Source organism: Mixophyes fleayi, chromosome 1, assembly GCF_038048845.1.
Source record: "Mixophyes fleayi isolate aMixFle1 chromosome 1, aMixFle1.hap1, whole genome shotgun sequence".
In the NCBI taxonomy this organism is placed as follows: Eukaryota; Metazoa; Chordata; class Amphibia; order Anura; family Limnodynastidae; genus Mixophyes; species Mixophyes fleayi.
In genome coordinates this window covers 212,377,588-212,521,766 of record NC_134402.1, presented here as the reverse complement: position 1 = coordinate 212,521,766, position 144,179 = coordinate 212,377,588, and the positions used below count along the sequence as shown (strand labels likewise).

General features: G+C 42.5%; 1 protein-coding gene and 1 long non-coding RNA gene across 2 annotated transcripts; one reads left to right on the top strand and one right to left on the bottom strand.

Annotated features, from left to right (window-relative positions):
- Positions 1–51,373: 51,373 nt before the first annotated feature.
- Positions 51,374–112,290, bottom strand: LOC142149504 (potassium voltage-gated channel subfamily V member 2-like). The gene is made up of 4 exons (XM_075204867.1): positions 111,759–112,290; positions 108,701–110,244; positions 54,361–62,368; positions 51,374–51,948 (listed from the first exon to the last, which is right to left on the bottom strand). Exons 3-4 carry the CDS (start codon positions 55,594–55,596, stop codon positions 51,682–51,684), a joined length of 1,503 nt encoding a protein of 500 aa, XP_075060968.1. The 5' UTR covers positions 55,597–62,368; positions 108,701–110,244; positions 111,759–112,290; the 3' UTR covers positions 51,374–51,681.
- An 8,354-nt stretch (positions 112,291–120,644) lies between these two features.
- On the top strand, positions 120,645–121,060 carry LOC142107122 (uncharacterized). The gene is made up of 3 exons (XR_012679873.1): positions 120,645–120,750; positions 120,815–120,964; positions 121,029–121,060. It is a non-coding gene; the product is annotated as an uncharacterized LOC142107122 (long non-coding RNA).
- The last annotated feature ends 23,119 nt before the right edge of the window (positions 121,061–144,179 follow it).

The window sequence follows — 144,179 nt, the reverse complement described above, 5'->3', positions numbered from 1 at the left end:
GTGTGACAGGGGCGACCGCCCAGGGCGCAACGCTAAAGGGGGGCGCAATTTAGGAATATTTTAGGTTAATTTGGTTAAAATTGAGGGCTAGGGGGGTGGCATTTGTCTTTCTCGCTCAGGGCGCTAGAATTCTAAGTTATGGCTCTGATGGCAAGTGCCATAGCTCATTAACTAGTTCCCTAAAGCATGTGCCATTGTAGTGATAGTCCAAGGTTAACTTCAAGTGTCAGAGCAAAGCCAGTCACACATTGAAGAGAACAAATTGTACATAGATGGGTCCATGTTTGTGAATTGAACTCATAACTTCAGTGCTGTAAGGCAGAAGTGCAACCGATGCAAACCACCATGCTACTCAACTGTGGTGAGTGTTCTGTTTGGGTAAAGCTGAGTACATCACATAATCTGTAAACCGTAGATCCAGATTAAACTCGTTTTGCAGGCAATGTTGCATTTAGCTTCAAGGAGCCTGTCCCCTCTAAATCCACCCCTTCCCTAAATGTCAGCATGCGCATAATAATGTGCATGTGAACTCTGGTCCATGACGCTTTATGAAAGTTCAAACATTAACATTGTCAGCCATGATAAAAAGAACTTGCCATAAAGTTGCAGTAGAGTGGTAGATACATGTTAAATATAAGGGCATATTTGACATTGTGGTCGAGCGTGTAGGACAAAGTAAAAAAAAAAAAAAAATGTGGGCCAAGTTCCTGAGATGAATGATTAAAGTTCACCATCTGCACACAGATGTTATGGGTATGCTTGGTATTTGAACTCAAGCCGGCAGTTTTGTAAATCCAAAGTGATAATCACTGAGCTACCTGTGAGATTCCTATTTTGTATGTAATTTGTATGAATAATGAAGAGTACTATTAACTATCACTTTCCTGTGTAGCACACATGCTGCATTGTTGCTATTCTCCCTGTTTTTGCAAATAGCAGTTTGTGCTAGTGGTTAGCTACTCCACCTTCCAAAAAGGCAGTCATGAGTTCTAATCCAGACTCCCACACTTTATTTGTGTGAACGTTGTATGCACTCTACTATGTGTGTGTATCGCTTATGGAAGAGTATGCTATGCATTTTAATAAGGAGCCAGATGAAATTATAAACCTACATACATTTTTAGTGATTCTTTATGCATTTGATTTTAATCTAGCGATGTACATGCATTTTCCAAACTATATGGCCACTTGAACTCCAAAGCACACAAAGCCCTTCTGCAATCTGTCTTTTAGGGAAAGTGTTGTTTACGCTAATTAAAAGCAATCCAAAATCAAAGTGTACCACGTATGTTAAACTTGATAATGAATAATTCAGCTGTATTGTAAAAATAGCCACAGGATTGTGTTTTGATATATGTAAACAAACTTGTCGGACCTCCCACATTGACCGTGATGTATGCATTGCTTAGCTTAACTTAGAGGTAGTGAACGTAAAGGAGCTAGTGCAAATTGCTTGGGATTCGTGGCTTAGTGTTCGACGTTGCCTAAAGGACTGCAGATGGGTGTGTTTTTCGACTGCGTAGTTGTAAAGGACCACAGGTGGGTGTGTTTTTCGACTGCGTCAATTAGAGAACGCTACGCACCGTACGATGTGGACACATACGTATCTGTACCTTGATGAATCAGGCCCCTTATCTCATCTTTCCTCATCTTAAGTTGCGATGAGTACTTTAAGAAACGGGGAAGATAAGAAATTTGCAATTGAATAAGGAACGGAAGTTCAAAGACACTCCCATCTTATGTCTTTTAAGCAATGGAAAATAAGATGCAATGGATCTTAAGCAGTCAGTCCATCTTAAGATCCTCATCTTAAGATCCTCATTCTCAAGACGGTATTACGTAATGGCAAATGTGGGAGGTATGAAGACACAATCAATCATGTGTATAGTGTATTGTGGCTAAGAGGTTAGCACTTCTGCCTTGTAGCATTGGGATCATGAGTTCAATTCCTGACCATATACTTATCTGTGTGGAGTTTGTATGTTCTTCCTGTGTTTGCATGGGTTTCCTCCCACACTCCAAAAAACATACTGGTAGGTAAATTAACATCATCAACTATAAATAGCTGATGATGATAAAATTCTTTTTACCTTTATATTCGCGTTAGCATATATATAATTAGATTACCTTTGACAAATGATTTTAAAGTGTTACTCAGTTAAATCAACACACCTTTTTAATCACTGACATGAAAGATCGTAAAATGTGTTTGAGTTGAACTGAACGCATGTAGATGCAAATACATGTAATTCACTAGCATAAAAAAATCTGCATATTCATTTTAAAAAATAATTTATGCTTTAAAATGGTATCCCGACCGTTACAAAATGCAAAGCATACTCTTCCATAATCGATACATAGTAGAGTATATACAACCTCCACACAGAGAAATGGCACGAGTCAGAAATTGAACTCCGTTGTTGGAAGGTGGATTGGCTAATCACTAAGGAAACATTCATTTTGAAAAAAGAGTGAGAAGCTCAACAATACAGCATACGTTCTACAGATGTAAGTGCTAGGTAATAATACTTCAAGAAAAAAAAACACAACACAGCCACTCTTCCTTATTATCTATAAATAAACACCAGGTAACATCAGTAGAGGTACCTTAGTGGTTAGCACTTTGGTCTCACAACACTAGCGCCGTGATTTTCGCGCAGGGGGTACGCGGATTTTCGCACGGAGGTCGTAGGGGGTGCCGTGATTTTTGCATGGGGGCCATGGGGTGCCGTGATTTTCACACGGGGGTTGTGGGGGGGGTGGGAAGGGGGGTGCCCCGATTCTCACGCAGGGGGGGGCAGGGTTTTCACCAGTGTGGGAGAGCCAGCGGGGGAGGGAGTGCTGGAAGAGGGTGAGAGAGCCAGGGGGGAAGGGGGTGCTGGAAGAGGGGTGAGAGAGCCAGCGGTGGAGGGAGTGTTGGAAGAGGGTGAGAGAGCCAGGGGGGAAGGGGGTGCTGGAAGAGGGGTGAGAGAGCCAGGGGGGAATGGGGTGCTGGAAGAGGGGTGAGAGAGCCAAGGAGAAGGAGGTGCTGGAAGAGGGGTGAGAGCCAGGGGGGAAGGGGGCGCAGGGAGTAAAGTGAGAGGGACAAAGAAGAAGATGGTGCAGGGGCATAGGTAAAATAAAGTGTAAAGGGAGAGACATCTTAAGAATGGGAATGTCAGGCAAGCAGCCATCATAAAACACAAGTAGTAATGAAGAATGCACAGAGGGGACAAGTGTTAAAAGAAAATAAAAAATCAAGCCTTCATACTCCATTCACTTATATTTTCCGTACCCCCACTCCTAAATTTCCACTTTGACCACTGCTCTCGGTCCCTGATCTCGACTGGCTGTGTGAGCTGACAGCTTTACATCCCTCATTGCCCAGCGCGCCCAGTAGGAGACAGAACACAGGATGCCATAATCAGGTAAGTTCATATATTTTCTCGTGTGCAATGTGTTTTTAACCATCCTTTGTTGAACTGGGGGCACTAGTGTGTATCCAATGATGTTTAAAACACTATGCATTGCTCATTATTGTGCTGTAATTTTCTTGCATATTTATCTGTACAGAGACTTTTAATTAAGAGGAAAAAACGCTGCTTGTCATACATTTTATCTGTGATTGTGTCAATATATTTATTTTTGTTTGCATTGTAAATGGTTTATTAAGCTACTCCTGGGAGTCATACTCTAGTATCTGATATGCTGTACCAATTTTTATTTGTGAATGAGTTTTTTGTCTGGGCACTACTGTATGGCATAATGTTATTTGGGGGCACTACTGTATGGCATAATGTTATTTGGGGGCACTATTGTGGCATAATATGATTTGGGGGCAAAACTGTATGGTATATGATTTGTGGGCACTACAGCATGGCCAAATATGAATTTAGGGTAATATTATGTGGCATAATATGACCTGGGGGCACTACGGTGTGGCATAATATGAACTGGGGGCACTACGGTGTGGCATAATATGAACTTCTGCCAAAGGCAAGTCTCTCATTGTTGAATATGACAGGGGCCCAAAGAAGTTGCTGTACTGGGTCCCAAAATTCCTCTTGTCAGCCCTGCCTGTGAGTCAAGGGGGTAGATGTCTCCAGGTAAATAATCTAAATGTTTCCTATCTAATCAAACATCCAATTATCTCTCACTCACCACCTCTCCCCTTAATTAATATACTGTGTTATTTAAAATGAATAGAAAAGCTGCATAACCAGTTACTGTAGTATAAAAAATATTTTTCTATGACATTTTTCTCTAGATGGAAATACTTTTAATGCAGCCGTGTGGGTTCAAATGATCATTCAATAGTTATGTTTTTTCTGATATATTTGTTAGAGTTTTATTTCATGTGGAATGATTCATGAAAATTCTGCCATTACTATTTAATTGAGGGAAAAGGATACCTATTACCTATATGTGTGTAAGTATTCTGTTGTTGCTATTTTGTGGGAGATTTGAAAAAAGCAAAATGGTTTCCTACAGTGGCGCCTGTATATTTGGTGGTATTGCTGTAGTATGGGGTGGCGTGGTGGTGGCAATGTTGTAGTGTGTTTGGGGCTTAGTATTGCTAATAAGTATGATAGGGTATTGCTGTTATGTGAGGATGATGCCGGTTGCTGTAATGTGGGTGTGGGGGGTGATGCTGGTTGCTGGAATGTGTGCGTGTGTGTGTGTGGGGGGGGGGGGGGGGGTGATGCCGGTTGCTGTAATGTGGGGGTGATGCTGGATGCCGTAATGTGGGTGTGATGTGGGGGGTTATTTATTGCTGTAATTTGGGTACTAATAATGTATTGTCATGGTATTTATTGATGTAATATGGGTGCTAACAATGTAATGTTGAGGGTCATTAGGAGAAATAAATACTCCCCACACACACACACTCATACTACATCATGTTGTACTGCACCAGCAACGCACACTGTGCCAGCATCAGTGTGCAACAATATAGTGCATGGAGCCCACAAGAGGAGGGCCTGTGTGTTTTAAATGCCAGGGCTGATTTTTAGTCCCAGTCCGGCCCTGCTAGCGTCATGAGTTCAAATACCAAACATGTCCTTAGCATCTGTGTGCAGCTTTCGGTTGTGAATCATTAAGGAAACGAGCACAACAGGAGTTTTGGCCAAACCAGGCATTTTTTTTATACAAAATTGCAAGGTGTAAAATTGGGATACTATTTAGATAAAGTAATGGTTTGTTTTTATGTAACACACAAACACTTGTTAGCTTGATTTTTACTGTCGTTCAAATATGATCTACTACATGCTCTACCACAATGAGAAATCTGTCCTCCTATTTTAGATGTATCTCCCCCTCAAATGTCACTTTCTTAGGGCAAGGTGCATTTTGAATTTAATACAATGTTTTACTTTAAAAAAGGAAGATTGTGACCCACAGGTCACATTAGTTTGTGTATGTCTATTACTATGAATGGCCTAAGACTCAGAGGGGGTGGGTTGATTTTTAGGGGTCTCTCTTGGACTAAAATGCAACATTGTCTTGAATCCTTGTTTTTTCTCCATCTACGGCTTGTATGTGTTATGTTATGTACTCAGCTTTACACAAAAACAACGCCGACCACACCAAAGCAGCACAGTGGTTGATTTTCTCGCACTACTGACTTATAGCACTGGGGTCATAAGTTCAATTCCAAACCATACCATGCCCTTATCTCTGTGGAGTTTGTATGGTCTTTTCCATGTTTGCATGGGTTTACTCTGACATTATAAGTTGATGTGCACTATGCTATTTTGATAATTTTAATAGGACATCATATATTTCACATTAACCTCCCCCTTCAATGCAAGATGGTTTTGGGAAGGTGTCATTTTGGTTTGCCATTTAGCATATACCTTTCTTAACGATTCAGGGTCCCCGGGCACCTTATGTGTATGATATTAATATGAATGGCCTACCTTTTGGAGGTGTGGTGGGGTTGTGAAATGCAATTACCATTAGCATCTGCAACCTTGTTTTTTCATCTCAGGCTTGTATGTTATGTCCCCATCTAGTAAAGAAAAACACTGTAACCAACACTGGGTCTGCACAGTAGCTTAGTGCGTAGCACCTCTGCCTTCCAGTACTGGGGTCATGAGTTTGTTTCCTGCCTTATGTGGAGTTAGTGTTCTCCACATGTTAGTGTGCCTTTCCTTCCAAAATCCAAAGTCATACTAGTAGCTTCATTTGCTGCTAACAAATTGACCCCAGTCTGTTTGTGTTATGGCTTTGACATTGCAATCTCTGCTGGGATAGTAAGGCCTTCTCTGTACAGTGAGGCAGAATTAGTGGTGCTATATTAATAAATGATGATATAACAAAATAAATGTATTAACCATACAGGTCATCTAATATTTATAAATCTTTTGCAATTTTTTTTTATCTTTTGCAAATTTTTTGTTATTTCGCCTGATGCGGGCATATATTTAACTCAGTGAAGGTGGCTGCCGCGGCCTGATGGACGTGTAGTCGGGAACTAAAAATGAAAAAAAAAAAAAAATTGGATTACTTGATTACCGAATGGTGAAAACACAGGAGTTAGCAAAGACTTTGTATGGCCATCATGATGGAAACCTGTGACATTTCAATTAAAGTATGTCTACTTTAATTGATCATGTGTGAAATAATGGTTTTTTAAACAGTACAGTGGACGTCTAAATGTTAGAAAATTATGTCAATCCTTTTATGTCAATACTTACCATCTACCAAGGCATCCGCGTCTTGGGTGTCTGCCGCCACCTTGGCTTGCTCCACTGCCTCCAACACCTCATCCTCTTCCTTTGCCTCCACCACTTCCACCTCAACCCTGGCCGCTGGGGCACCACGGCTCTGACGGCCTGTTTGAATAAGTATAACACATTAGTTTCTTGAAAAATGTTCTCCTAAATGTAGTCATATAATAACGTGAACTGACATTGAGCTCCTCCAAGAGCTGTGGTTTCCACCACCGCTGCAGTTGTACTATAGACCTGCGGCGGTGTAATTGCAGCCATATGAAGCGGTCAACCATCCGGTAGGGCCGCAGCTTGATTTAATTAGTCACATATCTCCCCCTGGGCATGCTATCTATGACCTCTGCCAATACACGCAGTTCTCTACAGGCAAAAGTAGCAGACCTCATTTTCCTTCTTAGCTCTACCTCTTAATATTTTAAAGTATTAATCTGTGTCCTTGGTTTTGTAAGCACGTGTGGGCGTGCTTACGTCAGTCGCAGTTCTCTTTGCAAAATGTCGGCTTCTCATTCATTCCTCCTATCCAAGCAAACGGGGGGCGGCCCAATGGAAATAGTACTCCTCTATTTGCAAGTACAGGCACTAGATTTATAAGTGTACTAGTTTTTGACAAAGCTGAGTTGTAAATGCAAGTGTATAAATAAAGTGTAACATTGTGAGGTAACTACCGGAAAAAGCATACAGTAATTTACTTATATTTTAAAATAGGTTTCTGAAATTTAAAACATAACTTTGTGATATGGTTTTGATAAGGTTCAAAGTAACGCATTTTTGGGCCCTAATTTACCTCATGAATCTGTTCCTCCTCATCACAAACTTACAGAAAATTTAATTTTAGGCAATTTACAGGGTCCAGTGGTGCTATTTACATCTATCAGACAAATGCAGAAAGACAGTGCATTTCAACGGATAGTGCTGAAATAAGCAGGACTGAAAAAGCAATGTACATTTGGGAGTCCTTGGCGTAGAGATGGTATTTTAGGGCAAATTACAAAATTAGTACCCCAACACAAGATATGTACAATATTAAAGTACAACATTTTGCCTAAAATGGAGCCTTGTGACACCTCAATAGAGAGTGAAAGTGAGAATGTGCCAGAGGTGGGTACACTACAGGAGACGTTAGAGAGGTAGCAAGTGACCCAGTAGAGAACTGTGTCTAGATGGGCAATGTAGTGAAGGATATGTAGGAGAAGAGGGTGTTAATCAGTGTGCAAAGCAGCCGAGAGTTAGAGGAGAATAAGTATTACAACAAAAAAATAATAACATTTATTTATAGACAATTACAGTTATGAAATTAAACATGAGAACAAACTGAAAATACCAACTCCTTTGTAAACTAAAAAATATAAACACATGCATGTTGGTTTAATCCCATTGGTTAGAAGTGTTGCAAGGCAGGCCATAATGCCTGTCTTCTTTCTCTGTTTAAAATACAAGAGAAAAAGCAATCAACCTTAGTCCATTTGGAAATCAAAAATTAATTGACTGTGTACTTTGTACACATCTGTACTTTCAAGCAATAAAGTCTACAATTTGTTGTCTTAACTGTAACACAGGGCCCCTAATAACCAAAAAGAAATAACATAACTAGATACTTACAAGCTCCAAAAGGAAACTCTTCCATGTCTTGAGCCTTCTGCATGAAATTAAACTTGCCAATCCTCCTTAATTACTGAATATTTTTCAGGTGAGCCAGACATGTCCCAGCTTGTATGTCTTGTAGTAGATAACGGAAATCCTTTCATTTGTACTAGTTTAAACAAAACTCTACCAATCAAGCTTAATTATTATTTTTCTAAGTACTATGGCTATAAAAGTCACATCTGATAATCTCAGCAGGGGGAGAGGCAGCCCTTACAGCACAATTTCAATTTTGCAGAATTCAAAGGTACATTTTTGTTTAAGTCCAAACTATCTGGTGCCTGCATTTGTATATGTTTATAAAAATGAAACAGGCCTTTACTTTAATCACAATACATTTTTTTGGGGGGAATGACAGATATTTCAAAAAGTGTGATATAAACCATATTTGAAAACATTTTTACCTTGCAAATAAATGTTGAATCTGAAGTGTTCTGCCTCCACAGTTTCTGGAGGGCTGGGGATCTGTTGGATAAACATGCACCATGGAAAATTTCAAAAACCACATAAGATTTAAATTAACAGATATTAGAAGGAAAAGCTTCACAACACCCCCGCCCCCCCCAAAAAAAATAGGGGTTACGATTTATAAGACAAATAACATGTCAAAATCCTGGTTAAAATTTTGGCTATCTGGCTTAACTCAGTCATTACTCAGATTATATACCCGGACCAGACCGGATTCATGCCAGGCAAATCGACTACCACAAACCTGTGCCGCTTATATATGCACTTGCAAATGGCGCACGTTGCTAAGCCGGGGGCTGCGGTGGTATCCCTTGATGCTGCCAAGGCCTTTGACTCTGTGGAGTGGGTCTATCCCTGGGAGGTTTGGCTTCGGCCCTGTATTTATTTGCTAGGTTCAGCTGTTATACCTCACCCCTGTGGCGCAGGTGTGTGTGAATGGTTACAATTTGGCGCCGCTTGATCTGGAGAGGGGTACCCGATAGAGTTGCCCTTTGTCCTCGGCATTATTTGCAATAGCCATCGATCCACTTGCCTGTTTGATCCGTTCTCATGATGGTATACAGGGCCTCCCCCTTGCTGGGGCCACATATACTATAGCTTTATATGTGGACGACATGCTGTTGTTTCTTTCAGATGCAGATGAGTCCCTGAACAACCTTTTAGAGATGGTTAACAACTTTGGCCAATATTCTGGGCTAAAAATAAACAGGATAAGTCCAGCATTTTCCCAGTCCATGCACTCTCCCTACTCTTCCACACTCCGATCATTCCCTCAAATGGACTCTGAGTTTCAAGTACCTCGGTATCTGGATTACCCCCAAAGCAACAGGCTATGTTAAATTAAACATTTATCTTATCACTGAACACTTCAAACTTAGATCTCACACGTGGAAATGGCTTCCGTTAACAATAACAGGGAGAATCAATCTCTGTAAGATGATTATGCAACCCAAATATCTTTATGTACTACAACATTCACCTGCCTACATCCCCAACCGTATATTCCACCTCATCAACGCCCTTCTGTCCTCCTTTATCTGGGGTAATCCAGAATTAAAATAAGCACTCTTTTTAAATCTAAGTCCGCTAGCGGTCTGGCGCTACCTACTCTTAAACTTTACTATTTGGCAGCTCAATTATCTCAGCTACTTGAGTGGATGTAGGTCTCTAGCAACAGTGCCCTGTTGGGTTTACTTGATGAGTGGGCAGGGCCTGAGTTTACCCCACTGCAGGTGCTACTGATTGATAAGACTTCCAGGTCTGATTCCTTCATAGTCACACAGGCAATTAAGGTGGGGAAAATGGCTAACAAACTCCTTGAAGTTGAGGATTTTGACCCAGATACTCCGATTTGGCATAATGCCTTACAATTTGAGCTGAATACATTGAGTTATGCTCCTTCTGGCGCCAACTCGGAGTGTCTGCGTTGAATCATCTCTATGATGAGGGGGTGTTTAAGTCTTTTGCCCAGCTCCAAAGGGACTTTAATATACCTCATACTGCATTTTACCAGTATTTGCAGCTCAGACATGCTACACAATCGCAATTTGGTGATTCTCCTCCCAAACTTTTAGTCTCTCCAATCAGAGTGCTTATGAAATGTATGAGCGTACGCAGAGTCATCTCTATGGTATACTCAAAGCTCATCTATCACTCTGCAATTAACAGCTTGTTACCCCTTAAGGCCAAATGAGATCTGGGAATACTGTTGGAGGAGGAATGGAGCCACATTCTGAAAACCATACGGGACGCACCCTCAAGTATCCATTCCAACAGATACACCTTTACATACTGCACAGGATATATCATACCCAAGCTCTTTGCCTAATATTGGGGTAGGTTTAATACTGGATGCCCTAAATGTGGATTGTCGGGTTGCAACTTTTGGCACCTGCTGTCGGATTGCTGGGGGGTGCATACCTTCTGGACGAGTGTGTGGGATTGTATTGGAGATACAGTACCCGGGATCCCCCCTTTGACTCCCAAAGTATGTTTATTTGGTATCTCCTTGGATGACAGTTTAGATAGACCTCTCTACCAATATATTTTTATCATTACCACCCTGGCCAAAGTTATCATAGCCTGTACATGGCTTGCAGTGGAATATACATATTTTTAGAAATGGAAAGCCTTGGAAAATGACACTATGCAACATGAGAGTATACTGAAAGACGGGCAAAACGTAAATATCACAAAATATGGTCTCCATGGTATCATTCGAGGCATGGATTGCATGCATTAGAACATGGTCACAGCCTACCCCCTTCTCCCTGAATCTCCCGTTCTCACTCCCCCCCCACCCTGATACTTGTGGTACATTCTAGCTCTGGACCCAGGACACCGGCTCCAACTCTGCTCATCTCTAAGTAACGAGGACTGTTTTACTATCCCCAATCTGGCTATTGCATGTGATGCCAACCCTCTGCATATACATAATGACTCTGACTTTGCACACTTGTGTCATTGTGACTGTACCAGTGTAACTTAACTGATTTTATATTGTTAATCCTGTTATGCTGCCCCTGCTAAATCGGCAAAGTTTTTTCTTTTTGTTTGTTTATGTTTGTATTGCTACTTACTCGACTAGAGTAAAAATGTCATGTATGTCTTGAAAACTTAAATAAAAAACTACTTGATTAAAAAAAAAAAAAATTAACTCAGAGGTCTCTTCATTTGATGATGAAGGTTTTCAAAATGCTATACGTTGGTGGGATACCTATATTAGTCCTACACCTTTTATACATTTCAAACAAAATAGTGCAAACAGGCAAACAAATACATTATCATTCTAAAGTGCAGAATGTATTCTGAAAACCTATTCATAGAATCCTGCTTTTTACTGTTTTGGAAATGTGGATTTATGCCAAAGCAAGAACCCCAATTTCAGTAAAATAAAATAATAATTATCAACTTTTTGGCTATTTTTGGTAGATTTTATTTGCTGCGTCAGGAGAATAATTGTATTTTCTGAAAATTCCAAGTCTTCTTAACAAAAACAAGATACAATTTGTGTGGGTACTTGTAGTGGGTTAACAACAAGTCACCAGCCAAAGTCTTAAGTCGGGATCAAACAGGAGTTTTATTGTAAGGATCCACAGCATAACACTGCAAGACAGGTGAACAGCAAACCAAAGCAATGCTAAAGATCAGCATATATAGGCTCCTTTAGTGAAGAGATGTGAGATTCCACCATCCCAAGCCTGTGTGAGACTTCCACCCAGCCAAGCCTAGACTGAATTTGAACCCTTAAATAGGCCCAAACTACTCCCCTCAGAGGAATGAGTTGGACTTCCTCCTAACTCCTAGGTTAACCTTTCCTTAGATATGGCAGTTTCTCACATTGCCACATACCTCCCTTGTTACAGGTTTTTCTCCGGCTACCTGAGGCAGAAGCCCAGCACTCCAGCCCTGCTCATTAATAAAAGTCTGCATAAATATTGTGTCCTTGGCAGTGATGCATCAAAAAAAGAATGGCTAAAGCACAAGCTACCACCTCATGAAGTGAGCAATTTAGTCTCTGATAGAATGGAGCCACCTTCCACCTTAAGGGGGCATATCAGTGACCACAACAAAGTGTACCCCATTGAGGAAATAAAGGACTTCTATGGCCTACTTGACCACGAGGCACTCCTCTATCCCCAAATAACAGGATTCCCGGCTGAGATACAAAACCGGATACACTGACAGTTTAAAATCTTAAACCAGGACTTACCCTAGTCCTACATCGGAGGCATCCATCTGTAGTACAAATTGTTTAGTAAAGTACAAAGACCGTAACACAGAACCCTCACAATGGATCCAATTGATAGTAACAACATCAGCCTCACAATGGATCCAATTGATAATAACAACATCAGCCTGATACTCAGAAGAACATACTAACTTATCCTAGAGGGGAGGGGGGTTAGTAAGCACTGTTTTGTGCTTGGACTGCTCGGTTATCTTAATTTGCTAATAACCTTTTTGTAAGATCGAAGGTAGAAATATACTTGGCTGACTCCAGCTGATTGAGGAGTTCATCCACGCGTGGCATGGTGTAGGCACCAATTTTCAAAACCGCTTTCACCTTGCAGAATCCACACTGAGTCATATTGAGTGCAAGTTCTCCATCCTATGACTGCTACCATCCAAGCCAGGCTTTAGGGAAGGAGACTGGTGAACTGCTCCAAGACCACGGTCGCCATCAGCTGGCTGGAAGTATGAAGTTCCGGGCAAAGACGTTTGACTGCAACGTGAGCCAATTCCTGCAACAAGGTCCTTGACCTAACGGCCGGATCATAGCTGTCTGTCTGTTTTGCCATCTGCTCATTATATAATATATGGGAAATAGGGGGAGGTGAAGATATAGGGTAGAAAATTTGGATGGAGACATGTCCCTAGAGGATGTCAATGGTCCAAAGTTGAGAGGTTTGCGAAAAAATCATGAATTATCATCAAGTATCAGATGCGAGAAATGTATTAAACACTAATAAAAGTTAAATTAACTGTTGTTGATTTAGAGTAGAGTTTTGATGGAGCCTAGGTGAGAGTGGTAGGCATAAGTGTCTTTAAACGGCAGCCAGCTTAACCAAGTACCTGTAAGTTCTGTAAACTTATGCTGAGCTGAGGAGATCAAGTTCTCCATGTCCATATTAAAGTCTATGAACCACTCCAATATGGATGGGGGTCTGTCAGATTTCCAAGGTACCAGACTTATAGCTTTTTCTGCATTATTTAAGTGCTTTAACATTTTTATGAATGGGAATTGTAGTGTATAGAAGCTAGCCAAAAGCCCGGGCCTAGTGAAACTTTATATTTGTGTAGAAATCCGAAAGATCTTTTACCAAAAGGATGCTATTCTGGGGCACTCCCATCATATCTGTAAAGGGGTAATAATAGCAGAATTGCATTTCCAGCATGTAGGTGGAATACATGGATATTTTTTTTTTTAAAGGAGGCTAAAGAATTTGTACCACTTTTTTCATAATCTTGAATTGTAATTCAACAATGGAGAGGCTCGAGGAACATCTATTTGCCATTGTAAAGATTATTAGCCAATATTTATTTATCTATTTAGGTCTCTTTGCCGAGCCCGAGTAAAGTTAGTCAATGGTGCATAAGTTCTCTCTATTATAATTTGGTAGAGTTGTGATATTGTATGTCTTGGGTTCTGAGGTGTGGAGCACAGATCTTCAAAGGGAGCTTGCTTCCTATGAAGGACATGTACCCGACCCAGCTCCTGTAGAATGGAGCTCTTTGAAAGGGTACTAGAGAGATTCCTGAGCAGGGAAGAGTCAGACTCCACATGAGTCCACCAGCTGACTGACCTTGAGGGAACGCCCAGAACACCAGGCTTTAAGTGCCTAAGCGTGCACACCTGAGGGAAACCTCTTGTTATATAAAGTAGAAGTTAGTGGAGAAACAATAGAGGATATCAATGAGCATGTTCTGAGCTTTTTCAAAATCTTCATGGTTGGTTCTGAAATTGTTGGGTGGGGTGTAAGTGTGATGTCTTGCATCCAAGGGGCTATAGTTAGTGGTGTAGTAACATGGCAATTCCTATATCTACCCATTGTTTGGGATTAGTATTTCTGGTTCACTCAATGACTCTGTTTAAATCAGTTTTATAGCAGTAGCACAGAAACCAGGGGAGTAGGGCCCCGCCTTGTGTTCTACAACTGTATAAGGTGACATGTTTGAAATGTGTTCTTTTACCCACCCAAAAAAAAAGTCACTAGCATCTTTCTGAAGTTCTATAAAAAAAATTCAGTCTGGATTATGATGTGTATAGATTGGAGTAGGTAAAGCACTCTGGGAAGGATATTCATCTTTATAATATTGATCCTTCCAAGACAGGAATTTTTTTTTGGGTCAGTCAACTCTCAAGTTTCAGGTTGATCTTGGATATAAGAGTGGTAAAGTTGGATTTATACAGGTTTGACACCTTTGGTTAGGTTGTTCTCCAGGTATTTTGGGATGGATGTCATAACAATGGAAGGACTTGTTTCAACCCGTTTTTTGTGGGGTCAGGAAGTATGAAGTTAGGGATATCAGATTTAGATAAAATTGGTTCATTTTAAACTTAGATAATTCAACATTATATTTTTTTTTCCCATCAGCTTTGGGAGAGAAATAACTGAGTTTGAAACTAGTGCCAGGAGGTCATCAGTGAATAAAGCTAACTTATACTCCAGCAACTATGCCATTGATGTCTCCTTCATATATGGCTCTAGCCAGCACCTCCATGCATGTAATAAAACCAATGGAGAGAGGGAAAACCCCTGGTTGGGCCCAATCCCATGTGCTCCAGTATCCCTTGCCAATGCACACTTTTTGGCATCAGTAGAAATTAGCAAACCCTGAGTGTCTGTTAAGGTGATATGATATATCAAGTCTATAATTTTAGACATATTGTCTCGAGCCTCTCCACCAGATGACACAACCCACTTGGTCAGAGTAGATAATGGTTTTGATATGGTTTGCCCTCCTTCAGCGTAACTGTAATCGGAACCTTAAGGGACTAGGCAAAAGAAATAGAGGTGTCCAATATGTCATTGAAGGTATACATATATGGGAACGGTCGGTAGATTTGTTTACCAGTTGGGAATCACAGGCAAGGTTATATAATTATAGTTGTAAGGAATATTCATTGAAGTCACTAGCTATCTTCTCAGTTCTGCATTTTCATTTTTTTTGCTCATTGGGCCCGAGAACTCTGGCTAATAATCTCCCAAGTTTATTGCCCCATTGGTAGCATCTATTACTACATTTCTGATACAACGCTTTAATTAACGCTTTAATGGCTAGTGTTTTTGTTTAGGGCAGGTCTAGCCTATGTTAATACAATATGGGTTTGTTGAGAAATATTGTTTTTATGACAGGTTTCAAGTGTTTTTATCTTAACCAAGAGAACCTCTAAAAGGAGCCCAGCTGTATACACATCCCCCTCACAAAACATTTGTACGCCTCCCAAATAGTAGTTTTAGAAGTTGCATCATTGTTGTTACTGGTAATGTGCTCATCAATGGAATTAGTTATCTGGGATTTTAAATACGAGTCTTGTAGAAGGCTTTCATTAAGCCACCAGGACCAATGCTTGGGTATATGTAAATGGATGGTTAAATAAATTGGCACATGGTCAGACTAAGTCATTTGACCAATATGTGTACTTTTCAGTAAGGGGATGTGTCTGCGGCTATTCTTCCGTATGTGCCAGAATGTGTAGTCTTTATCATCTGCATGCTGTATTCTCCAAGTGACGACCAGCTGGTGATCATAAAGAGTATGCCTTGCCTTGCCGTATTACCTATATGAGAGTCTAGGAGCATTGTTGAAAGAGTCCAGGATAGGGTCTATTATCCAATTTAGGTCTCCTCCGAAGATTAATAAACCTTCCTGCATGGCTTCTATCTGATTCAGAATCTAATTTAGGTACAACGGGTGGCCATGGTTGGGCACATAGGAATTCACAAAGGTGAGCAACCATCCATAAATACAAAATTTGACTTATAGTCCCCTGACTTCACCTAATGGGTGTGTTGATGGATCTGTTAAAGGAATATGTTGTTAGATCCCCCATTGGATTTATTGACGGGATCATTATGAATGAAAAACATCTGGATATCGCCTGGAGGTTAACTTTGGAGCAGCATCATTTTTAAAATGGGTTCTTGTATATAGTCTACATCAATTTTATCAGCAGAAAGCATTCACATGAAGTTCGATTTCTTCTTTGTAATGTTTAACCTTCTTGCATTTATAGAAAAAAGTTTTAAGTGGTTAAAATGTGTGTTCATTTAATGTGTATGGGGGTATGTAAATAGGCTTCATTCTTAGATGGGCTTTTAAGTCGACTCTCAAGGATAAAGTATGACCAAGTGTTGGTATGTCTTTCTGAGAAGAGTTAGGCGAGGGGGTGACATTGTAACTGTCAGGTGCCAAGCAACGGGATGCCTGGGGAACAGAGAGGTGACCGTCCCAGGCACCTAGCGTGTGTGCGGGGACGGTCACCTCTCTGTTCCCTAGCCATCCTGTTGCTTGGCGTACGTGGTAAGTCAAGCGCTGGGACACCTGTAGTAGTAGTCTTAATTTGTCCTATTATAGGGTACAGTCTGTATTAAGGCCAAATCACATTTAAAATATAAAATTAAAATTTATTCACACACACCATGTGATACAACAAATATAAAAACCTTAAAGGAAATGTATATATATCATCATAAGGGAATAAGGAGCATCACTTGGTACATAAGACAATATGCACTTCCCATCTAACAAATGGGTCATAAGGAGGAGCAATTCCCTGTATCTTATATATATTTATAACAGGTAAAATGATTCCCTAAACATATATAAATATATGGCATATAGAAAGAACCAGTAACAGTGTGGAGAACCGAGGATGGTAGAAAATAATTCCAATATTTACAAAGCGAATACATGCATGATTCGAGAGAAAAAAATCGGGAATGAATTATAAAAAATGGTAATGAGATAAACAATAAACCTGGAAAAACAAAAAATAGAAAAAACCTGTAGATAGTCACTGGCCAGTGCTGGTATTCATAATATAATATTATATGTGAGGGATATAATGGTACATCCGAACATATATGAGTAGAATATATTTCACCTATTTATAGGCAGCGGTTGTCATCTGTAGCTCCTTCAAATCATGTGTCCACTTATTAGCTAGGAGTCCATGCGAAAGGTATTGGAGCGTAACCACGTGTGGTAATCTTGAAATAACTTGCACACTTCAAAAGGTATATAACAATAGGGCTTACCCGGCTTCTATCTGCAGTCTGGAATGCAGCCGGAGTCCTAGTACAAGATTTCGTCTACATCTGGACAGTTTCCAAAAGAGTATAGAGTGAGACAGAGTTTACCCGGGCTGGATCTGTGGTCCGGGGAATGCGCCGAACGCCAAGGTGTTCCTTCCGTCTACACGTGTGTAGGTGTACGCCCCTTGGTTACCCAGGAACCAATGCTAGATAGAAATAGAACCACTTGATTGTGGTGTATGCTGTAATAGGGGATAAACCGCTCTCCTATGCCTGAATAGATCTTTACACAGCGCTGTTTTTTCGGGAATGTGGAGAGAAATCCTGCTGACGCGTTTCGTCCTATGTCCTAGGACTTTTTCAAAGCTGGTGATCCCACATCTTTGGTTCCTATTTAAAGGATAAATGGGCGTAACTACCCTCAGGTGAATTAATGTTTTAAAGCGAACTAGTCCATTATTTCCAAAATGGAGCTAGATGACATCAGCTGATGATTGCTCCAAGATACAATAATGTATATTTCTGTATAAACATTATTCAGATGACTTTGGTTACTTTTGTATATCCATCTATATCCTCTTTTAATGTATGTGTTTAGTCCATCTACTAAAATAATTAGATGTAGCGCTACATGCAACCATATGCAATTACCTATAAGAGGTCCCAAAGCATAGGTAAATGTACATTATAATAAGCGAAAGACCATTACCAAATTAAATATGTCCTACAAGGGCTTAGCCCATAAGTCCGCTACTCCTATAGTTCAAATAATACATATAATGCCATACATTACTCTTATCATAATACTGTAATTGTATATTCAATGTATTTTTCACTGGTAAGTACTTGTCCATTTACACATCTCTAGCTGCTTCTATACTTCAGTTTGAGCCCTCTTATCTTACATGTATAGAGTTAATCATTCTCCTGTAATGGTTATCCATACTACTACCGCTAACTCCATACAATGACCCATAATGGATCCCCAAAATAAATTAAGTAAAATAATCTGATTTACACAGTAACGGACTCAGACAGTGTGCGGGGATGGTCACCTTTCTGTTCCCTAGGCATCCCGTTGCTTGGCAACAGGACGCTACTTCCAGTTCCCGGCCGGAAGTTCGGGCACATGCGCCCGAATGTCTTGTCTCCATTGCTAGGCAAGGCAACGGAGACACCAGCAGCGCTTTCTGATGGCGGTCAGTACAGCTGACCACCAACCCCATGTCCACCAATAACAGGCATCCATTATGTATTTAAACCAGACTCTGGCACCACTAGGGTTCCAGCATATCTAGGTCCCTAGACTCCAGCACTTTGCCTGTTACCAGTATATACCTGACTACTAGGATTCTGACCTGGTTCTGTCTGACTACTCTTTTGGATCTCCCTCTGGACCTATTCTAATTTCCTGGTATTGACCTTTTGGCTTTCTGACTTTGCTAGTGCCTACTCCTTTGGTACCTGAATTGCCCGCACGGTTTGACCTTTCAGCACATTTTTCTTCTTTTTCTTTCTGTTCTGAAATTATGAATTTATGTGTGAGTGCACCATCCACAAATAAAGAAAAATAATGGTTAAGTGATTGATGTTGGAATAGCGATCACCTGGTGCAGTGGTACCCTTTCTTTGAATCTAGACGGGTTGACCTTTCGACTGCACGACTTTGCTAGTTCACCTCACCTCGCTGGTAGCTAACTGGGAGGGCCGAGACCTGCACTTCTCTGCAACAAACTCCAAAACCCCTTCTGGGAGTCCCTGGCAAAGACCTGAGGTGTGTTTAGACTCCGCACCTCCTAACTTAGCAGCGCCAATACCGTCAGGTAAGACCTTCAGAGCAAGTCTGTTTGTGACAGTAACAGGGTGAGCATCAAACACAAAATATGTGAGAATAAAATATCAATGAAGGGAGTGCAATTAGAATTCTGCTCTAGTGAGCAAATTCCCTTGGTGGGTTGGGGGTGGGGGTTAATGATGGACTACCATTGTTATTTTGGTAAGGCAATTTAAGCGGACAGTGGTCTTTCAAAATCAATATCATAAAAGGTAAACATAGGCATTCCTCAGGGAAGACCCCATATCTTGAATAAGTCAAGGAAATAGTTATTAGTGTTAGGAACTCCCAAGTCAGCACAGTGAAACTCGGGAACTACTCTGAAGGCCAGGTGTTCGCTGGAGCCCCTAGTGGTGGGGACAGACTGGGCGGCGGGCCGACCGAGGGTCGAGTAACATATACTGACTTAAGGAGTTCCCAGAAGTGGAGTGATTGGTGGACAGTAGTATAAGAAGAATCCTAGGTCAAAAGGTCACAGGCACAGATGCAATATCCAAGGGCAAGCGAAGGGTCAAACGCACAGGCAGAGAAGCAAAATCCGAATTCCAGGCAAAAGGTCAAGGTCAGAAGAGAAGGGTCACAGGTCCAATAACAAGCAGGGGTCAAACACGGGTAGTCAAATCCAAGGTAGCAGGAACCAAAAATGGATAGCACAAGCAGGCAGCAGGACTGAGGACAGAACACTATAACCGGCAGTGAGGCTGCAGACCTCACTGCCTTAAATACCAATTAGAGCTTAGCTCTGATATCACATGAGCAGGTTCTGATAGCCACAACTAATTAGCCCACAGGCTTGTGAGTGTTCCTGCGCATGCGCCGGCTGTCCCCAGCTGCCGGGATGCAGCGCTACTACTGCTGGCGTCCGACCGTTGCCTTGCAACGGTTGGGTGGTTTCCGGAAGTGACGTCCCGGTCACCATAGCGACGGCCGGGACGCCTGCAAGAGGAAGGTGAGAGTTGCGGCGGTGCCCGCGGCCGCCGCGACTGCTGACAATTAGGGTCAGTATGAACCACGCAGGAAGTTAGTAAGAAATAACATCCTCCTTGGGATTTTATATTATGCTATGGCAAATATTTACAATATAAACATTTTTTGTTCCTATAGCAAAATATGCAACAATACGATGTTGGAAGAAAAACATTGCATGCAATGTTAATAATTACAGCAGTTTAGCTAACCACCACAGCGGCTTAGAAATCTATGCTTTTGAGCTGTACACAATCTAAGGAATGGGTGATCGTAGACCATGAACACAAGTACTGCCTCTGTAAAAAACAGCAGAATAAGCTACTGAAAACTGTAAGTGATGTCACTTATTCATTCTATATCTATGATGACCAATGCAACCAGAACAATAACATTTCTGAAAGACTTTTTACCAAAATGGATTGAATTTACGATACTACTATTGCTTCACTAGGACTTTATTCAGGTGTTTGTTTACAGGACTGATTATAAACTCTTCCCATTCCATCTAAGGATCTGGTATATGGTCATTGTCATTATCTTCTAGACAAAGGTCCAGAAATATGTCAATATAATATTATTTAGGAACATTTTTTTATTTTTCATTTGCAATAAGTCTCAGTGATGCCCTAGTATACATATACTCTATTGTGATTTATGCTATTTGTTTTGATATCGCATTTTGGTACTGTTTTTTGCTATTATATACAAAGCTAATTAAACCTTTATTTGATTTAATAAAAGGCCCTCACACAATCACGTATACTGCTTCTAAACACACCAAAGTGCGCTAGTGATATTATTTATTTATCTATTATTTATTATTCGAGTTTCTTACCTCACTACTTTATATCATGACAGCGCAGAAAGTGATATCTTCTTTAAACATTTGTATAAATGGCTGATTCAGAGTAAGTGTGTGTTTTTGGTTAGAGGTTTGTATTTTTTTTGTAAAAAGTCAATACAGTAGATTTCCAGAAGATGGCATCAAAGACTCTTCTAGGAAGGGAAACTGTGTAATACTGTAGATAATTTGTTTGCTATATTTTTAAGCTCACATTGGATCCCAACAGTGTAATAATAATACAGTGACTACAAAGTTAACATAAAGGAAGCTAGTAGAATACAGTCACAGTGCTTTATAGCTTTCAGCTGGTAATATAGTACATGTATGACACTTGGTGAGCGTCAGTAAGAAGTGAAAGTAGCTCTGCTCATGCTTCTGCTGTAAGGCAGGATTATATACTTCCTGGAATTCCACAATGTCTTGTAGAAATAAAAGTATGAATATATTAGTCACACTAACCCTTTTTACCTCCAGGGCATTTTCATATAAGAAAAAAGAACATTTAATAAGTGACATACAAAAAATAAACAGTTACAAACACAATTGGAATATAATTACAAAGAATAAACACATATCCTGTTTACACCTAGTAATTAAATAACTATTCCAGCTAGTGGCTTACTTGTTTTTACAATACCTTAATTAGACAGTCTACGGTAAGTATGATAGAACATGAATGATCAGAGGCAATGTGTTGTTGTGAGGGTAAAACATGTAATTCATATCTATTAATTTAATATATTATTTGAGCCTTCACCCTAACAGTGAACCTGGGGACTAAAAAGCAGGTAATTTTTTTCACTTAAGCAGATGATTGTGTTTGTGAGCTGTGATTGCTGCTTGAATTGAAGTAAACCATTGTCCTATGACAAGGCCTAGTATAATATTGGGAGAAAAGAGGTGGAAGAGGAGAAAAAAATGGAACACTGATATATACTGATAGAGGCAAATTAAAAGATTACTTGCCTACTTTCAGTAGGCAACGTCTGGGAGAGGGGCGTGACTAATGGGCGGGGTGCCTCAAATCGCGTCATTTTGACTCCGCCCCCACGAGTAAAATGATGTTTTGTCGCAGGTGAAGCATCGTGGTGTTAGTGTCATGGCGTAGGCATGTATGGCTGCCAATGGAACTGATTCCCTTGTATTTATTGATGATGTGACTGCTGACAAAAGCAGTAGGATGAATTCAGAAGAATGAATGCTCAGCATTTGATGTGGATATACTACAGAAGCAGAGGACCACCCTGGGTCCCACTCCCGTGCGCAAGTTTTCCATCCAAATCCTTGGCGGTATAGATCGATGGATAAGTTATTGTGAGGGTATAAAATAATTGATAGTTATTAAGATGTACAAATATATGTGTGAAATGCCTTAAAAAAAGCATACTACAGATGCAAGACAACGCCTTGAAGAAAAACAAGTGTTTCCTATGGAACAGACAATAGCAGGATGCCAGACTGAAGGAAACGGCCGGCAGGAAAAGCACGTAATGCTGAACAGAGGATGTTGCCTTATATGTATTATTGTTACAAAGAAATATATGCTGAGCTAAAGAGATTTCCTTATATGTCCTTGTCGTTAACCAGTTAATGCTGGACCTTAGGTATAAATAAAGGGTCAGCTTGCATAGACCCTCAGAGCTGATTTTGAAACTGCAACACCTCGTTTGTGTTTCATTTATTCACTGCTGTCAACAGCAAAATACCACATAGGAAATCAGGTTATCAGAGATTGATAGTAGGGGCACCAAGCCTCGGTCCCCCGACATTTTCTGGGGACTTCGTCTGGGATACTCAACATACCAGCCCAGGACTGACCAGAGACCTCCTCAATCTTCAGGAACAGCAGACAAATCCGTGCGGTGAGTAGTTGAAGTTTTGTGCATTTGCACCTCTCTACTCTATCTGCTCTTCCTGTAAGATATAAGGTGGGGTTCAGTAGGGGATGGTATAACGGGTATTTGAACTATTACTAAATAACCTGTTTCCTGATATATTTGTTTTTTGTGAAAAATAGATAAGTGAATGTATGTGTTTGTGTCGATACAGGATGTATATAAAAGGATGCAAATACATAACTTATTAATTGACCTCGATAATCAAAGGCATTCCTCTATACTTGTTGCTGAGACCTCGCCTTTTTTTGTGTAGATGATTGTCCTTGGGTTTGAGAGGTCATTATAAGAATCCTTCGCTCCTGTAAAGATTGAGTGATATTGTACTGATAAGAGATGTATAAGGGGACAACATAACCTTGAAAAGACTGATCTGATCAAAGACTGTACCTTGCACATGCAACTGAGGCTTGACCTTGTTTTGTGTAACATGCGACCACTGGGCCAGCTGTCAGTCTACAAGGGTCCTCAGCTCTCTTAGAGGTTGAAAGAAGTAACAACCGAGTAACACGGTAAAAGTGCAGAAAGGTTGCTCACTGATTCTGGTAAGGGTCCTTCGCATTTCCTTGTAGGTACCTCTGTTAAGAGGCGCCTGAGGTTGGAGGATAGGTCTGTCTACTGTTCACTGTCTATTGTCTATTGTCTATTGTCTACTGTCTACTGTCTACTGTCTATTGTATAATTTCTTAAGAAAGATTAGATGACACCTTCAGAAGAAATAGCTGAGTGTATTGGTGGAATTATTTTAATAGTAATAATTGTACTAGTATTAATATATTGTTTCATAAAAACATCAAAGGGAGCTGAGGGAATCAGAGACATGCTGTGGGGAGTATAAATGTCAGAAAATAATCTTAGTTGTTCAGAGTGTAAATATGTTGTTATAATTCAAAAGGCATTGACGATACGAACTAGTAAATTGATAGCGGTGATAGGAACTGACACTGATTGTTCAGTAACATATGGTAAACATAAGGAGGGAATTTTTAATCCAACGATATATACAGCAATAGTTGGAAGTCACGGTTGTCCAGACTATCTAAAAACCCAAATAGGATTGGGATGGTGGCAAATATGTTATTTTTTACCAGAAAACATTAGAAGGATAGGGCCACTTACATGTCCATTAATTAATAAAATATCAGTAAAGTATGTACCCAAGTTGATCAAGCAATCCATAACAGGATTTAAATGTAAAGGTGTATAAAATTAGATTAACAGTCACTTCTCAGGCACACTAGGGGCCGGTATTCACATAACTGCAGTAATGGGGGCCCAGGGCAGTAAAGGTATGATGGTACAGACATCATACACTCCTGCAGATATAGTTAAGGAAAGAGAAGGTATTGTGGCTGTTTAAGGAATCCATATAGTCTTCAGGAAGGCAGGAATGCCAGATATAGGATCATTAGATCCTAAAAGATGGGAAACTTTTCAGAAAGAACATAGTATATGGATTACTAGGAATAAGAAAGAACACCAAGTGTCAGCATGGGTAAGGGCATGTAGACAAATAGAACAAGAACAAATGGTAAAGGAGGAGATGTTAGAAGACATCCAGGGACATACAACTGTAAACCCGCCTGCTACTCAGCCACCCCCAAGTGCACCATCAGACCCACATAATCACACATTAGAAGGGATGTCAGGACAATTGCCCCACAATAATTCATTTGTAACCAGGAGTAAAATACCCCAGTCTTAGAGCATGGGGTGTGAAAGGGGATAAAAAGTGTCAAGCTTGTGGATTTTGTATGCCAGGGGCAGGGAGTACCTGCCCAAACTGTGATAATCAGGTATCAGCTGAAGGAGAACCATGTGACTCCCTTCTAGGAAACTTAAATAGAAAACCTCCCCTTTGGTCACCCTCATCACATTCGACTAGGAGTAAGGTTAATATCTGCAATTGTGGTCAGGTTGATTCCAAGGGTACCAAATGTAATTGTGGGAGGACTACAATGTATCCATTGGAAGTAGGGCCACCCCCATATCTTTATAGTACTGTCTCCAGTTACCCAATTACTATACAGACAGTGCACGAACCAAATCCAGATTTTGGTCAATTAAACCACCCCGATGCACCTAGATTAAGAGTAACTCGAAGACAGGAACAGTATAGACCTTGGGCACCGGCCGAATTAACTGATATAGTAAGGAAAGCCCCAGATTACAGGAAGAATCCCCTAGCCTTACATAGATATATAGAAAGACTGGTGACAATTTGGGCCGCCACTTGGGGAGACCTAAAGGAAGTTTGTAAAATGATAGTTGGAATGGGTAGTGTAAATGACATACTTGCAATACCTGTTGGGGATGGAATAGTGGCAGCCCCATTAGGAATAGAACAGAGAACAGAAGAGTCTGGTAATCTATTCCTAATCAGGTTGAGACGCTGGTGTGAGGCTCAACAGCAGAGAATGCCAGCTGTTCCAGAGGGTAGACAGAGGAGGGACCAGTCAGTGAAAGATTATTATGATCAAGTTCATCAGGCACATCTGGATAGGGGATTCCAGGAAGATAACCTTACCCATCAGTGGCTACTGCGTACAGCTTTCCTACAGGGACTCGAGGAATCCCTAAGGAGTGAGTTAATGGCCAAAAGGCCAGAGGCTAGTACAATGACAGTAGCTTCACTGTTAGAAGTATTAAGGGCTATAGAGGATCAGAGAGACTCCCAGACCAAAGGGCTTTAACCAGAAAAAGAGAGCCACTGGGGAAGAGGCAAAAAGAAAGGGATTATGTTTCTTTTGTAACCAACCAGGTCATATGAAAAGGGATTGTCAGAAATATAAAGTCTGGCAACAGAAAAATACTCACCAAAACCCAGAAGCCTCAGCATTTATTACCTCCACACCCAACCCACACCCATAGGAAATAGGCTACCCAGTGTCAGGCCCCCAGCAACCCACTATTAATACCCCAGGGCCCACAGGAAAAATTCAGTTGGAATTACCCCAAGGGGAAATTATTGATTGCATAGTGGACACTGGAGCAAGCCGCACTGTATTGAGGGCCTCAGAGATACCAAAAAAATACATGAGTAAAGTAAAAATGACTGGCACAGGTTTATCAGGGGATGGAGTTCAGCTTGAACAAAGCGAACCAGTATTTGTTAAATTACAGGATAAGACCTTAACGGTACCTGTGCAATTTCTAACTTCAACTACCTGCCCAGTCAATCTATTAGGGGCTGATATACTGTCAGCAATACAGGCCAAAATAACATACAAGGATGGGAGGGTTCAGATTACTTCCCTGTCAGAAAATCAGAGTTGTCAGCTGCACGCTGCCATATATTTGGTTCAAAGTATTCCCCCAGAAAAACCAAACTCAATACACCTGTGGCTCAGTGAAAAAGTGCCACAGGAAGTATGGTCAAGGGGAAAGACAGATGTGGGATTACTGGCAGTACAGCCTGTACATTTAAAAATGAAACCAAATACTGTCCCCATTAAGATGAAGCAATACCCCCTGTCTCAACAACAAGATACAGCTATAACCAAACAGGTAGTGACATACCAACAGGCTAAAGTTCTCAGGGAATGCAGGTCTCCCTGGAATACGCCCCTTTTCCCAGTAAAAAAGAAGTTAGAACCTGGAAAACCACAGGAATATAGAATGGTTCACGATATTAGAGAAATTAACAAAAGGATGGTGATTGATGCACCTATTGTACCCAACCCACATACCCTCCTCAATTAGATCCCTGCAGAAGCAGAGTATTTTACTGTTATAGATCTTGCAAATGCATTTTTCTCTGTCCCTCTTACAGAGGACAGTCAGCTTTGCTTAGCATTTACACATCAGGGAAAACAATACTGTTGGACTCGATTTCCACAGGGGGAGCCACCTCACCCTCAGCATTTTCAGAAGCAATGAACCTCATATTACAGGGATGGAGACCAAAATATTCATCCACACAACTGCTCCAATATGTAGATGACTTACTACTGTGTTGCCAAATGATTGAGGGGTGTCAGGAAGAGACTATATCATTAATTAACTTCTTAGGGCAGCAAAATTGTAAGGTATCACCCACAAAAATACAAGCAGCGCAGAGTAAGGTAATATTTTTAGGACATTACATCTCACAAGGTACCAGACACCTCAAACAGGACAGGATAACTGCAATCCAGCAGGTCAAGCCACCAGAGAACACCAAGGAATTAAGGGCATTCCTAGGTTTGGTAGGGTACTGCAGGGAATGGATTGCCGAAGCATCCCTCCTAATGCAACCCCTCTATGATGCTCTTAGTGAGGTAAAAGGGTCCAGGATATATTTAACTGAATCACAACTAACATCATTTGAAACATTAAAACAAGCCATTGTGCAGGCACCAGCGTTAGGATTACCACAATATGATAAGCCATTTACCTTGTTCTGCAATGAATCTAAGGGACATGCATAAGGGGTCCTTTCACAGGTACACTCACATAAACAGAGACCGCTGGCTTACTATTCATTACATCTAGACAGTATCATAAGAGGAGCCCCGTCCTGCATAAGGGCGGTGGCAGCCGCAGCCTTGCTAAAAGATAAAGTGGCAGATATAGTACTAGACCACCCCTTAACTATACAGGTCCCACATGCAGTTACAGAAATACAAAACCAAGCAAGAACAAAGCATCTGTCCACAGCAAGGCTCACTAAGTACGAGGTGTCATTATTAAGTCATGCACATGTAACAATTAAAAGGTGCACAGTTTTGAATCCTGCTACACTGTTTCCAGTTAAAGCAGATTCAACAGAGGGGAGAGAGGTGGGTGGGGACCTACCCACCTTTGATGAATCAGAAAGGGAGGAATGTATCAGTACCAGACAAAATACACACAAAATTTTTCCCTTTTCTGAGTCACATGACTGTGCTGAACTAATGAAGCTAGAAATGAAGGAATTAGAAAATGTGACAGATGTCCCTATACCTAATGCAAATTGGAACTTATTTGTTGACGGTTCCAGGTATTATTATGAAGGGTCACCACACACAGGGTATGCTGTGACCACCCTGGAAGAGACTTTGATACAACAACCACTCCCACCTTTCTGCTCAGCGCAGGAAGCGGAGTTGCATGCACTCACTGAGGCATGTATAATGGCAGAAAACCAAAAAGCTAACATATGCACAGACTCCAGGTACGCATATGGTGTGGCCCATGATTTTGGGCCAATATGGAAGAGTAGGGATTTTGTGGGGTCAGCAGGAAAACCTATCAAGCATGCAGAACAGATAACGACTCTGTTTAGAGCTCTGCAGCTACCCAGGAAGGTAGCTATATTGAAAGTCCAGGCACACACTAAAGAAAAGACTAGGGAGGCTATGGGAAATGCCAAGGCAGATGCTGCTGCTAAACAGGCAGCCCTTATGCCCAGGGTGCAGGTCTGCCATGTGACACAGGGTGAAAACCCTGTGGAGCCTGTAACTCTTGACATACTGCAACAAGTCTCCTCAATAGACAAAAAAGCCTGGGAAAAGGAAGGTGCTACATGTCAGGGAGGGCTCTGGAGAACAGATAATAAGTATTGTCTGCCCAGAAGCCTATACCCTATGATGATTCAATTGGCACATGGGCTGGTCCACAATTCTAAAGAAGCTATGACCAATATTGTCTTTGGACATTGGATAGCACCAGGATTCAATGCAGCTGCTACGGCATATGCAGCAGCCTGTGTGATATGCGGAAAACACAATCCAGGTCAGGTAGTGAAAACACCACAGAAGAACACACCAAAGCCATTGTACCCATTTCAGAGATTGCAGATTGACTATATACAGCTACCTAGGGTAGGAACATATGAGTATGTCCTTGTGTGTACAGATCTATTCTCAAATTGGCCAGAGGCCTGGGCAGTGGCTAAGGCAACAGCTAAAAACACTGCCAAGAAACTGATAAGTGAAGTAATTTCAGGTATGGAATACCTGAAACAATAGAATCAGACCGAGGATCGCATTTTACGGGGGAAGTAATGCAAAATATAATGAAGGATATGGGGATACAGCAAGCCTTTCATACCCCGTATAGGCCTCAGGCAAGTAGAAAAGTGGAAAGATTGAATGGCACATTAAAGTTAAAAATTCAGAAAATGATTGCAGAAACAGGAAAAACCTGGGTAGATTGTTTACCTTTAGCTCTATATTCAGTTAGAACAACACCAGGAAAGCAGCATAAGTTGTCCCCTTATGAAATATTGTTTGGGGGAGCCCCAAAGACAGGGTGTTATTTTCCTCAGCAATTGCAACATAATCATGCAGATCTAACTGATTATTTAATACAGCTTACAAAGATAATGACTAATGTGCACTCTCAAGTTTTCTCCTCCATTCCAGATCCAAATAACGATACAGGAACACATGCCTTGCAACCAGGAGATTGGGTCTACCTAAAAAGGCACATGAGGAAAACTTTGGAACCCAGATTTGATGGTCCATATCAAGTGGTCTTGACTACTCCCACTTCTGTTAAGTTAGGAGGACGAGACACCTGGGTCCACGCATCTCATTGCAAAAAGCTGATGGTGAAAATTGAAGCACCATGAATCCTTTCTGTGTGATAATGTGCATAGCACTAGTAACAGTACAGATAATGTATATACAGATGTACACGCCAGGAAATAAAGTTAAGAATGTAGACTTAACCAAATGTGCAGGTATGATATGGAATAAATCAAGTAATCAAGAAGAATGTGTGAAGGTAGATGTAGGGACAGGAAGAAGTAGAAGAATGATTCCATATCCCTGTTGTAAGTTAAACTTTACATTTACTGGTGGCCATGGGTTTGTAGAAACAGCAGGGAGGAATGAACCCCATCATTTTTGGGCACCAGGGGAAAATGATACTATGACCATGACTAATAGTACTCCCATCATATGCTGCACTGAACCATTTATCAAATTAAAAGGGTATAACCAAGCCTGGATAGAAGCCCTCAAGTGTGTAAATGGCTCCAATAATAATACAGTACCAATAGGAAGGGCGTGGAAGGGAATAGGGGATTTGATGATGATGTGTACCAACAGTACTGAGATACCAGGGGAGTATGTACTCATGAAAAAACTATACATATTAGACCCCAAGCCAAGAGTCATTAATGATACTCTAATCAAGGTGCCCTCTACTTGCAGAAATATAGGTACTAGGAAATATGCAACCCAGCACACTTTCAATATCACATTCCCTCTTGATCCCAAGTGCCAAAATAGGAAAAAAAGGAAGTGGTATGATACATTATTGGGGGCAACAGGTACTGGAATGGGGGTGCTTAACAGTATAGACATAGAAACATTGAGTAATAAGATGAGTGCAGCAGGAGAAGATATAAACAAGGTAATCACCATGCAGGCACAGTGGATGCCTACAGTTTTCACGCCTTTGCAGAAACTAATATTATGGGACAAAGAATATTTACAGATATTTAATGCAACATTTTTCAATTCCTTAGGAATAGATGTAAATATCTCCTTGATGTTTAACTGGACTGAATGCTCAATCAAGACCCTGTATCAGAAAATACAAAAGAGTAACGCTCAAACTCAACTAATGACTAACAATGAACTGGTATATAGAAATATGTTTAATGTAGCTACGCAGCTATGGATTCAAACCGATGGAATGGGTGTGAAGTGTACAGAAAACTGGTGCATAGGAAGTTTTCAGACATACAGTATAATGAGGACCGAGAAAATGTGTAAATTCCTCATATTGCCTATCCCACTCTATGCCCAGGTCGGTGGAACACAATTATGGACCCCGCAGATAAAAGGGGAGTATATAGATGATAAAAACAACACACATAATTTAGGATTGTGTTCAAATACAGACAATGGAATAGTGGGCTCTCAAAACACTCATGAACCTTGTAAGCTAGAACATCCAACTAGTGTCTGTAATTGGGAGCTCCATGACAGGAGAAATGATATGTTTATAGAAGTAACACCACAAATAGTGTGTTTAGTAACCCATGATAAACAAACTATAGAAATGTATAACTTGACTAATCCATTTTCAGGAAGTATCCAAAATGTTACTCCTCTAATTTGGAGAAATGGGACTTATATATTCTATAAGGATAGGAAAGACAATATATATCAGCAATTTATCCCAATTAAACTACCCTCCTATAACTTGACTATTAATCTTCAGGGAATAATCAATGCTATAAACAACACTCAGCGCCTGGCAGAACATTTGGCACAGGTAAACTATTCAGCTAATCATGCACAAATGCAGACAATAATAGAAGCACAGGAATTAAAATATGTAGCTCATCAATTAAAAGATAATCTGCAACACCATTGGTAGGATGTGTTCACAGGTAATTCCCCCACTGCAAAAGGTATTTTTAAGGTAATGCTCCATCTAATCCTGGTAATAATAGTGGTTTTGATCCTGTTGATTTTATGGAATTGTTATTTGTCCTGTAAGTTTAGGAAAATGGTTAATCAGGCCATGACTCCGGTACCAACATATTTTAATCAAACTCAAAAAGTATGTACCTCATGTAAACGGAATAACCCCTATCAAGCAAAAATGACATGTGTATACTGCAGTGAAATACTGCTAGGGAATGAATAAATGATGCGAGGATACTTTCTCTTGTGAATGATTAATTCTCTATCCACATGGAGACTTTAGGTCAAAATCTGGATAAATGTAGCTTGAGAACCAGGTAGCCCTGTATCATGACATGATAGGAAGGGTCAGGAAACACATGTATATTTGTTTAATGTAATAAAAAGAGGGGATTGTGAGGATATAAAATAATTGATAGTTATTAAGATGTACAAATATATGTGTGAAATGCCTTAAAAAAAAAAGTATACTACAGATGCAAGACAACGCCTTGAAGAAAAACAAGTGTTTCCTATGGAACAGACAATAGCAGGATGCCAGACTGAAGGAAACGGCCGGCAGGAAAAGCACGTAATGCTGAACAGAGGATGTTGCCTTATATGTATTATTGTTACAAAGAAATATATGCTGAGCTAAAGAGATTTCCTTATATGTCCTTGTCGTTAACCAGTTAATGCTGGACCTTAGGTATAAATAAAGGGTCAGCTTGCATAGACCCTCAGAGCTGATTTTGAAACTGCAACACCTCGTTTGTGTTTCATTTCTTCACTGCTGTCGACAGCAAAATACCACATAGGAAATCAGGTTATCAGAGATTGATAGTAGGGGCACCAAGCCTCGGTACAACGACATTATCAATACTGGTCCTACATTTAATAACATCCACTAAAACAATAACTTGACTCAAAACTACTCACCCCGTTCATATTGAGTAGCCTGCACGAAAGTGGAGTCCGGGTGCCTGGTGAGCTCATGTTGGTTTGCCATGAATGCTGTCGCTTCGGTGACTGACAGCTACATTGCACTGAAGTGAGGTACTGCTGCTTCAATACTCCCCTTGCTTTGAATTGTAATACCCCATGGCTCCCCTCTTCAAATCTTCTTTTGCCTCCCTCACCTGCCCCCCCTGTCTCTCTGGACCACAAATTCTTCCTAAAGCTAAAGCCTAGAAGCCTGGTTCTGATTGGGTGGACGGCCCCTGCTGAGTCCTGCAGCTTCCATTGCTACCTCTGACTTAGCAACAGGTGTCATCTTTTTGTTCCTGTGCGCAGAACAGGGCCGGACTGGCCATCTGGCAAATGCCAGAAGGGCCGGTGGCTAGATGGGCTGGTGTAGGGACCGTTGATTACTTTATTCTAGAACCCTTCCATGCTGGCAGTCTGTGCAGCCTAATAGGCTAGGGCCAGCCTGACACTGTCTGGCTTCTTGGTGGCTGGCTCCTCCCCAGGAACCAGCCACCCTATTACAGGTGCCGCGCGGGTCAGCCCAGGGCTGCTCTGTCTCCCCCCAATTTTCTTATTCTCACCGCCTCCTTCATTCTGTCCCCTGCTACCGAACGGGTGCGCAGATTTCTGAAGGCTGACTGACTGCCTGTCTGAGCTGACAGCTGCGGCTCCCTCTTAACACAAATTAGATGCCATAATCAGGTATGTTCATATATTTTTTCATGAGCAATGTCTTTTTGATGATTTTTTTAACCTTCCTTTCTTGAATTGGGGCACTATTGTGGCTTAATATGCTTTGGGGGCACCATTGTGGCTTAATATAATTTGGGGACACTATTGTGGCTTAACATGATTTGGGGGCAATACTGTGTGGCATAATATGATTTGGGAGCAATATTGTATGACATAATATGAATTGGAGGCACTATTTTGACTTAATATGATTTTGTCGGTGTGTAGGAGCGCTAACACTTCGTCTCCTATCGGGTTTCCATGGTAACCATTCTTTCTCCGGTGGTCTAGGAGGAGAACAGGAAGTGGAGCAGGACATTGGCATCCAGATTGTGCTACTGCGCATACGCCGGTAACCGATAACCAGAAGTTTGGCTTAGCACCGTCACTTCCATTAAGACACTGGAGGGGACAGTCGCAGCTATAGGAGCTTTGTCCACCAGATAAATAAGTCCCTAAAAATCCCTCAAAAGATTGACCGGAGGCTCCCTACTGTATCCCACTAAATATTAGAGGGCTCTGCCACAGCAATAAAACTGCACGACTGTGCGGTATATATATTAGCAAACCTACCTGCATCATATCTACAGTCAAGTCTATAAATATTGGGACATTGACACAATTCTCATATTTTGAGCTCTATACACCACCACAATGGATTTTACTTTTGGTCCCTTAAAAAGTGGGAGGCACATATAGAAACCGTTGTAATTCCTACACTGTTCACCTGATTTAGATGTAAATTCCCTCAAATTAAAGCTGAAAATCTGCAGTTAAAGCACATCTTGTTTGTTTCATTTCAAATCCATTGTGGTGGTGTATAGAGCCCAAAATATGAGAATTGTGTCGATGTCCCAATATTTATGGACTTGACTGTATATAAGAGTGCATCACCACCAGTATATCTATACTGTATATCTGTATTGCCTGATTGCTGGAACTGTTGTTACTGCTTGAATACTGCTGTACTACAAGCAACTGTGTGTAACTGCATTCATATGTTGTTATCATCTTTAAATAAACAGCAACCTGTTTAAGTTACAAAAGCATTGTGGCTTAACATCCACATTAACACCTTTACTAACATCAGAAGGTATAGCCAACAGATTTAGGGGCACTATTGTGGCCTAATATGATTTGGAGGCACTACTGTGTGGCATAACATTATTTGGGGTAACTATTGTGGCTTAATATGATTTGGGGGCACTTTTGTGACTTAATATAATTTGGGGGCACTATTGTATGGCATAATATGATTTGGGGCACTATTTTGGTGTTGACTATCATTTATTAAGGCTAAACAAACACATGTGTTGATATTATAGCTTATTGAATTTGTTTTGAGGAAAAGTGTTATTAACGTGAGTGGTACTCTGACATTACTCAGCGTCAGTTCAATATTACGGTATACTTACTTGCAATCAATATTTTCTACTGCCATCTGGGGGTCAATAGTTGATTTTCCAGCATTTGTAAATTCAATGTACAAAGAAATACTATACGATACTGCCACCTAGTGGTGAATTCTGAAATAGCATTATTAATTAAACATACTGTATTTGTTCTACCCGTATACTAACTTTGCATCACATAACCTTTTCTCACTGTTCTGATATTTAAAGTCGGTAATTGGACCAGTGCACTATTAACATATAACTTATTTTCTGTCTGTAAATACTACTCACAGAACTTTTTATTTTGGTAAAATACGGCGAAAGTGCATTATACTGACAACACCACAATTGCTAGATTCTGGTTTACTAGCAGGCTAATTATATGTTAGGTCCGGGGACAGAGGGTGTGAACCTGGGGGCTGCATCCTACTTAGTGGGAGAATTTTTGATGTAAGGTTTGGGGGAAGGTGGGAACAGACCTGGGGGTAAATGTATCAAGGTCCGATTTTGACAGCGTGTTAAAATCACGGCAAGTCGCAGGTGTTAACCCGCGATTTTAGTAAAAAAAACTGAAATGTATCAAGCTGCGATTTTGACACTGATCTTCAAAATCGCTGGTGATCTCTGGCGATTTGCTGCGATGTAAACACTCCAGAGTTTAGCTAACTCTCCTGTGTTTGGCAAACTCTCCTGTGTTGTAGCAGCAAGTTGTAAAAACATCACTGTTGCACTGCCCTGTCATACAGCTGCCGGAGCTCCAGCAGCTGTCAAAATGGTAGAGAATAGATGAAAGTTTAAAAAAATAAAAGCATGGGGTCCCCCCTCTATTCCTGCTTAACCCTAGTGCTCCCTGACTACTGCTGGTTCTGTGAAAATCGGGGAAGAATTTTGCGTGGGGTCCCCCCAATTTTCACTTAACCAGCACTAGGCAAACCAGCCAGGGTTGGCGACACTATAGCAGTGGGACACGCAGCAGGGGTCCCCCTGCCATAATGACTAACCAACCCTAGACTGTTCAGCTCTGGGCTGGATTCCCTAGGGAGTGGGGTCCGCCGAAAAAAATGAGCAGGCCCCCCCCCCTAGAGACCCCCAGCCCAGTGCTGATAGCACTAGGGCTCTTCCTACTACCCCTGGGCTGTGGGTAGTAAGGTAATAACGGCGATAAGTAGTGAAAAAATAAACAGACGCCATTTTGTTTTGTGGAACTACAAGTCCCAGCCAGCCAGGTTGCCCAAAATAGTGTGATCATGCTGCTGCTTGTATAACTACAAGCACCAGCATACCCACGGCAGCCAGGGCATGTTGGCACTTGGCACAAGTGCCAACATGCCCTGACATCCATGGCTGGCTGGGACCTGTAGTTCCACAAAAGAAAATGTTTAAAAAACCATCACACCCTCATTACAACCACTAACATTTAATAAAAATAAAAAACCCACAATAAACACAGTAGCCACCCTCATTTACACCATGTATATTTATTAAAAATAATAAAACCCCTAATACTCACCAATGAAGTCTTCTTTCTGTCATTAAAGTCCCAAAACAATTTGTAATTCCAAATGTCTGGTTTGCCCCAGTCCCAAAATATTTTTGGACTATTTTTACAAGCCTGGACTTTGGATGGTATAAATACTTTGGGACTGTCGCAAGCCGGACATTTGGAATTATAAATTGTTTTGGGACTTTAATGACAGAAAGAAGACTTCATTGGTGAGTATTAGGGGTTTTATTATTATTTTCTCCAGGCCCTTTCTCCCTCACGATCACTCAGTTGTCACTATGATCTTTAATCAACATGCAATTTGTCACACAAATTCTAATACCTAGTGAAATTATCTACCCACATATTCTGTTACTGACTCCCCCGCACCCTCTCTAGGATGTAATTTTACACAGTTACTGTGACGGCTCTTGCTTTTTTTTTTTTTTTGTTATTTCTCGTGTCTTGTGCACCACTTGGTCAGTGGATGTACAACACAAATTTAATTGGTTGGAATTTTATTTTATTTTTTACTCTGAGGCATTGCTTTTCATAATGCTATTATGTGCTTTATATTATTCAGTTATCTTTGGAATTTTGTCCTGCAACTTCTTTTGATTCTATTGATGGTTGCTGTGCAGGAATCCTCACAATTTGTGGCTCCTCCGCTTGCTGGGACAAAGGGGACACCCAATTTCAGAAATGTATCTGTCCTGAAAACAAGCCCACCGAAGAGTTAGGGTGAGCTCTAATTCCTATGCATAACCCCAGACAATTAAGCCACAACCTATTCTTTAAACTAACATCCTGGAACATTGGAAGTTTAAGTTCAGCACTTAAAGGGTTAGCTTATTCTTAAAAAAAGACATTCTCTGACATTGTGTTTCTACAGGAGACACACCGGAGTTCCGGGGACAACTCCACAAGATAATTGGATAGGCGAATCTATTTCTGCCCCTTGCATGAGTCGAGGGGAGTGGAAATCCTCTTAAGTCACGCCGGGAACTGGTACACGGATATCAGGCAGAGAAGCACACTAGGATGTTCCACAGACTTGTTCAGACATGCAACACTGGTACACAGGGAGATCCAAGGACAGCAGGAAGCCAGAGGCACAGCAAACCAGTTACACTGACCCCAGGCAAGAGTCAGTGCAGGTTTAAATAGGAGGAGGTTTGAAACTCCCGCCTCAGAGACCAGATCATATGATCGCATCGGAGAGCCAATCATGTGATTGCATCAGAGAGCCGATCACAACACTGCAAGACCAACGCTGGAATGAGTGACAGGTCAGTGTCCAATCAGCACGATCCAAACCCCGCTACCTGAAAGTACTGCGAGCGGTACAGAGAAGCCGGCGTGGGAACATGGAAGGTAAGTTTCATTACAAGTAATATATACAATATTGGATAAATGCTTGGACCCAGAGGGGTGTTTCACTGTGGGTGACCCAATTATAGATAAGGTCCCAACTGTATCACATCCACGCTCAACCCAATGGTAACACATCCAGAAGCTGAAATCTTCCCACCAACTTACAGACCCTTGATGTCTTTTCAACCCAACAGATAGGTCTTATAATCACCTTTCTGCAGTACACAGAAAATTATCCAGAATTTATTATATTCTAGTGGCGGACGCCCTGGTGATGCAGATACATTCTATACATCTAGGTGACATATTGATTTCAGATCCCACTCCAGTTCATATCTCAATTTACCATGCGTCCCCTCTTTTGCTCACCTTTAGCATTTCCCATCTTACCTGGCTGCTTCCGAAGACTTTTGGAATTTTTTTTAATGATAAATAGATTAACTATGTTGACGACAACATTAACCATTGGGACAACCCAGTCCTATTTTGGGATGCATCAAAGGCAGTAATGCGTGGGCACATCATAACTTATGCCGCTAAACTCAAATGTGACACACATACTAAATACTGCTCCCTTCAAGAAGCAATGTAATCTGCTTTTAGGTCCTATTTTATGCATTCAAGTGCTGATTACTTTAACACATACAATCTAGACAATTACTGGAAATATTTCCGCTCTCACAATCACAATGCGACCTAGATTACACTACTCACAAATATTATCGATGGGGAGGAAAACCAGGTTATGTCCTGGCTAACATGACCAGACAATGGAAAAGAAAAAATTATATTACAGTTATTAAAGACCCCTCCTCAGGCTATGTCCATACAATATTTATTGCCATCACCGACCAATTTTGTAAATAGTAAGAAGATATTTATCAATCACGCCCAATTGATCTAGCTGTACAGGACAAATTACTGATTGAGGCCAGCTTATCAATATTGACCCCCGCTCAAAGATAAATCCTTGATATGGACATGACCTTAACAGAACTTACCTCTACAATTAAGGCATTGCGTTGTTATAAAGCACCTGGTCAAAATTGGCCTGGTAAGTACTATAAACTGACACAACATAACATATCATCTGCTCTCTTAGAATTATACCAAACAATACACAAACACACTCTGCACTATCCCAATTTTAACGAGGCGCATACAATCTTTCGTCTAAAATCTAATAAAGACCCCCAGCTGGTGTCTTCTTATAGACATTTCACACTTTTTAATGTTGATTTCAAAATCCTGGTTAAGAATCATGGCTACCAAATTGCAATCTCTCCTGCCCGATCTGTTGACGTGTCACCAGCTGTGGTTCGTAAAGTGTCGCCACTCAGTAAAAGGTATTAGAGCTGCAATTGCAGCCAATTTTGTGTCTTATAATGACTCACATACACAGGCTATGCTGCTTAGCCTTGATGCTAACAAGACATTCGACATAATCCTGTGGTCTCATCTGTATAACATGCTGTCAAGCAGTTGCATTTGGAAATGCCTTTATTGGTCTCATTCGCTATTTCTACAAAACACCTACTACTACTACATTTCTTCTAAATGACTTGTGTGGGAGTAGGATGGAGATACATCGGGGCACACACCAAGGTTTTCCACTTTTGCCCCTCCTGTTTAACATATCCTTAGACCCTTTACTACGCATCTTACAACAAACTGAGGAATTTCAAGGAATCAGGGTTGGCCACTGTGAAGTTAAAATCACAGCATTTGCTGATGACAGCTTGTATTTTTCAACTCAAATTCTTCACTGCGATTAGTATTAAAGAAAATAAATGAGTTTGGTTCTACATCAGGGTTAACTATTAATGTACAAAAATCTTCTGTTCTCTACCTCAGGCCCACAATTATTTGCCCAACATGGGGCAGATATATCCCATTTATGTGGGCTAATAAAAAATGTACATATCTTGGGGTCCAAATCAGCAAAAATCCTTCATCTTTAAACCATTTAAACATCTCAAATGCTATATCATCCATTACCAAAGAAATAGGGGGTGGGTTGTCTCTGGCTCTCCTATCTAGGAAGGGCAAATCTGATAAAGATGGTATCATTTCCCTAACTAATGTATTTTATGCAATGTCTACCACTCCTCCTCACCCAAGATGACACAAAACTGGTAAACTCACTTTCCACTCCTTTATTTGGAATAACAAGAGATCAAGGAACAAATTGACTGAATTTCAAAAACCAAAATCTAATGGGGGGATTAATTTCCAAAATATTACACATTACAATCATTCAGCCTTACCTAAGAGACTGGTTACATAACACGGAAATATATACAGATAATTTTTTGGAAAGTAACTTTCTTCTGAATATCAACTTGGTCTCTTTTTTACATATGCAAGATAGGGACATCCCCCAAGATATAAGAGATAACCCTCTCTTATGGAATACGTCCAAACTCTGGCATATTTTGAGATATATCAAGTCTAAACTCTCTCAATTCTCTCTTTCAAACATTTACACTAAATCCTAACTTCCAAAATGGCTCATCTCCCTATCCTACTGTGGCATGAAGCGAACGTGGTATTACACTATATGGACAAAAGTATTTGGTTATGCCTGTTAACTATTGAATTAAGGTGTTTAAATCCGACCCTTTGCCAGAGGTGTATAAAATCAAGCACATAGCCATGCAATCTCCATTTGCAAACACTTGTGATACAAAATGGGTCGTTCTGAAGAGCTCAATTACTTCAAGCGTGGTAATGTGCTAGGATACCACCTTTGCAATAAGGCGTTACGTGAAATTTCATCTCTGCTGGATATTCCACGGTCAACTGTAAGCAATATTATTAGAAAGTGGAAGCTTTGAGGAACAACAGCAACTCAGCCATGAAGCGGAAGAACACCTAAAATCACAGAGCAGGGTCAATGACTGCTAAGGTGCATGGTGCAGAAAAGTCGCCAACGCTCTTATGATTCCATAGCTGAAGAGCTCCGAACTTCCAATGACATTAAATTAAGCACAAAAACTGCGGGAGCTTAATGGAATGGGTATCCATGTCTGAGTAGCTGCATGCAAGCCTCACATCACCAAGACCAATGTCAAGCGTCGGATGGAGTGCTGTAAAGCACACCAACACTGGACTGTGGAGCAGTGGAAACGTGTTATTCATCACCTGAGCAGGGTTCAAGGTGTATTCTAATATCTGATACCGTGACAGTCGGATCTGACCAAACTAGGAATGGACCCCGATCGAGAACTTCAGCTAAAGACATGTTGCAACATTTGGTTGGTCATAGTGAACGTCAGGATGCCACTCAATTACAACTCCTTCAGTGCCTACAAGCCCTAGCATCTCGTTTAGACTCTTTGCAAATGGCCTTACCGGTCACCCGGGCTCCTCCCATTACTGAATCCCGGACTCCTGTCCAGGCAGATTCCCCTTCTTCCTTACAATTACCAACTTGTCAAAAATTTGACGGGGATTTTTGAACCAATGTTCAATTCAATTTCAATTGCTTACACAAAATTTTCCTACTGACCTAGCTATAGGTATCATATCACTTCTCTCAGAACAAGCCTGGCATGGGCTTCTCCTCTCTGGGAGAGGGATGATTCTCTTCTGCAAGACTGTGCCGCGTTCTCCACAACTTTCCAAAATTTTTGATGAAACTGTACGGGTATCCTCTGCCGCCTCAAGTATTCGCAGACTCCGTAAAGGTACTCGCTCCCTAGCTCAGTATGTTATTCAGTTCCGTAACCTTTCTTCAGAAATTCAATGGAACAATGAAGCTCTTGTTGCTATCTTTTGGCAGGGGCTTGCGGAGCTAATTAAAAACGTTTTGGCTTCTCAGGCACTACCCATCACGTTCGACGCCTTAATTTCGGGTTGATATTCGTTGTCGACAGAGAGCTACGGAGAGGGAGTCTCCTCGGCACAGTCCTAATAAGATGGTTCCTTGTTTCCTGTCCTCTAACACTACAGATGAACCCATGCAACTTGGGCCTTCTGGACTCTCTCCTGATGAAAAACGATCATGGGTGAATAGTGAACTATGTATTTATTGTACTGAACCTGGGCATCATGCCCTAAACGTGAGGGAAATGCCAAACCCTAATCTTTGCTCGAGAGATCAGGTTAGGGAGGTTGAAATCCTCTTCAGAATTTAATAATCCTTCTGCCTGTATTATCCCAGTTACGCTTCATGTTCCCAAGAGATGTAAACATCATTCTGCCCTTTTGGATTATGGGGCAGCTGAAAATTTTTATTTCCTCCGTAATAGTAGAATCTTTGTCTCTACCTACCACCTCTCTTTCCACTCCTGTTATGCTCACAGCCATCAATGGGAGTCAGATCCCTAATGGAATAGTACAGAGTACAGAAACATACGGAATCTCTGTCCCTTCAAACCGGAGCTCTGCACTTTGAGAAAATATCCTTCTACGTGTTAACCCACACCTCCAGACCAGTCATTTTAGGCCTGCCTTGGCTTTGTCTGCATTCCTCTCATATAGATTGGGCTACTTTTCAAATCCTTTCTTGGGGGCCATCTTGTCTCTCCAAATGCCTGGTACGAGTTAAGCCGTTAGTTACCCATAGAAGAGTCCATCAAAACGATCGTCCCTCCTCAGTATTCTTTGTTTGCTGATGTTTTCGATAAGGGGAAGTCAGAGGTATTGCCTCCACACTGAAGTTGGGACTGTCCGATTGATTTCCTGCCCCGCAATATGCGACCTAAAGGCTGTGTTTATCCCCTGTCAGTTCTCGAAACGCAGGCCATGTTCGATTATATCAAGAAAATCTCTGGCTGGTGTGGGCTTCTTCTTTGTGAAAAAGAAAGACGGCACCTTACACCCCTGTATTGACTATAGGGGTCTCAAAGCCATTACCCTGAAAAATCGGTATCCAATTCCTCTAATAACCGAATTGTTTGACCGCATAAAAGGGTCACAACCTTTACCAAGCTGGACTTGAAGGGTTCGTATAATCTAATCAGAATAAGGAAGGGTGTTGAGTGGAAAACCACTTTCAATAGCATAGACGGTCACTACGAATACCTGGTTATGTCCTTTGGGCTCAGAAATGCTTCTGCCGTATTTCAAGGGTTCGTGAATGACATCTTCAGAGACCTTCTTTATTCATCAGTCGTGGTTTATCTGGATGATATCTTAATTTTTTCTCAGCTTCTCCCGACTCACAGGCGTCATTTCGTTGAAGTACTTTCCAGACTCAAGACTAACCATCTCTTTTGCAAGCTTGAAACATGCGTCTTCAAAGTCACCGAAACTAGCTTCTTAGGTTATATTGTTTCAGGATACAACTTACAAATGGACACTGTGAAAGTATGAGCCATCGTCGATTGGCCCATTCCTTCGTGCTTGAAGGCTATTCAACGTTTTCTAGAGTTCGACAACTATTATAGTTTATCCAAGATTACTCCTCCATCGTGGCACTCATTTCGGCACTCACCAGGAAAGGTGCTGATACTAAGAATTGGTCTCTGGCAGCTCGTTTGGCCATTAGCTCTCTCAAAAAGGCGTTTTCTATAACTCCAATTCTCAAACAACCTGATAGGTCTCAACCAGTTTTTGTAGAAGTAGATGTCTCAGCGTTAGAAGTTGGCGCAGTCCTGTCTCAAAACTCCACTTCAGAAAAACAGCTTCATCCCTGCGCACTTTTTTCACTCAAATTCCTACCGGGTGAGAAGAACTATACCATTGGTGATAGAGAGCTCCTGGCAATGAAAATATCATTATTGGAATGGAGATACCTTCTGGAGGGGGCATTAATCCCTGTGACCATTTTTACAGATCATAGAAACTTGTTGTAACTACAGTAGGCTCAATGTCTAAACCCTCAACAAGTCCGGTGGGTCCCTCTTCTTTTTTTGTTTTAATTTACATGTTACCTTTTGGCCAGGATCAAGGAATAAGAAAGCTGATGCTCTGTTGGAGGTGTTGTTATGGATTATTGGATAACACTACTAATCTTGATTAGCGCTGGCTTACCTTAGGTGCGGAGTCTAACAATCTCCCCGGTATTCACCAAGAACCGCCGCAAGGCGGGATGGGCTTTGCTGCCAGGAGTCGCAGGTTTGCCCCAAGATGTAGTACAGCGGAATAGGAGCAGGATGAGAATAGTCGGACAGGCCGGGTCGGTACACAGGAAGGCAATGCAGACAGAATCAGGAGGCAATCTCGGAGTCAATCAAACCGGGTTGGTACACAGATCACCAGAACAGAAGCGTAGTCAGCTCGTCGGGTCGGTACACAGGAATGGCAGATAAACGTGTAGAGAGAGAAGCGTTAGGCAATCCGAGTCAGGGGCACAGGCAATCAGGGTGGTCAGCAAGCCCGGTCGGTACACATAAGAAACGAAGTCCAGAAGGGTCAGCAAGCCAGGTCGGTACACAGGAGGTCCAATACACAGGGAGCAGGCACAAGGAGGAACAGGAATCAGGAGCCAGGAACTGGTAAGTTGCTCTGACACTCCTAGGGTGTCAGAGCGCTATTTATATAGGAAGTCCCTGTTTGAATTCCCCGCCCTTGGTTCTTGCGGTCATGTGACCGCCAAACCCGGAAGTGCGGCTTCCAGGTCTGACGGAGCGGCGGGGGAGCGGAGGAAGGGTAAGTATCGTTACAGGTGTTTCCTTGTGCCTCTGAACCTTCGGATTCTGTCAATCGTCCCATTTGGAACCCAGATTTCTACATGTTATATTGGTATCTCTAGATCCACTACCGCCACCAGGAAGAAGCTTTGTACCACTGAACCTCCGTAAAAACTTCTGCAATGGTTCCACTGTTCCCGATTTGCCAGTCAAGCTGGTTCTTCCAAAATTATTGAATTCATCTCCTGAATAACTGGTGGACTATCCTCAATTCCGATGACAATTTGTAGCTGCCTGTCATACTTGTGCACCACACAAGACTCCTCGTCAATCCCCTGCTGGACCTCTCTTGCCACTTCCTATACCATCCAAACCATGGACATACATATCCATGGATTTTGTGACTGGCCTTCCTCCCTGCAAAAAATTCAACACTATCTGGGTGGTTGTGGACCGTTTTTCAAAGATGGCACACTTTATTCCCCTCATTGGTCATCAGCTTCCTGTTTAGCAAATTTGTTTGTCAAAGAAATATTCCGCTTACACGGACGCCCGCTTGAGATTGTTTCTGACTGGGAAGTTTAATTTACGTCCAAATTTGAAGTTCTCTATGTAAACTCTTGGATATTCAATTGAATTTCTCGTCTTCCTATCAACTTGAATCCAAAAGTCAAACCGAAAGAGTAAACCAAGATCTGGAGACTTTTATTCGTTTGTATTCCTCTGTTTCTCAGGACAATTGTGGGGATTTCTTACCGAGGGCGGAATTTTGCCACAACAATATCAACCATAAATCTACATCTTCCACATGGTCTCCATCCTAATCTTCCGATGTTCACGGCCCTCTCTCCCACCCGAGTTCCGGCTTCCAATCAAACGCTTAAATGTCTCAGGAAGACTTCTTCTCCTTATAAATATTTTGCCGGTAAGAGACAACTAGCTGTTAGGAACTCCCAAGTCAGTACAGTGAAACTTGGGAACTACTCAGAAGGCCAGGTGTTCGCTGGAGCCCCTAGTGGTGGGGACAGACTGGGCTGCAGGCCGACCGAGGGTCGAGTAGCGTATACTGACTTAAAGGAGTTTCCCAGAAGTGGAGTGATTGGTGGACTGTAGTATAAGAGAAATCCAAGGTCCAAAGGTCACAGGCACAGATGCAATATCCGAGGGCAAGCGAAGGGTCAAACTCACAGGCAGAGAAGCAAAATCCGAATTCCAGGCAAAAGGTCAAGGTCAGAAGAGAAGGGTCACAGGTCCAATAACAAGCAGGGGTCAAACAGGGGTAGTCAAATCTAAGGTAGCAGGAACCTAAACGGATAGTACAAGCAGGCAGCAGGACTGAGGACAGAATACTATAACCGGCAGTGAGGCTCAGTCCTCACTGCCTTAAATAGTACAGATGGCCAATCAGGACACAGTCCAGAATGTGTCCTCAGCTGCAGTATGATAAATATGCATGACCTGCAGCCAATGGAATAGGCAGAGTGCCAGCAGTAAACTAATCTCTAATCAGCCTTGATTAGCTGATCCTACACAGCCTCGCAGGGCTGGCCCTACCTTATCCTGTGCGCACGCGCCCAACTGTTTGACAGCTGGCCGGGCGCGGCGTCAGGAAGACCAAAGCGTCCCGGTTGTTGCCCAGGCAACCGGGACACAGAAACTGGAAGTGACGCCCTGGTTGCCGTAGCAACGGCCGGGACGTCACTAGGAGCAGCAGGAGAGTTGCGGCGGTGCCCGGAGCCGCCGCGACCACTAACACTAGCTATTCCTCCCCTTAAGATTGGAGACAAAGTGTGGTTGTCCATGAGAAATATTCGTCTCGAGTTCCTTCCATGAAGTTTGTACCCAGATTCATTGGACCTTTCAAAATTCTTCGGTTCATTAATCCAGTGTCTATCAAACTCAAGCTTCCAAATTCGCTCCAAATCTCGAATTATTTTTATGTTTCGCTCCTCAAACCTTTAATCATTAATCGATTTTTCATCCAATAAGAAAATATCTCCTCCTCCTGCTGTCCAAGAAACTGAAGAATTTGAAGTCTCCCAGATCCTGGATTCCAACATTTCTTGAGGCAAGATCAAGTATTTAGTGGATTGGAAGGGATATGGACCGGAGGGGCAGTCTTGGGTGGATACTTCCGATGTTCAAACTCCATCCTTGGTTAAGAAATTTCATGCCAAGCATCTCAACAAAACAAAACTTTATGTGTTTGGTGCCCACCTTTAAGAGGGAGGGGTTACTATTAGACATCTCACCTGTTATTCTGCCCGGGATGACCAATATTGTGGTTTCCCTTACCGTGTTGGCCCACATGGCGTTCCTCTTCTCTCTGATGCCATTTGGCTGGCAGCTGCTGTGCATGTGCAAGCCTGGTACTTTTCAAACTTCTCCTGGATTCACATTGGCTTATGTTGTCAGATCTTCAGGTCTCTTCTCCTGTGAGGACGCAGTTCTCTCTGACTGCTGTCATCATTTATTAGTATTGTGTGTTCAAAGCTACCGGTTCCATGCTACTGGCCTCTTGCGCATCATCATTGATCCTGTTTCCAGGCTATACTGCCTATGAGGACCTCAGCGCTTCAGTTCCCTGCAGCTAGCTATCACCTCTTCTTTGTACTTGTGTTACCTGTTCCGCGATCAAGACCTGTGGCTATCTGCAGAACATTGCGCATCATCATCGATCCTGTTTTTAGGCTATACTGCCTATCAGGACCTCAGCGCTTCAGTTCCCTGCAGCTATAACCTCTCTGTTATGCTTGTGTTACCTGTTCCACGATCAAGACCTGTGGCTATCTGCAGAACATTGTGCATCATCATTGATCCTGCTTCCAGGCTATACTGACCATCAGGACCTCAGCGCTTTAGTTCCCTGCAGCTATAACCTCTCTGTTATGCTTGTGTTACCTGTTCCACGATCAAGACCTGTGGCTTCTCTGCAGAACATTGTGCATTATCATCGATCCTTCTTCCAAGCTATACTGCCCAACGGGATCTCAGCGCTCCTGTACTCTGCAGCTCATCACCTCATCATCTAGTCCGTGTCATCTACTTCTTCAACCCAGATTATGGCCTGTTGTGCAGAACACAGCGCATCTTCATCGATCATGAACCTATGCTCTATTACCTTTTAGGATCTCAGCGTTCCAATGCTCTGCTGCTCATCCTACCTCGTTCCTCAGATACATCTATCTATGTACTTACCTTCAGGTGCTCCAGCTCAGCTTTTCATCTCCTTTGTATCCTCGTTGCCGTACCCTGCTCTGTGCCTCTTAGAAGTGTTAGGAACCCCTCCAACCGGTACAACAAAACCCGGAGTCTGCTCCGAAAGCCTGGTGTTCACTGGAGCCCCTAGTGGTGGGGACAGACTTGGCCACAGACTAACAGAGGGTCGAGAGTTGTGTACTGGCTAAGGAGAACCCAGGAATATAGTGTTATGGCGGACAGCAGCGTGGGTCCAGGCAGAGTCGGTGCCGGCAGCAGACAGCGTATCCACAGAACAAACCAAGGTCAGAGGTCACAGGCACAGGTTCGGAATCCAGGGACAGGCGAAAGATCAGGGTCACTAGCAGAGAATCAGAATCCGGGTTCAGGCAGTAGATCAGGGTCAGAGGCACAGGTTCAGAATCCAGGAACAGGCAAGGGTCATACACGGAGAATCAATCTTAGGTTAAACACCAAACACAGGGACAAAGGAGCAGGCAGCAGTCTTGAAACAGGACGCTATAACTGGAAGTGAGGCTCTGATCTCACTGCCTTAAATAGCGCTAAGAGCCAATCAGGACAGAGGAGGATAGGGCTGACAATCAGCCTCAGGTGGCAGCTAATTAATTACTAGCTAGAACTAGCATAGGTAATAACATAACCAGGAAGGATGTATAAAAATATAAGTGAACCAGTTAAAATCATATGATAGCTCCCCCTGGTGTTGGAGGCTGTCCCTACACCCTCCTACATCTATGCCACAAGGATAATAACAGAGCACAGAAACTAAAACACACGCCCGGCTGCTAGTTCATGACAAGAAGATCGCGACCTGAGGTTAGAGAGCAGCCAAGCCCATATTCCCTTGCAGGGATCCCTGGTGAATACCTCTCTTTCCGTTAGACTCCGCACCTCTTGGAGGTTAGTCATCACCTGAGCAGGGTTTGAGATCTATTCTAACATCTGATACCATGACAAAAGCACAGCGACCCTGGACTATGGAGCAGTGGAAACGTGTTTTGTGGAGTGTCTCACGCTTCTCTATTTGGAAGATGGGCGAGTATGGGTTTGACGGATGCCAGGAGAACGTTACCTGCCTGACTGCATTATGCCAACTGTGAAGTTTGGTGGGAGAGGGATAATGGTATGGGACTGTTTTTCAGGGTTTGGGCTAGGCCCCTCATCTCCAGTAAAGGGCAATCTTAATGCTTCAGCATATTAAGTCATTTTGGACAATGCTGTGCTTCCAACTTTGTGGAAAGAGTTTGGGGAAGGCCCTTTTCTATTCCAACAAATACTGTGCCCCAGTGCGCAAAGCAAGGACTACAAAGACATGGTTTGATGAGTTTGGTGTGGAAGAACTTGACTGGCCCACACAGAGCCCTGACCTCAACCCCATTCAACACCTTTGGGATGGATTGGAACGGAGATTGCGAGCCAAGCCTTCTCGTCCAACATCAGTGCCTGACCTCATAAATGCTCTACAGAATGAATGGGCACAAATTTCCACAGAAACACTCCAACATCTTGTGAAAAGCCTTTCAAGAAGAGTGGAAGCTTTTATTACTGCTAAAGTGGGATCAACTCCATATTAAATTATATGTATTTGAATACAATGTCATTACAGTCCCTGTTGGTGTAACGGTCCGAATACTGTTTTCTATATAGTGTATATACCTTTAAACATTGTAGCAATGCTATGGCATTATCATAATTATTACAGACCACACCAAAGTTACTACTAAATAATAGGACACTGCACTTGGAGATCTGGGTAACATTAAAAGCCTCGGAAAGTACTGTGGCAAAGAGGCTTATTTGTCACACCTTTCCTATATGGAAAAAGGTAAAAACCCAGCTAGTCTGCAAGAGCAGGCTGCAGACAGGGTTAAATTCCCTCTAGAAATTCTTCTAGCATACACACACACACACACACACATGTATACCACATGGGTGTAGTAATTGGTTTGTTGTGTTGTGACTCGTTTATAGTGCTAGGGTGGAGGATAAAAACACTGTTTGAATTTGTGGATGGGGCCACCCATGCCAGTTAGTGGCCCCGCCCACAAAGTAGTGAGGAAACTGCTGTTTAGCCAGATGTAGGGTTCAGGGAACAAATCGTGTGAAATTGCTGTTTATGCTATCCTGACACATCCCAAATAAACAGTAAGATTGATTCAGCAGTGCAGTGTTTGCCATACTTAATCACAGTACATATTGTTATAGTCCACATATTGTGAGAAACGAGGTGCAGGTTGGTTAATGTGATGAGGTGGTTTCATACCAATATGAGTTACAACCTTTAGCTCCCAAGATATTAGGTAGCCCTGAGTGCCTATATAATGCCAATGTAGCTTTAGCTCATGCTACTGGCCTCTTGCTCGGAAAGCAGATATATGTATTCAACAGTTTTTCTACAGTACATAAAACTTGAGAAAGGCCCTGAAAAAATTGTCTGTGTACAACTTGTGTGCACATAGATTGGAATGACCATGTCCATATTTGGAAAACAACCCCTTTCCCCAAGTAGCATGGAATACAATTATGAGGAATGAACCCATTTTACCCTCCTTCAGAAGGGCTAAATAGAGAAGCTTTATTTGTGGTAGGAGTTTACAGCTGAAAGTATCCACTTGGTTCCTGCAGTTTGAAGCAGATCAATGCAGCAGATAAGAAGTGGCTGTCCAAATGTGGACAAGCCCGTTAAGCTTTAAAATTAGGATAACTAAGACCTAAATTTATGTATGCACTCTGTCTAAGCTTATTAGAATTATTTATCATCAGATATTTATACAGCCATAATTACATTATTTGGGATTTGTTGATAGATTCTGACAAAAGACAAAAGTAATTTTTAGAACTGTTTTTATTGAGTATAATTTACCATCCTTAATGGGACAAATGGTGGCAGCCATTGGGCCCTGATAATCTTGGGAGTGGAGGCAGACATGCTGATTACAATTCTGCACAGAGGCTTCTCCCCACACCACCTCTCACATCTCAGGAGCAGCTGCTGCCTAGAAATGGAGCTTGCTCTCTCCTTTAATTCACTGTGGAGGCCTTCTCCCCTCATACATTTGTTTGGGCCCAGGAATGTGGGGCCCCATACTGCTGTACTCCCTGTATCCCCACCCCTCCCCGATGGCAGCCCTGTATATATGCAAAAGTTGTATCAGCAGGACGTCGATTGGAAGCAGATTTAAATTTGTAGCTGTTATACAAGGAAGACTTTCAATAAAGCTAGAATTTTTTTCATGGAGACTTCTAGTCAGTCCAATTTAAAAACAAGGGTGAATGTAGTGTTGTCAATTTATTATTTTTAGCAACTGCTGATAAAATGAGAGGGATATTTCTGCTTCCTTTTGTTACTTTTGCTTCTGTTCTGTGTATGTCCAAAATTGCCTATTCTTGTGAAAGTTGAACGAAATTTAATAATGTTGAAGTAGCATAGGATTTGACCTGAATTCAAATTTTCTTAACCTCATGACAGAGTCAAAGACAATGGTATAAAAAAGCCATTCCAGTGATACATTTTGAGGAATCTGTCATACTAATCATTCGGCATCTAGAAGGACTGTTGAAGTTGTATATATAATAATAATAATAATAACATTTAGTGTCAGCAACCTGATTTGCAATATTATTTTTATAATACATATTATATTGAGGAATTGCTGGTATAATACTGTGAAAAGGCTAGGAACTATATATTGTGCAAATATCTCTTCTGAGAAAGTAGATCCGTGAAGGTAATCATGATTCATTGTAAGCCATTGACCTCTGTGATGACATCATTTTGTAAACACACCCACCATTGTAAAAGTTTTTAAATTGACCTGCAGTCAATTGAGTGCAGGCACTCTACTAAGAATCCTGGTCTGTCTCCTGTATGGTAACTATGTAACTTAAGATCTAAAAATGAAGTAAAATCTCTTTTTATTGCAAAATCTACAATTGGACTGGACAATATTTATTTATTCTGTAAATTAACTCAACAGGACATAGAAATCCTCTGTGGAAGATTCAATATATAATTTCCCTGTACAATGTACCGTGGCTGGGAATGTTTGAATGGTGCATGATAAAGCATTTAATTTCTCTGGTTTTTTAAGAAGAAAGTGTTCCTAACAATGCATCATATCTGTTCTGTGATCCCAAGTAAAGTAAATTATATATATATATATATATATATATATAATTTTTGTAAAGTAGAGACGTAAACTTTGGAGTATTTTGCTTATTTTAAAATAGTTTATCCAGTTGGTTATTCCAATCCAAGTGGGATAAATATGAAATTGTTTTACTTATGTAATATTGAGGCTGAAGGTAGGCTAAGGTACATGTGTGAAGACAAAAATAATGTAACTAAATCAAACAATTCCCTGGCAGTTGTTACATTGTCGGTTGCATTATTGGGATATTAAGAGATTTGATATTACTGATCCTGTAGATTGCCCAGGTGACTACTTTTTGACTGTGTCCTTAAATCCCCCCCCCCTCCTAATAATTGATTCCTTGTCTTGTGGCACAGCAGGTAGTGATCTTCTTCATGATTCTTTCCTTAAATCTGATTTCTGTCCCAAGTTTCAAAGCAGTGGTACTGTCGTGTGCTTTTAGCTTTGCATAAAAGTCAGAGAATCTGTTGTAAAGTATCGATATTGGCATACCATTAAGTATGATCCCAAAAGATATGCAGAGAAAAGCTACAATCCGTCCCAAAATTGTATCAGGAATTGTATCACCATACCCTACAGTGGAAATGCTGACCTAAAAAAAACATAGAAATTAAACATGAGGCTGGGTATGGAGTCAAGGACCTGAAGTGGTCAGTAATTACATTTGACAAGTCTGATAAAGATTAAACATGTTCAGCATTAAAGGGAGCTATCAACAAAAAACTGAGAGTATTTGACAATTTTACATCTTTAACATCTATTAAATTAAATAAGTAATTGAATCATGTTTTGTTTACACAGTTGCCCCTGTGGCATTGAGCTCATGTTTTATTTATATGGAGGCTTATTTAGAGTTGGATGCATTTCCGTTAAAAGCTTATGCATAAAATGTGATATGTGCAATTCAAAATAAACATGGTAATCTGTCCATATGAGGATACTTTTAATGTATATAGGTTTCTTTTTAAGCATATCATCCTGCAGCAGTATACTAAGACATAACTTGGTGATGACGAATGACGTCTTTCTTTTAAAAGAAAAATAATAAAATCAATATTTTAAAATAAAATGTCTGAGGTTGTGTTTTTTTTAGGGGTGTTAGTGCCCTTTTTTTGTAGACCTGATTCCTTTAATAAGGGAAAAAGTTTCATGCTGAACAGGCTAGAGCTGGTTGATATTATGATAGGCAGGGCCTGATCAGCCAATAGGCTGAGCAGGCTGCAGGATTTTACGGAGCATCGGATATTAGGGGGAGTATTTTTCTACTTTTTTTCTGTTTTTCATCCGATTGCTACCCTAGCCTGGCAGCAAATCTGATTGCTGATAGCTGCCTGTCAGTGTAGGCTGCGTTTCTTAGTCTGGTCTTGCAAGATGTAGTTATCCATATTTTGCAAGACCAGACTAAGAATCATGGCCCACACTGACAGTCAGCTATCAGCAATCATATTTTCCGCCAGGCTGCCAGTCAGGTAATGGTGACACTGATGTAGACTGCTTTGCTAAGAGGAGAGTAATGTGTCAGCAGGTAAGTAACATAAGTGCAGCCTGCTCTTGGTGACATGAAATGTCTGGGGGGAGAGGTAATGAATTGACTGGGGGGTGTTATGAATTGGCTGGGGAGAGTGATGAATTGGCTGGGGGATCGCGTAATGGATGGTGGGGTGGGTGATGAAATTGCTACTGGGTCATGAATTGGGGGGGTCATGAAATTTTTTGGGAGGTGATGAAATGACTAGGGGGGTGATTAAATGGCCAGAGGGGTGAGGAAATGGCTAGGGGGTGATGAATTGTCTGTGGGGGATCATGAACAGGATAGGGGCAATGAATTGGCTGGGGGATAATGAAATGTTTGGGTTGCATTTAAAAACTAGGGCAGCTTTCAAGTGACATGTTAGCGATGTGTCAATTTAAGGACGGCCTCTTCATTTCCTTATGCTCTGTGATTCTACTGGATAATAAAGTAATTTTAGACCTAATTAACTTTTAACTGCAGTCACAATCAAGCATGAAATGGCTGAAGAGGAGTGGGGCATAAAATGGCTGGGGTGCATGATATGGCTGGGAAGGGGTAATGTGTGGCTGTCACAAAGATGCTCTTTGTGGTCTCTACAATTCTAAATACTAGTCAGATGTGGCTAGAATATTTATCTTTGATTATAGCTCTCTGACAACAAATTTACACATATTTTATTATCTATATATGCTGGTGCTACAGGGCATTTTTATCTGGCCATAATGGAATGTTAGCGGCTTTTTAGGTGGACCTGAGCTGTTCATTCCCTCTCAAATTGCCACTACCAACCGATACTATGGGTACTGGTGCTGGTAGCATTTTGTTGGAGGTGGCTGTGAGGGAGACAGTTTTCTTTTATTCCTTTAATGCTTTTTTTTTTTTACAGTGGCAAGGTCCGTGCTGATGACTGAGCACCGGAAAGAGATATGCCAAGTGACCTATGAGCACACCTTTACTGTACTTTAGCTATGTTAAACTGCTAAAATTCCCCATCATTCCCCCCCTTCCCTCTCACCACACATAATGAGGCGCATGACGGGAGTACGCCAGTATCTTAATATGGACATAAGGCTACGCATTTTTCATGTTGATGCGCAATACATAAAAGTATTTTATGCTAACAAATGGACCTTACATTCAACTATAAATAACCCCAGTATTTATTCAAGATCAACTGCTAAAAAATAAAATATGAGACTAATTTCCTCAACTATGAATGGAAAATCGATCTATTTTGTTCAAGGCACCATTATGCAGTATAGAAAGATTGCATGCCAAAATACATCTCCATTATCTTTTAACTTCCTCAATAAAGGATGAATTACATGTAAGCATTATATAGTATTATAATTTGTAAGTAATTTACAATTGTTATTATTAGTGAATCATGCAAATTTAAATAAGAGCCCTAGTTAAAAGAAAAAAACATGGGGAAAACAATTTGCAAATGCGTTAATGACAAAACATTATCAATGGAAAACAAAATCTTACCGCTGCCCACCACCAAGCATCAGGAATGCTGGTAAAATTAGTTCCAGGTATATCATGTTCGACAGAATACATAAGAGCAGAGAATGTAAATACCCCCATAGTAATAAACAAGAACAAGCAACAAACTTGTTGGTAGCATTGACGGATAGTGAAGCCAAAAGCTCTCAGACCAATTGAATGACGGGCCAATTTTAGTATCCGAAATATACGCATGAGACGGATAATTTTGAGCACTTTTCCAAACTGTCCCACTCTTTCCATTTTTTCAATGTCATCAGGGTGAAGATGCATATATGCCTCTTCTGAGAACCTCTCAAATATGATTTGAATATAAAATGGTAAAATAGCAATAAGATCAACAATGTTTAACAATGTTTTTAGGAAACGTTTAATATCTGAAGTTGAAAATAGTCTCATGACATACTCCGTTGTGAAAAAAATGACACAGATAATCTCCACATGTTCCATATATGATTTACCATAAAGATTTATATCTTTAAGTTCTTCCACTGTACTAAGACACATGGTTACAACAGAAATCAAGACAAAAAAGCTGGATAATATAGCTATGATTTTGGCTGGGATGGAGGAGTATGGGTTTTCCACTAAATTCCATATTTTTTTCCTCAAATCGCCAAGCCACTTCCCTTCAAAGTGCGTTTCATGGTCAAGACGTTCAACTTCCGCTTGGAGTTCCCTCTGTATCTTCAGATGATCTTTCAGTTCATCTTGATGCTCTTCAAAGAGACTTCGACAACACTTATGTGTGTAGTTTAGATGAATGCCCCAGTATTCTATTTCCTCAACAAAGTTAGTTGGGCACAACTCATCCATTATCCATAGTATTCCACTGCGATAAAAATGGAATATGTAGCAGAAAACGATAGGATCCCGATCAAAAAAATACTCATTCCTCTGAACTGAAAAGTCATCACAGAGATCTAGTTTTTTTACTGGATCAGCACAAGTTGCTATTCTTCCAATTCTAGTGACTGGGTATTGTGCTGCTGCTATGCGATCGACCTGGAACATTTTTCCTCCAACATTGAGGTTGAGGATAAAAGTATTAATATTTTTTGTTCTTGTTTGGGCAAGGATGGGGGTTTCTTGGTCAAATCTCCTCTCTGTAAAACTACCATAACAATTACCTTTGGATATATCCATTAGGCTGTGAGTGTGATCTCCAAACCTTAGATTAGCACAAGGGCTTTTTCTTCTGATACACACTCCTTTCATGACTCAAACTGCTAAATCACCAGCAATAATCACTTCTTTGATATTTGGTAAAATCTATTACTAAAACATAGATTTCTAATTGCTGCAATTCAGGCTCTCTTCTTTTTAAGTATGCTACTCAATTCACAAACAACTATTCTGTTTTGAAACGGTAATCCTTTTCAGGGATAAAAGAGGATAAAGAGGATGATTTAGTAATGGTTGTTGCTGTGGCTAAAAACAGCTTTTCTTTAAACACTGTAATAGGATTGTCTATGTGCCACATGAGTACATCATGAGCAGACTGATGTGCTGAGTTATATTAACCCAATAACTACCAGGACTATGTCTATCTATCTATCTCTCTCATATCTATCTATTGATTGATCTATCTCCTATCTATCTCTCCGTTTCATATCTTTCATTCTTTATCTCTATCTATCTATTTATCTATTTCCTATACTGGATATCTATTTATTATTATCATTATTATCGTAGATTTCTAAGGCACCAAAGTGCTCCGCAGCGCCATACAGTAGGGAAAACAGGACATGCCTAAAACAAGGACATACACGACAGACAAAATAAATGCGGACATGAAAACAAAGGGTATAGAGGACCCTGCTCATTAGAGAGCTTACGTTCTAAGTGGAAGAGGGCACAACTGAAAAAAGAGATATGAGTGTAGCTTACAGTGGAGATTTGGACAGCTGTGACAGTGTATTAGTGTGAATAGTATAATCATGGAAAAGGTAAGCTTTAAAAAAGAGATAGGTTTTCAGAGAATATCTAAAGATTTGAAGGCTGTGGGAAAGCTTGATTGGGAATGTTAGGGAATTCCATAAGTGGGGAGCAGCACGGGAGAAGTCTTGTAGGCACGAGTGAGAGGTCCAGAGACAAGACAAGGCACAGGTCAGAGATAGAGCTAAAAGGGTGCAAGGGAGTGTATTTTGATATGAGATTTGAGATGTATAAAGGGGTGGTGTTGTTGAGGGCTTTGTAGGGAGGGGTGAGTGTGACTGGATCACTATTAAATAACTTTTGGTAAAAATGTATTTAAAGCGAATAGCGCAGGGCACTTATTTATGTAATTGCATTTGCACTTATTTTTTGATATTGTTTATATTGTGAGATAGGTAATCGTTATTTCTGAGACCAGGGGAAGAAATTCGTCTCTTGTCTAACGAAATGCCTATTTCTGATGTATATATCTGATACAATGAGCCTGTGTTTACAAAGCCTCTTGTGTATTGTGATGTGGGAAACCAGCTTGTTTTGGTTTTTGTTGTTCTGTGTGAATATGTATTCCGAACGGTCTGATGAAAGGCCACATGTTAATTAGATCTTTTGATGTGTGAGGTTTAACTCGGAGACAGGAAGGTTTAATTTAAAACGTGCTGCTACATTTCCTGCATCTCAAACAAAGATGCAGGAAATTACAGCAAGGGTTTTAAGAATTTCATAGCTAAGTATAAATATTAGTGGCTTTGCAATGTATGTAAATCCATGTTTTGGTAAACGGGGTTACATCCTGAATCTAAAAATAGCCTATGTCAGAACTGTATAAAAGATGAGCTGTGTGAGCATGTAAGGTATCATTCTTCTGACTTCATCTGACCTGATCACCCTGGTACCTTCAACTAGGGTGAGAGAAAATAAACCATCTTGCTTCAAAGATCTGCTTGTAAACATCTTCAATATTGCTGTATTCCTGTGATCTACAGATTAGACCCAAATCTAATCCGTTCTCCGGCTGTGTCTGAGGTTTGGACCCAAGCTTTTCCAGTACCACCACTCTGCCTGCTACCCATGTAGCCTGGTTAGTGTGATAGGCCAGGGGGGATCCATTCACAGCAACCCGGATCCGTAGTTACCAGCCCGGGTACACCAGCAATGAGGTACAATAGCAGCGCCAGTGACCCAGAAGGAACGTGGTTCTGAGTGCCATAGAAGGAGCTCAGTGGTGGCAGCATTATAAGCCCCTCCTACTGCGGCAAGAGGGCGCTTTTGGGATAACGAAAGGAAATGATGGCAAAATAAGCCCAGACGGTTCCCAGCAACAACAGACAGGGTGGCATAGGCGGTCCATCCTGTCACAGATTTCTGGTGGCAAGCGGTGGGATAACCGCAGGTGGCTTTTCGTGAACCAATCAGGAAAGCCGAGTTATTAAGACGAGGAATAACTGCAGCCAGGAGAATGCACAGGATGTCTGATTACACCAACATGTCCAGGGCGGATCTCGAGACTCTGTGCAGTGCCAAGGGCTTTGATATCAGCCATTCGCCAAACAGGGCGGAGATGAGAGGCGCTGAGGGAATGGCACCGACAGCATGGTACCCCAGACACCCAGACAGCAGAGATCCCTGATCAACAGCCTGCAGAGAACTCTACCCAGCAGACTTCACACGCACAACCAGCCCCTCTATCCTATGATGAGCGCAGGGCTTCCGGGCTAAAGATCCTGCTGACAGCCTTAGGGGACAAAGCATCTGCAGCTGATCGGGCACAGGTCATCGGAGCATGGTGCCAAGAGGGAAGGGCACCAGCCATGCAGCCCAGGGGGGAGGCACCCCCTAGAGGATCAGGACTGTTATCTTTACCTTGCCCTAAATTTGAGGACTGTGTTGGGAATATTGTTGAGCACCTGCAGGTATTTGAAAGGACCTGCAGGCTACACGCTGTACCCAGAGAGGAATGGGCATCTGGAAAGGAAAGCATCTGGTGCCCACACTGCAAGTACGTGCAGTGGAGGCTTACCGCAGGGTGCCCACAGAGGACTGTGCGGCCTATGATATAGTAAAAAGAGCACTCCTTAAATGGTACACTATTACCCCAGAGACCTATCGTCCCAAGTTCCGGGACTTTACAAAGGACTTCCACGCCACTCATGAGGAGTTTGCCAGGAAGTGGGTGCGTGGGCAGGTACCCAGACAGTGGATGAGGTAATAGACATGATGTACCGAGAGCAGTTTCACCGACTGTGCGCACCGGAGGGGACAGAATGGGTGCTGGACCGGAAGCTAGGCACCCTGGAAACAGCCACACAGCTGGCGGATCATTATGTGGCTGTGAAGCCACACTGGCAGAAGTGCCAGGTTAACAGCCAACCCCTAAGAACTGTACAATCAGGGGGACACCTTTCTACTACTCACCCCCAAAGCAAGTAACTAACCCTTCGGGTACCCCTCGTCAGCCACTGCCCCGTCCTGTCAATGGAAATTATCAGAGACCATCGGAGCCCAGGATGGAGAGGAAGTGCTACAACTGCGGGAAAATCGGTCATTTAAGGATGGACTGTCCCACATCGGTCATTTAAGGATGGACTGTCCCACAGCCTCAGAACCCCAGACTCGTGCCCCTAATCAGAGTCCTGGGGCCCGGCTAACTTGCTTAACTGGCGAAGGTGAGCCTGTAGAGACTGTTTCCAACCCCTGCCAGCCCAGTGGATTGTGGCGTGTCTGAAGGTGACTCAGCAGAGAGAGTCACCTCTGTGTCCAAAAGACCCCCCAAAAACATGTGGAGAAACCTGCAGCCGGTCCAAGTGTGACCCCTGCAGGGTGAAGGACTGAGAGAGACTCAAGGGCCTCAATTACTGTTGTGAGTCCCCATCTTATTGATCCTGCTGCAGTATTGCAGAATTGCACTTCAAAAGTTACTGTAACAGATGGACTTGAAAAAGAAGTGCCTGTAGCAAGGGTGTATCTGGACTGGGTAGATGGCCAGGAGTTGCGAGGTGTTGCCGTTATGGATGGCCTCCCAACTGATGTGATTTTGGGCAACAATGTTGGGGGTGGAATTGTGACCGCATTTCTGAACTCTCTTACCCAGAACCAAGCTGCTAAGCTACAGTCTTCAGGATCTACACCTGCACAGCTCAGCCCAGAGGTAAAGACCACAGCTGCTAGACAACAGTCATCACCTGCAACCACCGTTTCAGCCAGCCCAGAAGTAAAGACCACATCTGCTATTTCTTCAGGAAACAGCCAGCCCTTTGCCTCTGGAAAGACTACGTCCCCTAGCTACGCAGAGGATGTTGTCTCTTACCAACCTGATCTTGTGGATGTGCCCGTTGATGCTCCTGTCCCTAGCAGTATGCCAGCTTCAGCGGTGAGTAAAGCTGACCACAGTGACCCCCCTTTGACTGACCCCACTTTGACTGACCCTAGTCACCGCAACATAGACCCCCTACAGCAAATCCTGACTTAGATGATAGTGAGGGCTGCAGGAAAGAGTTCAGGGCAGCGCAGCTCTCTGATCCCTCACTGGAAGACATAAGGCGTCAGGCTGGCAGCAGCCTTCCAGCGAGGAAGGTAGGGAGTGTGACCTGGTGTAAAGGTTTGTTGTACCGTGTAGCTAGGGAGGTAGAGCTAGGGGATAGACCAGTCTGGGAACAAGTTCAACTGGTGGTACCACGGGGCTTTTGTGCACAACTAATGTCAGCTGCGCATGAAATCCCTATGGAGGGACACCAGGCCAGAGACCAAACACTGAAGCGCCTGACACAGAAATTTTTCTAGCCTGGAATGTCTGATGACATCCTGGCATATTATTATTATCCTTTATTTGTTAGGCTCCACAAGATTTCCGCAGCGCCGTACACCATACAAACAGTACACTATACAGGGTGAAACAGTACAAAACAATAAACAGAGATACCAGTACTTCAGGAACTCCAGGCAGGTTAAAGCAATAAACATGGAGCAGAAGAACAGGTGAGGAGACAGGAGGAAAGAGGGCCCTGCTCAAGTGAGCTTACATCCTAAGGGAGGGAAAACAAAACAGGCACAAGGGGAGCCAGATGAGGCAAGGGAGAGCGCAAGTGGAGGAGATGAAGGGGTTATGCGGATGGTTGGTAGGCTTTAAGGAAGAGGTGGGTTTTCAGTGTATGTTTGAAGGAGCACAGAGTAGGAGAGAGGCGGATGGAACGAGGGAGGTCATTCCAGTGAAGGGGGGCAGCACGGGAAAAAATGTTTGCACAGCCTACTGTAAGTCCTGTGATGTGTGTCAGCATCTCGGATGCCCCAGTGTTTGTGCTCCCCTCAGGTCCTTAATAATTGGGGAACCTTTTCAGCAAGTGGCTGTGGATATAGTAGGTCCCCTGCCTGTGCCCATGTCTGACACATACCCCTTGCCCTGTATTAATGCATCTTTAGATGAGTTAGGCAGCGATCAGGGTTACCTAGAGGACATTTCCAATTTCAGTAAGATCTGGGAAGATAATCTAGAGCAAATAGGGCTGGTGTTAGGGAATATGGGGTGGGCATGTTTGACTGTTAGGGCAGAGAAGTGCCAGATGGGGATGTTAGAGGTACAGTACCAGGGTGATTGTGTGGGGGGAGGAAGGGTTAGGTCAGAACCAGCTAAGGTAGAGACAATCCGAACCTGGCCCCAGCCTACGACCCAGTTACATGTACTAGCATTCTTAACGACTGCAGGGGATTACAGACGTTCTGTCCCAGACTTTAATACTGTAGCAAAGCCCCTGACAGATCTCACTAAGAATAAACTCCCCAAAATAGTTGACTGGAAACCCGCTTGTGAACTGGCATTTCAGTCATTAAAGGAAGTTCGTGCTCCAGTATTGTTGGCGCCTAATTATGACAAGGACTTTGATGTGCAAACTGATGCGTCACAGTATGAACTGGGAGCAGTACTTAGCCAGGTGGGGCCTGATGGGCAGGAGCACCCTGTGGCCTATTTGAGCAGAAAACTGCTAAACTGGGAGGTGGGGTATGCCACAATTGAGAAGAAATGTTTGGCCATTGTGGGGGCAGTGAATAAACTACAACCTTATTTGTATGGACAACGTTTTACTGTGGGGACTGATCATAATCCTTTAAAGTGGCTGTAACACGCCTCAGGGGAAAATGGCCATTTGTTGCACTGGAGCCTTGCACTTCAAATTTATGACTTTGACATAATTCACAATCAAGGAAAGGCTCGCAGCAATGTGGATGGACTGTCTCGGGAGGAAATGTCAGATCTGCCGGATCACCTCCGGTATCCCTAGGATACTGCGGACCAGGAGCCAAATCGTTGGACATGGCACCCTGGTTGCCGCATGGACAAGGGGGGGGAGGGGTGTGTCTGGATCACTATTAAATAACTTTTGGTAAAAATGTATTTAAAGCGAATAGCGCAGGGCACTTATTTATGTAATTGCATTTGCACTTATTTTTTGATTTTGTTTATATTGTGAGATAGGTAATCGTTATTTCTAAGACCAGGGGATGAAATTCGTCTTGTCTAACCTTGCTATAGGAAATGCCTATTTCTGTTATTAATATAATCAAAACATTAAGTATATACATCACTGTCTGTTATCCCCAAATTCCCAACCAAACAATGACCAATCATTATCTTGCATAATTAGCAGGAAAGTAATAATAGGCCATATTACCACACATAATAGAACAATCTTTGAAGAATCAATGAATCTACATTGGCTAAAACTTGAATAGTTAAATTTGGCAATGGGATTATGCCATTCAATACATTCCAATATCATGATTTCTTAAAAACTGCTAACTTGTACACTATTTTTAGTTGTTTGATATCTACTGTTGACTCCTTTGCAGTTGTCTTTTGGAATTTCACATTTATCCCAGATTGTATAGGGATGGTTAGTCATTAAATTCAACAGACACAGATCCCACAGAAATGGCAGATCGGCATAGGATGAAGTGCTGTTTGCTGCTGTCATTGATATCTCTGGTGACACATGTTTGTTGGCGACCATTAGTGCTGACATCCCCAACGTCCACAGGAAAACATCATAGCAGAGGTATTACTCTGTAAAAAAGGAGACTCTGATGTCAGCATCATCATCATAAAGTAAATCCATATCAGCATTATTATTTACACCTTCTGGCCAGCCTGTGCTATAAATATTTCCCACATAATCTGAATTTTATGAGAACTGAGCCATACTTATGCTGTAATGGCATCTACTGGATGTGTGGAATCACAATGGGGGGTTAATTAAACACAATATTTACTATATCATCTTCATCAACCTATTATTCCTAATCAAAATAATTCTGCATTTCTATAGTAGGTATGTCACTTACACCCATTACCATGCACTTATGTGTCTTGTGTTTTAGTTGCTGGAGTAAGCCTGAGAAAAGGGTCATCTACTTACACTTTATCCCACCCCTTGAGTGTGTGTGTGTGTGTGTGTGTGTAAGTTTAACAAACATTCATTCACTCAATCAAACTGGCAGTTTGTGGGTAGTAAGAAATATGCAAGACCCAGTGTACTTCATTTTCATGTGCTTGATGCACTTTCTGTCCTTTGAAATGGATGCCATTATCTGTTTGAATTTTATAGGCATCCCTTTATGTAAAACAAGTACTAGTTATTTCATTGTAGTCTCTTGACTTGCATTAAACTGATTGAGACAGCATCATTTCTGAGTAAGTATGCACTGCAGTCACACAATAGAACACTCTTCTTCCACCAATGAAGTCACATTGCTTACTGGAATTTAGCTTCAGCTCCTCTGTGGCCTATGGCCTGATGTCTCTTGTACACAGCATCCTAGCACTATCAGTGCTTCCTCATCTGATGTAACTTGCACACTGTGTTCTATAGTCCGTTCATTTACTTGCTCATTATGTGCATTAACTTGTCTCACACACATCTTCTCCCACTTATTAGTTTTCTGGAAGTGAGTTTGTTGTGAATTGTCCTGTAGTCATATTTTCAGGAGAACATTCAAACAGTCAGTCCTTTAAACAAAACCCAGCTATCAATGTAAAGAATTAGAGGGCCTGTAATCTCTTTAGAGACTTAGACAACAGCCGTAAAGTCAGCAAACTGGCTGGATTCTCCCTCCTCTTGTCTGATGTATGATGGTCTGTGAAGTTGGTTGCATAGCTGTAGCAGAACACACTTGTCCTTTTGCTGTTAGTGTGTCAGAACCATCAGTAAGACAACACTGCTCTCTTCCATACTATGATAAGTCCTCCCACAATGGTGCTTCACTCACAAGGGACTCGGATATAAGCAGTACTAGCAGCGTCGGACTGGCCCATCGGCATACCGGAAAAATCACCAGTGGGCCCCGCTGCCTTACGGCCACACCCTATTTTAAAAGTGGGCGGAGCTGCCCTGGGGATCCGTTGTCCGCACTAAGGAGCCCGCTGTCCTCCCCGGGGTACCCGCTGCTTCAAATGCGATCTCAGCTGCGATCGCTTTTGAAAGATGATCTTTCAAATGCGATCGCAGCTGTTATCATGTGACCCGCCCCCTCCTCCTGTCAGCTGATTGCCTGCAGCGGGAGCATTAGAAGTAGAGGAGCATCAAGGAGCAGAGAGGCTTCTACAATCAACATATGGCTAAGTAATATATATATATATATATATATATATATATATATATGAATTGGGCGGCACTATTGCAGGCACAACATGAATTGGGGGAAACTATATTTTTTAATTTTTGGTACTATTGTGTGGCATAACATGACACTACTGTGTGGGATACCATTGGGGGCCACTCCTGTGTGGCATAGGGGGGCTGACTATACTAAACTCTAGGTGGGCTGCCGTTCTATACTAAACTATATAGAGAGGGGCTGCACAGAGAAACTATAGGGAGGGGGTGATGGGACCTTTAATTTAATGCTGAGGTGTTTTCGGTCTATCTTTGAAAGTGGGGCTGAGTGTGGGGAGAAGGGCTATCTATTAAATGTGAATATTATTTAATGCTGGGAATGGTTGTGGAAAATTGATGTATTAAATGTAAATGCTATTAATGTATTGCTGGTGCTGTTTGGGGGGACGGTATCAGGTTTATTTATTAAATGTGAATACTATTAATTTAATGTTAGGGCTGGAGAAAGGCCTAAGTATTAATTTTGATTCCTATTGATTTAACGCCGGGGATGGTTGGAATTTTCTAAATGTACCCATTTTTTTTTCTAAATAGGGCCCTCAACATTCCAGGATCCAGACAAGCCGCAACTAAAGAAACCAGCAGCCACAGGTGGTAAAAGAACAAGAACAGGTAGGACAGTCTGTCAAATCTTCTGAGTCTAGTGAAGGCTTGGCACTCCAGGTGTTGTGAAACTTCAAGTCCCAGCATACCTGTCCAGCAATAAGCTGCTATATATTGGCAAAGCATGCTGGGGCTTGTACTTTCACAACACCTGGAGTGCCACAGGTTAGCCAAGCCTGGTCAAGTGGGACAATCCCGATTTTTGGTGACTGTTCTGCCCAATCTAAGGGGCAGGTCAAAACTGTGTACTCTTTATATACACACTACATTCTTTATATACTACATGTCACGAACAGCACTCACCTGAGTCTGCGTGATGCATATGTGACACAGGGTTAACCAAATAACAACCACCTGGTCTGTCTAAAATGATTAAATCCTTCCCTATCTATGCCACACACTAGCTTTGCGATACTTATTACCACCACCAAGATTTTTTCGGACAAGAGCTGACACTCTTATTTAGGAAGCCTTCGGTTCTCCCTAGCATTAATCTAACACAATTTACTTTAATCAGAGTTCACATAAACCACAAGGTTTGCGCAGTTTCCATTAGGTAGCGTCTGGACCAAACTGTCGCATGAATTCGTAAGAACACAGAGACTAGAACTTATTAAGTGTAATTTAATATGGAAAATACATCCACAATGCTTAAGATAAAAAGATAATAAAAGACAGGCAAATATAGTGCAATTGTTTCTTATAAAATAAAAAGGATAAAACACAGAATTGATACCTCACTTAGAATCAAGTTTCTGGGGCTGGGAGAAGCAGAAAAAAATGGAACCTCTTCAATCATTTGACTCCCTCAGAGAGAACCCCGAGTTACATTTTTAATCCAGTTTAATGCAGTCGGCATGTCTGGGGCCTAATTGAGCCAGACCACATGCTGAGCGGTACCTAAAAGTCTATTCACGTGTCACAAATAGTCTAGATCTCGCCCCGGGAGTCCTTTGAACTGCCCCCAGGTGACACTTCTATCTGTTTCACACTGGGGTGTGCAAAGCCATCAAACACATTTACATCCGACTCTGCGTCTTTAACTGTTACACTAACTTATCAATGGATTCATTTGATACAACCTATTTACACTGCAGTTATGAATTATCCCTTATAAATAACTGCAAGCTCTCTATGTTCACGACACTACACTATGGTGCTAGCTGTCCTTTGTGAGCTGACCACTGCCCCTCTAGTGGCTGGCCACACCTCCTCTGGTGGGCCCCTAGCATTGCAGTCCCTCGGTGGGCCCTTCATGCCCCATTCCGACACTGAGTACTAGTACCTCAGGTAACATGGATTTAAATTTAACACGTCCTGCAAGTAGCTGTGATAGTGTTTGGGGGTCAAGTCCTTCCATGTGTCCCCTTTCTTGTGAGTACCACTTCTGTTCCTGTAAAGTCCTTCTTTGTGCCATTCTGGCATCGGCAGCTAGAAATTCCTGTCTGGTCCACTCAGCAGTTGATAGGTCAGTTCTTACAGTCACTGGTTCCACTTTGGTTGTATCCTCCATTTGCTTTTCGATCACTGGCTGAGAAGCCGGAGGGATATACACTGGGGTCTATATTTCATTACCACTCACAACAAGCTTTTCTGCAGAAACAAAGACAGTTTTTTCATCAAAGAGTAAAGTTTCCTGATCTTTATGTAGCTTTTGCTCTCTGTTATCAGGTAGCTCACTAACTGATATGTCTGCAGTGAATATGTGCCCCTTTTCCATTGCCATTTGTGCTAGTACCTTGTATGCCAGTGTGTTATGTTACCCCAACCCTTCTACTTGTATAGTTGGTAAACAGTGAGTATTGTTTGCAATAGACATATTGCCATTAAAAATACCTTTGTCAGCTTCAGTATCTAATACAGTAGTGACATGCTGAGGTCTGTCCATGCCAAATAGAAGAAACAATATCATGGGGGCGTGGGTCCCCAGCTATAAAGGTATGGACTGTGACTGGAGACCTGCCTGTTTCCCATGTCTGACCATATGAGTTGGATTGGAGCATTTGAGGAACAGAAGGTGTTACCACTTCCTCAGCATCACTTAGTACCACCTTCTTTGGTGGGGTTGCTTGTCCCTTCTGTTTCTGCCTCATTTGTTTCTACATCTCAATAGTTGGTGACCCATCTAATTTTTCTTTGGGAGTACCACCTTTTGACAATTCAAAATATATTTCTTTTGGTGTCATTTATATCTTTTGTTTATCAACATGATTGCAAAATGTCCCATCTTGCTCATTATGTTCCAATTCAATTAATTGATTGAACAATGTAAAAACCTCATATATTTGTACTGTAGGACAAATATCATTGAGAATAGCAAACAAAGGTGCCTTGTAATGAGGTGGTGCACATTTCAGCAATTTACTTTTTGATGTGGAATCAAATGGCATCATATCAGGACCTTCCCAGTTCAATAGATTGTGTTCATGCATCTGTTAAGTCCTTTAGCCTCAATTCTGCCACACACCCATAGTCTCTCACACATTGTATACCATCACCAACTGAATTCCATGGAGTTATGTCCATGAGTTCAGTGGGATTGGAGTACACTTTAGCAATACACAGTTGCAATGTCCAGCAAGGTATAATCCCTTTGCATTTTGCTCATTTTTGTCATGTGTAAACATACCCTAGGATTTGTGGTAATGTTTTCTAAACCTATTGCTTCTTGTGGTGACAACACAACTGTATCACCTCCTAAATCCCACATATGTAATAACCATGATAACAATGTTTCTCCTTGTTTTTGCTTGAATCTTGCCAACAGGTTGCACAACTCTCCTGTTTTGTAATTTTGTGTTTCTTTTATCATTTGGTGTGACAGTGAGTGTGCATGTCTACTGCTCTTTGAATTGGCATCACAATCTGATAATACATGCAAACCTTCCCCCCGGCTAGTCTGTGTTATCTCTTCTACTTTCTTAATAGCATGCCTATTAATCATTGTATATGATGCGGGGGAAACAATAGGTGGGTAATTTTCATCTAGGTCCATCTCTACTTCTGAACCTTCTGTATACAGGTTATATATGACATCAGCATCCCACCATTGTTGTTGCATGACTGTTCTAACCTGTGCTGTTTGTAATTCATTTCTCTCTATTTGCTTTCTGTTCATCTTATCAACATCAAGTACATCTTTTGCATATGATTTCTTTACTTTTTTTTCTCTACACTCTGCTGATCTTAAACATGCTTTTAAACTGCCTCCTGTTGTTGTGTAACCTCATAAAGCGCTTACAGAAACACCAACACTACTGATGCTGTGGCCTTCTGCTCCATGTGGTTATACATGCTCAAATATAAGTCCTGTACTTACTTAAGGACATTAGATAATAGTATCGGGGTTTGATACTTCAACAACTCTTGGGCAGTACCGGACCATGAGCTAGCTCTGATCCACGTAGGCAGTGGACTGGCAAGCTCCTCCTTTCCCCCTGACAACCTATTTCTAAGCTTTTAAAACATTTTCTTGACACCCATGTTCTTTAGCTATGCACAACACTTCAATAGTTAAACAAAAAAGTCACAAAAACAACTTATGTGCTGAATAAAAAACAAACATATTCTTTAACTATATAATACACTTCTACAGTTAAAGAACAAAATCAATACATTTCAGCATAAATCTGTTTTCTCACAAAACAGTTAGGTCACTTTATAAGTGCAATAATGATAGCAACACAGTTCATAACAATGCTACAAATCACCATTATTCAGACAAACACAATACACAGTTATTAAACATTCTCTCTACGCAGATTTCACTAAAGTAATCCTGTTCACAGCGCCATTTATATCAGGTTTCAAGATTACAATCATGAAATACTAGCACAAAGAAAGAATGATACACTCACAAACTATGTATAAGAAAAATATTTAATAATTAATATGACAATTAAAATACTTAGCTTCGATAGGTTGTTAGACACACAAGTAATTCCCCGGATCTTCAGCATGGAGACCGCACATTCAACAAGCAGGTTGAATCATGCATCCTAGAATACTTTGATAGAGGAGATCTGGCACAGCCTTCCTGACTCACCAGCGAAAGTCTGAACTATGCCATCTTATATAATCCTTTTCCTTACACTAAAGTGAATGCTGATGCAATATGGGCAGTTGATGACAGTATCATTCTGAGTAAAACAGCTAAGTTTGCAAACTGAGCAATTATATCCACATATTGCTTAACAACAAACATTACAACAAATACTTAAGAATACACAAATACTCTTTGTCCGTTGTAAAACCAACATTACCTTAAGTTGGTAAATAACCATTGTCTGAGCTGAGTTGAAGGACATAGTCCACTATACTAGGTTTAGGGAAAACATGGCCTTAAAAGAAAAGTAAATAATGTGATGAAACATCACAGACTTAGGGCTAGCTTTGCTAAAGGGTGGTTTGCTCAAACCGCCGCTTTTCGGCTAGTTTTCTGGCTGTTTTGAAATCGCCAGATTTACTAAAGCCCAAACCGCCGTCAAAACGGCCAGAAATGACATTTTTCAAAACCACCACTTTACAAATCGCCATAATGATTTTAACAATGATGAACATACAAACAGCTGGATTTACTAAGCTGGGGTTTTCAAAACCGCCGCAAAACAGCCATCCAAACGGCCAAAATGACAGAGGTGGTTGCAATAGGCGAGATTGATCAAACAGCATGCTGTTTGAGCTATTTTGCCATTCAGAACATAAGAGAATATGGATATTTTAATCATTTGGAAAATTATTATTTATTGCCAAAGGGACAAAATAAATGTAATATTAATTTGAGAGAATTTTTTTTTAATTTTTTTTTAAAGGGACACTATTATAGCATTATATTATGTAGAAAATGTGAATATATAATACTATTAACTGATTGTTAATGGTGGATATAATTATTTATGTTGCACAATTTGTCATGACATTGTCCAAATAATATAATTAAATAATTTTATCCCCTTAATATAATGAAATTTTTTTATCCCCTCATTGTTACGAGCCGCGGCGGTGCCCAGCCGCCGTGACTCACTTACCCACGTCCCGGCCGTCGCTATGGCGACTGGGACGTCACTTCTGCCCATAACCCGGCCGTTGCCGGGGCAACGGATGGACGCTTCAGCGCTGCGTCCCGGCGGTGAGTAGCCGGGCGCATGCGCTTAATGGATTACTTGCCTGCGGGCTAATTAATTATTAGGTGCAAGGCGGCTGGATTCTGCCAGAGCTAGGCTCTGATTGGCTGGTCTGCTACCTCATTGCCGGTTATAGCTTCTGTGCTCCAGTCTGCTGACCTGCTTGTTCCTGTTCCTGTATCCTGATACCACTACTGATTTCCCATGTATGACCCTTGGCTTTGAATTGGACTTCGCTTGTGTTTCCTGCGACCCTGATCACTGGCCTGTTTACCGTTTCTGCTATCCGCTTGTGACCCCTGACCTTAGCTTGTTCACCGATACTGTTGTCTGCTGCCGGCCTTTGACCTCTGCGTGGACCTCACTCCTCTTGCCTGGGTTCTCCCCAGCCGGTACACACTTCACGACCCTCTGTCAGTCTGCGGCCCAGTCTGTCCCCACCATCAGGGGCTGCAGTGAACACCTGATTGGCAGAGTAGATTCCGGGTTGTGTTGTGCCGGCTGGAGGGGTTCCTAACATTATAACCGGCCCACACACTGAGACGAGGTTGCGATGGATGGAAGCGGATCCACACCGTCCCTGGCACAAGCCTTAGCAGCCCATGTTGAGTCCTTGTATCAGATGATCCAGGGATTGGCTGAGCGTCTGTCTGTTCAGGAAGAAGCCGCAAAAACTTCACAACCCACTCCGAGTTCCACCTGTGAACCTAAGATGAATTTGCCGGATCGCTTCTGTGGAAATAGATCCCTGTTTCGGAATTTCAGGGAGAGCTGCAAGCTCAATTTCTGGTTGAGACCTCGCTCCTCCGGGTCAGAGCATCAAAGAGTCGGGATTATCATTTCCCTCCTACAAGGTAACCCCCAGTCCTGGGCCTTTTCTTTGCCACAAACCAGTCCTGCCATGCAGTCCGTAGCCGCTTTCTTTGAGGCATTGGGTCTACTATATGATGACCCGCATCGAGTGGCCTCCGCGGAAGCTCATCTACGGGCCTTGAAACAAGGCCGGCTGTCGGCAGAATACTGCGCTGAATTCCGTAGATGGTCACCTGATAGTGGATGGAATGATCCCGCCTTACGTAGTCAGTTCCGTCTCGGCCTATCGGAACAGATCAAAGATTCTTTGGTGCAATACCCATCTCCAACATCTCTGGAGGATCTGATGCACCTCTCCATTAAAATCGACAGGAGGTTTAAAGAGCGGAAAACCGAAAAGGAGACATCATCACCTCCATTCGCCTTCGTTCCTGTTTCCACGGATGGTGAGGAACCGATGCAATTAGGGGCATATCGTCTTTCCCCTGAGGAAAAAGTCAGGAGACAATCACAAGGCCTATGTCTCTATTGTGGCATAAAAGCCCACTTTTCCCGTTCCTGCCCAAATAAGCTGGGAAAAGAGCATGCCTAGGGAACGAGGGGAGAGTTCGCCTAGGTCTGCAGATTGTTTCCCCGAAAAATGCGGTTTTGATTCCTGCACAGCTCATGTTCAGTGCTCGTTCTGTGAAACTATCGGCCTACATTGACAGTGGAGCTGCTGGCAACTTCCTTGACATTGAGTTTGCCCGCTCTGCTGGGATTCCGCGGATTAAACTCCAATCTGCCATTACGGTATGTGGCATAGACGGTAGTCCGTTGCCAGGCGGCAAGATTACTTGGGAGACCCTACCACTACAGTTGAACATTGGCGCTCTCCATTCGGAATCCATAGTCTTCCGTCTTTTCGAATGTCCGTCGGTTCCGTTAATTCTGGGCCACCCCTGGCTATCACGCCATAACCCCGTCATGGATTGGGTAAAAGGAGAAATTGTTCAGTGGAGCCCTCATTGTACACAGTCTTGCTTGACACTACCTCTGCGTGTGATTCAGTCTATTCCGGAGCAGCTCCCTTCACAGTATCATGACTACCGGGATGTTTTCTCCAAAAACGCTGCTGACACTCTACCACCGCACCGGGATTTTGACTGCGCCATTGAGCTCATTCCGGGCTCCAAATTACCCAAGGGACGCTTGTACTCTCTCTCCGGTCCAGAGACCAAATCCATGCAAGAGTATATTGACGAAAACTTGGAGAAAGGCTTCATCAGGCCATCCAAGTCCCCAGAGGAGCCGGGTGCTTCTTTGTATCCAAGAAGGATGGCGGACTCAGACCATGTATTGGTTATCGAGGGCTGAACCTTATTACGGTTAAGAACACCTATCCCCTTCCTCTCATCTCCGTACTTTTTGATCAACTAAGAGGGGCAACTATCTTCACAAAAATTGATCTTCGTGGTGCCTATAATCTCATACATATTAGAGCAGGTAATGAGTGGAAGACGGCATTCAACACGCTCTCGGGCCACTACGAATATCTGGTCATGCCGTTTGGCCTTAGTAATGCTCCTGCTGTATTCCAGGATTTGATTAATGAGGTGTTACGTGAGTTCCTGGGACATTTTGTTGTTGTCTACTTAGATGACATCCTCATATATTCAAAATCATTGTCTGTGCACCAGGGTCATGTCAGACAAGTCCTACAGAAATTGCGGGAACATCACCTCTATGCTAAACTCGAGAAATGCGAGTTTGAGGTCCAGAAGGTATCCTTCTTGGGCTATGTAATCTCTCAGAAGGTTTCTCCATGGACCCAACCAAGGTCCAGGCAATCCTGAAATGGGTACAACCGAATAACCTCAAGGCGGTCCAGAGATTCCTGGGATTCGCCAATTATTACAGGAGATTTATTGGCGGTTTCGCGGATATTGTGGCTCCTATCGTCACCTTGACCTGCAAAGGAAGTGATCCAGCTGTTTGGTCACAACAGGCAATAACTGCATTCGAAACCCTGAAGAAAGCTTTTGTGTCTGCTCAGGTCCTCAGACATCCGGATCCTAAGGTACCGTTTATTCTTGAGGTAGATGCCTTTGACGTCGGTGCTGGGGCCATCTTGTCACAAAAAGATCCCCAGACCCACTGCTTACATCCATGTGCCTTTTTTTCCCGTCAGTTCTCCTCAGCGGAAACCAACTATGACGTGGGAAACCGAGAATTGCTGGCAATTAAATGGGCCTTTGAGGAATGGCGACACTGGTTGGAAGGCGCTGCACACCAGATCTCCGTCATAACGGATCATAAGAATCTGCATTATACAGTCAGCCAAACGTCTGAACCCCCGACAGGCTCGTTGGTCGCTGTTCTTCACTCGGTTTAACTTTATTATCACCTATCGTCCTGGTTCTAAGAATATTCAAGCGGATGCCCTGTCCAGAAGTTTCCTGGCACATCAAGCTCCGGTCACTAGCCCAGAACCTATTGTTCCTGTGTCTATGATCCATGCCGGATTAACTCAAGATTTGGGCTGTACCTTACAAAGGTTCCAGAGGTTAGCTCCTGATAATACTCCGGTAGGATGTTTGTTTGTGCCTGTTCATCTAAGAAAGGCAGTCCTTACTGAAGCACACAATAGTCAGTCTGCCGGACAACCTGGAGTCTTCAAAACATTGGAAATCCTTTCCCGCACTGTATGGTGGCCATCACTGTCTGCCGACGTCAAGAGTCACGTCTTGTCTTGTGAAGTTTGTGCCAGGAACAAAGTTCCCAGGACTCGCCCGGTAGGTCAGTTGGTTCCGTTGGCTGCTCCTGCAAAGCCTTGGACACATTTGTCCATGGATTTTATCGTTGATTTACCACCTTCTGCAGGTCACAATACCATTTGGGTCGTGGTAGACCGCTTCAGCAAAATGGCACATTTCATTCCATTAACCCGGCTTCCTACTGCTCGAGATCTAGCCATTCTCTTCATACAACATATTTTACGTCTCCATGGACTTCCTTCTGATATCGTTTCTGATCGTGGATCACAATTTATTGCACAATTCTGGAAATCCTTCTGTACCCTACTCGGAATTAAAATCAGCTTGTCATCTGCATACCACCCTCAGTCAAACGGGCAAACCGAAAGAGTTAACCAGGCCTTAGAGCAATTTTTAAGATGCTACACATCAGAATTCCATGATAACTGGTCCTCCTTGTTACCCTGGGCGGAATTTGCTTGTAATAACTCATCCACCAAAGTCTCTCCGTTTTTTTGCAATTATGGCTTTCACCCCAGATCCAACTCCTTATACTCACTTAAATCTGCTGGTATCCAGGAGATCCGCTCCACTGCCAGAGACCTCAGACTTATCTGGACGAAGGTACACTCATCTTTGAGACGAGCTTCATTTGCTGCAAAAAAAAATTCTGATCGCCACCATACCATCTGCTCTCTCAAGGTGGGCCAGAAAGTATGGCTCTCTACAAAAAATATCAAGCTCAGACAGCCTTGCAAAAAGTTGGGCCCTAAGTTCATCGGGCCATTCTTCATTATCAAGAAGGTTAATTCTGTAGCATTCAGGTTAAAAATTCCGGTTTCGTTAAGGATCCCCAACACATTTCATTGTTCATTGTTGAACAATGTAGCAGACCTATTTAAGGCAATGAGGTCTGCTACCTCATTGCCGGTTATAGCTTCTGTGCTCCAGTCTGCTGACCTGCTTGTTCCTGTTCCTGTATCCTGATACCACTACTGATTTCCCGTGTATGACCCTTGGCTTTGAATTGGACTTCACTTGTGTTTCCTGTGACCCTGATCTCTGGCCTGTTTACCGTTTCTGCTATCCGCCTGTGACCGCTGACCTCAGCTTGTTCACTGATACTGTTGTCTGCTGCCGGCCTTTGACCTCTGCGTGGACCTCACTCCTCTTGCCTGGGTTCTCCCCAGCCGGTACACACGTCACGACCCTCTGTCAGTCTGCGGCCCAGTCTGTCCCCACCATCAGGGGCTGCAGTGAACACCTGATTGGCAGAGTAGATTCCGGGTTGTGTTGTGCCGGCTGAAGGGGTTCCTAACACTCATAAGCTAATATTTAATTCATTTTGCCCCTTAATCAATAAATAATGATTGCCAACATAATTTAAATGTCAAAGGTGCTTTCTCTAATGTTCTGAATGGCAAAATAGTTCAAACAGCATATTTAAGCTATCAAGCCATTCTGAAGCAGGTATTAAAACTGTCCTGTCCTGTCTTTTGGATGGCGGTTTCATCCAAACCTCCGGTGGTTTAGCTTTTTCAATCCGCCATACATCGCCAGTCATTTTAAATTGAAGCCTCAAGCCGCTCTATAGTAAATGCGGCGGTTTGAACCACTAAACCGCCGGCGATTCTTAGTAAATCTAGCCCTTAGTATCTGTTCATAAAGAGACATATAGAAATCAATGATAGACTCCATCTTGTTTCATAATTAAAGAAAAATAATACCATACTGCTACAGGTGAGCAGGGAGAATCATCATGTAGGTAACAATTTCCCTGTCACCCTCTAGAACGGGGAGGTGTCATGTGCAAGGTAATTTTTAGGCATAAATCTGCAAATATGTGTTTGTGAATTAATTCCTAGAAATAGTGTGACATGGCTCTCAGAGAAGCTGTTTAGATCAATGGGTTTTGTTTATGTTAAACTACTCGGAGGGAGCTGGTAGATAATGATAGCACCTTGTACCATTTATGGCTGATCGCAAATGTGAAAGCCTTTGAGGATATCTCTTTCAAGACAATGAAATCTAACACATGTTTGGCAGGCCTCAGACATGCTGACTGCAGAGACAGGGTTGTATGTTAATGACAGATTCAAGCTGAATAGGGTCACAGGAAAATCCGGTATCGGCGGCTAAGTGATCGCACACTGCGATCACTAGTTATGACTATTATAAGAATGATACTCTAGATTCTAGATAGATTTATGATTATTATAAGACAGATACTGTAGGCCGCACTTGTTAATCGGTTGGTTTAAACTGGATTTAGTTGGTTCCCTCAGGCACTACATGTGCTCAGCTGTTGAAGTGGGCTGCCCCCACATTTGGAGAGGAATTCTTTGAACTGACCTATGACCAGAATTCTATTGGAACATTATAAACCCTGGACCAATGAAGAAAGACCTTAGTTTAGCTTTGTGTACATTGTTACATCATCACTGTTTTTATGTTAATTCAAACTATATAAAAGCAAGTCCCTGGCCCAGTATTAAATCTCTCTTTGACTGCAGATTTCAAGACTGAAGCTGGACCTGGGCCCAGGGGTGCATGTGTAATGTATTAGTTATGCTTTCCTGTACTTTGTTATACCTTCTTATGCATCATTATGGTTTTCTGTAATTGTGCTACCTTTCGCTATTAAATCTCTTTGTGCGTTGGAACCACAATAATCGCCTTGGACAATATTAATTGGTAGCGACAATATGAACATAACAGAACCCAAGAAAAAAATTTTTATTTCTGAAAGAGTAACCAGGAATACACACAGCAGAAATAATAGTTCATACTTCTGATAAAACCTTTTCTCCTAGTCCATTAGGGGACACTGGGAAACATTTGGGTATAGTGTGTGGACACTTTAAGACATCTTAGAAGTTCACCATAGCTCCTCTCCCTCTATACCCTTCTCCTGTTAGACCTTCACTTTATGTTTAACCAAGCCCCACAGAAAAGGAGAAAATAAAAAAAACAAACAGAAAGAAGAGAACAACAACATCCAGGACACTAGGAAACATTGGGGATGTCCCAAAGCTACCATCACGGATGGAAATGCTCAGAAGAAACAGCACAAAGCACCTATATCCCAAAACTTGCATCCCCAATGCAAATACATTGTACTTGTAAAATTGGTTAAATGTGTAAGCAGAGGACCAGGTAGCTACCCGACACAGTAGGTTAGTCAAGGCACAATTCCGTGCCGCCCGGGAAGCACTCACTGATCTGGTAGAGTGAGCCCGAAGATTCTGTAGAACAGGCTGTTCTGCTCTGCAATAAGCGTGACGGATCACAGACGTAACCCATCTAGTAATAGTAACCTTAGAGGCTGACCAGCCCCTCTTGTGTGTATCATAGAAGACAAAAGAATCCTCAGACCTATGGATATATTGAGTCCTACATACATAAAGCTCTGAGCACATTCAAAGAACGAAAATCTTGCTCGTCCTCAGAGGACCTGCTCTTTACCAGAGCTGAAATTACAATGTTCTGATTAATATGGAATTTGGACACCACTTTAGGTTGGAAGGAAGGTTTGGTCCAAAGAACTCTACTATTTACTCTATCTATCCCTTCTACCCCATCTATCTCTGTGTGTCTTAGTCATCTACCATTTGTCAGTCCGTTACATACACATCAGTTAGTCAGTTACATATACAAAGCTCAGTCAGTCTCACGCATCATTCAGTCAGTCTGATACACATCAGTCAGTCTGATGCACATCAGTCGGTCAGTTACACACACATATCAGTCAGTAAGTCTCACGCACATCATACATCAGTCAATCTGATGCACATCAGGTAGCCAGTTACGCACACAGCAGTCAGTCTTACGCACATCAGTCAGTCAGTTACACACACATCAGTCAGTCTCACGCACATCAGTCAGTCAGTTACACACACATCAGTCAGTCTGTTACATACACATTGCTGTCTTTCTTCTCATCTCCTGACCCTAGTACACCTACAAACTTCGCCCACTCATTTGCTAGGCCATCCTCTCCCCTTCTATCCTTCCTCTCCCTACTCCCATAGTCTTTCACCATGTGTCCTTGTTTCCATCCAATACCCATCCTCACCCCCTGCCCTCAACTCCGTTCCAGATAAAGCCCACCCCCATGCACCAGCAATCCCACCAATGTCATACATATCTCCCTAGTTCCCTTTCTCCGTTTCTCCTGTGCTCTCTGGAATTCCAGATCCATCCACAACAAACTGCCCTCTATCCATGAGCTCGTCATCCCCAACACACTTAACCTTCTTTCCATCACAGAAACCTGGCTTTCTTTCACGGATACTGCTTCTTTCGCTGCTCTCTTCTATGAGGGTCTCTCTTTTACACACTCCGTTAGACCTGATGACCATCCAAGCAGTGGGGTGGGCATCTTCCTATCAACCAATTGTACCTCTAACAGGTAGACTACACCCATGGTGTCGCAGGTGATCTTGTTTTTAATTTTATAGGACTCTCCTGCTATGTTGGACTAAAATTTTGTAATGGGTTTGAGTCCCTTGTGTTTGGTTAGTGTACAGGCTTGACACCTGTTACAGAAGAAAAAAACCCCACTATTCTCTTTAAGCCAGCTTTCTTGTTGTCATTTACTCACTGTGAGTATACAACATTTAACTAATTGGGTACTGAGGGAGTCAGATTTTCTGTAAATGACTCTAAGGTGTTTTGGAAGAATATCCTTCAGGTGATCATCCATCGGCAATATGTGCCAATGTTTTCGAACAATTTTCTCCAGTTCCCTGTGGTTGGATATGTATTTGGTTATGAAAGCAGGTTGTGTTAAAGCATCTGCATCTTTTCTCATTTTGGTTTTAAGGAGGGTTTCTTTATTGATTTCTTTGATTTGTTCAAACGCTGTATTGACAGTATCGCTATTTAATTCTCTTTCGAGAAATCTGTCCTTCAAAATTTTAGACTGTTCCTCATATAACATGAGGTTAAAGCAATACCGCCTAACTCGGGAAAACTGGCCCTTTGGTATGTTCGTAAGGTGGCTACTGGATGCTGGAATGTAAGAATTACAATCCACTGGTTTTAAAAAGGTTTTTGTCTGAATGTGATTATCAACAATTGATGTGTCTAGATCTAAAAACTCCACTGATCACTGATATGGGCAGTAAATTTGGGATTTAATTCATTGGTGTTAACATAATCTAGGAATTCCTGAAGTGTGTCCTTACTTCCGGTCCATATACACAGGACGTCGTCGATATATCTATACCACCCCAAAAGGTTTGAGGTATATGGGTTATTGTGCCAGATGTATATATGGCCCAATGGGAAAACCTCAACATCTGTCACAATAACCAATATACCTCAAACATTTTGGGGTGGTATTTACACAATCAAGTCTTTTTAACTAGTTGAGAAATTTAGACATTTGTTTTAGACCACCTGCTGGGACATTGTAACATAATCTATCTGATCTATCTCTGGAAACATAATGAACATGAGAACACATTCTGTTTAACAATACCATCGCTTCATTCTTTATTTTGCATTTTTATGCAATTCTAATTTTTATTCCACCATTGTTTATTTACTTGGTGCATATATGACATGTCCTTTCACGCTAATGTTAATTCCTCTCTGTTAGTCTGAAAATCGCACTATGAAAATCGTACTTGGTTTACAATTATTATTATCATTTCACCATTGTCCACTTTCCGTATAACTGTGGCCTTGATTCATACATACCAACTACTCATTAAGATTTGCTACCAATAAAGCTGGCTCATCAAGCATCAGCTGGACATTTGTCCAATTAACAGATTACCGTCACCTGACAAGTAAATCCTGGACCATATAAATACTGGCAAGGACTACCAGTTTGGCTACACCATTCCCTGAGGAAGCCCACTGGCACTAACCACGGGCGAAACGCGTTGGTTATTATTGCCACAACATTGTCAGGATTTATTCATTTGGACTATTACTTTCTAGCATGCTAGATCTTTTTCCATAATACGGCAGCCTTACATATTGCCCTGTCCACCAGCGGAAGTCTCGAGCTTGCACGCGCCACCCTCACTTCAGATACGGGCTGCGGGACCACCAGCCACCATCTACTTACATTTGGGAAGGCAGAAGGCGTTCTCGTACCCCAGGAAGGACTATTATTCTGGACTGGAGTAATATGACAGCACCTGCACTGTAAGTCTTTTTTACTTTTGAAATTTTTAAACTTACATATAACTCGGATTTCATTGGACATTATATATCTCACCATTTGCTACACCAATATACGGAATCAGCTAGCGGGTTGGACCGCTTTCACCCCACGTTTGCCACATTCTTGTGTATTAATCGTTTGACATGTCATTATGTACCATTCCATCTACATGTCATTTATTGTTGTCACTTGGTGCCAACTACTCAATTATCGAGACATTAATGTGCACTAAGTATTAACCACGCGAGTGTGTACTACTGTATTTATATGCAAATATTTGCAACGTATTGTGTATCACTGTATTTATACGCTATTTACCCTCTGTTCCGGCCGGAACATGATATACATTGTTTGTATCAAATAAAGTGTTTTTACTTTTATTTCACAATCTTCAGCACCTAGAACCTGTTTCTATTTTTAGTTTCTACTATTACCGTAATACCGGTAATAGTTTTTCCGCGACGGAAACAGCGGATAATTGAATATGCCCCTCTGTGTCTTAGAAAGGGACAGTAGATTAACTTCATAAAAAACTACAAAATAATATATTTGAAATACATTTAAATGGTAGAGAAGCCTCTGCTTAGTTTGGTTATCAGTGAGCAAAGATTGCCATTACATTCCCTTACAAGGCCTAAGCTGACTTTTAACAACAATTCAAAGATACATAAAGCCAACAAGACTTATCTAATAAAATATTTCCCAGTAAACTACTCAGTAGTGTAAACTGAACACACAGAGAGCGCCAGAACAGGGCTGCAAGGGGTATATACATAAAATAAGAATATGTTCCCACAGCAAAAGAAAATTAAAACTAGTTTAATATAATAATAAAGGATATTGAATGTATTTATTAATAAAGTAAAAACTTCATGCAAATGGATTGCCAACAATACAAAGTATTTTAAACGTGCAGCGAGTGCTCAAATCAACATATACAGATAGACACAGATGTTATAATTGCTCAGAGAAAATTAAGGAACCAAAATTAGTCCAGCTGTGGTAAAAATGAAAGGTCCTCAATTGGATAAAGTCTTATTGCAGAATTAAGCAGCTAGTTTACCAAATCCTCAAGAGTGCTGATGCTCAAACTTCAGTTATGCACTAGTAAATACTAAATCCTCAATATGAGGTTCAGTTCAGCCAAATCTCGGTACACAAATCAGGCTCTAGTATGTAGCTCCAAACTTGCATACACACTTATATAAATTACCATCCATAAATCAGGACTAAGAGAGATGGATGTGGGGACTATCATCTGTGTACACACAAATCTGTGAATTAGCAGCTCCACCATTTTGTGAGTGACAGCAATCTCACTCCATGATAGTGCTGAATAAGCAGCTAACCGCAGGATATGATGGCATACCATGTCTGTATTGCGCAAGGAACACGTCCATTAATGTTTCTGCCATAATCGTCGTAATTTCATTGCTTTTTGCAGTTTGAGTTGAAGAGTTTCAATCGTTTTCTTACATCATCATCATCACCATTTATTTATATAGCTCCACTGATTCCGTAGCGCTGTACAGAGAACTCACTCACATCAGTCCCTGCCCCATTTGAGCTTACAGTCTAAATTCCCTAACATACACACACACAGAGACAGAGAGACTAAGGGCAATTTAATAGCAGCCAATTAACCTACCAGTATATTTTTGGAGTGTGGGAGGAAACCGGAGCACCCGGAGGAAACCCACACAAACACGGGGAGAACATACAAGCTCCACACAGATAATGCCATGGTCGGGAATTGAACTCATGATCCCAGTGCTGTGAGGCAGAAGTGCTAACCACTTAGCCATCATGCTGCCCACATTGTAGATTATGTATAAGGAACCTTAATTGGACATGTTAAACTGTAAGGTTTTTTGTCTATGGAATTTCATGGCTTTTTGTAAAGTGAAGATATTGACAATAAATTTATGAACTTAGAATTTCACAGCAGTTAAAAGTAGTGGAAACTAGATGGGCCAAGTGGTTCTTCTTAATCCCTAATAAACAAGAGTTTTTACATTGCTCTACTATATTAGTCTCTACCAACTCTGTTAGATGTCTATCCCACCTGTCCCCTACTGTTTTGATAAAATAATTTTTCCTCAGATTTCCTCTAAACCTAGTACCCTCCATTTCCAGTGCATGTCTTTTTTTCACATATCCCCATCTGCCCACCAGCTTTGTAACCTCATGCACACGTCACCGCTGATTGCATCAGCTTTAATCTCATGTTACCTCCTGTGTACCAGTGTCTCTCACTTGACACCCCATTCTCACCAGCTCTATTTTCACTTGTCACCCACTTTGCACCAACGAATCTTTCAAATGTCATTTCCTGTGCACCAGCTTTTGTCATATGTCACACATGTATGTATTTGCAGGCAGGCAGGTATGGGATGAAGTATGTATGTTCTGGAAGCCATTGGTACATATGTATGGTCTGGCAGGATCAGGTGCATATGTATGTTCTGGCAGACAGTGGTGGGGTGCAGTATGCATGTTCTGGCTGGCAGTGATGGGATGAAGTATGTATGTACTGGCAGCCATTGATGCAGTATGTATGTTCTGGCAGACAGTGGTAGGGTCTGTCTGTTGTGGCAGACAGTGGTGGGGTAGAGAATATATGTATGTATATGTTCTGGCAAGAAGTGATGGGGTGCAGAATGTATGTTCTTGCAGGCAGCAATGTGGTGCAGTATGTATGTAAGTATGTTTTGGCAGGCAGTGATGGGGTGCAGCCAGTGGTGGAATTCAGCCGGTTCGCACCGGTTCTATAGAACCGATTCCTAAAATACTTGCTGTTCGGCAGAACCGTTTGCTGGCCTGCTGTGCGGCTGCTTTAAATTTTTACACCTTGTGCACTGCAGCTTGCCCTGCTGGCCTGGACAACGATCCCAAATCAGTTTAATAGCTCACACCGGCCTGGCTCTGCTGTTCTAAGCTGTGCAGGGCTGTCCAGGCTGTCAGTCATCATGTAAGCCCCACCCTGCCTCCCTTGTTCTTTGCAATGATTGGTTGGCTCCCCCTACACGTGTCCTGAACGCACAACAGACTGTGCAGAGGAGAGATGCGAGAAGATCCAGCCCAGGGAGGAGGCCGCGGAGCCACCATCAGCCACCATCACGCGGCAGCGCAGAATAGCAGAGCAGACAGGCAGCCCGGGCCGGGAGTACGGACATTACTGGGTCACTCACCGTAGCCGACCGTCGGCATCTGGGGTGAGTAACCGTGATGATGCTGATGTGCTGAGCCTGTCACTGCAGTGTTTAATGTGGCAAGAGAGGGGAAGGGCGGCTAAAGGCTGCTGCTAGCTTGCTGAGGAGGAGAAGGTTAGCTCAGGGGCTGCCAGGTAGCTGCACAAATTGGGGAGAGACTGAGAGGGAAGCCAGTATGGCTGGGCTGGTTGCTGGGCTGGCTGAGGGCTGGCCAGAGAGGAGAGGAGAGGAGCCATTTTAATTAGCCTGTAGTGGTGGGGGTGGGAGGGGGGAATCAAAATGGCGCAGTAGTATGATGAAGATTCTTCATGCTGCCATGTGAACATGACTTCTGTACTTAGAGTGAGGCTGAGATGTATGCTTCTACTTCCATGTCCATAAATAAATGTTATTATATACAATTTTTTTTTATGTTTTTTATGTAGCCCTTGAAACAAGGATGAAAAGGAAACATACTTTGAGAGATTTTTTCAATAAGAAAACAAAGTCAGATTCTGCTGTTGTATCAGAATTGCCCTTGGAAGGTTCAACACAGTCACTAGCACAACCAATCCAGTGTGAAGAAAGCAGCACGTCAATTGAAATAGAAAATCACAACAACTCCAATATTGCAGACAGTCTTCCGGAATGCTGGTCAGTGCAACAATATAAACATTTTAAAGAAAAATATGAAGGCCTGGGAATTTGTAACAAAAAGTTAGGTTGTGAGTATTGTGCGAAATATGATTTCATAAAAGAGAAAAGTGTTCATGTGTCAAAAGAGTGGAAAGGTTTTCAGATTGAGGCATCAGGGAAAAACAGAATGGTACAACAAGCTTCTCTAAGGAAAAAAATGAAAGAACATTTTTCATCAAAGGCTCATAACATTTGTAAAGACAACTTCAAAATACATGAGCAGGATACTATAGCAAACGTAGTAGATACAATGAATAAAAAATATTTCAGTATTACTTGTAGAGTATTTAATACAATTTACAGCCTGACAAAAAGATGTAAACCATTTTCAGACATAGAAGATGAGATCGAACTGCAAATGAAAAATGGATTAGATATGGGAATAGGATTGCATTCACGTAAAACTGCTGTGAAAATAGTAGATTTTATTGCCAAGGAAATTAAAAAAGAAATATTTACTAAAATTACTGCAAAAGATAAGAAAATATGTTTGATTATTGATGAAGCTTCAACTATATCTTGCAAACCAATTATAATACTGTTCTTAAAAGTTGAGGACTCAGTTTCATCTCCAACAATTTTTGCTGAGCTAGTTGAATTGGAAAAACAAGATGCAGAGACAATATGTTCTTCAGTTCTGGAAAGCTTACATAAAATTGGGCTTAACGAATAATGAACAGAGGTTCATGTTAGAAGGACAAATTAGCACTCCTTATGTTAATTAAAATATAACTTTTAATGATTATTGTTTAATAATGACATCCTCCCGGAAAACAAGGTGAAATATATTAAAATAACTTACAAATACACACGTGTGATAAAAACAAAAACACCAACTGATAGGGATCTATTATATAAGGAAATAGTCTGGTGGATACAAAGAGTATCTTGTATAAAACCTTTTTTAGCAAACCATTTACTGGTAAGTGGTGGTTGGTAAGAAGACAAAAATGATTTGAAGAATAATTGAGAACCGTGTCTCTTATTGTGTTGGTGTTACAAGCCTTCTAGTCACCACTATAACAAATGTAGCAGGCAGATAACGGAGTAAGGTACTGGATCTTAGTGAATTTAATAAGGGGAACCCCCTAGCTTTTCAGACAGGTCTGTGACTATATGAACTGTCACAAGTACTATCTTCTGTCAGTACAATCCCAGTTGTCACATGTATACCTGTTCTATTTGATCTGCTACTTAATCTAGGTGCATCAAGAATGTACATATTTTATTCCTCCAGTTTGATGCCCTCTTTCTCTTATATCACACTTAGAAAGGGTTTTCCGTATATAGATTTTCTGATCTGCCAAGTAATATTACTTTGACAACTTAACAATATGGAAGGCATACTTTATCAGCTATTTCCTGCTGATATTATAACAGCAGGAGAGATCCAGCTTATCGCATTCCCGTTATTTAAAACAGTCTGCATGTTATTTGTTATCATTATTCATGATCTATATTGATATTCAGCAGGAAAAGTGATTACTTACCATGTTTAACATCATCCTTATCGCTGTCATATTAATCCTTGGTCTGCAGGATCTTATTCCAATCCAAAATGCTCCAAGGACAGGCATTGGCTGGCTCATCTGTCTATCATTATTTCTCCTCCTCTGATTCGATACCCACAAGGGATTCCCCTGTGGAGAGACCAGCTGTCTCTATCAGCCTATGAATGGCCTTCCCAGCGTGTGATGTCACGGTAATCCCATTCACTATTGGCTGGACAGTATGTCAATCGTAACATCTGATCCCACTGGCTGGACATAAAAGTTTCTCACATCGGCGCTAACAGTGATTCCCCTTGACAAAGCCTGAGGGTGAAACGTACGTTGGGGCCAGCGTTATTTGGCGCCAACACCAACTACAGATAGGGATGCAGTGATAGCTTCCATTTAGTGGCAGGCAGAAAAAAACGGTTTTAAGCTACAATAGGGGATCTTTTGTCAGCTAGATAAAAATAGCTCAGCTGCTGAGACTATTGTCTTTCACGGAGACTACACACAAGCTCACTCATATCAGGGAACTCTTTCAGTACCACAGAGCTGTTACTGGTAATGAGCTAATTACATGTGGTATTGCTGACAAGGTCATACATTGCAGGAATTGCACCAGCCTTATCATAGATGCACCTAAATGTATAACTGCTGTGAACAGTGTCTACTATAGAGACTGTCAATTGTTTTATATCAGGGAATTTTTCTGGTAACATAGAGCCATCACTGGCAATGAGCTATCTGCCTTTATTATTGCTGACAATATTACACAGTGCAGGAAGCACACCAGCCTCAGTATAGATGCGCTATTGGTGTAGTGCTTCATACTGTCAATAATCCAGAATAAGCCTTGTATTTAAAACTTACCAATAGCATCACACAAGCTAAGACCTTCTTGAGCTAGGGGGTTCCCCTTATTAAATTCACTAAGATCCAGTACCTTACTCCGTTATCTACCTGCTACATTTGTTACAGTGGTGACTAGAAGGCTTGTAACACCAACACAATAAGAGACACGGTTCTCAATTATTCTTCAAATCATTTTTGTCTTCTTACCAACCACCACTTACCAGTAAATGGTTTGCTAAAAAAGGTTTTATACAAGATACTCTTTGTATCCACCAGACTATTTCCTTATATAATAGATCCCTATCAGTTGGTGTTTTTGTTTTTATCACACGTGTGTATGTGTGTATTTGTAAGTTATTTTAATATATTTCACCTTGTTTTCCGGGAGTTCATTATTCGTTCTGTCCAAATATAACAGGACCAGCACCCCCACAAGCTATACGCTTTAGATTTATATCTTGACATATATTGCATGTGGATGTTTTCTTCTAATCCCTGTGCAGAGCATCTCCCCCTTTAGTTAATAAAATTGGGCTTACCAAGAACTACTTACAAAAAAATTTAATCGGATTTTGCTCTGATGGTGCAAGTATTATGCTTGGGCGAAAATCTGGAGTGAGCACTAGGATCACAAAAGACTTCCCAAACATAATAATATGGCACTGTTTAAACCATCGCCTCCAACTTGTTTTAGATGACTCAATAAAGGAAATAAAGCAAGTAAATCATTTCAAAATATTCCTTGATAAGATATATACTATTTTTCATCAATCCAATAAGAACCAGATTGAACTTACCAAAATATCCGAACAACTTGGAATTGAAATTATTAAGATTGGTAGAATTTTGGGACCAAGATGGGCTGCCTGTAGTTTAAGGTAAAAAGCTACAAAAAAATCGATTTTGTAGAAAATCATCGGTTTGTTGGCCTTCCTCGGAAAACACTCTTAGAAGGCATTGTTACGAATTTAAAAAAAAGATTAATGGATTGTGGCCATTTAAAAGCAAGTTGTAGTAGCCAATTTGATGATAGTAATACATTACAATTTCTCAAGTTTTTGGAGCCAGATTACTGGAATATTGAAGAAGTAATAGTTCCATGGAAAGCAGCTGAAGAGCAATTGCATGTATTTAATACATTTTTCAATTACCAAATTGAGATTAATGAGTATCGAGATTTTGTGGAAAATGTGTTAAAAAGCAACGAGAACTATTCAATTCCTGAAAGTGTTCAAAGAGCTAGAAATATTGTCAGAACAATTGCTGTAAGTTCAGCAGAAGCAGAAAGGGGTTTTTCAAAGATGAACATTATATGTTCTGAGAAGAGAAGTCGGCTAACTGTTTCCAATATATCAAACATTATGATTATCGGTCTTATCGGCCTACCGCTGAAGGAATGGAATCCTACTCCTACAGTGCAAAGATGGTTAAGGGTAAATCACACAGCTGATGATGCTCGGATAAAAGCAAAGAAAATTGCAAGTGAGGACGCCAATCAAACAGCAATATGGAAATATGTTCACTAACTGTTTATGAGGTATTTAATATTACAAATCTTCCGTTACACATAATCTAGTTGTCTTTACCTCTTTTACTGTTCTTATTGCAGTATTTAATGCGTGAATTGTTAGACTACCTTTCGGTATATCTTTTGGTATAGTTAAAATGGTCATTAGGACATAGAACCTGTTGTTAATTTTTTTGAATCCCACCACTGGGTACAGCATGTACATATGTTCATTATGGCAGGCTGTAATAGGGTGCAGTATGTATGTTGTGAAAGACAGTGATGGGGTGCAGTATGCATGTATGTTCTGGTAGACAGTGGCAGTGTGCAGTATCTATGCATGCATGTTCTGTCAGTCAGTGGCGGCGTGCAGTATGTATGCATGCATGCATGTTCTGGCAGTCAGTGGCAGCGTGCCGTATCTATGCATGCATGTTCTGGCAGTCAGTGGCGGTGTGCAGTACATATGCATGCATGTTCTGGCAGTCAGTGGCGGCGTGCAGTATGTATGCATGCATGTTCTGGCAGTCAATGGCGGCATGCAGTATGTATGCATGCATGTTCTGGCAGTCAGTGGCGACGTGCAGTACATATGCATGTATGTTCTGGCAGTCAGTGGCGGTGTGCAGTACATATGCATGTATGTTCTGGCAGTCAGTGGCGGCGTGCAGTACATATGCATGTATGTTCTGGCAGTCAGTGGCGGCGTGCAGTACATATGCATGTATGTTCTGGCAGTCAGTGACGGCGTGCAGCATGTATGCATGCATGTTCTGGCAATCAGCAAGATGGTGCAGTATGTACCACATTGTGCTTATGTGCTTCCGACCAGCATGTGCAGCACTGTAATCACCTCCCCAGTCCTTAACCTTGAGTCCTTGTTGATGCTGGTCACCAGTGAAAGCAGACAGACTTTTACACATACTTGCCAACATTTTTTTTTTTTCTTCCGGGAGATGCCGGCTGGGACGTGGGCGTGCAGGGGGCGGGGCTGCGAAATCGCGTCATTTTGGCCCCGCCCCCGTGACGGAATGACGCAAATCGCGTCATTTTACAGTGGGGGCGGGGCTAAACGCCGCGATTCCGGGTGAATCGCGGCGTTTAAACTAAATTTTTCCCCCTTCCTATCAGGGAGATTGCCACACTCGTCCGGGAGACTCTCGCAAAATGCGGGAGTCTCCCGGACAATGCGGGAGAGTTGGCAAGTATGCTTTTACAGAGATTCTGACAGAAAAGTCCTCCAAGACAGGAAGTGATGAAACGGACTGTCAGATCAGCTGTTAGTTAACCCTCCATGGTTTCAGCAGCAGAGTTCTCACACAGCAGTACAACACAACACTGGGAAGGAGCAGTGTGTGTGAAAACACTACATTCTGCTGATAAACCAATGAGTAAAACACAGCCCAAAGCAGACAATGAGAAGTGGGTGTGTATAGATTATCTGCAACCTCTCTCCAGTACATGTCACTTGTAAAGAGGAACATATTAGATAGTAATGTCCAGATACCTCACATCTACTCCCCGCTGTGATTAGCAGGGGCGGGAAGTTTACAATGGATTCACTAACATCTGTCTCAGGGAGAGATTAAACTCTCAATTGAGAGCAGTGCCTGGGCTAATAATAGTACTACAGGGTGCCCCTCCCATATCCCCAAAACACTAACCAGCCCCCCTGTGGCTAGAAAATGTGGGTAATTTCTTCAGCTCAGAGATGAAAATCCCTTAGCCAGAGACTCAGCCATGTTTGTGCTCTCAAGTGAAGCCAATCTGAGTACACCCAGCACAAACCTCTAACTTACATGTGTAACATTATGAAAATCCCCTATCTTTAAAATGGGGCATATTTTACCAAATTGTAAAAAAACTATAACTTTCTCAAAATTTTAAACCCTCAAAAGGAACTCCTCAGCCCTAATAGCTTTCTTATAAAACAAACCCCAAGTTTTTAGACCTCCTGTACACCGAGTTGCGCTCTACCAAAAAAACGGTGACTTTTGCAAAACAGGAAGTGGATAAAAACGGCGAGATTTTGAACTTTAGATTATTCCTAAACTGTCATTTTTTATTCTTTGTTTCTGAAATTTGGAAGGTCCTTCATTCGCAAGCCAAATTTCAGTTTAATGGCTTTAATACTTTTTAAAATGTAGACCTTCAAACACCATGCCCGCTCTCTCACAGATTTTTAATGGCAGGATGTTGATGCACAACTGTGCCCTTATAATATATATATATATATATATATATATATATATATATATATATATATATATATATATATATATATATATATATACATATATTATTATATATAAAATTCAGGAAAGCACTCACTATAAATATATAATACAAGGTCCATATAAAATTGACAGAGATTCATATTGTTAAACAGATTTCAACAGACTAGCACAGGTTTAGAATGGAAGATTTAACATTTAATAAAGTATAAAATACATGCCCAACGATCGTTTCAGCCCCTGAAGAAAGTATGAGACGCTTAAACAATCGATGGGCATGATTGCTAATGTATTTTATACTTTATTAAATGTTAAATCTTATTTTCTAAACCTGTGCTGGTTTGTTCAACAATATGGATATTGGATGTAATAAATATATAGGATATGATGAAAGTAACCTACCTGAAATGATCGTAGGGCAGGGCATATTACTGGAATGTATTTTTTCTATTAAATTTTGTATTTTCTTACTGCTGGTGCTGGTCTGTTTATTTGTTAAACAATTATGGATTATATAACCCTGGGGAGGGGTGCCAACCCTGGCCCATCAACACGGCAGCCACACCCAGTAATTTGCTGCTACAGGGGTCCCACAGTCTAGGGGAGGAGCCCTGTAGTACTGTCATTACAGAAATGTGGTGCATACAGTCTATGCAGTATGTGGATATTGATAGAATATTGTGCTACAGCTTGTAGTACAATATTCTATCAATGGATGACACAACCTTATCGAGTAGTGTGCGATGCTGACTGCATAAGCTGCCTGCACCGCGTTCGTCATTGGGCCACCAGGTGGCCCAAAATGGATTCTGGGTGTCCAGCCACGCCTGCCCCTGGACATCTATCAACTTCACAATATAAAAGTAAGTGAAAAACACCTTTTAATTATGGTTAAATGTGTATGTTTGATGGTATTTTATATTTCATTGCCTAGTTCACCTAATAAATAATATAAAATATTATTATGTTTTATGGTAGATTGCAAAACATTTTCTGTCATTAGAGTAGATTACGGAGTCCAAAAGTCTGGTCACACCTACTCTAATATATATCACATAAAGGACATGGAGATTAATGGGATCTAAATTTCTCTCCCTGTTACTTTTTATCTCTTCCTTTGGTTTTTAACCCTAAATTTTAAAAGGAGCAATCATCTAATGCTTACCAAACATAGCATAAAAAAGGACTACGTCTTCATAATTTTTGGAACCAAATAAGTTTAAACCGCTTAAGTACAATCAGTTACTGTTAATGGACGTGGAACCTCCACTGTCAGCCGAGCCGATTGCCTAGTAACAGAGATCGTCATCCTCAACCTATCAGATGGCAGCTGGTGCTGCCTCACTGAGCCGGTTGCCGAGTATATGGCAACCAGCGCCTTTCTATATCTATACTGCCAGCATCTAGTCGCTTTCTAGGCAGTGCAGCTGCCTAGCTAACCTGATCATTAGAGCCTACTGCACTAGTGCAGTTAATCAGGCTGGGCTCTTGCCATTAGCTTTTCAATGAATAACAACCCATTCTTGTTTATCACCTGGGCTGGTGAAAGTTTCTGCTAAAGCTAGTGTACTGTTTGTACTGATCAGTTTGATCTGCTCTTGTGGCCCGGACCATAGTTTGGAATTCGCTGTTAACTTCTGTCCCTGAAAATTGCTTCTTCCTGCCATGACCTTGATCTATTAACTCTATTAACTGGATTTTAACTGACATCAGCCTATTCTTATTCTATTGAACACAGCCAGCCCTGACCCAGGGCCGGACTGGGACTAAAAATCAGCCTTGGCATTTAAAGCACACAGGCCCACGTGTTGTGAGCTCCATGCACTATATTGTTGCACACTGATGCTGGGGTAGTGTGCGTTGCTGGTGCAGTACAACATGATGTAGTATGAGTGTATGTGTAGGGGGGGGGGGTATTTATTTCTCCTAATGACCCTCAACATTACATTGTTAGCACCCACATTACATCAATAAATACCATGACAATACATTATTTGTACCAAAATTACAGCAGTAAAAAGCCCCCACACACACTCATGCTACATTAATACCCACCCACATTACAGCAACCAGCATTACCCCCCCCCCCCCCTCCCACATTACAGCAACCAGCATCACTCCCACATTACAGCAACCGTTGTCACCCCCCACATTACAGCAACCAGAATTACCCCCCCAAACACATTACAGCAACCAGCATCACCCCCACATTACAGCAACCGGCATCACCCCCACATTACAGCAACAGGCATCACTCCCACATTACAGCAACCGTCGTCACCCCCCACATTACAGCAATACTCTCTCCTACTTATTAGCAATACTAAGCCCCAAACACACTACAACATTGCCACCACCACTCCACCCCATACTACAGCAATACCACCAATTATACAGGCGCCACTGTAGGAAACCAATGTTTTGCTATTTTCAAATCTCCCACAAAATAGCAACAACAGAATACTTACACACATATAGTTAACAGGTACCCTTTTCCCTCAATTAAATAGTAATGGCAGAATTTTCATGAATCATTCCACATGAAATAAAACTAACAAATATATCAGAAAAAACATAACTATTGAACGATCATTTGAACCCACACGGCCGCATTAAAAGTATTTCCAACTACAGCAAAATGTCAGAGAAAAATATTTTTTTTACTACAGTAACTGGATATGCGTCTTTTCTAGTAATTTTAAATAACACAGTATATAAATTAAGTGGGGTAAAGGAGGTGGGTGAGAGATAATTGGATGTGATCCATCAGTTTGATTAGATAGGAAACATTTAGATTATATACCTGGAGACGTCTACCCCCTTGACTCACAGGCAGGGCCGACAAGAGGAATTGTGGGCCCTGGTACAGCAACTTCTTTGGGCTCCCGTCATATTCAACAATGAAAGACTTGCCTTTGGCAGAAGTTCATATGATGCCACACCATAGTGCCCCCAGCTCATAATATGTCACATCGCAGTGCCCTCAGGTCATATTATGTCACATAATATTACCCTCAATTCATATTTGGCCATGCAGTAGTGCCCACAAATCATATTATGGCATAGTAGTGCCCCCAAATCATATACCATACAGTAGTGCCCCCAAATCATATTATGCCACAATTGTGCCCACAAATCATATTATGCCACAATAGTGCCCACAAATAACAGTATGCCATACAGTAGTGCCCCCAAATAACAGTATGCCATACAGTAGTGCCCCAAATCTATAGTAGTGACCAGACAAAAACTCATTCACAAATAAAAATTGGTACAGCATATCAGATACTGGGAGTGTGAGTCCCAGGAGCAGCTTAATACCTCATTTACAATGCAAAGAAAAATAGATATATTGACACAATCACAGATAAAATGTATGACAAGCAGCGTTTTTTCCTCTTAATTAAAAATCTCTGTACAGATAAATATGCAAGAAACATTACAGCGCACTAATGAGCAATACATAGTGTTTTAAACATCATTGGATACACAGTAGTGCCCGCAGTTCAAGAAAGGATGGTGAAAAACACATTGGACACGAGAAAATATATGAACTTACCTGATTATGGCATCCTGTGTTCTGTTTTTCTACTGGGCATGCTGGGCGAGGAGTTATCAGCAGCTGTCAGCTCACACAGCCAGTCGGGAGCAGGGGCTGGGGGCAGTGGTCAAAGTGGAAATTTAGAAGTGGGGGTATAGAAAATATACCTGAATGGAGTATGAAGGCTTGATTTTTTTTTTATTTATTTTTTTTAACACTTGTCCCCTCTGTGCATTCCCATTCTTCATTACTACTTGTGTTTTATGATGGCTACATCCCTGACATTCCCATTCTTAAGATGTCTCTCCCTTTACACTTTCTTTTAGCTATGCCCCTGCACCATCTTATCCTTTGTCCCTCTCACCCCTCTTCCTGCACCCCCTTTCCCCTGGCTCTCACCCCTCTTTCTGCACCACCTTTTCCCCCTGGCTCTGTCACCCCTCTTCCTGTACCCCTTTCCCCCTGGCTGTCACCCCTCATCCAGCACCCCCTTTTCCCCCTGGCTCTGTCACCCCTCATCCAGCACCCCCTTTTCCCCCTGGCTCTGTCACTCATCTTCCTGCACCCCTTTTCCCCCTGGCTCTGTCACCCCTCTTCAAGCACCCATTTTTCTCCCTGGCTCTCTTGCCCCTCTTCCAGCACCCCCTTTCCCCTTGGCTCTCTCACCCCTCTTCCAGCACCCCCTTTTCCCCTGGCTTTCACCCCTCTTCCAGCACCCCCTTTTCCCCCTGGCTCTCACCCCACTTCCAGCACCCCTTTTCCCCCTGGCTCTGTCACCCCACTTCCAGCACCCATTTTCCCCCTGGCTCTGTCACCCCACTTCCAGCACCCCTTTTCCCCCTGGCTCTGTCACCCCACTTTCAGCACCCCTTTTCCCCCTGGCTCTGTCACCCCACTTCCAGCACCCCTTTTTTCCCCTGGCTCTGTCACCCCACTTCCAGCACCCCTTTTCCCCATGGCTCTGTCACCCCTCTTCCAGCATCCCTTTTCCCCCTGGCTCTCACCCCTCTTCCAGCACCCCCTTTTCCCCCTGGCTCTCACCCCACTTCCAGCACCCCCTTTTCCCCTGGCTCTCACCCCACTTCCAGCACCCCCTTTTCCCCCTGGCTCTCACCCCACTTCCAGCACCCCTTTTCCCCCTGGCTCTCACCCCACTTCCAGCACCCCTTTTCCCCCTGGCTCTGTCACCCCACCTCCAGCACCCCCTTTTCCCCTTGGCTCTCACCCCACTTCCAGCATCCCTTTTCCCCCTGGCTCTCTGTCCTCTTCCTGCACTCATTCCACCCTGGCTCTCTCACACTCTTGACAACTCCCCCTCCCTTGCAAAAATCGCGGCACCCCCCGAAAATCGCGGCATCTCCCGCAATTCCCTCCCTCATTCAGAAAAATTTAAATCTGCAAACTGTGTCCACATTACAGGGCACAGCCACAGTGCAGAGTGATCCAGGGCAACGGAGGTGGCTGGTTCCTGGGGAGGAGCCATCCATCAGAAAGCCAGGGGAAGTGTCAGCCGGCCCATCTAGCCAACGGCCCTTCTGGCATTTGCCAGAAGTGCCAGATGGCCAGTCCGGCCCTGCCCTGACCTAAGCGTTTCTTTTGATGACGCCTTTGAACTCGGGCTTCCCTGACCTTATGCTTGTATTTTGGCCTTATCCTGCTACTATTGCTGTTGTCTGTTACCTCCTTCAATGTCCTATCCACCCCAGCTGCAATATTGTATTTTATAAAGCACTACTACCACGAGCGAAGACCTGGGGGCAACAGAGTATGTTTGGAACATATCATGTTTCTTGGAAATGGGGCTGCTATAGACAAAGCCCTCATGAATAAGGTTCTAGTGGTTTATAATCCCTTCTGATATTGATTTAACAATTACAAACAAAATTTTCCAACATATAATTGGATACATGTGCAAATCTTTAAGCACTAAGTTACATTTCTAAAAGTTTACGTATTTTAAACCCCATGAATAAACAATTTACTTTGTGGGTGTATTGCGACAATAAACTTTTTAACTTCTCTAATATACCTACATACAAGATCAACAATATTTAGATTAATCCAATATAGCTATGTGTGACCGGATGGACCGCCTATGCCATCCTGTCTGTTGTTGCTGTGAACTGGCTGGGCTTACTTAGCCCCAGTTCCCTTTGGTTATCCCAAATGCACCCATCCAGCCACAGTAGGAGGAGCTTACAAATGCTGCCACCACTAGACTCCTTATCAGCATCCAGTACCGGGTTTCTTCTGGGTAACTTACACAGCTAGTGTACCCTGTTACTGGTGTACCTGGGCCGATACCCCTGACCTCTTCTTATGGATCAGGGTTGCTATGGATGGATCCCCCCTGGCCTATCACACTGATCAGAGCTGCTGGGTAGCGGGCAGAGCGGTGGTACCGGAAAGCTCGGTCCAAATCTTAGAACAGCCAGGAACGGATTAGAGTTGGGTCTAATGTGTAGGTCACAGGGATAGAGAAGTTTCCAAACAGGACTTTGAAGCAAGTGATGTTTATTTGCTCACATTGGTTGAAGGTACCAGTGAGCAGGTCAGATGAAACAAGAAGAACAATTTTCAATACAAAACAGTGCTTTTTATACAGTTTTGGACACAGCCTCAGAGGGTAAACCAGCCCTGAGGTCGGACCTATTTTTAGTATCAGGATGCAATATGTTTACCCAAACATGGATTTACATGCAATGCAAAGCTAACAATATTTACACTTATCTGTGTTATCATAAAACTTGCTGTGATTTCCTGCATCTTGTTTTAGACACAGAGGAAATCTAACAACAATTCTAATTAAACCTTCCTGTGCCTCCAGGTGTGTTTGGACATCACACATCAAAAGGTCTAATTAACATAAGATTAACATGGGTCCTTTCTTCAGACAGTTGCAGAATACATATTTCCTCCACTTGAGAATTCCCAAAGAAAAGTTACAAAACCCCAAACAAGTAATTTCTTTACACCAAAATATACAAAAGTCTTCCTCATCAAATGCTTATTGTATCAGCTATATAACTCAGAAATAATGCATTTCCTCTAGCAAAGTTAAAACAAAATGAATTTCCTCCCCTGGTCTCAGAAATAAAGATATTTCCTTTACCAAAATACACACAATATCAACAATAAGTACATTTGCAATTATATAAATAAGCACCCTGCGCAATTTCCTTTAAATAAATTTATATCATAAGTTATTTATAAGTGATCCAGTCACACTATGGCAAAATGGATTTTTTTTCCCACATCTAGAATTAAAAAAAACATCAAATAAAAACACATGAGCAATTAAGCTCTAGCCCAGTGGTGGACAACAGGCGGCCTGGTGAGCCTTAATCCGCAGCCCTCAGCTCTGTGCCTCCCTTATTCTTCCTAACTGGGTCAGCGAGAGGTCAACATACACACAGCACCCAAAACCGGAGCTTACAATAACAAGCAGCAGTGGAAGAGAAGACTAAACAATTCCTGTCTCCTGGAGGACACCTACTCTGCATAAATTATACACCCACAGATCAAAACAGTGCAAGGATTTGCTATTTAATTGCAGATACAAAATGTTATGCCGACAAACACCTCTAGTTTCTCATTAATGGATCACCAAGGAGCTAAGATGTATTTACTATCTCTAAAGAAAAGAGATTCAAATCCCTAAATAAGAACTAAAAAAAACCACAACAACATTATTGTCTAAAAACATCAAACTGTTGGGCTACACGCTATGCTGCTAACAATTATTATTATTATTATCATTTATTTGTTAGGCGCCACAAGGTATCCGCAGCGCCGTACACAGTACAAACAGTGGACTATATAGGGTGAAACAGTACAGAACAATAAACAAAAATACCAGTACTTCAGAAGATCCACACAGGCTAATACAATAAGCATGGAGTAGAAGAACAGATGAGGAAACAGGAGGGAAGATGGCCCTGCTCATGTGAGCTTACATCCTAAGGGAGGGTAGACAGAACAGGCACAAGTGGAGCCAGAAGAGGCAAAGGGAGAGAAGGAAGAGCGAGTGGAGGAGGTGAGGTGGTTAAGTAGATGGTTGGTAGGCTTTACGGAAGTGGTGAGTTTTCAGTGAACATTTGAAGGAGCACAAAGTAGGAGAGAGACGGATGGAACGAGGGAGGTCATTCCAGTGAAGGGGGGCTGCACGGGAAAAGTCCTGGATTCTGGAGTGGGAAGAGGTGATGAGAGTGGAAAAGAGGCGGCGATCATTGGCTGAGCGCAGGGAGCGGGCAGGAGTGTGAATGGAGAGGAACTCTAACACCATCACTCTCATAAAATGTGTTTTAATGTTTTTATATTTTTATCATAAACTGTTACTGTTCTATATTAAGGGCTAACCAGCCTTAAACATTGTGACAGTAGTTTTTACTTATGCTTTATTTTATTGTTTGATTGTACAAATTATCCTAAACGTATTGAATACAAGATTAGAATTTTTTCCATAGACAACCTTCGCAACCTACCATTAATTCAGATATCAATAGGAACTAAATGCTGAGGAAGGTTTGAGTGTCATGTGGGGAAGGTTGAGGGACATGTTAAAGGCATGTGGGGAGATTTGATTGGCAGGTGGGGCCATGTGAGGAGCTCTAAGTGGCATGTGGTGTAATTTTGCTGCAAGTGGGGGCATATTGGGATGAGTGATATTAATTTTAAACATAATAAAAAATTGATCATCATATGTGACAGATTGATTCAATAAAAAAAAAAAAAAAAAAAAACTAATTTAGGATTAAAGTGAGCTCAAACTTAAATGTAACACAAAGTAACATTTTGAAAGCAGACTCGTTCAAATAACACAAATAAGGGATGTTTGCTATTCCAAAGTACTATTGAATTTAAAACACACACATAAAACAAAAACTATAAAAATTGTTCCCATACCCAATTTAATGTTGAATTTAGACAGAGATAATATAATTGAATACTTTCTATGTCCGTACATTGTACTTTGTCAAGTTAGTAAATGTATAATGCAAAAATTAGGGGCGGTGTTCGTATTAAATTAGTATTAATTTTTAAAGCAAATACCTATAAAAGATGGCATTTTTCAGACATTCTTTAGACCTCTCTGTTGATGACAAGCTGTGTCACTTGTCCTCTGTTAAAATATTACAAGATGAGGGTAGCTTGCTGAATATGGGATCTCTATGTGTCAACTCCAGGGGATCATTTTTGTGTATCAACTTTATTGAAGCTAAGTTAACATGATTTTTATATTAAATAATTTTCTTATACATATTTTGTGTCAGAGTTTGTCATACTTTCTTTGTGTTAGTATTTCAGAATTGTAATCTTGGTAATCTGTTATATCATATTTATTTTATATGGACTGGGACAAAGAGCAATAAAGAAAAGTTGACAGCGATTTTTTAAGTGAAACGTCTATGTCAGTACCTAATGAAAACCTTTCACGGAGATCTCCCCAAGTGCTCTGTTTGCAATTTACAGATATTGTACGCAGCACTTCTGAGACGAGAATCAAGTGACAATAGTGTGGCTGAGGCAGACTGTAGTCATATCATCACTAGATCACATAGCACAGGAATTTCTGCCTGCAGCTCCCATATATGATTATTATTATATAGCAATTACTGTCATATCTACTCTCTAGCTCATTAACTGCTTGACAAGCACACCAGAATTTAAGGGTGAAAGCACTAATTGGCCTACGGGTAGGATACATTTTGATGTGCATATGTAATATTGATTGGAGAACTGCATGTGAGCACAACATCACCACACACCGGTATGCAAGTATAGTTGGATGTGGGACTCCACAAAGCAGTGATCCACATGTATGCTGTATGCCCAATATTACTTGTCCAGAGGGAGTCGTACACAGCACACACTTGGTTAAGAGACTACTTGCTGCCCTGACTCAAGATTCTTTCTAAAACATTAAGAAGGAGCTGCTCAGACAACCTGGGATCTGTGAGGGCACCTGTGGCTCTAGTGTACAGGAGTATCATCTTGCAAAAAGTGTTTACACTGCGCTAGTCTCTACCAAGCAATGATCACCAGGGCCCTCGTCTGGGCTGTGTACTTTTATCAGAAGGAGAAGTAAGGGGACACCATCCTGGGTGTCCTTAGATGAACCCACACTCCTTGAATTTGGGAAATGAAGTTCAGAGTTGACAAAGTCCCAGCAGGTGCTCCGTGAACACTGGGAGGCTCCGTCCCGCAGCCACTCTTTTCTCACAGTGACTCTCTGGGCCTGATTCATTAAGGGAAGCAAAGCAAGAAAAAGGAGTAAATTTGGAGAGGGCGGTAAATTTAAAATGTGGTTGGGCATGTCCTGGATCAATTTAAATTTAAGTGTAAAAATAAAGCCATCAAGTATTTACATGAAAAAGCGAGAAGTTGTGGGAAAAACAAAATAGATTACCATTATGTCAAATGGAAAAGTTAACCAATAGTTCAATAGTGTCCATCTTTCCAATTACATGGAAAAGTACTTTTGTGGGATTAAATTTGCAACAATAAAATTCAAGACTGTCACAAATCGGGATCTTAGCCGCACTTACCACATCCGCCGCTGTCATATCACGGCTACCTGGGTCCCTTCTGGCCGTCTGCAACATTCCCATCATCCACACCTCCATTTGTAAACAAACACATACTGTTTGTTCTGCTGCATGGGCGCGGCCATCTTGGATGCAGTCAGGTGATCATTCCAGACCAACCAGATTCTGCAGCTGTGATCACATGAACTGATCAGCCAATAGTTGTTTGGGACACCCTATTTAAACCTGCTTCTGTGATCTGTTCATTGCCAGAACAACACACTTCTCTCCAGAGGATAGTTCTTGGCTCCAGTGTTCCTGTCTGCATTCCTAAGTGCAGTGTTCCGGACTGCATTACAAGTGCAGTAATCCTGACTGCATTACAAGTGCAGTAATCCTGACTGCATTACAAGTGCAGTAATCCTGACTGCATTACAAGTGCAGTAATCCTGACTGCATTAAAAGTGCAGTGTTCCTGTCTCCATTACTAGTGCACTGTTCCTGTCTACATTTCCAGACTGCTAATTCCCCTGCTATATTCTACAATCAGCAAGAACATGAGCAAGAAGTTCATCCAGGCTGCTAAGTTCTGTTTCACTCCTGCTCCAGCTAGTCCCAAGGGTCCCGAATCGGATCAAGAAATTCAGACGACCGTGACAGTTTGTTCTGGCCCAATGGATCCGCCAGGGGAACATACCCCGAGGGAGGACTCTGTCCAAATATTAGCTGGACGCATTGAGAGACAAGAAACTAACCAGGGGCAAATTTTGAGATTGCTGCAGGATGTTTCTACACGTATGGATACCTTGCAGTTATTCCGCAGTCAACCATCCCATACTCCGCCTGAGCCAGTAATACCTGCCTCACTACCCACTTCATCCGGACTCCATCTTCCCACGCCAGCTAAATACAATGGCGATCCGAAGAATTGCCGCGGGTTTCTCAACCAGTGTAGTATACACTTTGAATTACAACCCGGGAATTTCCCTACTGCACGTACCAAAACTGCTTATATTGTTTCGCTACTATCAGGGCAAGCTCTGGCATGGGCATCACCGCTCTGGGAAAAATCTGACCCAATTTTATCTGATATTGATAGCTTCCTGTCTACCTTCCGCAGAATATTCGACGAGCCTGGAAGAACAGCGTCAGCCGCTTTAGATATTCTGCGGCTTCGGCAAGGACAGCAGACCGTGGGCCAGTATGCCGTTCAATTTCAAACACTTTCCTCTGAGCTGTCTTGGAATAACGATGCTCTTGTTGCGGTCTTCTGGCAGGGCCTGTCTGACCACATTAAAGATGTATTAGCATCTCAGGATTTACCTACAACGCTAGACCAATTGATTACCATCTGCAATCGGGTTGATATTCGGTTCAGAGAGAGAGCTCTAGAAAAGAGGAGGCTGAAACACCCCAAGTTCCTCCCTATTCAACGGGTCTGCGCATTGTCTCCTTTCCCTGAAGGACCCATGCAACTAGGCAAAGCACGTCTTTCACCCACCGAGCGACAACGGCGAGTTAGAGAGAAACTTTGCTTATACTGTGCCAGTTCCGGACATCTGCTACATTATTGTCCTCGCAAACCGGGTAAACATACCCTCCTAGCTGACTATGAGGAGGTGAGCCTAGGAGTGGCCCTTCGCTCCCCACAAGGCAAGGACTGTATTATCCCAGTCACCCTGAAACACGCTCAAGACTCCCAATACATTTCAGCCCTGCTGGATTCAGGAGCAGCTGGGAATTTCATGTCTGCCAAATTAGCTGCTGAACTAGCCATTCCACTAGTGAAAATTCCAGTGACCATCTTCCTCTCTGCGGTTGATGGTAGCCGTATTCCAGGGGGTACCATTACGCATCAGACTTCTCCAGTGACTCTCCAAATAGGAGTTCTGCATTCTGAATCCCTTACCTTTTTGGTCATCCCAGAAGCCACTAGTCCTGTGGTTCTCGGGTTTCCATGGCTTCAATTGCATAACCCCCATATCGACTGGTCGACTCCACAAATCTTGGCGTGGGCTCCAACTTGTTTCGAGTCCTGTTTACAACGTGTTCTTCCACATTGCGCCACCTCTGATAAAGAAGTTTTGACAGTTCCTTCTGCCTACCAAGAGTTCACAGACGTTTTCAGTAAGCAGGCTGCTGAAACTCTACCACCTCATCGGGATTGGGACTGTCCCATTGATCTAGTTCCAGGTAAAACCGCACCACGTGGCAGAGTCTACCCTCTTTCTATCCCTGAGACAAACTCTATGTCTGAATATATAAAAGAGAACTTGAAAAGGGGTTTCATTCGTCCATCCTCTTCACCAGCAGGAGCCGGGTTCTTTTTTGTAAAGAAAAAGGATGGTGGATTACGTCCCTGCATCGATTACAGAGGTCTCAATGACATTACCATCAAGAACCGGTATCCTCTGCCCCTAATCACAGAGTTATTTGACAGAGTCAAAGGTGCCCAAATATTCACAAAGTTGGATCTCCGCGGGGCCTACAATTTGATTCGCATTAGGCGTGGCGACGAATGGAAAACCGCCTTTAACACCAGGGATGGGCACTATGAATATCTAGTCATGCCATTCGGTCTGAGCAATGCCCCAGCAGTTTTTCAGAATTTCGTAAATGAAATCTTTCGGGACTTACTGTACCATACTATTGTGGTATATTTGGACGATATCCTCGTTTTCTCCTCTGATATCCAGTCCCATCGCAGACATGTTAAAGAGGTCCTCAGCCGTCTCAGAAGGAATAAACTGTATTGCAAGCTTGAAAAATGCACCTTCGAAGTTGAATCCATCCCATTCTTGGGGTATATCATCTCAGGTACTGGTCTCCGTATGGACCCAGAGAAGGTGCAAGCTATTCTTAACTGGCCTCAACCATATACACTAAAGGCAGTACAGCGATTTCTGGGATTCGCAAACTATTATCGAAAATTTATTCGTGGCTACTCTACTGTAGTAGCACCACTCACCGCTCTCACCAGAAAAGGAGCTAATCCTGCCAAGTGGTCTGAAGAAGCCCAAACAGCTTTTCAACTTCTGAAACAAGCATTTATTTCTGCTCCCATACTCAGGCAACCAGATTTAACCTGTCCATTCTACTTGGAAGTTGATGCCTCATCTGTCGGAGTAGGGGCAGTTCTTTCCCAAAAACCAGCTGATGAGCAATGGCATCCCTGCGGGTTCTTCTCCAGGAAATTTTTACCAGCTGAACGAAATTATGCCATAGGGGACAAAGAACTGCTTGCCATCAAATTGGCGCTTGAAGAGTGGAGGCATTTACTTGAGGGAGCTCGTTATCCTGTCACAATATACACGGATCACAAGAATCTGCTCTACCTTCAAACTGCACAGTGCATGAATCCACGACAGGCCCGATGGGCACTATTCTTTTCTCGATTTGATATCCATGTCACCTTCCGTCCCGGTTCCAAAAATCGCAAGGCCGATGCTCTGTCACGTTCTATGGTGAAAGAGGAAGATTCCATCACTGTGGATCCACGGCCTATTATCAACCCACTCAGCATCGCAGTCAGTAGACCCGACAATACACCTCCCCAGGGAAAAACTTTTGTTTCTGAGAATCTGCGTAAAAAATTGCTCCAATGGGCACATTGTTCTAGATTTGCCGGTCATGCGGGCATCCGCAAAACTCAATCTTTCATATCGAGAAGCTACTGGTGGCCTACTCTTCATCAGGATGTTCAGCAATTTGTTTCCGCATGTGGCAGCTGTGCCCAACATAAAAGTTCAAGACAATCTTCAGCTAGTCAACTTTTGCCTCTGCCTATTCCCACCAAACCCTGGACCCATATTTCTATGGACTTTGTTTCTGATTTGCCAAATTCTAATAATTTCAATACCATCTGGGTCATTGTTGACCGATTCTCTAAAATGGCGCATTTTGTTCCTCTCCGTGGCCTCCCATCAGCACCTATACTGGCTCAGCAATTTATAAAGGAGATCTTCCGTTTGCATGGGTGTCCTGAAGAAATCGTCTCAGATAGAGGAGTTCAGTTTGTGGCGAAATTCTGGAGATCCTTATGCCAAGCACTACAGATCAAACTAAACTTCTCTTCGGCCTATCATCCACAGTCCAACGGGCAAACGGAAAGAGTCAATCAGGACCTAGAAACATTTCTCCGTTTGTACATATCTTCTTCACAAGACGACTGGGTAGATCTGCTTCCTTGGGCAGAATTTGCTCATAATAATCATTATCACGAATCTTCTGCTTCCACTCCATTTCATACGGTCTATGGCCTACACCCCAGGGTACCCTTGTTTACTCCACTTCCTACAGCCTCAGTACCTGCCTCTGAAGTTTTTCTAAAGAATTTTGCAGGCCACTGGCGCCAAGTACGGGAATCTCTACTTAAAGCGTCCCAACGCTACAAAATTCAGGCCGACAAAAAGCGACGAGCCATTCCAAGTTTGAAACCGGGAGACAGAGTATGGCTGTCAACTCGCAATCTACGCCTCAGAGTTCCATCTATGAAATTCGCTCCCCGCTTTATTGGACCGTTTAACATCTCCCGGGTCATCAATCCAGTGTCCTACAAATTACATTTACCATCTTACCTCAAGGTACCCAACTCCTTCCATATTTCTCTCTTAAAACCATTGGTGCTAAATAGGTTTTATACACCCAAACTGGTTTCTCCTGAAGTGCAGACTGAACATGGTGATGAATATGAAATTAAAGAGATCTTGGACTCTCGGTTTCGACATAAGACCTTACAATATCTAGTCGACTGGAAGGGCTATGGTCCAGAAGAGAGAGCCTGGATCAAAGCTTCTGATGTCCATGCTCCATCTCTCATCAGAAAATTTCACCGCAAGTTTCCAACTAAACCCCAATCTAAGTGTCGAGTGGCCACTCGTAAGGGAGGGGGTACTGTCACAAATCGGGATCTTAGCCGCACTTACCACATCCGCCGCTGTCATATCACGGCTACCTGGGTCCCTTCTGGCCGTCTGCAACATTCCCATCATCCACACCTCCATTTGTAAACAAACACATACTGTTTGTTCTGCTGCATGGGCGCGGCCATCTTGGATGCAGTCAGGTGATCATTCCAGACCAACCAGATTCTGCAGCTGTGATCACATGAACTGATCAGCCAATAGTTGTTTGGGACACCCTATTTAAACCTGCTTCTGTGATCTGTTCATTGCCAGAACAACACACTTCTCTCCAGAGGATAGTTCTTGGCTCCAGTGTTCCTGTCTGCATTCCTAAGTGCAGTGTTCCGGACTGCATTACAAGTGCAGTAATCCTGACTGCATTACAAGTGCAGTAATCCTGACTGCATTACAAGTGCAGTAATCCTGACTGCATTAAAAGTGCAGTGTTCCTGTCTCCATTACTAGTGCACTGTTCCTGTCTACATTTCCAGACTGCTAATTCCCCTGCTATATTCTACAATCAGCAAGAACATGAGCAAGAAGTTCATCCAGGCTGCTAAGTTCTGTTTCACTCCTGCTCCAGCTAGTCCCAAGGGTCCCGAATCGGATCAAGAAATTCAGACGACCGTGACAAAGACCTAGAATTACATGAATTTTTTGGCACTCCCCTGTAAAAGAATGGGCTTTAAATCTGAAGGGAGCAAAGCTAACATGTCACAGATTTGGGTTTCATTATTTTAGAGAAATGAGAAATATAACATGGCAGCAAAGTTACAGCTTTGATTCCTCTTCCCATAGGATAACTTTTCTAGACCTGTATCTAGGAAATTGTGAAAGATATGGATTTTTCATCCAAAAACACTTAGCCCCCCACACAAGTAAAAGCAGACCAGAAAGTAATACTTAATATGGCTTTTACATTTTTGATATGTTGCAAGTAATTAAAAAACCTAAGGCCTGATTCATTAAGGTACTTAAATTAACAAGTTTCTTATTTATATCTCCTGGACAAAACCATGTTACAATGCAAGGGGTAAAAATTTGTTTTCTGTTTTGCACATAAGTTAAATACTGACTGTTTTTTCATGTAGCACACAAATATCAACTTTAAATTTCAGTGTACAAATAAACTATGAAGTATTTGTGTGCTACATGAAAAAACAAACAGTATTTAACTTATGTGCAAAACAGAAAACTAATTTTCACCCCTTGCATTGTAACATGGTTTTGTCCAGGCGACTGAAATAAGAAACTTCTTAATTTAAGTACCTTAATGAATCAGGCCCCTATTTATCACACTGGAATTCAAGATATTCAACTTTTCGTTTTTGTACATGTGAAAAATAGGTTGTTTTTTTTCAGTATTCGCCTTTACCTACAATTTTCATTATAGCAGTGGGATCTCATGCTTGTGGGCTTGTATAGATAATGACTAGGGAACAGGAAAAATCTTCTTTAAAAACCCACCCATTCTCTTTAATATTTAATGGAGTTGAAGACGTTATTCCTCTTCACCTCCAGCAAATCACAACCAGCAAGCACGGAACTCTGCCCCTTACTTTAGGTGACCACCCTGGATGGTTTCCAGTATAGAAGGGGCACTTCACTCTCCCAGTTATATTTTTATTTATTTTATTACACAGTGCACTGTAAGTGGAAAGTGTTTATCATACCCGTATATTCTTTTTGTTGTGCAAACAAAGAATTGTGTTGACAGAACAGCTCCCCCCTTTAGGTGTGTCACAGTCATTCCAAGGTGGGAGAAATCAATTAGCCGGGAGGTGGCCAATATGGTACAGAATTCCTGCAGAGATTTGAGGAAAAACCATCAATGGACTATTCAAGAGGCACATCGCAAAACCTTGCCGCTAACTGAATCCCCTCATAAGATGGGTTTTAAGTACTGTTTGTCAACACCACTCTTTCTATAATGTAGAGTAAAAATAAACAAAGACACACTTTTAAAATAAACTCGTTTATTAAATAGAAAATAAATGATTATTTTCTGCTATCTGAATAAACATCAGCATTTATTTATATTCTATTTATATTGTGGCACCAATTTCGCTGCACTGTACAGGGAGCATTTGTCGTTCCCTGCCCCATTGGAGCTTACAGTCTAAATTTCCTAACAAAACACACACACAGACTAGGGTTAATTTTGTTACCAGCTAATTAACCTACTAGTAACTGCTACTGATGTAGGAGGAACCAAAGCACCCATGGGGCAAACACAGGGAGAACATACAAAACTCCACACAAATAAAGCCCTGGTCAAGAATCAAACTCATGACCCCACCGTTGTGAGGCAGAGGTGCTAACCACCGAGCCACTGTACTGCCCACAATGTAGTCCATGTAAGTACATGTTGTCATACCCAACATGCATGCCCAACAAATACTCACTTGTCATACCTTATTAGTAACAGATGTCAAGCAAAGCTGTGTGGTTGTTTTCTATAAAACTGATAAAATCTCAAATTGCATTTGTACACTACACAGATGACGCAGGTAGACTGAATACAGCGACTAGACTGATGTGAAAAACTTTGTTATAACAAACAGCTTGATTAATGTGCCTAAAACACTGAACAACATAAAGGAAAAGCAGCCAGTAGCTTCTTACATGTGTAGCTGCTGCCTGCAGCACCTCCATGTCCGTGTCTCACTGCGAGTGTGGTGCTAGGTTATGATGTCACAGACAAGCGCCATAATTAAGTCCCAGGAGGGAAAGATGCCACCCCCACCTCTAGTCCACTAAGGTAAGTAGCAAGCTTGGGGTGCCTTTTATGACACAAGCTGGCCCTGACCATATATCAATCAAATGATCATTTCAAGTTCATACCCACATGTGGTATTTAGTCCTCAGTTATAACTATATAGCGCTGCGGAATCAGTGGCACTATACAAATAAATGATGATGATGATGATGATACACCCGCACATACTATGTCTGCTGTTTGCAAATGTGAATAGACACACTGAATATTTGAAATTGCCCCGCAATAACTCCCATCACTGAATATTATGTGAACAGGATGACTATGAAGATTGAGAAACTAAATCCAAATCTCAAAATGCAGTATTAAAATGCCTAACTTTTAAGGAGTCATTTAACTTTTACTAAAAGTTAATTCCAGTTAGTTCTTAAAAAAATGTTTGTCCACTCCTAAAAGCTTAAGTAATAACATATTTAAACTGCTAGATGATCTTTCTTTGTACCTAATGACTTTAACCATTCACACTAAAGCCTTTTTTCATAGAAATTCATTTTTGATTGTGACAGCTTAAGTATGGCTAAGTACACACTGGAGTGTTCCGTCCAATAATCGGGCAAATAAGCTGACAAACGACCCGTCGGTCGGAAGTCGGGTTAGTGTGTATAGTGACACGATTGTCAAAAGTCGTTCCAAAATGTTAATGGTTGGCTTATTTGGTTGGTCGTACTGTTTAATATTTTCTGACCAATCATGTAGTGTGTATGCACTCATGCTCACGATATCCATAGTTTGTACAGTTGTGCTCTTTTCAGCCAATGCTAGCAATGAATGTCCCTGTGAATAAATATAAAGAGTACTGTAGAAAGAATAATTAATTTGCTCATTCTGAGACAGAATGATTTGTTTCAGAGTCACAGGAGCTAACGAAATTCGTTAGGACATGTGGATAGCTATAACAAGGTGGTTTTAATCAGTGTGACAATAATGAAAAAATGAATATTGTGCGGTCATTCCCTGAAGAGGGGAGGACCAGATGAAGAGCACAGATCTGAAGGTAAATCGTGTCAGTGTGTATGCATGAATAGTCAGAGTGATCGAACTTTCAGTCGTAGGTACAATCGTTTGAGATAATTGGAAAATTATTCAGTGTGTACCTAGCCTATATGTGCATTGCAGCTGAGTAAAAGCAAATTGAAAATCCCAGTAAGAAAGTAGAAATAAGTGCACACAGTGATAACCAATTAGCATGCAGAATTTTAAGCTATGCTAGACCAACATGAGAGGCATTTTAACTATATTTCCATTGGTAAAAAAGTAGCCCTCTGGCAGCAGGTAGTCGTAAAAACAAAGTGGCGAAAAAAGCATATCCCTTTAAGAATTAGGAGTCACTGAATAAAACAGCGGATATATTTCAAAGGAATGGGAAAAAAAAAAAAAAAATCTGGCAAAGGCACATTTTTAAAAACATCCCTGAACCCCTTCCCCAATTTTTCTGTATAACACCTATAAAAGAGATTTGCTTTACTATAGTACTAAAATTAAGCCCCCCCCCCCATTAGTTTTATTCACTTTTCTAGTTTGTTAGCTTTGAGCTTCCATGTTACCTTCTTCACAACTTTCTCCATGCATATCCATCAAAGGTCCATTTGCTGGCTGTTGAACAATTATGCTGTTTTGGTTCCCTATTTGCACATTACTTGCATGACTTATCTGAATAATTGGTGGCTGTCCTTGGATCAAGAGTGGTGATAAAGTATTATATTGCAACAAGAGCTTTTGACTACTTAACTGATAGGAAATAGTTTCATATTCTCGAGAAAACTTTTGAAGAGACTCCAGTTGACTACTAAGCTCTTCCACACGTTTTTCTAACAATTTCCCAATCTGCTCTTTTTTCCATTGCTCACACGCCCTCTTGATCACATCCTCTTTAAATGTTTTTCGCACTTTATGATCAAAAGCAGGATGACCCTCATTCAATGAGCTTAGGGTTCTAAGGCACAAAGGCAGCTTATCAACTGCACTATTTGAAGCAGGAAAAAAAGGAATAACACTGCCGGATTTCTTTACATCCGTAATGGAATTCATAAGAACTGCATTGGTCTGAAACTCACCCCATTTGGAAAAAAATCCTTTAGTAAGCAGAATAACAATATAAACAGAGTTGTCCACTGCATCTTCCAGGCATGAGAGAGGATTTACTCCTGGAGTTTCAAATTCCTTACAAAAAGTTGTACCTTCTCCAATAACAAGCTTCTGTAAAACACTGCACACTCTGCTAGCGATTTCATGATCTTCAGGGACATGCAGTATGACAAAACTGAAAAACTTCATATGAGAGGGAATATCAGGAATATCAAAATAAACAGGTGTCGGTGTGGCACCATAAATGGAAGACACGGGCAAAGGATTGAAAGCCTTATTTGATAATGGAGTGGAAAAACGGTTATCATTATGATGCGGGGCTGTATCAGAACACTGAGGATTCAATAGTTCTGGAAGTGGATAGCTGTGCGGGTCAGAGGAAATTCCGAAGTCCTCAGTGGTTGTTGATCGTTTACTTTTTTGCCCAGGAGATTGTTCATCATCATATTTCTCCTGCAAGAGAAGCATCTCCTTTTTTCCTTCGGTCTTTGTTTGACCAGGATAATGTTGATAAAACTTTTCCTCACTTGTGGTATCTGAAGAGACAGGTGTGCCCTGAGGAACTGACATGCAAAGTGAGCTTTCATTTTGACAATTAGCAGAGACACAGCTTTCTTGCATATCTAGAGTATTATATTGGCCGATGTGTTTCTTGGTGATAAAACTTCTGGTGGGTGATTGACTGATTTGCAAGGGATTGGATATGAGAGACAATGAACTCGGATGTGATGATCTTGGTATTGGAATTTCTTTACTGTGTAGATGAGAACATAAAGTGCGTGGCCCATCATCGAAATCTGTGTTTGATTGTTTTTTCAACATAATTATATGGCTAGTGTTTTTACACAATTACTTTTGCTCAACAGTTTGATTTTCGTATGTAAAAAGATATATGTCAGGGTCCTGAGAGATGGATAATAATTTAACACCAAGTTGCAATGCACCCACTTCATTGGAGCTTGAACATTCCCATATAGAGTAGAGGATATGTAGAGTCTCTGTTCTAAGTAAGAAGAAAAAAAATTGTTTATGTCTGAAGTTCTCGAAGTTGTCTACAGAATATAATCAGCTTTACTAATTGTAAATAGAGGGGGGAAAAATATGCTCTAGTTCACACAAATATCGTAGTGGCAACACAGTTGTTGTATAAAACAGGCAAATTCCTTAACTAACAACTGCACTAATAACAAATACTTTTTTTTTTTTTACTCTTTACAGCGACAGGACAATTTACCCAATTTAAACATTAGTATTGCCTTGTCAAGTCAGTACATATGCGTGTATGGATTAAATGGAGCAATCAGATTTGTTAATCTGAAAGCCACTGGCAAGGCTTTAATACATATGCAATTTTCTGAGTTTGTGATAACATAAGAAACCGAGTGGCTTAATGCGCAAACAACATTTTTAAACATACTGCCAGCTATATCAACATGTATTTGTATTCATTTAAAAGGTTACCCAGGGATGTAGTATCTACACCACACATTGTGTGCACTCTTCTCTTGCAGCCAAATCCTGACCACAACCTTCTGTAATCAGAACTACATGAAAAGTAATGCATTGATGCATTTAGTTGATAATTTGTGTAATTTTAGGTATGGTACACTGGAGTGAAAGCACATTTACTATTTTTAAGGGCTGTTAGGTTCATGTGTATGTTCAAGTGCACCTGCGCATGGATTATCGCATGAGACATGCATCAAAAGAATGAGTTCGTTCATGTGAATGAGGTGCTTCTAGATAAACGTAAAGTACATATATGCAATTAATTTGTTTCAAAACAAAATAAAACAAAAAATACTGTAGTTGATTATGTGCTTGCAACTGTGGTTCACGTCAGTGGATGATCGTATCAACGAGGCACATTCAACAAACGCTACATATTACACAGAGTAGGACGGCGGCAAGGATTACGGCTGGAGGTTAGCCCTGAAGTCCAAATGAGCCACATATCCCAACACGGATCTGTGCAGAAATACCAAACTGACCCAATGCACAGTGCTTTGAAAATGTGCACAGCTTTGACATTGCTGATCTGTATACCACTCTACTTTACTTCCCTATGTACAGTGCACAACAGGCCAGGTTCTATACCGGCAAAGTTTGCTGTTTAAAGGGTGTACGGCAAAGTGAGTGTAAAGCCCGTTTAGTGCTGTCTACTTTTTCAAAGCGCTCCGCGCAAGCTGATAGGAGGTAGTTAAAGAAATCTGGCGCACATAACAAGGCGCTCTATACATGGCAACGATATAGATTAGATTGCTTTCATTTTCTAAACTTCATTACTAATAGAATACGATTTGGTTACTGCAGATTTTTATCTCTGCACCGGTGTTGGTCAGTTACACAACTATAATTATCTAGAATACATTACACTGATTGCTCCATTTAGCTTATGTTGCATAGAGTGAGAAGTGTTCTATTTTAAGATTGAACAGAATCGGAAAACTGTAAATTGATAATTTGCAAGTTTGTAAACATCGCTTCCTGGGTCTGGACACTAGTACAACAACTCACCGATATAAAAGTGTTGGCAGCGCTTGAATAGTCACGTCTGCAAAGACCTATATATGTGTCCGCATTAACAGGCGGTCCAAACAGATAAACATGGCGAATGAGGACGTGAATCACAGAATCACACCCACTAACCCCACGTTACTTATTCCAGCAACACTATCTCAAACATTTGTGCTGTCTTATTTGACGTTGTTTTTCAGGGTTTTTTTTATTTTTAAATTAATCTGTTTTAACTATGAGCCAGCTTTGACATTGCTGCAGGGTAGCGGCTAAATACCCTTCATCTTAGGTACCTTCATACGTCACTATGACATCCAGGGTCATGTGACCGCGCGGTCACATGGTACACAGTGCAGGCGAGCTGTTGGAATTCCATGGTAGTCAATAGCAGTGCAGGAGCTGTAGAATCTCTGTCTGTTCATGCAATCACTCTTGTGGAAAAAGGTAAGAGTGCTGGGCAGAGAGGGGGGCATGTGTGACTAAAGGTGCTGGGCAGAGAGGGAGCATGTGTGACTAAAGGTGCTGGGCAGAGAGGGGGGGCATGTGTGACTAATGGTGCTGGGCAAAGAGGGGGGCATGTGTGACTAATGGTGCTGGGCAAAGAGGGGGGCATGTGTGACAAGGTGCTGGGCAGAGAGGGGGGCATGTGTGACTAAAGGTGCTGGGCAGAGAGGGAGGACGTGTGACTAAAGGTGTTGGGCAGAGAGGGGGGCATTTGTGACTAAAGGTGCTGGGCAAAGAGGGGGGGCATGTGTGACTAAAGGTGCTGGGCAAAGAGGGGGGGCATGTGTGACTAAAGGTGCTGGGCAAAGAGGGGGGCATGTGTGACAAGGTGCTGGGCAGAGAGGGGGGCATGTGTGACTAAAGGTGCTGGGCAGAGAGGGAGGACGTGTGACTAAAGGTGTTGGGCAGAGAGGGGGGTATGTGTGACTAAAGGTGTTGGGCAGAGAGGGGGGCATGTGTGACTAAAGGTGTTGGGCAGAGAGGGGGGCATGTGTGACTAAAGGTGCTGGGCAGAGAGGGGGGCATGTGTGACTAAAGGTACTGGGCAGAGAGGGGGGCATGTGTGACTAAAGGTACTGGGCAGAGAAAGAGGACGTGTGACTAAAGGTGCTGGGCAGAGAGGGGGCATGTGTGACAAGGTGCAGGGCAGAGAGGGGGGCATGTGTGACAAAAGGTGCTGGGCAGAGAGGGGGGCATGTGTGACTAAAGGTGCTGGGCAGAGAGGGGGCATGTGTGACTAAAGGTGCTGGGCAGAGAGGGAGGACGTGTGACTAAAGGTGTTGGGCAGAGAGGGGGGCATGTGTGACTAAAGGTGCTGGGCAGAGAGGGGGCATGTGTGAGTAAAGCATGTGGGCAGAAGGCATGGCCTTATCTGTGTGGAGTTTGTATGTTCTCCCCATGTTTGCGTGGGTTTCCTCCGGGTGCTCCGGTTTCCTCCCACACTCCAAAAACATACTAGTAGGTTAATTGGCTGCTATCAAAATTGACCCTAGTCTCTGTCTGTCTGTTAGGGAATTTAGACTGTAAGCTCCAGTGGGGCAGAGACTGATGTGAATGAGTTCTCTGTACAGCACTGCGGAATCAGTGGAGCTATATAAATAAATGGTGATGCTGATGATGATAATCCTCATCACATTGCACACACATGCCCCTTCTTCACTAGTGACAGTTCCAGTTACACAGCAGTAAAAGTCCCAGCAGCCCGTCTGCACTGTACACCATGTGACTACTGCAGCTACATGACCTGGTGATGTCACAGGGACGTAGCTTAGCAACAGCTACACTGAAGACAAAAACTGCTCTCCAATATCGGGACAAACTGTAAGTTGGGCGGGACGTCCCTTGAAATCGGTACTATCCCATGGAAACGGGACAGTTGGGAGGTATATTATTAAATCCAATGAGGACCTCTGAAACATGTGAAAAAATAGAAAAATATATATAGTGTAGTAGGCCAAAGTAAAATATTATTACTTCAAGAAATAGCATTATTTATAAATGAAACTTGAAACTTCACACCATTGGGAGGCTCTTTTTTCTTTTTGTGGTTTGCACACATACATACAACTAGCTGGAGTTTAAATGTTGCTTTCTTTGTATTCTTGATTCAAGTTTAATTTATAAATATTTATGCTATTCTTGAAGTAATAATATTTTACTTTGCAAAATGGCAATTCAACAAAGGAAATTCCTCTTTATATATCGATAATTGTCTTCCACGTCATATAGCACTAGAAAATAAACTCCAAACATACACAAACATAGGGAAATATAGTCTGAGCATATAATGATATCACAAGTGAAGTGAAGAAATTTTTAGTGGAAATCCCAAAGAGGTATGGATCCTTCTTTCAAGGTGTATGGCATCGTGATAACCCTCTTCTTTAGTGAATGTTTCACACAGAATAAAATCCCTTAGGAAATCTGTTTACAGAACAGCTGCAAATATATGGCACATCAAAATTGAAGCTGGATGGTATCGGGATATTTTGGTTTCCAAACCTTCTGACACTCTCGGCATGTAAACAGGAAAACAGAGCATATCTAGTATAATACAGTTTTATTGTAGAATAAAATATAACTGGTAAAATATGCACTGTTTAACATAACTAAAACAGAGGTTCCAGGGAACCATGTCCTAAACACTCATAACGGATAGTCTCTATAATATCGCATATCTCGAAGGAGCATAGATGTTATCCCCGGGTGCGTCCTCCTTCTGTCGATACGAGTGACTCGGTATATAGGTAGCAAAGCAGAAAACTGCTCCACCAATGCGTTTTGATTCCGAAGCTGGAATCTTTATCAAGGTAACGGGGTATAAGGTGCAGAAGGTGGTTTTAAAGTCCATAAAATGGTGTCAGCTTTGTGATTGGCATCTCAATTGGAAACGAGGCTTGACACTCACTCCAATGTGCATCCGTAGATAAATGAAAAAGAGGCTTAGTTGTGATCACGGAAAGGAACTCAATAAAGTTCTTTGCACTTTCAAATAAATGTATACATTCATTCAACGATTAATAAAGAGTGGAACATCCATATCCACCGATATACATAAAATAGTCAAAGTCAAAAAGCACACTTTCTTTTCCTTCTTCTTCCCAGCCAGATGTTTTGTTGTGTGAGGCTTAGAACTTGCCAGTATGGAAGTCACAGTTTTCACGTAGGTTATAGTCCTATTATCCTCTTCCCTCTGAGTATCTAGGGAAATGCCTCCTAAGGTGGACTACCTGTAGCTTGGTTCTCTAAGACAACTACCATCCCAATTCCTAAAGCAGCCATCCTTAAAGCCCGTTTCGGCTTCTGTTTGGATGACCAAGGCTGTGAAACGCTGGTCCGAGCAGCTTCTTGAGACTTGTTAGCTGGAAATCTGAATTTCTTCTGTTCGTGGAGCAGATTCTGGGAGAGGTGGTCCTGGACGGGACTGTTTGAGGGACAGATTTCTGGTTCTGTGGTTTCGGCTCGCCAGACTCTCTGGCTTTAGTTCTCGAAGGCTGATGTAGAGTCTAAGAAAAATCTTGAGTCATTTCCTTTTCCTTGGTGTCTCCTGTTTGAGCTGGACAATATTATTAGTCAGGCAAGAGGAAGAAAAGTGCTTTCCTTTTTGCTAATGCGCTAAGGTTCCCAGGTTTCGCTCCATTTGCTTCTGACATTTGCCCCCAAGGGGTGGTTTGCAGTGTGGACGGCAGGCCTTGTCTGCCGATGCCCAGCTGACAAATCTGCTGATAGCAATTAGCATGTTGGGCATTCTACCCACCCACAAACATTGAGGTTGGAGCCCCTCTACTCCAGTTCCTGGATCACTGGTTTCAGTCCACCACGGGTGCCTGGGTGAGGGGAAGAGTGGATCAGGGATATATGATAGACCTCTCAAGTATAACCCAAGATGGTTTTTTACCAGAGGGCTTCTTGCAAGTCAGATAAATCATCTTGCTTTGTTAGAGGACATCCACTGCCTGGTTCCTTCTGAGGTGGTTGTACCAGTTCCGGACCATCTAGAAGGTTTGGGATTTTATTCCAACCTGTTTTTGGTGGGCAAGATAGTATCGACCTTTGAAGGGGTCCAGTTTGCTTAGTTTCTTATTAGGTCTCTGAGAAAATTGCTTCTGGCAATGAAACGCGTCAGCAAGTGTGATTTATGGTGTGGAGTCAACTGAGTTCTTATACCCTTTTTATTTTTGCCACGAAAAAAACATCTCTCCTTCAAGTGAAACTGTGCAGGTGCTGTGACTGCAGCATAGCTCACGGAGCCCCATCGGCTGTTTATGCCGCTCTGAATTATGTTACACAAGTATGCAGAGGAGAGGCTGTGCTTTACATTCAATGTAATCCTTAACATCGAAAGCAGTGCTGTTTGGGAGAAGCCCTAAATTGCTGGAAAGCCTTGACATCTACAAGCCTCTACCAGCTGGGATCCTGTCTCTATTGCGTGAGGCAACGAGCATACAGGAGAAAAGCTGCAGCTCGTCACATGCATGGGAGAATATGACATCTGGAAGCTGAATAACTGCTAAAGGTCTGATAAACATCTCTCTCTTCCTCCGCACTTGCAAGTGATATATTGATACTAGTAAGCAACACTTTCTGAGATTGTCTATCTCACTGTGAAGTGTAGCTGTGGCTTTATTTTCATTATTGCTGTTTTTCCATCCTTGAGATTGTGATTGTTGGTTGCAAAATCTAGTTGCAGTTATACATCTGCTAAGGACTGTATGCTTAGTTTTATATTTTTTTTATATATCATCATCATCAACATTTATTTATATAGCGCCCGCAAATTGCGTAGCGCTTTACAATATATCCCTTCCACCAACTAAGAACACACTGCCATCTGAATAATTGTTGGCAGCACTCCTTCACAAGTATACACAGACAATTGACAATCAACAGCTTCATCTCCAAGTTATATTGCAATTCTGATTGAAACACAAAGATTGGTAGCATCAGGGGCTAAATGTATCAAGCTGAGAGTTTTCTGGCAGGTTTGAAAAGTGGAGATGTTGCCTACAGCAACCAATCAGATTCTAGCCATCATTTTGTAGAATGTACCAAATAAATGATAGCTAGAATCTGATTGGTTTTCCAAACCCGCCGGAAAACTTTCAGCTTGATACATTTACCCCCAGATGTTTTCTAGTCAGGGCCGCCATCAGAAATCGTGGGCCCAGTACAATGAAGCAGGCAGGGTCCGCCTGCCCCCCCTCCCGACGAACCAGGGCCATCTTTCCGACTGGGCACGATGGGCAGGTGCCTGGGGGCCCAGGGGGAAAGGGGGCCCAAGGCAATGAAGAAAAAAACCCTGTAGAATTTTTTTAAAAAAAAACAACTTACCTTTTGTGGTCATGATCTGGCTCCCTCCTTGGTCCTCTCTTCCATGAAGGGTGTCAGACGTAGGCGATTGAAAGGTAATTTAAGGGGGGCCCTAATATAAATATATATATAATATATATTTTATGTAAAGAAAAAAAGTGATTATATGTGTATATATATATATATATATATATATAATCACTTTACACACACACACACACACACACACACATATATTAGTATTAGGGGGGAGGGAGAGAGAGACTTCAGGTCTTAGCTTCCGCAGTAGAACGCAAGTTTGCGTTCCAAAAGCCGAACTTCCTGTTGGTGGAACGCACATGCGTTCCTCTGCGGAAGTTAAGGCTGAAGGTACAGTCACGGCTCTACCCGCTGTCCTTCAGTCCCGGCGTCTTCGCTGCTGTCTTCAGCCTGGCTGTCACAGTGACAGCCAGGCTGAAGATAGCGTGCCATCTGGTGAGCCCTGGCCCGGTACAAGGGTACCCCCTGTACCCACCTGATGGCGGCCCTGTTTCTGGCAATTATTTTATGGACATGTTCATAAATTAAATCGCTTTTTAGTAGTATATGCCTTATTAATATAGCAATTGGTCATATTGCCTATATTGGTATTATATTCAAGATTTTTGTACAAGAGCTCTTGTTATATGTATATTATATGTGGTTTGTGAATAAATATAGTAGTCTTATCTTTTATCCACGGATCTTTTGAGTGTTACATTTTTATACGTTTTTAAGAACTACTTTTTTCACTATCTAGTGGTTCTTGTGTGCTGTCGCAAACTTTGTCTACATTTTTCAATTTCTGATTAGGGGATAACAGACCCCTAGCGACTGGCAGCCTTGACTCACTAATTACATACCCTGCGCTGAAAGGTTGTGTTATATATTGTTTAGATTCGACAAGATGTAGGGAGCAGTGGAGGTGGAGAAGGCCTTGTATGTGAGGGTGAAGAGTTTGAAGAGGATTCTGTAGGGGAAGGGGAGCCAATGTAAGGTTTGGCAGAGAAGGGAAGCAGATGTTGAGCAGCGAGAGAATTAGATAAGCATTAAATATAGATCGAAGATGTGCTAGATGGGAGCGGCGGAGGTCAGTAAGGGGAAGGTTGCAGTAGCCGAGACAAGAAATGAGTATAGGAGTTTTGGTGGCTTTCTGGGAGAAGAAGGGTCTGATACAGGTGATATTGTGGAGCTGCAAGCAACAGGAATGGGCGAGAAATTGAACTGGGCTAAGGAGAGGGAGGAGTCAAGAATGACACCCAGTCAGTGGATTTGGGGAACAGAGGAGTTAGTGGTCTTGTCAACATTGATAAAGAGGTCGGGAGGGGAGGAAACTCTTGATGGAGTTAAGATAATGAGTTCAGCTTTGGCCAAGTTAAGTTTGAGAAAGGACATTCAGGAGGAGATGGCGGAGAGGCAGCTGGACACCTGGGAGAGGGGGGAGGGGGAGAGATCAGGAAATGAGAGGTAGAGTTGGGTGTCATCTACATAGAGGTGGTACTGGAGGCCAAAGGTATTGATGAGTTCACCCAGTGAGGAGATGTAAAGAGAAAAAGCAGAGGGCCAACGACAGAACCCTGTGGGACTCCTACATGAAAGATGGATGGGGGGAGAAGGAACCAGAGGTAGAAACAGAGAAGGAGCATTTGGCGAGGTAGGAGGTGAACCATTAAAGGATGTTTTCAGAAAGCTAATGGTGTGGCGTAGGGGAAGGTGATCCACGGATTGAAAGGCTGCAGAGAGGTCCAGGAGGATAAGCAGGGAGATTTGGTTCCTGGATTTGGCTGAGAAAAGATCATTGGTGACTAAAAGGCAGCAGAGAAGATATACTTGCAATGAAGGAAGTCTGCCAAGGTACAAGATTTTCTCCTAAAGCGTTTGGTGGTACATGTGCATTTTTGAAGAAACAGTAAATTTGGAGTGCCTTGGTTGGGATTTAGAGAGGCGAAGGTGAAGACGGGGCAGCAGAGTCAAGAGCAGTGGTGAGGGTGTGGTTGTATAGTGAGGCTGCTTGGTTGGGGCAGGCTAGGGTGGATAGAGGGGAGAAGAAATTTTAAAGTGAGTGGCAAAAATAGCAGGACCAAGAGCACCAAGATTATGTCTAGAAAGGGTAGATTTGGGCAAGAGTGTGAAAGAGAGGATATGGTCGTCACAGAGTGTGAAGGGAGAGTTGGAGAAATCATAAAGAGCACATTTATGGGAGAAGACAAGGTCAAGGGAGTAACAGAGACAGTGTGTGGGGGAAGAGGTCCATTGTGGAAGACCAAAGGAGGTAAAAATTGCAATAAATTTGATGGATTCTGGGTCTGTGGGGTTGTCGATGAGGATGTTAAAGTCACCTAGGATGATGAAGGGAAGGTCTTAGAAGAGGCAGTGAGGAAGCCAGGCAGCACAATTATCAAGAAATTGAGAAGTGGGACCAGGGAGGTGGTAGATGATTGACACCAAGATGGAGGGGGTAGAAGAGATGGATAAAGTGGACTTCAATGCAGGAGAATGAAAGTCAGGGCTCAGGGGAGATGACTTGAAAGGTGCCCATGCAGGCTGCAATATGTTGGACGCACCATCCGCAAACTACACGTCATAATCTCTGAACACTAGCGCAGTATCAAAAACCAGTCAGAGAATCATAGCGTATTAGCCCATTTCCTCAAACATCATGATCACGATCCCACCTCCCTCCAATTCATGGGGATTTGTAGAATCACCAAACCATGGAGAGGAGGGGATTACATCTCCCTCATCTCTAAAGAGGAAGCCAGGTGGATTTTTAATCTAAAAACTCTGACACCGAAAGGGCTGAACATTGATTTCAACTTGGGATACTTTTTGAATTCATAGAAGTTAGTTTAGTACAGTTGGGGTCTTATTTGTTACAACTATGGATCACCTACTTCATTTTTGGAAGTGGTCCTTCGCTCAAACATATCAACATTGTAAGTAGTCTATACCAATTGTTGGCAAAAGTTGCCTCATGTTTGAATATACCATCCATACTATGTCCGGGGTTTTGTTCTGGTTTATAGATATGTTAGACCAGTTTCATAACCATACCCTGCTTGGATATGGTATTTACACAACCAAGCCTGCATTTTTAACTAGTTGAGAAATGTAGACATTTGTTTTAGACCACCTGCTGAGACATTGTAACATAATCTATGTGATCTATCTCTGGAATCATAATGAACATGAGAACACATTCTGTTTAACAATACCATCGCTTCATTCTTTATTTTGCATTTTTATGCAATTCTTATTTTTATTCCACTATTTTTTATTTACTTGGTGCATACCGTATTTTTCGCTCCATAAGATGCACTTTTTCCCCCAAAAAAAGTGGGGGAAAAAGTGTGTGCGTCTTATGAAGCGAATACTGCAAGCCAGAAAGAAAAAAACTTACCGTTCCAGCATGGAGAAGCGTGTCCCGGCCAGGCTGCGGATCCTCCTGATCGTCTGTCCCCCCGCCTATCTGTGAGGACCTAGCTATCACATGGGACAGCACCTGTCATGTGGTGCAAGTCCCATGTGATAGCTAGGTCCTCACAGATAGGCGGGGGGACGGACGATCAGGAGGATCCAAAGTGCTGAAGACATCGCGCTCGGAGGGAATAAGGTAAGTTATGGGGAAAGCTCAATATTGTGTGTGTGTGTGTGTGCTGGAGTAGGAGAGAGAGATGAGAAATGTATATACAGACGGGGGAGAGAAGAGCAATGAATATACAGAGGAGGGAGAGATGAGAAATGTATATACAGAGGAGAGATAAGAAATGTATATACAGAGAAGGGAGAGATGAGAAATGTATATTGTCATGTGCAAGCTATTTTGTAGACATATATATCTGCAAAATATAGTGTGTGTGTGTGTGTGTTGGTGAGTGAGAGTGGGGGCCAGTGTATTTTGTGTGAGTGAAGGGGCTAGTGTATTTTGTGTGAGTGAAGGGGCCAGTGTATTTTGTGTGAGTGAAGGGGCCAGTGTATTTTGTGTGAGTGAAGGGAACAGTGTATTTTGTGTGAGTGAAGGGGCCAGTGTATTTTGTGTGAGTGAAGGGGCCAGTGTATTTTGTGTGAGTGAAGGGGCCAGTGTATTTTGTGTGAGTGAAGGGGCCAGTGTATTTTGTGTGAGTGAAGGGGCCAGTTTTCCTCCTCTAAAAATTAGGTGCGTCTTATAGTCAGGTGCGTCTTATGGAGTGAAAAATACGGTATATGACATGTTAATTCCTCTCTGTTAGTCTGAAAATCGCACTATATTGTTTTACAATTATTATTATCATTTCACCATTGTCCACTTTCCTTATAACTGTGGCCTCATACATACCAACTACTCATTAGGATTTGCTACCAATAAAGCTGGCTCATCAAGCATCAGATTACCGTCACCTGACAAGAAATCCTGGACCATATAAATACTGGCAAGGACTACCAGTTTGGCTACACCATTCCCTAAGGAAGCCCACTGGCAATATACACGGGCGAAACGCATTGTTTATTATTGCCACAACATTGTAAGGATTTATTCATTTGGAATTTATTACTTTCTAGCGTGCTAGATTTTTTTACATAATACGGCAGCCTTACATTTTGCCCTGTCCACCAGAGGAAGTCTCGAGCGCGCACGCGCCACCTTCACTACAGATACGGGCTGCGGGACCGCCAGCCACCATCTACTTACATTTGGGAAGGCAGAAGGCGTTCTCGTACCCCAGGAAGGATTACCATTCTGGTCTGGACTAATATGACAGCACCTGTACTGTAAGTCTTTTTTACTTTTGAAATTTTGAAACTTACATATAACTCGTATTCCATTGGACATTATATCTCACCATTTGCTACACCAATATACGGAATCAGCTAGCGGGTTGGACCGCTTTCACCCCACGTTCAGACTTCTTGTTGACCATAACACAGCGATTGTCACATTCTTGTGTATTAATTGTTTGACATGTCATTATGTACCTGTAACGGATTTACTGGATTCACTACTAATCCAGATTAACGCTGGCTTACCTGAGGTGCGGAGTCTAACGATTCCCCGGTATTCACCAAGAACCGCCGCAAGGCGGGATGGGCTTTGCCGCCGGGAGTCGCAGGTTGCGGTCCTCAGGTTTGCCCCAAGATGTAGTACAGCGGAGTAGGAGCAAGCTGAGAGTAGTCGGACAGGCCGGGTCGGTACACAGGCAGGCAATGTAGACAGAATCAGGAAGCGGTCTCAGAGTCAATCAAACCGGGTTGGTACACGGAACACCAGAACAGAAGCGTTGTCAGCTAGCCGGGTCGGTACACAGGAAGACAGATAACGTATAGCGGAAGGAGCGTGAGGCAATCCAGGTCAGGGGCACAGGCAATAAGGAAGGTCAACAAGCCAGGTCGGTACACGGAGGGCAACGGAATCCAGAAGAGTGAACAAGCCGGGTCGGTACACTGGAAGTCAACACACAGGAACAAGGAAGGACACAGGAATCAGGAGCCAGGAACTGGTAAGTTGCTCTGACACTCTCCAAGTGTCAGAGCTAGGTTTTTATACAGTGTCCCATTTGAATTCCCCGCCCTGGTAGCGATCACGTGACCGCCCTAGGTAGCGGTCACGTGACTGCTGAACCCGGAAGTGCGGCTTCCGGGTCCAAAGGAGCGGCGGGGGAGCGTGGAAGGTAAGTATCGTAACAGTACCCCCTACCTTAAAGGTGGACTCCGAACACCTATACAGGTTTACAGGGAAATGTTTTATGAAATCGTTTGAGTAACCGGGGAGCATGAAGGTCAACTGCTCTTACCCAGGAGCGTTCCTCGGGACCGTAAGCTTTCCAGTCTACTAGGAATTGTACGCCACCTCTGTTTTTACGGGAGTCCAGGATTTGTTTTACTTCATATTCACCCTGATTCTGAATAATAACAGAAGGAGGAGTCCTAAGAGGGGTAGAAAACTTGTTCGTAACCACTGGTTTCAGCAAAGACACATGAAAAACATCCGGGATACGTTAAGAATGTGGTAAGCTTAATCTAAAAACTACTGGATTGATGATCTCTGAGATAGAAAATGGACCAATGAACCTGGGGTGCAAATTTCTTGCTGGGAACCTTTAACCGAATGTTCTGTGTAGATAGCCAAACTTTAATCCCCGATGGAGTAATTAGGACCAGCTCCTCTCTTTTTATCATAGGCTTCCTTAGAACGAGTGATGGCTTTCCTGAGACTTGATTTGGTTTGTGTCCAGATGTGCGAGAAGTTACGAAATAATAAATCTACTGCTGGGACTTCAGAAGCAGTAATTTGGGAAAAGGTGGGTAATCTAGGATGACAGCCATAGAGAACGAAAAAAGGAGAATTAGAGAGAGCCTCGTGGAAATGGTTATTATGAGCGAACTCAGCCCATGGAAGGAGGTCCCACCCAGTTGTCTTGATTGGCAGAAATGAATATTCTTAAGAATTTCTCCAATTCCTGGTTGGTTCTCTCTGTGAGGCCATTAGACTGGGGGTGATATACAGAAGAAAAATCAAGTTTGATCCCAGATTTATGATAAAAGGATCTCCAGAATTTGGATATAAACTGAGATCCTCGATCGGAGACAATGTGATGAGGACAACCATGAAGGCGGAATATTTCTTTGATGAAAATATCAGCCAACGAGGAGGAAGATGGAAGACCTCTCCTGGGGGTCTTGTGTTGGGCGCATATGGAACACGAAGACACAAACCTCCTTACATCCTCCCGTATGGAGGGCCACCAGTAGTTACGGGATAACAGGGTCCAAGTCTTGCGAATGCCAGCATGACCCGAGAAGAGGGAACGATGAGCCCATCGTAATAGTTTGATGCAAAGGGGTGCAGAAATGAAGGTCTTGCCTGGAGGACAGCTTTTTTTGATATAAGTTGCTGCCAGTATTCGACTAGGGTCCAGAATAAATTTATTCTCCTCCAAGGGTTCCGAGTCAGCAGGATCAAATGAGCATCTGCCTTGATATTTTTTGATCCAGAACGGAAGGAAATGTTGAAATCAAATCGGGAGAAAAATAAGGACCATCTTGCTTGTCGAGGATTTAGGCAGCGTGCAGTACGTAGATATAGGAAGTTCTTGTGATCAGTATAGATGGTGATGGGGAACTTGGCTCCCTTTAAAAGATGCCTCCATTCAAGAAGGGCCAATTTGATGGCCAGGAGCTCCTTATCACCGATACCGTAGTCCCTTTCAGCAGGTAGAAGGGGACGGGAAAAGAATCCGCACAGACGTAGTTTACCGATAGCGTCTCGTTGAGAGAGAACTGCTCCTGTACCTACGGAGGATGCGTCCACCTCAAGAATAAACGGGCGAGAACAGTCAGGTTGCTGGAGGATGGGTGCTGAGGAAAAGAAGGATTTTAAGGTAGCAAAGGCTTGAGTGGCCTCGCTAGACCATATTTTGGCATTCGCAGACTTGCGGGTTAAGGCCGTGATGGGTGCCACCAAGGTAGAGTATCCTTTAATGAACTGGCGGTAGTAATTGGAAAATCCCAGGAACCGTTGTGTAGCCTTAAGGCCCGAGGGTTGAGGCCAATCCAGTATGGCCTTTAATTTGGTAGGATCCATTTGCAATCCAGTGCCAGAGATGATATACCCTAAGAAGGGAACTTGCTTTTGTTCGAAGATGCACTTCTCTAATTTACAATATAGATGATTCCTCCTAATACGGAACAGGACCTCCAAGACATGTTTGCGATGTGATACTAAGTCTTGGGAGAAGATGAGGATATCATCCAAGTAGATGACCACACATTGGTATAATAGGTCTTGAAAGAGTTCATTCATGAAGCCTTGAAAAACAGCCGGGGCATTGCATAACCCAAAAGGCATGACCAAGTATTCAAAGTGCCCGTCCTGGGTATTGAAGGCTGTCTTCCACTCATCCCCCTCCTTAATGCGCACCAGATTATAGGCTCCTCTGAGGTCCAATTTAGAAAAGATGGTAGCCCCCTTTATCCGATCAAATAACTCTGAGATTAGCGGTAAGGGGTACCAATTTTTTACGGTGATGGCATTAAGGCCTTGATAGTCTATACAAGGGCGGAGGCCCCCATCCTTCTTCTTTACGAAGAAAAAGCCTGCTCCAGCAGGAGAAGAGGATTTCCGGAAAAAGCCTTTTCTGAGATTGTCTTGGACATAATCCCCCATGGCCTCGGATTCGGGAACGGAAAGTGGATACACTCTGCCTCGGGGTACTGGTTTACCGGGAACAAGATCTATGTTACAGTCCCAAATTCTATGTGGAGGGAGTCTTGTGGCCTCTTGTTCACAAAAGACATCGGAAAAGGTTTAGTAAGGTTCAGGAAGAAGTGCCAAGGGTAACCTCCTATGGCATTTGGGGTCTTCTTTGGGAACTACCTTCGATAAACAATGATTAAAGCAATGTTGTCCCCAGGATAGGATATGGCCGGACTGCCAATCCACGTTAGGAGAATGGAGATGGAGCCACGGAAGTCCAAGGATAACTGGGTTGGTAGATTTATGGATGACAAGGAAGGAGATACTCTCCTGATGTAGGGCTCCAATCTGAAGACGAAGAGGAGTGGTGCGTAGAAAGATAGATCCTTCAGGGATTCTTCCCCCATCGATGGCTAAAAGGGAGATAGGTTGATCTAGAGCTTGCGTGGAGATGGAGAATTGCCTTACCAAGGCAGCCGAAATGAAATTCCCAGCCGCTCCGGAGTCAAGGAGTGCGGACTGAGAAAAGGGATACTGTCCAGACTGTAGAAAAATGGGAATAGTGACACAATCATTACTATAAGGAACTGAGGGAGAAGAAATAAGGAGGCCTAACGACACAGTTCCTGAACACGTTAGGCCCTGTCGTTTCCCGGGCGTTTGGGACAAGAGTTCAGAAGATGCCCGCTCTCTCCACAATATAAACATAACTTGTTTCGAAATCTTCTCTCTCTCTCTTCGGCCGATAGGCGGGTCGTTCCCAATTGCATCGGTTCCTCGGGCGGAAGAACAGGTGTTTGGAAGTTGGGAGCTAGACGGATCATACTGCGTCGAGACTGTTCCTTCTCCGAATTACGCTCCTTGAAACGTAAGTCAATCTTAACGCAGAGGGAGATGAGATCGTCCAAAGAGGCAGAGAGTTCCTGAGACACCAGCTCATCTTTAATCCGATCTGAGAGGCCCTGCCAGAATGTAGCTACGAGAGCCTCATCATTCCAGCGGAGTTCCGAGACCATAGTTCTGAAGTGGACCGCATACTGACCCACAGACTGGTTCCCTTGGTGGAGACGCAATAACCCAGCAGCGGCATTGGAGACCCTTCCGGGATCGTCAAATATCTTTCTAAAGGTGGACAAGAAGGTGGAGAGATTATGCAGGATAGGATCATTCCGCTCCCATAACGGAGATGCCCATGCTAAGGCTTGACCAGAGAGTAGTGATATCACATAGGCCACCTTAGCCTTCTCAGAAGGAAAATTGCCCGGCAACAGTTCAAAGTGGATGGAGCATTGGTTTAGGAATCCTCTGCAGAGTTTGGGGTCTCCATCGAACTTAGGTGGGTTAGGCATCCGCATTTGGGAGGAAGAAGCTGCTGCTGCGGAGGGGGGGTCCGGAGCCGCAATCACAGGTGCAGGAGGCCCGGTGGCCACTAAGGTGTTCTGAACAACATCCAGCTGAGTGGAAAGGCTCTGGAGGAATTTTAAAAGTTGCTCTTGGTTCGCCTCCTGTTTGTCCATTATACCCACTAAATGCTCCAGTAGATCTTTAGCCGCTGGATCCATGGTCAGAGCAAACTGTAACGGATTTACTGGATTCACTACTAATCTTGATAACGCTGGCTTACCTGAGGTGCGGAGTCTAACGATCTCCCCGGTATTCACAAAGAACCGCCGCAAGGCGGGATGGGCTTTGCTGCCGGGAGTCGCAGGTCGCGGTCCTCAGGTTTGCCCCAAGATGTAGTACAGCGGAGTAGGAGCAAGCTGAGAGTAGTCGGACAGGCCGGGTGGGTACACAGGCAGGCAATGTAGACAGAATCAGGAAGCGGTCTCGGAGTCAATCAAACCGGGTCGGTACACGGAACACCAGAACAGAAGCGTTGTCAACTAGCCGGGTCGGTACACAGGAAGACAGATAACGTATAGCGGAAGGAGCGTGAGGCAATCCGGGTCAGGGGCACAGGCAATAAGGAAGGTCAACAAGCCAGGTCGGTACACGGAGGGCAACGGAATCCAGAAGAGTGAACAAGCCGGGTCGGTACACTGGAAGTCAACACACAGGAACAAGGAAGGACACAGGAATCAGGAGCCAGGAATCAGGAGCCAGGAACTGGTAAGTTGCTCTGACACTCTCCAAGTGTCAGAGCTAGGTTTTTATACAGTGTCCCATTTGAATTCCCCGCCCTAGGTAGCGGTCACGTGACTGCTGAACCCGGAAGTGCGGCTTCTGGGTCCGACGGAGCGGCGGGGGAGCGTGGAAGGTAAGTATCGTAACAGTACCATTCCATCTACATGTCATTTATTTTTGTCACTTGGTGTCAACTACTCAATTATCGAGACATTAATGTGCACTAAGTACTAACCACGCCAGTGTGTACTACTGTATTTCCCTGAGCCGCGAGCTGAAATCCACAGAGAAAAGTACCGGGATACCGGTATTTACGTGCACCATTACCGTAATGACGGTAATAGTGCGCGGGTCACGTTACTTTTGGCTGTGAGGCCAACAATTGAATATGCCCCAGAGACCCTAAACTATGATAAAGGTAAACTAAGAAAATGTACTACTACTGTACGTGTGTATTCCAGTGAACACACAAATCTATGAATTAGCAGATCCACCATTTTGTGAGTGACAGCAATCTCACTACATGATAGTGCTGAATCTGCAGCTAACCACAGGATGTGATGGCATACCATGTCTGTATTGCGCAAGGAACACGTCCATTAAGGTTTCTGCCTTAATCGTCGTAATTTCATTGCTTTTTACAGTTTGAGTTGAAGAGTTTCAATCGTTTACTTACATTGTAGATTGTGTATAAGGAACCTTAATTGGACATGTTAAACCGTAAGGTTTTTTGTCTATGGAATATATATATATATATATATATATATATATATATATATATATATATATATATATATATTATGTATATGTCGTTTATCAGAGTCATCCCCAATGAAGTGCTGGGCATGAAACATGTAGGGTGACCTTGCTGCAAGTTTTATTATCCTGATTCGCTGGTTGGTCTGTACCAATGACAGTGCTTTTTGTGACAATACTTATCTGTATTGTATTTATTATTGTAAGTGTTTTTAACCGTTGTGATAATAAATGTTTTGGAAACTATTCCACACATGTTGTGGCTTTTCTCTACTCTTCATAGGAATTTACTGTTTGTTCTTTAGATTCATATCCTGATGTGGGACAACTTCAGGAGAATTACAGATAAGCAATTAATTCTAAGCAGTTTTTATAAGAATTATACAAATTTTATTTGTGTTGAGAAATTACTGCACTATGAGCGCTCTCTGGTTCTATTTGTATTTCCATTTCTAGATTGCTCCCTTGCTGGTTGGGGTCTGTTGAGCTGGAGTAGCTGCTATCAAAAGAGACTTTTCATGCCCAAGCGATTGTATTGTGTTTCTAATGCACAAAGTGATTTATTTTAGCAGATGTAAATAGTTTAACAGTTCAATACATTATTATATTAAGATACAGTACAGCCAATACCAAAAGATACATACATACCGCTGAGCTAACCACGGGCACCAGTGAACAGTAATTCACCCTTGAATACTGTGATCAGAGTAGACTGAACACTACATGAGAGCTACTGCTTATATGCAAACAGAGATACAGTGAAACAATGCAGGTGGTATAGCTTGCTTCTATTGGTCCAGGCATCAGGAGGGTCCAGGGGGTTACACATCATAGGCTGATTCAATCTAAGGAATCCAAAGGTGGGGGTCTCTCCAGGGAATGAGCTCTGTTCTTCCCGCCAAACTGCTCTGTTCTTCCCGCCAAACTCCAAGTACAATCAGTCTTTGACAGTTAATATCATATTAAAGGTTTATTCCCTAACATCAATAACTAGAGTATGCAATGTGCGATCTCTTCGCCGAATGCACCGAACAGCTGCTGATGTAAAGGGGATTAATATGATATTAGACATGACACCTTTTCTATAAACTGAACCTTAAATATCACTGAAGTGTACATATAATCATATTATATAAACTAATAATAAACCAAATACTATCTGCTCATAAATTACAGTGTAACCGACTAGCATGAATATGAATTATATAAATAGCTAAATGTTGTAATGCGAGTGTGTACGTGCGTATTTTACACGCGCTGTGTTAGGTGGCGTATGGATCTGTGTTACGCGGCGTACGAATCGCAATCGCACGGCAAAACAATATTAACCAATATACTTTCGTTTATCCAATTATACGACTTCGACAATATACATCGTGTATCTCACACAATGTTGTGTAAAAGTTTTAGGTAGGTGTAGAAAAATGCTGCAAAGTAAGTGCTTTCAAAAGTAGAAGTGTTAATAGTTTAATTTTTATCAAAATGCAAAGTGAATGAACGGAACAGAAATCAAATCAATATTTGGTGTGACCACCCTTTGCCATCAAAGCAGCATCAGAGAGATGTAAATAAAATACTGCTTGCCCACCAATACAATGGGAACTTCTTGGACAGAGCTGTCTTAACGCATGGGCATGCTGGGCAGTTGACCAGGGGCCCCATGAGCATAGACTTGCTAGACTTGCTAACTTTTCAGTATATTATTCTAGAAAATTTATTCAGAACCTTCAAACCATCTTTATTAAAATGTTTAGGTGAACTAATCACCTCAGTATAGCTGTTATCTGTACATGCAATCTTGCTGTTGCAAATACATATCTTGACCATGACGAAAACAACATATACGTACTAATTGTACATAAGCAAGGCAAAATCAACACACAGAACTTTTTTTTTTTAAACAAATGTTTATTGACGGTAGATAGAATCACAGTGCGAGTTATATACATGTCATATCATACAAAATATAATAAATAAATCAAATAAAGAGCTCTCCAGACAGCGGAGAGGGTAGAGGTCAGATTCTATTAAGAGATGCGAAAGAAAGACCGGCATATTTTTATATTAAGGAAGAGATAGAGCAAGAAAAGAATAGAAGAGAGAAAAAGAGAGGTAGATGATAAAAGAAATAGGTAAAGGGGTAGCGTGGGAGGAATCACCCCAAAATTAGAGGCAGTGAGTAGAGAATGGGAAGGAAGGTGAATGGGTGGGGAGGTGTGATTAAGTAAAGGGGGGGCGGTATTGGAAGTAAGACATCCATGGGTCCCAAAATTTGTTAAAAGTTTTGGCGTTTGGAGTTACGTGTAATGATGGTCATGTACTCCATCCCATGAGTTTGTCAGGTCCTGTTAATCACAGCAATATGCGAAGGGGGAGCGACCTGCCTCCATTCAATGGCAATTTGATATGTGGCCGAAGAAATAATGTGGTGAGCTAATTTAGTTTGGTGTCTAGTGGCCATGGGGAACCCAAGGGGTAAGAGAAAAAATTTAGGGGTAGGGAAATTTGGATCACCGTTTCTATCAAAGATTTAACATCAAGCCAGAAGGGAATCAATTTTGGGCAGTCCCACCATATATGTGGGAATGAGCCTACGCCAGAGCATAAATGCCAACATCTGTCGGAGGAATCAGGGAGCATTTTATGAAGACGTGTAGATACGCAATACAATTGGAAAAGGAGTTTGTATGAGTTTTCTTTTATTCGGACACAAATTGAACTAGAGGCAGCATTGTCCCGAATTTCCGACCATTCCTCAGCATCAAGTGGGGAGCCCATGTCCCACTCCCATGCTACTTCATGAGGGTCTCGAGGAGGAATAGAGGGAAAGGTTAATTGGGAGTTGATAGTAGATATAAGACCTGACATTGATGCTTGGCGCAGACACAATGTCTCAATGGTAGTGAGTGGACAAGAGATAAGGCGAGATTTGGCTGCAGTGTGGAGATTGCAAATTTGTAAGTATTGCTAAATTTTCCGTGTGGGCAGGCCAAATTTTGCTTGAATGTCTGCAAATTGGGGAAATAATACACTGTGGGTTAAGTCATTTAAGAAATGTGTCCCTCGGGAGTACCATGGAGAGAACGAGGGATGATGTAAGCCTGGAGGGAAATCCGTACTATTGAAAAGGGGGATTATTGGGGAGGGATGCGGGGAGAGACCATAAAGTCAAGTCTGATAGACGAGTCCCATATAGCTATAGAGATGGAGATTGTGGGATGAGTCAGAGCTTTTTTGGGACGACGTGCCCTTGGAATCCACAGAGGGGAGGCAGGTGTAAGCAGACCCAGACTCTCAGCCTCAAGAGTTACCCAGACCCTAGCAAATGTAGGACTGTTCCATAAGACACATTGAGCAAGTTGGGCTGAAAGGTAATATCTTTTGAAGTTAGATATACCAAGACCACCACCTCGTGAGGACCTCTGCAGAACCCTGAGCCGTATACGTGGACGTCTACCTGCCCAAATAAATTTAGTTGACTCATATTGAAAGAACTTAAATACATAAGGAGGAATGCGAATGGGAAAAGAGGTGATGGGGTTTGATATGTTAATGAGGACATCATCTGCATATAAAGCAATTTTACTTTCCGTAGACCCGACCTTAATACCAGAGATGGATTGGTTGGTGCGAATTCTGGCTGATAGTGGCTCAATTAGGTGTGCGCAGATCAATGGGGAAAGGGGGCATCCCTGACGAGGCCATTAACCGAAACAGTAGCAGAGGGATTTCGTCGAGAGCTGAAATACCGGTCAGAAACCTGCCAGAGAAGCCCATCGATCCGAGCACACCTCGCATAAATGTCCAAGAGATGTGGTCAAATGCCTTTTCCGCATCCAATGCCATTATAAGGGAGTGTAATCTGCCGCTATGAATAGAATGGATCAATTCGATGGTCCTCCTAGTGTTGTCAGGGGCCTGTCTCCCTGGAATGAAGCCAGCTTGGTCCGGATGAACCAGGCCTGGAAGTAGGGGGTTTAGTCTGGTGGCCAAAATTTTAGTGTAAAGTTTGAGGTCTACATTGAGAAGGAAATGGGCCTATAGCCTTTGCAACAAAGGAGGTCTTTCCCAGGTTTTAGGATTACTGCAATATTGGCAAGAGTAGTAGCAGAGTCAAAGGATGCCCCCTCTAGAATGATTATAAAAGGTTGTTAAATGTGGAACAAGGTCCGCAGCAAACTTTTTATAATACTGTGCTGAGAAACTATCCGGGCCAGGGGCTGAGGGGGATTTGAGCATTTTTATCGCTGTTTTAACTTCATCTGCAGTGATGTTCGTATTTACACACATAACTTTTTGAAGCAATTCTCTGCAAAGAAATTTCGCAAATGTTTGTGCTGAACACATGATTAATAATAAATAATTCATAGTCATTTCGAACTGTGCCGTCTCCATCTGTATGATTTACCAACTGAGTATCATTTATCCACTTCAATGCTCATGTTATATTGTGCAAAACTTTGTGTGGATTAATCTCTGCTGTACAGCATGTTTTTTCAATGTTTAAACACTGATTTTGTTGGAGGTACCAATAAATAAAAGCTTAATTTTATTGATTTAATTTACATTTTTATTCCTGTGAGTGGCTGTGTAGGTAGGGCCCCGAGTGTAGGACTGGGGCATGAAGGGCCCACTGGGGGACTGCAACACTAGGGGCCCACCAGAGGGGGTGTGGCCAGCCATCATAGGGGCAAGACCAGACACTAGAGGGGGAGTGGTCAGCCCATGAAGGACAGCTAGCACCATAGTGTAGTATATAAAGAATGCAATGTGTATATAAAGAGTACACAGTTTTGACCTGCCCCTTAGATTTGGCAGAACAGTCACAAAAATCGGGGTTTGTCCCACTAGACCAGGCTTGGCTAACCTGTGGCACTCCAGGTGTTGTGAAACTACAAGTCCCAACATACCCTTCCAGCAATAGCTTCTATATATTGGCAAAGCATGTTGGGGCTTGTAGTTTCACTAGGCTCAGAACATTTGACAGACTGTCCTACTTGTTCTTTTCACTTTTACCACCTGTGGCTGCTGGTTTCTTTAGTTGTGGCTTGTCTGGATTCTGGAATGTTGGGGGCCCCATTTGGAAAAAATTATGGGTACACTTCCAACCAGCCCCGGCGTTAAATCAATAGGACCCACAATTAATACTTAGGCCTTCCTCGAGCCCCAACATAAAAGTAATAGTATTCCCATTTAAAAAACCTATTTTCCTCCCTCCAGACAGCTCCTGCAATAAATTAATCGCATTTATGCATAATAAATATACCTATTTCCCGCAACGGTCACTGCCATTAAATAATTCATATTCACATTTAATAAATAGACCTCATGCTCCTCAAACTCAGCCCCACATTCAATTAATAGCCCCCTAACCACCCCATCTTAAATTAATCATCCCCACTATAAAATTAAATTGCCCGCACCTTCATCCTACAAACAAAATAGCACCCATTATTTAGCCACCACCTACCACACACACATTACATTGCCACAAGCCCGCTGTGCCATCACACACACATTACTGTGCCCCTTCATCACCATGCTGGGCCTCCATATGATCACACTGAGCCCTCCATGCTGCTTTTGCCCCCCCCCTTCTCCTGGCCCCCCTTCATCACCCTGTGCCATGCTGCTTTGGCCCCCCATCACCCTGTGCCATGCTGCTTTGGACCCCCTTCACACTCTGCCATGCCGTTTTTGCCCCCGTTTCACACTCTGCCATGGGGGTGATGACATCACACCCGACAGTCAGTGCGAACGGAGCAGTAAGGAGTCGGTGAACACAGCGGTCATGTGAGTATTCTTTTTTTTTTACGTTTCCCGCTCCACCAACCAACAAAGGGGGAGCAATCAGGGTCGGGGCCTACCAGGGAATAGCCCGGTCCCCTGGTGGCCCAGTACGACCAAAGAGCCATTACGAGGGCGGTAAGGCCAGTGCGACCGCCCAGGACGCAAGGCTTAGGGGGCGCCACGGCCGCCCACTATTTGCCCCAATCTCACCACCCCTGGAATTTATTAAGAGAACAGAACTATGAAAAAAAACACCAGCTCCCTGTCACTGCAGCATCACTGATGATGTCACAATGCTGTCAGTGCAGAAGAGCCAACAATGTGGGAAGCTGAGAACAGACCTTAAGTAAGTGAGGGGGAGCAGGGGGAGGGGATCTGTCGGCTCTGTTATTTGTTCTCTCACTAAGCACTCGTCTGTCAAATCACATGCTGTGTGCTAGCAGCTCTCTGCTTCCAGGACTGCTCCTCCCAGCATCCCCAGCTCCTGCTGACAGCCCTGCGTTACACCAACACTCTCATGTGCCGACCTGTCCCCTCTGCTCCTGATAACTATCACTCCAGTGTCCCTCCCACCTCTCGGTGCACTGTACAGTACAGAGCCCCCATCATTGACCTTTCCTTGCCCTGCATATCAGTTCCCTCAATTTCTATCCAGATGTTTCCCTTCCTCCTGATCCCGGACACCTGTCAATTCTGGCTCCTGGACCCCCGAAATACAGCTGTAACCTCTGCACCCTCTCCATCACTACTGCAGACCCTTCATCTTCCTTATATCTTATATAGACCACCCCCTAATTCCATGTAGCTGATACTTGCCCCCTTTCTCTCCACCATAAACACACAATATTTCACACACTGATCTGCAGTAAGGGGAGCCCTAATCTCTTCCCTGTCTCACAGCCACCAAATCCCAAACAGGTGGGTGAATATCTCTTCTGTATAATTTTTATGCTGTCATCAGGAGGTGATGTTATTATTAAGGGTGTGCACCGGCCACTTTTGGTGTTTTGGGTTTTGGGTTCTGATTTGTTTTGCCAAAACACCCCACGAAAGGTTTTGGTTCTGATTTTGGGTTTTGGGTTCTGATTTTTTTTTAAAAAAGCATAAAAAGTGCTAAAATCCATATTTCGTTTTTTTTTTCACTCCTACACTATTATTAACCTCAATAACATTCAATTCCACTAATTTCCAGTCTATTGTGAACACCTCACACCTCACAATATTGTTTTTAGTCCAAAAGGTTGCACCGAGGTAGCTGGATGTCTAAGCAAAGCGACACAAGTGGGCGGCACAAACACGTGGCCCATCATAGGTGGCTGTGTAGGCTTGAATGGCTTTTTTGCTGCTCCTCCATCCTCTGCAGCATATAGAGAGTGGAGTTCAAGCACGTCACTACCTCTTGTTTTAGTTGATGGCAGGGCAGGTTCATGCTTTTTTTATGTAGCAGGAACAGTGAACGTAGTTTAATATCTGATACTAATATTTCTGCACTGCAGGAACAGTGAACGTAGTTTAATATCTGATACTAATATTTCTGCACTGCAGGAACAGTAAACGTAGTTTAATATCTGATACTAATATTTCTGCACTGCAGGAACAGTGAATGTAGTTTAATATCTGATACTAATATTTCTGGACTGCCTATTGAAGTGTAATCTCGACGGGATTTGGTACCAGGGACACAATACCTCCATCAACCGTCTAAATTGCACTGCACAGTAGGCGGACTCCGGACGCACGTCTAACACCAACATAGCTGTTACAGCAGCAGTTATCCGCTTTGCAATAGGATGACTATATAGGAGTGGCACTGCAGTCAGGGCCGGTGCTAGGGTCCTCGGCGCCCTAGGCACAATTTCAAAATCCCCCCCCAGCACACTGCCCCGCCCCCTGGGTCTCAATGTTCCCCTCCCCTCTGTTTCCTTACCTTAAAGGCAACTCCATAAAGATGCTCCTCGCTGCTGGGTCCCGTCCCTCACTGACACTGTCGGGCCGTGATGATGATGTCACACACGACAGTCAGCGAGGGGAGGGGGAGTGAAGGAGAGGAGTCGGAGGGACGGTCCGCCCCATCAGCTGTTGGAGGGGAGGGCGGTGGTCGCTATCAATGGCCCCTCCCCCCTCCCTGTGGATCTATATGAAGCTGTGCAGCGGCCTCGGAAGGTATGCTCAGCGGTCGCCGCACAGTATTAAAGTACAACACTATTAAAGTACAATACTTCTGTGGCGCTCACCAGAGCCCGGCGCCCTAGGCAACTGCCTAACCTTGCCTAATGGGAGCACCGGGCCTGACTGCAGTGGCAGACAGGATGGCAGTTTGAAAAACTAGGCCCCAAAGAGCACATAATGCCAAAAAAAGAGTTGCAAGATGGAATTGTCCTTGGACCCTCCCACCCACCCTTATGTTGTTGAAATAGGACATACACACTTTAACAAACCAATCATTTCAGCGACAGGGCCTACCAAACTACTGTGGCTGAAATTATTGGTTTGTTTGGGCCCCCACACAAAAAAAGCTGTTCATCTCTCCCTGTACAAACTAAACTGGCTCTACTGAGGCAAGATGTCGTCCTCATCCTCATCCTCTGATTCCTCGCCCCCTTCAGTGTGTACTTCCTCATCCTCACACATTATCAATTTGTCCCCGCTGGACTTAACAACCACAGGTCCCTCTGTAGTCTCTGGAGGCCAGTGCTGTTCTTGATTGAGGAATTGATAATTCATTTTTATGAACATCATTTTTTCAACATTTTGCGGAAGCAACCTCCTTCGCCGCTCACTGACCAGGTTCCCCGCTGCACTAAAAACTCTTTCCGAGTACACACTGGAGGGGGGACAACTCAGGTAAAATATAGCCAGTTTGTACAGGGGCTTCCAAACTGCCTTTTTTTCCTGCCAGTAAAAATAAGGACTGTCTGACATGTCTACTTGGATGGTGTCAGCAAAGTAATCCTCCACCATTTTTTCAATTGTGACAGCATCCAATGCAGCCACAGTAGACATGTCTGCAATGGTTAAAAAAAAAAGAAAAGGGAGAGGACAAAAATGGATTGTTAGAGCACTCTTAATCCAAATTCAATAGAGTTAAAGATGTCTCATATTGTAATTACTTGTTTATACTGGTAATAATATGGAAAACAGGATGAATACCAATAATTGTGATATTAAGGTAGTATTATATATTATATAGGGCAATTGCCTTTCTTTGATATACTAATAATTAAAACATATCTCAGTATGAGATTATAACAGGACCTCTTCATGAACAAGTGAAATAAAAGATAAAAAAATATATATATGTGAAAATAGTGCAACAATTATTAAAAGTACTACCACAGATAAAGGAGCCAGAAAAATTAGCTGGGGTATGTGTATATCTATTATTATTGTGTCATGGACCAAAAAGATCATATAACCCTGATACAAATATCGGCGGACCACAAAACCTTAAAAAGTAATAATATAGATATGGGACCAGTTAATCCCTCAATAGATATGATAGATGGCTGGTCATAAAACAATTTCCCAGCTAATCGAATATGGTCAGATATACTACTATAACACGCATATGCGAGTAATGTTACTTGCTATGAATATCTATGCTTGCATGTTAATAACATGTCATTAATTCACTAGCGCTCAAATGATAACAGATGACCCATGATACATATTATTATGGGTGAATTCGGCCCATGGAAGCAAATCTACCCAATTGTCCTGTTTGGCTGAAGAAAAAATTCTTATGAAAGTCTCTAGATCTTGATTGACTCTCTCGGTCTGTCCATTTGATTGAGGATGGTATGACGATGATAGTGACAATTGGATACCCAAGGTTTTGCAAAGGGCTCGCCAAAATCTGGAGACAAACTGCACTCCTCTGTCTGAAACGATTTCAGATGGACATCCATGAATTCGAAATATTTCCTTGATGAAATAATCAGCCAATGAAGAAGAAGGTAATTCTATCAAATGGACGAAATGAGCCATCTTAGAGAATCTATCTACCACTACCCAAATGGTATTGCATTTCTTGCTGAGAGGAAGATCAGTAACAAAATCCATACTTATATGGGTCCATGGTTTAGAAGGAATGGGTAGTGGTTGAAGTAGACCCACCGGTGTTCTATGGGAAACTTTAAATTGGGAACAAACATCACAAGCAGCCACAAACTCCTTGACATCTTTCCTAATAGAGGGCCACCAGTAACTTCGAGAGCGAATCTCTAATGTTTTTCGTTCTCCAGAATGCCCAGCAAAACGAGAGGAATGATACCATGACAAAATCTTTTTTACGAAGAAGTGGTGGAACAAAGGTTTTCCCAAACGGTAGAACATTGGTGGAAGAAGCAGCTAAACTGACACATTTAGGATCCAGTATGGGACGATCAAAACAATCTTCAATATCAGAGGAAGAGGCCACCGCCCGAGACAATGCATCCGCTTTTTTATTCTTAGAAGCCGGTTTGAAGGTTATAATTAAGTCAAAGCGAGAGAAAAAAAGTGACCCTCTTGCTTGTCGGGGCTTCATACATTGAGCTGACTGTAGATAGAGAAGATTTTTATGGTCAGTAAAAATAGTCACGGGGTGACGAGCACCCTCTAGTAGGTATCTCCACTCCTCCAATGCCACCTTTATGGCTAATAGCTCCTTATCTCCGATAGTATAATTCTTTTCAGCAGGTAATAAACTTCGTGAGTAGAAGGCACAAGGATGGAATTTCTTTTGTTAAGATTTCTGAGATAGAATGGCTCCTAGTCCAACATTAGAGGCATCTACCTCAAGGAAAAAAGGAAGAGTAACATCAGGTTGTTGAAGAATAGGAGCAGTTGAAAACGCCCTCTTGAGGAACTGAAATGCTTGAGCCTCAGGAGACCATTGCTTGGTATTGCTTGGTATTAGCACCCTTACGGGTATGCACCACAATAGCAGAGACAATGGAGGAGAAACCTTGAATAAAACGTCGATAATAGTTAGCAAATCCTAAAAATCCTTGAATAGCTCTAAGAGTAGTTGGCTGGGGCCAATGTAACACTGCATTCACTTTCTCCGGATCCATCTCCAGACCTACTCCAGACACAATATATCCCAGGAAGGGAATCTGAGATAATTCAAAGGAACATTTCTCTAGTTTACAGAATAACAAATTTTCCCGGAGTCTAGAAAGGACCTCTGCCACATGTAATCGATGGGATGAAAGATCTTGAGAAAATATCAATATGTCGTCTAAAAAGACAACGACACAAACATACAACAAGTCCCGGAAAATCTCATTCACAAACCCCTGGAAGACAGCTGGAGCGTTACACAACCCAAAGGGCATGACAAGATATTCATAATGTCCATCCCTGGTGTTAAAAGCAGTCTTCCATTCGTCTCCGGCCTTGATCCGAATTAAATTATAAGCACCACGAAGATCCAGTTTAGTGAATATCCAAGCTCCCTTTATGCGATCAAAAAGTTCAGTGATTAACGGAATGGGGTAACGCTTTTTGATGGTTATGGCATTAAGACCTCGATAATCTATACACGGTCTCAAAGACCCATCCTTCTTCTTAACAAAAAAGAAACCCGCTACAGCGGGAGAAATGGACGGTCGAATAAACCCATGATGGAGATTTTCTTTGACATAGTCAGACATCACCTGGGTCTCTGGTAACGCAAGGGGGTAAACACGACCCCTAGGAGGATTTTTGCCAGGTTGTAAATCTATTGGACAATCCCAAGCCCGATGGGGCGGAAGACGTTCTGACTGGGCTTTATCAAATACATCAGCAAAGGAGTTGTACTGTGGAGGAAGACCAGGTGGACAAGGTGTTATAGATGATTTATTTATTTTCACTGGAACCACTTGAGTCAAACATCTGTGATGACAATCCGAACCCCAGGAAATAACTTGCGGAACATTCCAGTCAATCTGTGGAGAATGGAGTTGAAGCCACGGAAAGCCAAGTACAATAGGACTAGTAGTAACCGGAAGAACTAAAAATGAAATTTGCTCTTGATGTAAAGGCCCGATTTGAAGGTTTACAGGAATGGGACGTTGAGTAATAGTTCCATTGATAATTCGTGAACCATCTATGGCCGTAACAGCAATAGCTGTTTTTAAAGGAGTCACAGGTAAAGACCACTGACACACTAAGGAATTCGAAATAAAACTCCCAGCAGCTCCAGAGTCCAGAAGTGCTTGCGATGTAAAAGACTTAGTAGAAGTGGAAACAGTAACAGCAAACGAGCAAACTTTAGAATTCAAAAGGTGTGGAGAGGATTCCAGGGACCCCAACCAAACCTCTCCAGAACAGGTTAGGGCCTCGCGTTTCCCGATTTTCTAGGGCATAAGTTCAGCAAGTGATTAGGATCAGCACAATAAATACAGAGCTTATTCTTCAACCAGTTTCCTCTCTTCTGAAGTCAATCTAGAACGTCCTACCTCCATGGGTTCCACTGAAGGTGAGGGATGACGAAATCAAGAAGGCAGGCGACCCGATACTTTGGGTGAAGACTCCTTTTTGGAATTTCTTTCTCGGAATCTCATGTCCACTCTGTTGCACAAAGATATCAAAGCATCCAAAGAAGATGGTAACTCTTGGGAAGCCAGCACGTCTTTAATCTTGTCAGCAAGACCTTGCCAGAAGGCTGCTATCAATGCCTCACTATTCCATTGGAGTTCAGAGGCAAGTGTGCAAAATTGAATTACGTACTGTGCCACTGAACGGGATCCTTGGCGTAATCGAAGAATACTAGAGGCAGCATAAATAACACAACCAGGTTCATAAAAAATTCTTCGGAAAGTTGAAATGAACATGGCACTATCCTCCAGCAGGGGGTCATTTCTTTCCCACAAAGGAGAGGCCCATGCCAGAGCCTGTCCAGAAAACAGAGAGATTAAATAGGCCACTTTAGAGCGATGAGTAGGGAAATTTTGAGGTTGGAGCTCAAAATGAATAGAGCACTGATTGAGAAAGCCCCTACAAGCTTTTGGACCTCCATCAAATTTTGAGGGAGTAGGCAGGTGTAGAGTAGAAGCAACAGATACCTGGGATGGCACTGGGAGAGAAGAAGACTCCAGGGGATTACTAGTAGAAGATTCATTTTGCACAGGATCTCCCCGAGAGACTAGAGACTGCAAACATTGAAATAATTGTTGCTGGCGAGCATCTTGTTGTTCAACCCGAGTAACCAGGTACTGCAGCATATCCTTAGCTGTTGGTTCCGATCCTGGGTCTGTCATGGCCTGTTCTTACTGTTACGGGCACTAGGAGTTTTACCCAGAATTCACCAGGTGTAGCTACACTTACCAGAAGTGCGGACCTCTGGGTAGTGTGGTGAATCAGTGGAACCATACAGTAGAATAAAGGAAAGGAATGTCAATAGTATAAATGCTGAGTCTTGGCACTGTGGAACTGTGATGGTACAGGAGTTTAGTAAACAGGATAAAATGAGGAAAGAGTCCAAGTGCCTTAGCACGCAGGTAGCATATAGCAGGCCAGTACTTGATAACTGGATAACATTAGGCAAAGACCAATCAACAACATAGTAGAAGAGTAAGCGACTTGCAGCTACAATACAGAGGCACTTGTAGACTTTAGTCCAGCTAATAGGTACCATACAGAGTAGTAGCTATATCACAAGGAAACATGAATGGTCTACAGCTGGTAAGTTTCACCACGGCTATGTAGAGAAGACTTGTCCAGCGCAGGTGTGTAACAGAATAGCGGGAGTGGTCTGCAATTGGCAAGTTGTACCACTGATGTGAAGGGAAGACTTGTCCAGGTGCAGGCGTGGAACGGAGTAATGTGAGTGGTCTGCAATAGGCAAGTTGTACCACTGATGTGAAGGGAAGACTTGTCCAGGTGCAGGCATGTAACGGAGCAACGTGAGTGGTCTGCAATAGGCAAGTTGTACCACTGGTGTGAAGGGAAGACTTGTCCAGGTGCAGGCGTGGAACGGAGTAACGTGAGTGGTCTGCAATAGGCAAGTTGTACCACTGATGTGAAGGGAAGACTTGTCCAGGTGCAAGCAAGTAACGGAGCAACTTGAGTGGTCTGCAATAGGCAAGTTGTACCACTGATGTATAGAGGAGACTTGTCCAGGAGCAGGCAGGTAACGGAAGTAGCGAGAGTAGTCTGCAGCGGGTAAGTTCTACTACCGATGTGGAGAGAAAACTTGTCCAGAAGCAGGCAGGTAACGGAGGTAGCGAGAGTAGTCTGCAGTGGGTAAGTTCTACTACCGATGTGGAGAGAAGACTTGTCCAGAAGCAGGCAGGTAACGGAGGTAGCGAGAGTAGTCTGCAGCGGGTAAGTTCTACTACCGGTGTGGAGAGGAGACTTGTCCAGAAGCAGGCAGGTAACGGAGGTAGTGAGAGTAGTCTGCAGCGGGTAAGTTCTACTACCGATGTGGAGAGGAGACTTGTCCAGAAGCAAACGGATAACACGAGCAGAAACAGGAAACACCTGAGTCTCAAGGAATGAGAACCAAGAACAGGCAAAGGTAATAGGGCAACAGGTGCCTTAAGTACTGAGAGGTGATTAATTATCCAATGAGACTAGAGGCGAGGTATTAACAGTTCAGGGTTTCTGCACATGCGCAATCTTAGTCAAGATGGCGGACGGCCGCGGCTCAGGAGAGGCGCCGGCAGGAGCGAGAGAGACCCATGTCCCAACCTAGAGACACTAACAGTCCGGTGAGTGACAGGGTATTCCTCTTCTTCCCCAACCAAAAGATATATTGCCAGACCCCCCATGGACTCCTCTGGGTCATCCGTCACAGAGCACAGAGGCCGTTCTGCTCCACAGGAGGTAACTGTCCTCCCTGAGCTCTCCTTAAGATTCCCTCAGTCCTACTCAGGGCAAGCTTCTAGGGATCAGAGAGGGTAAAACTCCTTTACTGCTAGCAGAATAGTGAGCGTGGAATCTCTCAATAAAAGGGAATAATTTGACAAGATACTTAGGGAAATACAATTCCAGATAGCTGACACAGCCAGCCCCCCTGCCTTTAATGCTAGACAAAGCACAACAGGAAGGCCAAGCTAATGGCGCTAAGAAAAAGGCCTAGTGGCTTCTAAGGCATCAACGATTAGGGCTATTAGCAGTGCAGTGCTCATTATCAGCCAATCAGTTAGTCATGTATCCAATATGCAGATCTAGTTGGCTGTCCAGGAGTGTTCTAGCCCCTAGGTCTAATGAATACCCTAATTTACATAATTATGACCTCTGCTCTCCTGGCTTTATGGAGGAAGTAAAACCAATACACAAATCTAGGAAATCTTTCTCAGATCTCAAAAGGTGCATGCCTCATCAATCTAGGAGACTATTTCAGAAAGAAGGTTGATCCTTCAGAAGCAATGGCCTGATCCGAGATGCCAGAGAATCCTCTCACTCCAGACTAGGTGGCTCTCCCTACATGGTCTTCCCTAGTAGAGGTAGCAGCTTTAGAGGCTCCCATAGGAGTCAGTATAAAACCTTTAATCTTAGCATCAAATTTTTTAGCAGTTTGGCATTCAATCACTTCAGACAAATGGGCTCTATGGACAGTTCAGTTTGGGCTACGTCTTCCTTTAAGACGTTTCCCATATCAGAATCGACCAAATCTCAAAAGATGCTCTCCTTTGTTAAACCGGCTCCCTCTTGTCCTGTGGACTTACATAACCAGCTCAGTACACCTTGTATTATGCCTTATGTTATACATTTGCCTTCCAATCATGCCTAATGTCACTGTCTAATCTAACTGTTTTTCTAAACACACCCATCTGGTATCTCTTCTGTCCTAACTGCTTCCTATTCCCTGGCTCATACTTTACATCTTTTCTTCCTCTTTTCTCTCCTTCTATCGCTGCACTCTCTTGCTTAACTCACCTTTCCTGTTCTCACCATTTCCTCACTCCACTTTTAAGCTCTTACCATCCTTGATTTCTGTATTACTTTCAACTGTCTATTCCACATCTTCTCTAGCTTTATCATGATTTGGTCCACTCTCACTTCTGTCCTCTCCCTCTATCCCCCTGCTTCCCTTGTCCAACCTTTCCATATTCTTCCTCCTCCTCACTCCCCCCGCTCCCTTCTCATTCCCCTCCCTATTTCATTCCTCTCTTCTCTTCTTTGACCCTGATCTGAATCGCTGCCCCCTCCACCATCTTTCCCTTCCTCCTCCTTTTCTCCACTCACATACTTTCCCTTTTGTCCCCTTCGCTGCTCTTCTCTCAGCGTCAGTCTGTTCCTACCTACCACCTCCCTCTCTTTACCCCAGGAAATCA

Excerpts from the sequence above, each read along its gene's own strand:
- LOC142149504 (XM_075204867.1), bottom strand. The coding sequence starts at position 55,596 with ATGAAAGGAGTGTGTATCAGAAGAAAAAGCCCTTGTGCTAATCTAAGG. Across the intron at positions 51,949-54,360 it reads ATGCTTGGTGGTGGGCAGCG|GTCAGCATTTCCACTGTAGG; the intron begins GTAAGATTTTGT and ends TGTTTTTTTTAG.